This window comes from Eubalaena glacialis, chromosome 7 (assembly GCF_028564815.1).
Source record: "Eubalaena glacialis isolate mEubGla1 chromosome 7, mEubGla1.1.hap2.+ XY, whole genome shotgun sequence".
Taxonomy (NCBI): domain Eukaryota; kingdom Metazoa; phylum Chordata; class Mammalia; order Artiodactyla; family Balaenidae; genus Eubalaena; species Eubalaena glacialis.
Window position 1 is genome coordinate 71,559,408 of NC_083722.1, and position 108,156 is coordinate 71,667,563.

Sequence of the window (108,156 nt, forward strand, 5' to 3'; positions counted from 1 at the left end):
CCCCAGGCAGGGGCTGCTGGTTCAGCCTGGGTCTCAGAATAAAGAGATGAACAACAGAGCCACTGATGACCCATGACAGGTATGAACGTGAGACAGAAACAAACCTTTGTTGTGTAAGACATTGACATAACTTAGCATGAGTTAATGGATACAGTGATGTTAGATTTTGAAATTTTTATTTCAGCCAGAAAAGGGGATTTCATGGGCCTTTAATTTCACCTAAGTATCTTATTTATACAAGAAGGTTTATACAGTTCAAATATTATGTTTTATCTTGCTGGTATTATGACTAATATGGCTACACCATCAAATGTTGCTCCCTCAGTAAACTTCTAGTTTACTAGTGAGGCTGGACTACATATCTGGGCCATAATTCAAAGTAGCAAAAAAGGGAGTTTTCATTCTAGGATTATGGGACCGTAATTAATATCCCGATCTTTCTTTCCTGACAGATTTCAGAGGCTTCTGCAGGCAGCAGCAGAACTGCCTATCTCATTTTTTTAAAACATCTTTATTGGAGTATAACTGCTTTACAGTGTTGTGTTAGTTTCTGCTGTATAACAAAGTGAATCAGCTATACGTATACATATATCCCCATATCCCCTCCCTCTTGCATCCTCTAGATGGTCACAAAGCACTGAGCTGATCTCCCTGTGCCATGCCTGCCTATCTCATTGATGCTGGTCAATGCTGGCCATTCTTCTCTGCTCTCTGCCTTTGAAAGGGAAGATTCACCCTGGTTGATGCAGGTTTGCCTGTTGAGTCCAATGAGCCATTGGAAATACTAAAAACAGGAAAATGATCCTTTCTCAGGGAAGAGTTACTAATCTAAGGTAGGACCCCAATGGGCCCTGTTTACTGGTGGGAAGAGTCTGTGCATTAGCAGCTAAAACCCAGCCATTTGGTTCTCTCTTAATTCCCTTCCCTGGCATCAAGAGAGTGGGTCAGAATTGAAACTCTGGAGAAGAAAACTATGGGGAACACACTTAAAGGACAAAGCATGGACCTTCAAAAAGGCAGAAAAAGGAAGGAGGAGCAGCATGGAACCTGAGGAAACAGAACTTCAAGGAGCACATGTCCACAGGATCAGAGATAGTAAGGGGCTCAGGGAAAAGAGATGTGAACCCTACTAAGCTTGGCCATTAGGGAAGGTGGGGCTGACCTATTCCAGAACCGCTTCAAGGGAGTGAACAGGTTAGAATCAAACTACAGTGGGGTGAAGAGAGAATGACCCAAACACCCACCTGATTTGCTGAAGTGAAGGCAGCCCTCTTTGACCACGCTTTAAAGAGCTTGGCTGAGAAAAGTGGGAATAAACTGGTGACCAGAGGTTAACCGGAGGTTGAGGGCCAATAAGGCCAAGGGATAGATGTACAGTTGTCCCCTGTACCTCAGTATTTGCAGGGATTGGTTCCAGGACACCCTGTGGATGCCAAAATCCAAGGATGCTCCAGTCCCTTATATAAAATGGTGTAGTATTTGCATATAATCTATGCATGTCCTCCCATATATCTTAAATCATCTCTGGACTACTTATCATACCTAATACAATGTAAATTGCAAATTCAAGTTTTGCTTTCTGGAACTTTCTGTAATTTGTTTTCAAATATTTTCAATCCTCAGTTGATTGAATTCAAGGATGTGTAACCCATGGACATGGAGGGCCCACTGTATTCCACATTTTCCTATGTCTGTATTTGTACTTTTACTACACCTGATGCTATTTACTTAAAATAGCAAATACTCATAAATCTTCTTGATACCCAGCTTCTTCCACTAATCCCTTGATTCCTACTCTCTATTCCTTCCCCCGCCTTAGAAACACACACACACACATGCACATACACACTCAAACACACACACACACACACACACACACACACACACAGAGAGACAACTATATGAGGGACCAACAGGTGTCCTTGAGGAAAAGAGTTGCTTGGCCTGACCTTAGACTCCAGACCATCAGGCACTAAGCCCAAAACTGCCGGAAAGAGTGGGAGTGGGACCGGGAATACAGGGAAGGAAAGGTTCCACTGGGCAGGTGTTTGGTCAGACACATGATTTCAGTACGAAATTCTAGAAAAGATGAATGGCACTTTATAGGGAATGAAAATCAACAGCATTTCTAATTTTATTTCTTGTTAAGATGATAGCAGGGATCTGTGAAAACTGATGAGCTTGGCAAAATCCGCCCTCAGGAAGGCAGAGGAAGGATCAGGGCTGGAAGCAGGGAGGGGCTGAGGCCCCCGGGGAGGCGGGGCAGCTTCTTTTCGGGTTTGACCTCGTCAGGAAGGCGCAGGCTTCCAGAAGCGCTGTGGGACACAGCAAAGCAGGAGATTCAGAAACTGATTCCTTTTTTTTTTTTTTTTTGAATCAATACATCAATCAAAGAGGACACTAAAACAGACTTTCCTCTGCCCTTCTCCCACCACTGTAGGTCAAGGCTTGCCATCCCCACATTTCCCCACTGTCCGTCCTGCTAAGAGCTACAGGACCCAAAGGAGCACACAAAAGCTCTGGTCCTTATCAAGCTGTGAGATTCCCTGCTCTGGCCTGAATGACACAGCTGCCACCCACTTGTCTCCAGGTGAATCAGCTGTCACACTCTCAAGTTCACAAGGTATTGATGGTCCTCGAATTTGTTCTGGAATGTGAGCAATTGATCATCTTCATGCAAATCTGCTTGCAGTAACATCCACCTACTCATTCACTCATTCATCCATGAATCCCTCCTGAGCACTGGCTTTGTGTGAGCCTCTGTGTTAAGTGCTGGGGATTCAACACAGACAGATAAGCCCTGCCCTCTAGGGGTGTACCATCTGTGCAATCCTGAGTGGGCTGCTCACAAGAGTAGCCCTGCAGTGCAATTTCTAAGTGTAGCCCTAGATCCACCTGCATCACAATTCCCTGAGATGTCTGTGGCAATAGCAGGGTTTCTCAACCTTGGCACGCTTGACATTTGGGGCTGGGGAATTCTTTGTTGCGAAGGCTGTTCTGTGCTCTGTTTAGTAGCACAGATGCCAAGAGCACCCCTATATCATGAGAATTAAAAATACCTCCCGGCCGCAGTGGTTGAGAATCTGCCTGCTAATGTAGGGGACACGGGTTTGAGCCCTGGTCTGGGAAGATCCCACATGCCGCGGAGCAACTAGGCCCGTGAGCCACAACTACTGAGCCTGCGCGTCTGGAGCCTGTGCTCCGCAACAAAAGAGGCCACGATAGTGAAAGGCCCGCGCACCGCGATGAAGAGTGGCCCCCGCTTGCCGCAACTAGAGAAAGTCCTTGCACAGAAATGAAGACCCAACACAGCCAAAAATAAATTAAAAAAAAAAAAAAAAAAAAAAAAAATACCTCCCGGCATTGCCAAATGCCTCAGGGGCAAAATCATCCCCGGTTGAGAACCACTGATATAGAGATTCTCAGCCCTTCCCCAACCCCTGGACCACCACACAACACCCACCAATGCCTCCAACTCCCCTGGTGAGGGACCAGGAATAGGAACCCAGATGACACCAGTGCACAGAGGAGGCAAAACTTGCCAAAACTCAAGAATCATTGCCTGGAGGCTTACAACACTGCTATGTCTTCTAAATGTTTTTAAAGAATTAAATTATTGTCAATACATTTTCCTAGCTAAAATGTTTTTTGAGAATTTGTATTCTCTACGGTTAGTACTTACGGTAACTGCCTAGAAACCAGAATTTGTCATTTCTCAATATATATGTATATATGTATACCTTTGTGTGTATGTATATACATACATACATATATTTACAATCGCTATCAGCATTATAAAAATTTAGCATATTACTACTGTTTTATTTTATTCTCTAATTCTTTCACCTCATCAGTGAGAGTGTAATTTCCCAAAGTATAGAGACATTGTATTGCCTTAACGTTTTTATACCCGCTTCATCCCTAGAATGTTTGGCCCTCCAACCTTGACCTTCACCTGTGGTGGTTTCCCAGTGATGCTACCTATGTTCCACTTACGGGAGGTTGAGCATTTTTTCAGGTTAGCAATGGCCGTGACATACTCTGGTCCCAAATATTTTTCATATGTTGTTTTGCCTCCGAGTTTGGCCAGACACTCAGTGTTGTCATTGAACAGAAGGTTTTTGGTTTCAGACTGGAACAAGCAAAACTTGCCCGGGCAGTCTTTTCCATTTTTCCCAAACTGAGCCTGTGTCAAAAGGGCAGACAGTAAGAGAGCAGTGGAGGAAAACAGGAGAGGTTATGGATTCAGGAAGGCCAAGGGCATTTCTTCTGCACAGGATCAGCCACAGGAAAACAGTGGGGCAAAAGGAGCTAAGTTCTGGAATCACTCCACTGTCCTGGCTAAGTCTTCCCCTGCCCCATGTCCCCCTGCTCCACACCCCAGCCCAGTGCCCAGGCCCCTCACCACTTCTGATCTCACCTCCCACCATCTTGCCTTTCTTTTTAATCTGTGGCCTCTTCCATTAGAACCTCTTATGTGTGACTAGGTGACAGCTGAGGATTTTGAGATCCACCGCCAAAGTAATCACCTCTAGCATTCTAATAGGCCAGCTCTCCCGGAGAGGCAGACTGCATTGGAAATCCTCTCTGCCACAGACCCGGTCATTGCCTTGGGCAGGTCACTCAGCCTCCCTTGGCTATGGTTCCTCCTCCATGCCCAGGGCTCCCACGGAGGTGAGCTGCAAGAACCAAGCACCTGCATGGCAGCAGACCTCTTACCAGCACCCGTGAGTGTGCACAGTGGGGGCTCCATAAATGCTAGTTATTGTGCCTATTTTTACATTCTAGGGCCACTGTCTTTAACGCACATCTAGAAACATGCCATTTTAATACAGAGCTAGATGTCCTAATAGAGAATCCCAGACTTCAAGGAAATCATAGGATTTCCTTCAAACCACTTCACGTGGATAGCCTTAACTCTATACAAGTTCTGGGTTTGTTGTTTTTAGAGATTACAAATGCAGGGGCCCTGTCTAGAACATCCCCAGTTGGCCCGGGCTCTGGAAACATCAGCAGAGTAAACCACTCTCTACCTGGCTATGGGAGGAAGGCTCAGTCGCCTCCCTCATCTGCCTGAAGAACAACAGGAGGCTCAAGGAGAGAAAGCATCTCCCAGCCAGGCACTGAGCACACATCCAGGGCCATGAGACTCAGGGCAGCCCCCCAGCATGGAGCAAATACTCTCATCACCAGCTTCAAGCAGAGGGACAGGACAGAAAGGCTGGGGATGGGTGGATTCCCTGAGCTCTGTGATTGCCCCACCTAACAGGAGCCCCTGCAGGAGGCCCTGGTGACCCATACCTGTTGGAGGAGCAGCACCTGTTCCACGTGTGCTGCCTTATCGCTCCGAGATACCACGGCATGATTTGGGGCCACAGCCAGGTAGCAGCTCTGAGCCTCAGTCACAGGCTTCCTGGTGCCATCAAGACACAGCAACCTAAAGTCCTCCCGATCCAATTTCCTAGCCCAGCCTGCAGTGTTCTCTCCTGGAGATATAAAGAAGGTAGCATCAGCCACGGCTGCCCCTCTGAGTCAAAGCATCCTTTCCGGGTGGCTGTGACCATCCACCGGCCTCTTGAAATACACACACTGGGGTTGCAGTGATGTGAAGAAGAGCAAATAAAGCTCCACAAGATACACAAACTTCAAACATATCAAGCATTAGTGCTATATCCTCACGATGGAGTATTACTCAGCAATAAAAAGGAGTCAAGTTCTGACACACGCTGCAACGTGGATGAACCTTGAAAACATTGCGCTAAATAAAAGAAGCCAGTCACAAAAGATCACATATCATAGGATTCCATTTATGTGAAATGTCCTGAATACGCAAATCTATGGAGACAGAAAGTGAATTGATGGTTGCCAGCTCTGGGGGAGTGGGGAAGGGACTGATAATAGGTGCAGGGTTTCTTTAAGGGGTTTTGTGAATGTTCTAGAATTGGATTCTGTTGGCAGCTGCACAACTTTGAATGTGCTGGAGATCACTGAATCCCATTGAATCTGCACTCTGAATGGGTGGATTTTGGAGTATGTAAATTGTATCTCCATAAAGCTGTTACATTTCTTTAAAAGAAAACCCTCCATGTATGCCATATTTTCCAGTGAGTTCCAGAAAAAGAAGTGCTGGCTTGTGTCCAAGAAGAAATTGTTGGGACTTCCCTGGTGGTCCAGTGGGTAAGACTACCAGCTCCCAAGGCAGGGGGCCCGGGTTCGATCCCTGGTCGGGGAGCTAGATCCTGCATGCCGCAACGAAGATCCCAAGTGCCGCAACTAAGAACTGGCTCAGCCAAATAAATAAATTAAATAAATAAGTATTTTTAAAAAAAGAAAAGAAGAAGAAGAAATTGCTTCCTTTCGTATTCCAATGCTCTTAGTGTAACCAGAGGAAGGATAGGAACATCTATGGGTTTATCAAATATGCTTTCAGTCAATTCCGATAAAATACAGTTGTGAAATCCCAGAGAAGCTTAAAACTAAATTTGACACCCATCTGATCCCTGGAGATCACTTAGATTCATGGTTCCTGAATTCGAAATGTAATTGTACACAGGTATGCCTGTGTGTGTGCAAATGTAGCTTTCGTGGTCAGGTGGCTGCTTCTCTCCTTTTGCCCTGTCCCCTCAAGAAAAGACCTCCTGCATTCTCTTGGCTTTGTCCATTCGATACTGAGATCACCCCAGATTTACATGTCTGGCCTCTATCGCTCTCCCCGGGGACTTGGAGGAGTGGCTCTGGCTGTGGCTGTCACTGAAGGGAAGAGGCAGAAAGTGGAAGCAGCCCCTTTGAGGGGGGAAGTGGCAAGTCCTCTGCGGGGGGGTGGAGGGCTAAGTGCAGCGGGTAAGGAGAGAGGTGCGGTTTGGAAGGCAGCACACCGCTGGGAGTCTTAACCTTGGTAATTAGTATTTTCACCAGAGGTCAGAAGAGAGAGTGACTATTCCTCTATTGGCTGGGGGATTTTACCTTCTATCATCTGCATCTGCCTATGATTTTGTCCTCATTAACTCCCCAAGGAGTTTCCACACTGAGGGCTCACATGGGCTGAATGAAGGCTCCTACTTCCTTGTTTAAAAGGGGAAATTTAACCTGCATATGTCCAAATTTTTTTTTCATATATCATCCACATTCAGTTTCCGATAGGCTGAGACAGGAAGATGGTATGCTTCTGTGGCTGACTAGACAAAGCCAGGGAGATAGTTGCCCCTCAGTATGGCTGGGGTGTGTGTGTGTGTGTGTGTGTGTGTGTGTGTGTGTGTGTGTGTGTGTGTGTGTGTGTGTGTGTGTGTGTGACAGAGGGAGAAAGAGAGAGGGAGAGAGGAAATTTGGTTTCAAAATCAATGTGACACCTATAGATGTTACTATGTTGCATACTGAGGTAAAGTATTTTAGAATTAATTTGATCCAAGTCTGGAAAAGGTTATAATATTTCCCAATTGCAAATCTGAATAGTAATCTGTGTCATGATGGCAAAGATTCTTCTTTGAAGGGGAAAGGGAAACATCTTTACCTACCGTTAGTATTCTCCAAGACAGTGACATCTTTCACAAATGCAACATCCCCAGCGTCCTCAGCCAGGCACCTAAAACGTTTCAGAGAATAAAAACATTGCCAGAGGAGCTTCCCTGGTGGCGCAGTGGTGCAGAATCTGCCTGCCAATGCAGGGGACATGGGTTTGAGCCCTGGTCCGGGAAGATCCCATGTGCCGCGGAGCAACTAAGCCTGTGAGCCACAACTACTGAGCCTGCGCGCCTAAAGCCCGTGCTCCGCAGCAAGAGAAGCCACCGCAATGAGAAGCCCGTGCACCGCAACGAAGAGTAGCCCCCGCCTGCCGCAACTAGAGAAAGCCCGCGTGCAGCAATGAAGACCCAGCACAGCCAAAAAAAAAAAAACATTGCCAGAGAAGAAAAACTATTAGAGCTTTCATAAATATTCATAATACACATTCCAAAAACGGAAACATGGAAGTAAACATAGAAAAGATAAAGACAAATATTTCCAGGAACTTAGAGTTTAAAATGGTAGATTGAAGATATATGGGTACCTTCCCTCCTTCTAAAATTCCAATAAAATGACATGAATGAGATTTTTTTTAAAAGCCATATATCTATGAGCCAGAGGAAGGCAAGAGGGAAAGAGAGAAGATAATAATGGCAACGTTTGGAAGTAGAGATCAAATGGGTGAGCAGTAATTGATCCAAAAGAGCAAAGAAAGCTGTGACATAAGTTGGAAGTGGGGGGCGCCCAGGAGAAAGCTGATGTGCACGGCAGAACTCCAGAAAGACTCAACAATTAGAAGTACTAGGCACCACTGAAAGTAGCTGAGAACAGCAGGACTAGATAGAGCCTATATACGTGCAGTGTAAATATATATGCCCAATCCGATGAATTAAAAGAAGACCCACTGAAGCAATACCATTGTGAAGTTTCAGAACACTGGAGGGAGATTTAAAAATAATTTTTAGAACTATTTTTTATTTTATTTCTTTAAATCAAAAACTTTTCACAAAAATAGTTTTCAAAGCATTTTACATTGGATGAAACACAAAACTCATTTTTTCCTAAAGAGTATTTTTCATTCATAGTTAAATCTCTGTAAATTTAGAGAGAAATATAAAACATATGTGTCTGATTTATTTACTCTTCACAAAATATTCTTTGTGTAGACCTGTTTGTCTAAGACACCTCATGAGCCTTCTAAAGCTTCTCTCTCAGAATTAGGAAGCCAAAAATAAATTGTTGAAAACTCAAAAAAAAAAATTCTTTTCAAGAAGAAAAAATGTCATATACAAAGAATCAGGGATCGAAAAATGGTACCAGATTTCTCAACAGAAACTCTAGCTTTAGAAGACAATGGATTAATGCTTTTAAATTTCTGAATTTGCTCGATTTTCTGTCTTTCTATGTTACATTCTGCATAATTTTTTTTCACATATTTTCCACATCGCTACTTCTCTTTTTAGCTATGTTTAATCTGTTAAACTGGTCAATTATATAGCAAACTTCAGTTGCTGTAATTTTTTTCCTTTCTAGAAGTTCTATTTATTCCTTTTTAAAAATACTAACCTGTTTATTCTGCTGTTTTTTGCTTCTGGCAACATTTCCCCTGTGTGTTTGTTTCACATTGTTATAATTACTTTTTACTGTGTCCTGCTCATTGTTACTGATAGAGTATTTCTCAGCAGTCTGTGAGGCTTAAACTGAAGATGCTGTCTTCCAGACAGATTCCTAAAGGGACTGCTAGTCTGGGACCACTTTTTAAAAAATTATGAGTTGAGAATTTCTGGACCATCCTAAGGGACACAAGTTGGAGCTGCAAATCCATGCAAGAGCTGGCCCATGGTTTCAAGTTTTCAGGGATGGCATGTATTTTCCTCCCTGTTTTCCTCAGCATCCAGGCAACCTGAAGCCTCCTGGGAGTGGGATGGAAGTTACTTCTGGTTCACTCCTACCTTAAAGGTGTATGTAACCTCTGAGTTCAAGTTTGTCAGAATAGCTACCCTCAGGACAAAGTGTCTCCACCTAGGTCTCTGAATTCCTATTCCCCTTAGATTTTAGTCTAATAATCCCTTGTCACTTTGTCAGTTATTCAATGCTCTTAAGAACACGGGTGTGTGTGCGTGCACGTGTGTCGGTGTGTGTGCACACACGTGTGTGTGTGTGTGTACTTAACCCAACATTTTTGCTTGTTTTTAGTGGGACAGTTGGTCAAAACAGTTAATGCTCCCATTTCCCAGATATGCAAATCCTGTCAAAATTCCTAGGGAAATTGTTTTCCAGCCTGCACTTAGTTACCCAGCCAAACTATAAATCACTTCAAGGGTAGACTAAATATGTTTTTAGACATGTAAATACTCAAAAAACAGAACTCCTATTCACCCTTTCTCAAGAACATGTGTTCTGCTGCAACAAAACCAAGAAAACTAAAGATGTGGGATCCAGGAAACAGGTCATTTAAGAGGAAGTAAGACAATGAAAAATCCCAGAATGATGCTTAAGGGGAATCCCCAGACCACAGATATGTAGGGGGCCTCGAGAGGACCAATCCAGACTGGGGAGGAGGGTGGAGATCTTCAGGTGCAACATTCCCAGGTAAATGATGAACCTGGGACAGAATCCAGTCTGTTTGTGCATGGATTGCTAGATTTATGCTACTAGTAGAAGGTTTGGGGATGAATGAGTGATTTTTTAAAAGAAGTACAGAAAATTAAGCAAATTTTAAAAAGACACTGATCAACTCCAGAGTAAACAAAAACTCTGTTCAATAAGGGAAATATAATCTTATTATGTCACATATTTAATATGAGACTAAAATTTACATATTCATAATAAAGTAAGCACTAAATATGTCATACTCTTGTTGGATACTAAAAGGAGGTGAAGTTTGTGGTTATGGGTGGAAGAAGCACAGAAGCAGTATGAGAGGCTAGATCTTCTTCTTTCATAATGGAAAGTCAGCAGAAAATAGCTGACATTCAAAAATCAAGAACCAGCAATATATAAGGATGTTAGTTAGAAACATAGAGATAAATATGGTTCTGGTTCCAGCTTTCGATTTGAGCAAAAGACAAAGCATTTCCTTCTAGTATAAATAGGAATACGAAAGTGTAGGTGTTTCCAGTGAAATAATACCTTACCATAGGTTTGAAAAAGAAAACCACATGGTTTTTTATCAGACATGTTGTCTATTCAATATTTCTGAGTAGAATCACATCACAACTCTTCCATTTGCAAAACTTTAGCCCCTTAAAGATATTTTTGTACATTCACGAAATTTCTTTTTTATAAGTCACTCAGAGTATAGCAAAAGCTACTTTTATATCATCCCATCACTGGAGAGAAGGCTACTGAATTTACATTAAAAAATTCAAAGACCAGTTTGGGCAGTCATTCTCAGATACATGACGCCACCTGGTGGTGAAATATATTCTTGGAGAATACAGAAAAACGGATGGGGGAAAACTCTGCCCTTCAAACTCCTAATTGTACCACTGAGAAGTAACATCTGGATTATAAAATGAAGACTGTGGAAAGATACTGTGATTTACTAAGTGTTTATAATTGGTGAATTCTGAAAACTTATTTTTTGGTTTATTTTTCACTAGTGGAGAATAACACTGTGCTATTTTGCCATTTCTAAGGCCAAAATCAAAGAGAAAAGTAAAACGTGAAACATAACAATGACCTAGGTTGGGGTAGAGGGTAGTGCCTGTGAGAAAGAGAATTCTTCCCCATAAAACTGAATTGCAGAAAGGACTGATACCACAACCTCTCCCCATCTGATGCTGAGGATGAGGACATTGAGGCCCACTGAGGTTGACCTTGGCTCCAGGCCACAAGGGGGAGACCAGCAGAGCTGAGGTCAGACAGCCCCAGGGCCAGTCCCCACTCTTGGGGTGGTGGGCGCGATGGGAGGAGCCCTCCCCAGCCCGCCCATCAGCAGATCCCCAGGCTGCCCCTTGGCTCTGCTGTGATGGGCCACGTTGGGCCCCTTAGAAATGCAGTGCCAAGATGCTCGAGGATGAGGAACAAGGCCCCGTCCTGGTGAAGCCTGCCCACAGCACTCACCTGAAAGCCCCGGTGTAGCCATAGTACCTCTCCTTACTGTTGGGCACACACTTGTCCACGTTCTGGTCATCGCCAACACACAGTGCACAGAGACTGGATCTCGGGTCAGCCCCAGGGGCACAGCTTTTATCAAAGAATTCATCTGCAGAGAAGAAGCATGGGGAGTCAGCTCTTCCTACCTGAGTCAAGATAAGCGGTCTTTACCTAACAGGTGATGTGGCTTGGTTTCCATTCATCATATTGACCAAGGCAGATAGAACACAGTCATTATAACACACAGTAACATGTTACCACCAACCCGGGCGCCATCAAGGTTCAGAAAAACTTGAGACTGTAGGTACTTGAGACAGGAAACCTGATTGGGGCTGGGGAAGAGAGTGTGTAATTGTACAAAGGGTCCCATCATCACAGCCTCGAGCTGGGGACTCAACTTGATGAACCTGATGGCCATCTCAGCAGAAGCTGCAAAATGTCCACTCCAGGATCTGATTTCCCCTTTTCCTCAGTAATAGGAACCCTGCTTTTTACCTGGGCACCTGGTCCCTTAGAACAGAGACAAGCCTTACTCTGTGGCTAGTAAGCCACATGGCTAAGTATTGCCAGTGAAATATGAGCAGGAGTGTTGGGTGCCAGTGTCTTGACATCCTTAAAAGACAGTTGGCACATGTGTTTTGCCCCTTCTACTTCCCTTCCTTCATTCTGCACATGGAATGCAGAAGTGGGGACTGGACCCCCAGATGTGACATGGGCCATGAGCGACCTTGAGCACGGAAGCCACATATGTTTCAGAATAGCCAGATGTTTGAAACCTGGGCCCCTGACACCATGTGGTCGTCCTGCCAGCTCTGGACAATCCACCTCTGGACTTCACTCACGTGGGAGAGAAATAAACTTCTAATCACTTCTACTGGGGGTTTTCTGTCCTTGCAGCTGAACCTAATATGAACCAACCCACCACGTGATTTAAACCCACATTAAGGAGTTAACATGGATTAATACGGATTAATGAGAGAGGAAATAAAGGTGACAAGAAAGCCCTGCCCCGACGAGCAAGTAGCACCCATTATCAGACTCGTGCAGCCCCTGCCACTGGAAGAACCGCGCCACATGCCAAGCTCGGGCTAGGGCTGGGAGTGTCCCACTGTGGTCCTGGCAGCTTGCCCACAGCCTGGAGGCTGCCGTGGGGTCACAGAGAGCGACACCAGTGTGCACTGCTAGTGAGGAACAGAGCCACACTAGAGCCCGCCAAGCCGGGATCGCAGACCCATTCAAAATGCAGCAGGGCCCCACTCGAGCAGACGCCTGCCCGGGAGGTGGGCCACGACAAGAACGTGGCACACAGCTCCACGCCACCAGGTCCACGGCAGGTAGGGCGTGGCTCACGTGTGGGGTGTGAGCACGGCGGGAGGGGAGACTGAGCCAAAAGCCTGGAGGTCTTACTCAGTTTCCTCTACAGCGTGGAGTAAGAAGTCAGTTCTGTTTAGTAACAGAAGTCACCTTTCATGAGGAAGGCAGATGGCTTTTCCCAAATTGAGAAGCCAGTGCCTGGGAGGAATTTAGATTCGGAGCTCCAGGAAGCAAAAAATGACTTTTGTACTTCTCAGGACCTGCATCCATTCTTAGGGTGCAGAGAAACAGACTGATCCTCCAGTTTTGCGCCTTCGTGTGGGGCGGATGGGGTGTGGGAAGTGCTGTGTGGAGAAGCTGCAGAAGGCAGCCGCAGGGGGATCTTGCTTACACCAGAAAAGACCTGTAAGCCACGGTCAGCCTGCAAGTCCCCACCCCTCCCCTCCCTGGGTTCTACAGAGGACCCCAGCCTGCCCTTCAAGATGGCCGACCCACGACTCCCTCAGGACTCCTACCAAATTTGCAGGAGCCTGTCTGGTTGGCGATCAGGCCCATGGGGATGTTCCAGCCTGCAGTCCTGTCCACGGCGGTGTGGCAGGACTTCTTGCCTCTCAGAGAATTCCACGTGAGCTCATCATTTGCCTTCTTGACAACTGCCACGGCAAGATACCCTTGGACAAGAGAAGAGCAAGTCTTAGCCTCCCAGGGCCTGGTCCATGGACTCTACTGCAGCTGTGTGCAGCCCAAGCCAACAAAGGTCAAGAAGCATCACCAGGCAATGATTCCCCCAGATGACTGGCCACTGTTTGATAGACCAACAAACTTTAAGCTGCTGCTCTATGTTAAGATGAGATTGATCTGGGTTATGACATGAAATAGTAAGCTGATCCTTAAGTGATAGCTGGGGACTGTCCTTGACCAGCCATATACTGTCCCTGAGTTATAAACTGGCAATTCATTCTATTTTAGATGTGGGCTACTAAAGCCACAAACACTGACCAAGAAGCATGAACCCAAGAGTGCATAAATCGCCAACTGCAACATGCAATATACCAACTGCATCAGGCCAGAGCAATGATGGCCGCCGGAATAAGTGCTGTGTGGATGCAGGGGGTGTGTCCCCAAGGACCTCCCTGTGCTGAGGGAGGGTCAGTGGGGTGCAGTCCTCCTCCTGAGAGCACGCACCTGGCAGACTCCGCTGCTGGCAAGTGCAGAGCTCTACTGAAGCTGAGGAAGCACCAGCTCTGGCAGGCAGGTGGGCTGGTGCACAGGGCAAGGGATTTAGCACAAGGGACCTGGTTCCAGGCCAGGATCTGCCACAGTATTCTCAATGGCTGTGAGTGAGATCCGGGACACTGTTTCTGCATCCATATGAGATGGGGGTGTAACACCCCACCTTCTCCGTGGTCAGGACAAAATGAGGAACTCTGATATTTCTCTGCCATGTATGAAGGTCCATAGAAACATAATTATAGTTACTCATCTCTGAATGATTTGCATCTGCAAAAGAACTTACAGCTTCTATGGCTGCATCTCTGTGAGGTTTTTTTAAGCTCCCACCACCTCCTCCTCCAGATACAAAAACTTACCCTTGACTCTGAAAGTGATCGATTCCAACTCACCTTCCGTTGGTCTGTGCACACAATCTGGGCCGTTGCTTTTGGAGGATTCTGAAAGAATAAAGACAAGCAAAACGTCATTAAACACATGTTTTATTGTGTTCATATATTTTTCAAAGATACACACATATCAAAGAACATATACTGGCATGGTTTTGTGTATATGTGTTTTTAATATAAATAAATGGCATTGTATTATAGACTTCACTAAGTTTCCTCCTTTTTTTATTTTCAACCCAATACTGTGTTTTTAAGCTCTTTTTTTTTTTTGGCTGTGCCATGTGGCTTGCAGGATCTTAGTTCCCCGACCAGGGATCGAACCTGGGCCCCGACAGTGAAAGCACCGAGTCCTAACCCCACTGGACCGCCAGGGAATTCCCTAATTGAAGTATAGATGATTTACAATGTTGTACCAGTCTCTGCTGTACAGCGAAGTGACTCAGTTATACACATACGTGCATTCTTTTTTTTTTATATTCTTTTCCATTATGGTTTATCCCAGGAGACTGGATATAGTTCCCTGTGCTATACAGTAGGGCCTTGTTGTTTATCCATTCTAAATATAATAGTTTGCATCTACCAACCCCTAACTCCCAGTCCATCCCTCTCCGTCTCCCTCTCCCCCTTGGCAACCACACGTTTGATCTCTATGTCTGTGAGTCTGTTTTGTAGATAGGTTTATTTGTGCCATATTTTAGATTCCACATATAAGTGATATCATATGGTATTTGTCCCAATACTGTGTTTTTAAATTCAAACTGCCTTACTGTCTGTAACTCACTGAGCTGAGTTAGGGCTCCTAAGTTCACTGCTTCCAATGTTGTCACTGACATCTTCATACACGTCTGGGGATGTACCCAGGGGTGGAACTGCTGAAACTAATGTCTGGACAGTTCAATCACCACATAAACCAATCAACTATCTTTTTTGTTTAAGCCACATGGCAATGGGATTGTGTCATTTGCAACCAAAGTACTCCTACCCAATCCTCGCCCGTTGGAGGTGAGGGGCACCTTGTCTCACCTGCCTGACCTCCTCTAGTTCCCTCTGGAGAGGCTAAGGATAAAGTAGCATTTCTTATGTCGCTTCAGCATGGGGAGATCCATGCTTTCAGACTCAGTAACTGGCTTCTCCTTGGGAAAAAGTCACATCACTCCCGTTTCATGTGATGGATAATGTGAATCTGTAGGTGTTGTTTTATTGGAAAAGTATTTTTAATTGGTTTATAATATTATGTAAGTTTCATGCGTACAGCATTATATTTTGACTTCTATATACCTACCAAAAGTTTAGTTTCCATACATCACCTACAGCTGACGCCCTTTACCCCTTTCCCTCTCCCCCTACTCCCCTTTTCCCTCTGGTATCCACTACTCTATTCCCTGACTCTGTGTGTTTGTTTTTGTTTGATTTGGTTTGGTTTGTTCACTTATTTTTTTTAATATTCCACATAGGAGTGAAATCAGAAGGCATTTGTCTTTGCAGAATCAAGTCCAAAGAGACTGTCCCAGCAGTTCCATGCAGCAGAAATGCATATATGTGCTCACCAAATGACACGGACACAGATGTTCATAGCAATGCTATCCACAGCAGCCAACTGGAAATTACCCAAATGCTCATCCACAGTAGAATAAATAACTGCAGTGGAGTCACACAATAGAATACTACAAAACGAGGTATAATGCTGAGCAAAAGACATTTTTAAAAGCACATGCTGTGCAACTCCTTTTACATAGAGTTCAAAAACGGGCAGAACTGGCTTCCTGGTGGCGCAGTGGTTGAGAATCTGCCTGCCAATGCAGGGGACACAGGTTCGAGCCCTGGTCTGGGAAGATCCCACATGCCGCGGAGCAACTAGGCCCGTGAGCCACAATTACTGAGCCTGCGCGTCTGGAGCCTGTGCTCCGCAACAAGAGAGGCCGCGATAGTGAGAGGCCCGCGCACCGCGATGAAGAGTGGCCCCCACTTGCCGCAACTAGAGAAAGCCCTCGCACAGAAACGAAGACCCAACACAGCCAAAAATAAATAATAAATTAAAAAAAAAAAAAATGGGCAGAACTGATCTGTGCCATTTGAAGTCAGGAGTCATTACCCTTGCTGGAGTAAGGGGGCTGGTGACGGGAGGACACAAGGGGACTTGTGGAACCGGCTGTGTCTTGCTCTGGGCACTAGCGCTTGGGGATGTACCACTTCGTGAAATGTCCTTGAGTTGTACACTTGTGTGCACTTTTCTGCATATATATTATACTTTACTAAAATCTTTTTAAAAATTAAAAAGAGGAAACCAACCTGGGCTTTGTCAGTTCTCACTACAATAGGCTGTGTGGGTAACACAGCCCCTTTCATCTATTCTTTCCCCTGATTCTCCTGTTTGAACGTATCTGTCCATTTTAATGTCTCCACTTGGACCCACCGAGTGGGGTTACTCCTCTCTACCCCACTCCCGAAGCCCTGAGGGAATAAACCAGAGAGGACTCTTCTCCACTTACTTTGGTTCTCTGCCAGGACAGGCACCAAACCACACTTGCCCGCAGTGTAGACATATCCTCCATCTAAGCTCAGGGCATCAGCTTCTCCTTTCTGCCAAGACAAAGCATATCTCCAGCACCACAGTGAGGCTGTTTCCTGTCCCGCCTGTCTTTACAGCTCTGAGAGAATGGCTGTCAGATCCCCCAGTAAAGCAGCAAGGGTTGAACTGAGCACCCCATGGAAACGCCCTGTGCACTATTAATTCTCTACCAGCCCTACATGCCTTTCATGCTGTCGCTTCCATTGGAAAGACCCGGCACAGGTAGCCCGGTCCTCTGAACGAAATCCCTTTCTGCACTTGGAGCACTGTTGGATGCCCTCCTGGACCAGCCTCCCTCACTGAGGAGACAGATGGGAACAGCTGGTCTTGTCTAGTCTCTGCTCATTAGCACTACACTCAAAGTGCTACACAGAAGCTCTTCAGCAAGTGAGCAGAAACAATTAAATTCGCTCACCATCAGAATGAACGAGCCCACGCTCCAGAACTGGAACATGGATTCATCAAGATTGTAAAACTCCCTCTTTGACTAAGTAATAATTTTTTTACAACATTATTAAAGCTAATAGGAGATGTGGATAAAGATTTCAATTCAAGGCTGCACAGCACAGGGTTATTGATAACAACAAAATACGGAGACAAAGAATAGGGTCATGACTAAACTGTGCCACACCATATAAAAGATATCTTGAAATCACGTTTTAAAGTGTTTTCAAAGAATGTGTCACGTGGGAAAATGGCCATGATACACTGTTAAGTGAAAAGGACTCAAACTACATAACTGGAACGACCCAGTACTGTTCCGAGCCTAAACTGAGATGAACCGAGAAATCCTGGAGTGGGAAGTTAGCAAAACTCTAACTGTGGTATCTCTGTGTGACGTCCCAGTGTTATGTTTGTTTTTACATCACATCTTTCTATATTTTCCAAATTACCTGCATTCATCGCAACTTGTTCTTAAAATCAGGAGAGCGGAAAGCCCACAGTAAACAGATTGCAGACAGAAAGCTGTGCCTGTTCCCACACTGCGCAGGCGCGAGCAGACCCCGCCCCCGGGGCCGTAGCGCCTCTAAGGTCCGCCTCGCTTCAGACCAGATGCCTGTGACCTCGGTCTCCTCGGAGCGCTGCCCCGCCCGCACCGCCCGCAGGCCCGCCGCCGGCCACCTACCAGCACCAGGGCGATGCAGTCGTCGGTGGTGGAGGCCGTGGCGCAGGCCACGCTCTGGCTGCTCTGGAGGCTCCACTGCTGGCACTTGCGCTGCTCCTCGGGTCCCACCGCACACCACACGACCCGCGCGCGCCGCGCCTCCACCTCCGCTGCAGCTGCCCGGGGACATGGCGGTCGGCACGGGCCCTGAGCCCAGCGAGGGACACCCAGGCCCGCCGACCTCCCTGGAGCGCGGGCTCCACTCAGAGCGCCCTTCCTGCCCCGACGCTCCCTGGGCGGGAGCTACTTCCTCCAGGGAAGAGTGGAATCAGACACCTGCGCCTCTTCCCATCCACGTGCTCCTCTCCCCCCTCCACTCTCAGCTCCCCAAACCCTTCTTCAGGCATAGCCCTCCTTGTGTCTCATTTCTGTTCCTTTGGAGGCTTCCCCGGCTTCTAATCCACCCTTCAAGCTTTAGTGTAATGAACAAGATACCGAGATATTGCCTAATATCTCTGTCCTATGGGATAAAAGCTCCAGGACACAGAAACAGTGGCAGCCCCAAGAGATGGCCTAGGGGACCTTGAGCCCTGTCCTGACTTCCCCTAAGGTAGGCAGTCGCCACCACTGACAACAGCGCAGCTTCCCAATTCACCCAGACTCCATCTGAAGCCTCCAGTGGAGAAGGAGCCATGGCTGAGCTGGCCCAATGTGGTATCCCAGCCAAGTTCAGGGCCCAGGCACTGGGCCATGTCCCACCAGGCCTCTGGATTCATCCCAGGAGGGGCCCTGGCTCTCTTGGTTCATGTTCATACTTCTCACTTCCTGGGAGGCAAACTGACTATTCCGTCAGGGCTGGGGAGCCTGACGCACACAGAGGCCTGTGGCAGTATTATCAGGAGGCGGCACATTCCTTTGGAGACACTTTTCACCTGACTTGGTCCACAGAAGATGGTCACACTCACATCAAACCTACCATGGTGAAGACCTCCAGTGGCTGGGAGATGGCCAAGTGACCACTACAGAGCAGGGCCAAGCTGCTCATGGGGTGGGGGTGAGGTGATCCCCGAAGGCCTCACCCATGGCTCACCACCCACACCAGCCTGCCCTTGGGGCCTGCCTGGTCCTCACTCACTTTCCCTCAGGCCCTGCAATGCGGTGAGGTAGCGGAAGCCCAGGTACAGTCCAGAATCTATCTTTGAGGGGATCCTCAAAAACCCAAGGGCAGAGTCTTTGAACAGCAGGTCCTTCTGCCCACTAGGAGAGCCAAAGAGCTGGAACCCCTGTAGAGTGCTTTTTCCAAACTTCTCCTAATTAAGGGAAAAGAGAATTATGATGTCAGTGGTAAATAGGAAACAAAAACACGATGTTGAAAAAGAATATCTGGAACTTAGGGATGATTCTGAGAGGAGGAACCTTGGTTGACTTCCTCCCATAGAGGGACTCAAGCCATCCCTGTGACATAGCTCAGTTATGGCTTCATCTTTAAAAAGCTGCTGGGTTCCAAGCACCTTAGAGTCCTGAGAATATTGCATTGTCCTCCCCCTGCTTCTACTCCAGCCCATGAGACACCACCAGTCCGTAATGCTAGAAGGGGCTTCATTGTTCCTGCTGTGTGGAGTATGGCCTAGAGACAGGCAAGCCACTGCATCTGTGCAGTGAGGCTACAGAGGACTTCTAGAGTGGCGGGAAGTTAGGGAAGGAAGGAAGGAAACCTCCCCACCACCAAATCCAAGCAGGTTGGGGGTACTCTGGGTGGGGATACCTGTGCCTTGTGGAGAAGCTTCCAGATCAAGTCCTCCTTGCCATCCACACTTCGGGCCACAACAGCATGAGAAGGGATCTGGGCTAGGTGGCACTCCTTGAATGCATCCACTGGCTTCCGAGTATTGTTTGGGCAGAGCAGCTCATACTGGTCCCTGTCAGCCTTCTCTGGCAGGTTCTCTAGGGAAAGAGGGAGGTGGAGGGGAGCCCAGATGAGGCAACCCCAGGCAGTAGCCATGAGCTGTAGTCCCCCTTCCCCCATAGAATTTCAGCTGGAGGAGACATCTTACACAGTTGACAAAACTGGGGGTCAGAAAGGCAGTGGATTGCTCCAGAATATCCAGAAAGGTAAAGACAGTGCCCAAAAAGCATTAGGGGCAAGCCCATGTTCCTCTGATTGGATCATACAGGCCCTGGGGTTGCTGCAACTCCTGCCTGGCAAGCCAAGGAGGCTGAACCAGACCCATCTGTTTCCATGGCAACTCCACCTAGAAAAGGGTCACATGATGGAGACAAGCCCAGGGGGCCAGCCAGGGGCTGCTGCCTTACCCACATCTCTAGCAAGAATAAAAACAAGAAAAATTTTAAAGCAAGAAATACAGTTGAGCCACTTCTCAACACTTGGGTGTATCAAAAGAAGAGAAAATATTATTTTTATGAGTGAGTTCATCCCAATTTGGAACTGTTAATCTGTATCACATGGAAATTGCTTCAGAATACATAAAGTGACGGAAACTGACCCAAGTTGTTTTATGAGCTTAGTATAATCTTGATCTCAAAATCAGAGAAAGAAGTACAGGAGGGAATAATTACAGACCTATTTTACTTATGAACATAAACACAAAAATCTAAAATAATTAGCGAACTCAATATAACAGAGTATTTTAAAACTAATAGATCAGGATTAAGGTTTATCAGTTTATTCCATTCACAAAAGAATGGCTGAATGTCAAAGAAGCTAAAGTAATTCATGACAAGAATGGGTTAAAGGAAAATCGTGAGATCATCTTAATCCTAATAGGTGCAGAAAAAGCATTTATATGTTCAACATCTATATGTGCTTTTTTTTTTTTTTTTTAGTTTTGGAAAACTAGTAACATAGAGAACTTGGCAAAGGTATTAAACTTGACAAATGCCACTTATCAAAATATCTACAGCAAAATCATACAAAAAGAAGAAAATTTAAACAGTCACTTCAAAATCAGGAACAAGGCAAAGATGTCAGCTGTCACGTTGCCAACACGATATCAGACGACCTGGATTTCACAATTTACTAAAGAAATAAGAGATATAAACACTGGGAAAAAGACAAACTCTAAGTTTTTAAAGATGAGGTACTCACCTACATAGAAAAGCCAGTGAAACCAAGAAAAAACTAATAAAACTAACAAGAGAGTCCAGCAAGGCAACACTACAAAAATCAAGTGTTACTCTCATTAGCAATAATAAAACAGAAACTAATACAGAATATGATACTATAATAGCAACTAAAACCATTAAATAGTTGGTAATTAGCCTCATTAAACAATGCAGGAAGGAGTTCCCTGGGGGCCTAGGGGTTAGGATTCGGTGCTTTCACTGCCGTGGCCTGGGTTCAATCCCTGGTTGGAGAACTGAGATCCCGCAAGCCATGCTGCGCAGCCAAAATAAAACAAAAACAAAAACAAACAATGCAGGAGACCAAGAGAAAAATGTTAAGTTCTATAAGTTCTATTAAGGGACATAAAAAGAGGTGTGATCAAAAGGGAGAGATTTATCATGATCAGGGACTGGACAGTTTGACATAAATATGTCAATTTTTCATGAATCAATTTAAATTCAATACAATTCTACTTAAAGTATGATGTTTTTAGAAATTCAACAAAATAATTCTAAAATTTTAGTTAGAAAATAAATAGCAAAGTGTTGGGGGAAGGCGCTTGCGTGCACGCTCTCTCCCCAGACCCCCACAAGCTATTAAGAACCACTACAAGCCAGAGTAATAAAAGCAGAAAAATACAAATAGACCAATGAAACAAAATAGCTCAGAAACTGATCCATGATTATAAACAAGCTTGATGTATAGGAGGCTCCACATATCAGCAGGAAAAGGGTAGAATTTTTTACAGTCGTTACTGTAAGGAAAATGGTCTCACTCTAAAGGGGGAAAATGCTGAAGCTAAATCCATACCTGATTTCCTAGGTAGAGTACGTATGAACAAACAAGTGTGTGTTAGGGAGGGGAGTCTATAAATCTTATTGTAGAAAATCTTTATGATTTGTAGGGAAGAGGGCATCTTTAAAAGTCCCCAAAACACAAACCAGCAGGGCAAAAGTGACCAATTTGACCTTATCAATATCAAGGGCTTCTGTTCAACAAAGGTGCTACTGACAGATTTTTTTGACTGAGAAAAGATTTTCCTAAAGTCTAGAACCAACAATGGCTGGATATCTAGAGAGAAGATGCCTAGCCTTGAATCAAAATCATGAAGAAACAGACATGAAAATCAAGAGGAAAATAGTCAAAGATCATAAAAGAAGAAAGGGAAACCCAAACTACTAGCAAATATACTGAGATGATCAAACTCACTAGACGTCAGAGAAATGCAAAATAAACCAACAATGACAGATCTATTGCTTTACAACCATAGATAATAAAATGTGATGTGTGTGGACTTCCCTGGTGGCGCAGTGGGTAAGAACCCGCTTGCCAGTGCAGGGGACACAGGTTTGGTCCTTGGTCCGGGAAGATCCCATATGCCGCGGAGCAACTAAGCCCGTGCACTTAGTTGCAACAACTACTGAGCCTGCGCTCTAGAGCCCGCGAGCCACAACTACTCAGCCCGCACACTGCAACTACTGAAGCCCACACGCATAGAGCCCATGCTCCACAACAAGAGAAGCCACCACAATGAGAAGCCCGGGCACCGCAACGAAGAGTAGCTCCCGCTTGCTGCAACTAGAGAATGCCCGCACGCATCAACGAAGACCCAGTGCAGCCAAAAAAAAAAAAAAAAGTGATGTGTGCTTTCCATGGAGCATTTCTCATCTATTAGAACCACTGAACCAGACAAGTACAACGACACGGATAAATCTCCAAAACAAAATGCTGAGTGGAAAACCTTGATCACATCATGATCGATAATGATCAGTAAAGCTTCTGTGAGCTTAGAATCCAGAAGCACAAACCAGCACTACACATTTTGCAAGACCACATATATCTCGGAGGACACGTGTCAAATACGTTGGCATGGGCATCTTTGAGGGGGAAGAGAAAGACAGCGGGCATGGGAGATTTGAAGAAAACTGATCGTTTAAAATATGAAATAACGTAAAATAAGAGCTATGCTCTGTAGGGAACCTTGATGATCGTGTGCTAGGAAGTGAGGAGTCAAATTAGCTTACTACTTGGAATTACAATAAAATGAAATGAAATAAAATAAGGAAAGAAAAGGAAAGGAGGCAGTACCCGTGGCTCTTCCTCCTCTTACCAAACACTGTGCTGTCTTTGACGAAAGCCACATCTCCAGCCCCGTCTTGCAGACACCTGTGGGATGAGAAAGCCCCAGAAAGGTCAGCACAGAGCGGCCCGCCCCGACTTCTTCCTCATGCCTCCCTGTGGAACAGGGTCCTGGGGCTTGTCTTCTGTGGGCTCCTGATCTGTGGAGGGCAGGGCCCTCAGGCTTTGAGGCATCCCCACTGGGAAGGCTTCAGGGGTCACCTCCAGGTGAATTCTGAGGAAGAAGGGCTCAGGTGCTGGCCGGAGACCCCTGCTTTCTGCTTTAAGGGCTGAGAGGGCAAAAATTTGTCCTTCTATGTAAAAGAGTTTCGAAGCCTCTACACCAGGGGGTAAAAGTAGTGTCCTTGGCCATGTAGCTTTTTTCTCCCAGGACTAAGTGGCAGATGTGCCCTGGCCAGCGGAGAAGCCAGGAGGGCTCCCTGCGCAAAATGCCTGAGTCCGAGAGGCAGATGGGGGAACAGGAGCAGCGTCAGTTGGGTGGGGGGTTTGCAGAGAGGGCATGGGGCCAGTCAGTCAGGCGGAGCCCACCGCCTCCTGGCTCCGGGACAGGCCAGGCTGTCCTGCCTGGCCAGGAGTCTGGGACTGGTCTTCTCATGACAAGACTCCTTCAGTCCCTCTGTGGTTATGGAGGGGACAGAGTCAGCAGGAGGAGCCCAGGACAACAGAGGGACAAAGCCCGATTCAGGGCTCTCTGGGGAGACAGAAGGGGCCGCTGGCCAGGTGGCTGCTCATGGGGCTGGTGCAGAGGTAAGAGGGCACATGTCGGGCCTGGGGAGCTAGAGGGGAAAGTGCACTGGGAAGGTGCACTGGGCACCCTCTTCGGACTCAGTTTCTCTGTCTGCACAGCAGTAGGACTGGACCTCCTCGATGGTCCCCACTAGCTGACTGAGCTCTGTTTGGGACCAGAGAAAGCACTTCCTAGCCGGAGGACATGTGGGTCACTGGGGAGAAGAGGACAGTCTCACTCACTTGAAGGCACCAGAATAGCCAAAATATGGTTCCTGGGAGGAGCAGGCACATTTATTTCCCCCTGTCCCTGTGCATAGTTGACAGAGGTTGGGGTACTCTTTTCCATCCACGCAGGGAACACAGCTGGCAGAGAAGAATTTGGCCACAGCTGTGGAACAGAGAGAAATGAACCAGAGTGTGAGCCCACCGGGCCACAGCCAGTGGCACCCCCCAGTGCGCACTCCCTCCACCCCTGCCTGGCAGCCTTTGCAAAGCTAGGAGCTCAGAGAGATGTACTTTGGCTGAGAACAGATTCAGCTGCCACCTCCCAGGGCTGCTGATGCGGGTAGACCTGCCCCTGCAGGTTTCATATCAGTTAACTTCACCCCTGCCTTGCAGTCATCCCACATGTTCACCTGGGCCATCCCGAAGGGGCTTGTGTATGTGCCACTGGAGTAGAGACCCCAGCCTGAGATCACCCCCAACACCCCTCCCCCAGCCATCTTACCTTTCTGGAGGGGCTCAGGTGGCCCTGTCCAGTTCAAGAACGGGCGAAGTATCCCCATAGGGATGTTCCACCCGGCGGACCTGCCAAGGCCCGTGTGGCAGGACTTCCGGCCTTGTAGCTGGTTCAGCTGAAAGTTGCTGCCCTTCTTCACTACAGCCACGGCATAATACTGGGTTTGGGGCTCTGCAAAAGGGCAGAAAGAATCGAGAGCTCTTAGTCTGGACCGGAGGGAGAGAAACAGCCCACCCTGACCAAGCCCCCAGTGGGAAGGGGAATGTGTGCTGCCTTTTCATCTGGTCACCGTAGCCCAGAGCCTGCTCTGTTTCCCTGGTGGGTCAGCGACTGGCCCAAAGAGCCCAGGGACTCCGTTCCCTGTAAGTGTGATGCTGCCCGAGACACCACCTCTGTGCCTCATCCACTCTGACTCCACGGAGCCCAGGGCCCAGGCCACCCCAACTTCTGGGTCCCCAGGGACAACTCACCCTTTTCCGTCCCGTAGACCTCCGCCGCTACCGGCCGCAGTTTGTAGGGGTCCAGGCCTGCCTCAAACACCAAACCACCATCCAGGGTCACAGCATCTGCCTTTTTTGCCTGAAAGCAGAGGCCAGACCGGCTTCAGGAGAAAACCCGCCCTAAGCCACGCAAGTGAACTTCAGAAGGTCAGAAGGCTCCATGGCTGGAAGGATCTTCCAAAGGGTCAGCTTTCAGTCATGTCCTCGCAGGTGCCATGAGAGCTGGCACAAGCCCAAGGCCCCTCTTTTTTGGGTAATGAGCCCCAGCGGAACTGCTTTAACTCCTGAGGCTGGTGGGTGGCCGCTTTTTCACGTGGCTTAGATCTCTCCGCGGATCGCAACCTTCGCGGTCATTTATATTAAAAGTTGTTCTAGATGCTTTCTCCCCTGTTTTTTGCTCTATATTTATTTCTTTTAAGTTCTTGTTTATTGAATAGAAATTTTAACTCTTAATATATCTTAAACTTATCATAATAATAAACCATGTTCATTCTCTTTGGCATATTACTCCTCATATGCTTACCTATTTCTCATATTTGCAACCTGGTATAGATAATATTTTGCGGACTGTTTTATTCATCTAAAACTGACTACATTTTCTTACTTCTGTAGTGCCTTTATTGATTTTATTGACTTCATGATATTTTATTATAAATGTGGCTGTTCCATAATTTATTAAGCTAAATTTAAAAAATTCCCTCCAATGTTCACCACTTGGGTTCCTTCTAACTCTTTGCTGTTAAAACTGTACTTTTACGGACAGCTTTGTCCTCATAGCTTGTTTTTCCTTCTGATGACCTGTTGCCTTCGGATAGGCATCTGAGGGTGGGATCACCCAGACAATAGGCATTTTATCATCAAGGCCTTGGCTGTCATTGCCATTCTGCTTTCCAGCTGATTCCTTTCTGATTTGGAATGCCACTCACTATGAGGATCAATTTCACTATAGAATCACCAGTGGGACAGGGTTTCATTTTATTAAGGGTTATTATTTAGGAAATGCAAGTGCTAACAAATTGCTTAGATTTGTATTTCTCTTGATTATTAAGGGGAACATTTTCATTATGAACTCCATCTCCTCATATTGTTTTTCTTATATGATCCTACGTTTCTTACCAATTGACTTAGTTCTTTATAGAGTGTAAATAGCAGTCACTTGTCAGAGCTGTTGCATATTCCCTCTGGTGCTTTCAAATTTTTTGCTTATTCACAATTTCTGTGGCCATCCCAGTTTCCCTACACATGGTTCTCCACTTCAGAATGTTCATTTCTGCTTTCAAAATAGCATTGTGTCCTATGAGAGAGGACGGCTCCCAGCTTACAGGTGTCCAGGAAGAAGAACAGAGGGAGCAGGGAGAGCACATATTCTATTGCACTCGGATCCTGTCCCTTTCAGTCTGGTCCCACCCAACCTATGGCATGGACTTACTGCAATGGCCTGGATACATTCAAAGCGAGAGGTCCTCCTCACACAGGTGACAGAGGGAGTACCCAGTTTTTTCATCCTCCGTTGCCATTGGTAGCATTTTAACCACTCTGGTTGTGATATGGCGCACCATCGAACATTTTTCTTAGGGACAGCCACACACAGTCCTGGGAGAAAGAGGCCGAGGAGTGAGGGCTCCACCACTGCCCATGGAAGAGACTGCCTCACCCTCTCATGGAGTTGTCCTCCCCTTCCCTCTCCATTCTGTGGCTAAGTCAGGCCACTCTCCTCAATGGAGGTGTCTTGCTAGCCTAATGACAACACCATGCTGGCCAGAGGGCTGTAATTCTCAACAAATTAGAGGAGACAAGCTGGATTGTCTCTCTGGATTCTTTGCCCTCCTATGACTGACATACTTCCTATTCCCTGAAAAAAAACAATGATGCTGCCTTCTATCAGTTTATGGAGTTTTTCCACCTGCTTTCTCCCCCTGGAACCTGGGAGGCAGGCAGGGAAGGGATTATTACTCCTGTGTTTCTGGTGTGGAATCTGACTCTTGAGGACACTGAGTGATGGCTGCTCAGCAGTGGCAACGTCCCACCTGGAACCTGGGTCTCTCTAGATTGTTGTGGCTACGAGCACCTCCCAGAGGATGCCAAAGGAACAAAGGAAAATACACCGCACCCCTTGTCAGTAGCTGCAGTAGGTGTTGTCAGCTTGGGTCAGTTTGCCTGAGTTATCACCATTCACCACTGTATCAGAGAGAGGACTCTTATGGGGGGATGGAAATGTTCTAAAACTGATTTACCGTGATGGTTGCACCACTTGGTAAAATTACTAAAAATTGTTAAATTGTACACTTTAAATAGGTGAATTTTATGATATGTAAAATATACCTCAGTAAAGCTGTTACCAAAAACAAAAACAAAACAAAAAACACATGGTTGCAAAAGCCACCTCCCCTTTAGGATGTGCTTTGGGGTGGACCATTCAGCCCTCTGCCACCTCCTATTCATGAGCCGTCCCCTGCGCAGTCAGACCCACCAGGGTATTGAGACACCCGCCAAGGGTGTGGCTGCCACACCCTTCCTCCACCAGCCATCATCCCAGGGAAATCTCTGGGGGTGTAATCTATCCTTGGAAACCTTCCTGGAACTGTCCTGAAGTGAGAATTAGCCTTATCAGATTCAGCCATTTGTGACCCAGTAGCATTTCCTGGATGCCCTCTGTATACACAGCACTGAGTGATATGCAGAGGAACGTGCAAGCAGACAGCACCAGCTCTCATCTCCCATCTGGAGAGGCAAAAGCCCAAAAAGAGGACGCTAAGTATGATGAATGCTCTAGAAGAGAACAAATACCAAGCCAGGAGTGATGTCCCCATGACCTCAGCCAATAATGGGGGGGCGGGGGGGCATTCCAAGAGGTGGGAACAATGGGCCACGTGCACAACGACGGTTGCAAGCACATTCTACGCAGGTCTTTACTCAGTCCTTCATGTGTTCTGTCTCCTTCAACCCTCCCAGCCCCTCTTTATTGTGAGTTTTGCCAATATCCGCATTTTCCAGGTGATGAAACTGTGGCTTGAACTAGTTATGTGGCTTGCCCACGGTTTCACAACTAATAAGTTAGGATCTAGGATTTGAACCTAGGCAGTCAGACACCAACCCCCCTGGCTATTTAGGCTAACTGGGTTAGAGACGGGCTGCCATGGAGATGGGGCTGGTAAAGTGTTTGGGGTCAGATCATGGAGAGCCTCCAATGCTGGCCCAAGAAGGTCTTATTGGGAAGCAGTGGAGCAGTGACTCATTGGGAGGGCAGGGACAGGTGGACTGAAGCCTGGGAACCAGGCAGAAAGGCATCGAGAATGGAGAACAGGGCAGAAATAAGGAGTTGGTGTCAAAAGTTAGCTTAGTAATAGATGGGACCTGTGGGTGAAGGGAGAGAGCAAAACGAAGACCATGTCTCAAGCTGGGGGGAGGGCGTGAGCAGGGGCAGGAATGGGAACCTGGGGAAGAGCTCGTTTGCTCCCCTGGGAGGGGATGAACCAAGATACTAAAGCATCACTGAGATGTTTTCTGAGATCCACAGTCCCCAGCCCCCCAAACACCAGGGCTGGGTGCAGAACACAGCATTCTGTTCATCCCCTCCACAGCTCCCACCAGCCAGCTCTGAAGCTATGTGTCCCTCTCAAGACAAAATGCTCCCTGAAGCAGGTCTGGGTCTGGCCCCTCCTGTATCCCTAGCCCTGCTCCTGATCTGTCTCAGCCACTCAGATGCTGCCCACCTGAGCCTCGATGGAATCTTCCTGAAAGTTCAAATCCTCAGATTCCTTCTGTGCAGACATGCAGTGCCCCTGTCTCAAAGGCAGGGGCTGGGATGGAGTTACTCTCCCCACCCCACCCAGCCTTTGCCAGCCAGGACACCCATGAGGAGCAGGGCAGGAATCCCCTAGGGCAGCTGCCACTCCTTCCACTGGGTAGGACAAGGGATTCCGTGACACTTTGGGACATTGGCCACCATCCCGTGGACTGCAGGATTTAAACTGCAGACCTCTGTGGGGGCCAAGACAACCAAAGATTCAAGTGAAAATGGAACCCAGTGGTGCAACTCTGAGCCAGAATCCAGACCACCGCCCGTGACCACCTCTAGGAAAGCAAGGCTTCCTACCCCTCGGGCCTCTCCCAGGTGGCCCTGACCCTGTGCTGTGGGCCCAGCAGGCCACGTGTCAGGGAGCAGAGGGGAAGTTGGTCCTGAGCAGTTGGTCCTGGCTAGGCCAATCCTGCCTTAGAGAAGAGAGAAATAACCAATACCCATGGGAAGGAATTTGGAGAAGGGGACCAGAGAAGACAGGGACAGGTTTGGGGGCATAAGCTCATTGCTATCCTTTAGCCACCCCTTTTCATCCAGGAAGCTCCCAGCCCAGCGTAGATGCCCTAGGACAGGAGGAGGCTGCACTGGGCTGCCGCCGGGGGGAGGGTGTGACACCTGGGCTTTCACTCTGAGCCCCATGCACACACACCGCCTAGGTGCTGACGCCCTCGAGCCCTTACCGCTGCTGCCCTGGACCCTCCCCCTCCACTGCAGGAAGCCCTGCCCTCACATTTACATCACTAATGTCCGTCATAGGTGAGTGTCCTCGGAGCACTCCAGAAATTAGTTCAGATACTTGGGTACAGAACTAACAATTGTTTAGTCCCTTCTATTTAGTCCCCTTCTAGTCCTGGCACATTAAAAACCAGAAACCAATCACTTCTCTCACACCCTCTGGCAGAAGGGTCCCATCAGCAGGGTCTGTGCCACCACCCCTGACCTTCTGCAGTGGGAGGCTTGTGTACACCTTTGCCTACCACAGAGCAGGTGGCCCCTGCCCCCTCCTCACAGCTGTGTGGGAAGAGGATTGGACCATTTTTAAATGAAACTAAGGTTCAGAAAGACTCTCTCTTGCCCAAGTTACATAGTCCTTGCAGGAGCTGGGATCCCATCTCCAGTCTCCTGTGTGTCTTGGGCAAGTCACTCACCCTCTCTGAGTCTCATTTTCCCCCCATGTATACGCATGTAACAGTACTATGGGCAGGACAAAATGGGACACGGACCTGGAAGACCCTTCGGGGAGCTCTGCCAGCTCTAGGGAAAAGACCCCACCTGCTTCGCGGAGCCCTGCTCGGGCCCCTCCCCAGGCGAGTGGGCGGGAGCCGGCCCACTCCCGGGCTCCTCCCCCGCTGCAGGCGCTGGTGCCAACCTGGCGGTGCGCGGGACCGGGACGCGCACACTGAGGGGCCAGGGGACCCGGACGCCCACCCGGAGTGGCGTGCCCCCAGGTACCCGCACTCACCAAGGGCCCCAAGGGACAGCAGGGCGGGGAAGAAGAGCTTCATGTCTGGGCTCTTGAGGCGACTCCGGGGAACGAAGGCTCTGCCACCTGCGCTCGCTCTGCACCTGTTTATCCAGCGCTTGCTGACCTCACGAGGTTAGCCACGCCCTGTGGCCCAATAAGCGCCCCCCGCCTCCCCCCTCCCCCCTCCCGAGGTCTACTAGTTCCTTGAAGGGAAGCACCAGCGGGGAGAGGACAGAGGAAGCCGGAATAGTGCCTGGGCTGGGTTTGGCACACCCGAGAGGATACCCAGCCCACAACCACCTCTCAAGTCTGCCCTGGTGCTGCCTGGATTTGGGATGTTTTTCCTCTCCCACTAGTCTGCAGCCCCTGGGGAGTGGAAGCCCCTAAGTTTTGCCCTCCCTCTGGTCTCAGTGCTTCCTACAGAGTGGGACACAGAGAAGCGGTCCTAAGGTGAATCTTTGTGGATCATCTTGACTGTACAGATGGTATCTAAAGTGCTTGGGAGCCAGTTAGGGCAGAAGGATGCCCCTCCATCTGCACGCAGCAGCCAGCCCAGCGTTCGAAAGAGGACTCGCTGCCTGGCCCGAGGTCCGCAGCAGGCTGGCACAGCTAGCAGAGGTAACAGAGGCTGCCCATTGTCTGACCCAGGCTGCCCATGGGGCCCTCCTGGCCCTATTGAGACCACAATACAACTCCCAGAAAACAGAGCCAGAGGCCTCAGTGACCAACAGCTGTCTCCCGGTTCCCTCATTTACCGATGTAAAGGATATCCTACCACTTGTTTTGTTTTTGTTTTGTTTTGTGGCAGTATGAGATAGGAGATGGGAATCTCATTTTGATAAATGCCCTATTTTGTCCTCAGTGCACAAGCTGACCCTATTTCAGGAAGCTGGTTTTAAATTCTAAAACTAGAATTCTGCTTCTACATCTTTTAAATACACTCCCCTGATGCACAACGGCTCACATACAGGGGTCTCCAGTGCAGCCCTGCTTATCATTCACTGATTGCAAGCAAACTAAATGTCCATCACGGTGTGTGTGTGTGTGTGTGTGGGGTGTCACACAGAGCAGGCGTCCCCGACCCCCGGGCCGCGGACAAGTACTGGTCCGTAGCCTGTTAGGAACTGGGCCGCATGGCAGGAGGTGAGCAGCGGGCAAGCGAGCGAAGCTTCATCTCCTGCTCCCCATCGCTCCCCATTGCTCGCATTACCGCCTGAACAATATCCCTGCACCAGCACCCCCCTGCCCCGTTCCATGAAAAAATTGTCTTCCACGAAACTGGTCCCTGGTGCCAAAAAGGTTGGGGACCGCTGACATAGAGCATGGTGCTATGCCTACAGTGGGACACACTGGAGGCCCCAGAAAGAGCAGGCCACCCTGCATGTATTGGTGTGAACTTAGCTCCAGGAGATGCTAAGTGAAGAAGTCAGGTACTAACAATGAGGGAAATCGCAGGTCATCTAAACATTCCCTCTAGTGTTTTGTCTGGACAATATGTTATTCTGAAATCTGCTCGTCCTGAAAAGCTGGTCTTGATTCTTTGCTTAGACTACTTGGTACAAAAAGCATTTCTTGGAGCAGAGGGGCAAGACCTAGGGAGACAGCACTGTTGAGAGTGGGCATGTGGTGAGTAGCACTTGGCCATGGAGAAGCAGAGCCAGCCCAAGTCTTTGAGGCCCTCAAGGAGGCTGTGGGGCCCTTCTGTCTCGGGTGTGGATCCTGCCAAGGCACGAGAGTGGTGTCTGACCAGGGATCCTGCTTGATGGGCACGAGAGTGGGGTCCAAGGTTCAGCACTAGAATCACCAGCCAGGCTTTGGGGTGACAGATCCAGGGTCTCTCATTGTTTGGAAATATAGTGTCGCAACATTAAAGGTTGCTTTCATCAATAATTGCAATAAGCTGTTTCGAAAATAATGAAGTAATACAAAATTGGCTAGTTCTCAGGAGCACTGAAACATTTTTTTACGTAAATTAGCAATTTGGCTTTGCCTTTCCATGATTATAAAAGAATTAAGAAATGTCACAACCCATGTCTGTATCTCCAAGTGCAAATTAGAAAAAGGATGTGTTGGGAGGTCAGAGGCCTCTAGATCCTCTTATGTCTGCTGGCAGGAACACAGAGAACCTGGGGCCAAAACCGAAAGGCTGAGCTTAAGGGCCGCCCTGGAAGCAGGACTGCGGGTAGGCAACAGGGCATGCTGTGTCTTCGGGGAATGGCCCAGCCTCAGGGCAGGGATGTGCTCAGCTGAACACCTGTAGAGCAGCCCCCAGGCCATCTGCAGGGGAAGCTGATGAAGGGGGTGGGCCTGCCCAGAAGACAAAGTTCAACTGATCTGTTATCAACATTCATTCATTCACTCTTTCATGCCAGAACTGGTGGGTGCCATGAGGGACACAGAGAAGAGGGGTCCACCCTTGCCCTCAGGAGCTCATGGCACAACGGGGGACAGGGATAGGCACAGGCCACCTGGAAAGAGGCAAGGCAGCATAAACAGAGTGAGGGTGGAAGCCAAAGGAGGACTGACTGACCAGTTCCCATCATGAGGGTCCCAGAAGACTTTGAAGAAGAGCATTTGACCTGGGTACCTGAAGGAAAGGTAGGGTTTCTACAAAGAGAATTTCAGGTAGAGGAAATAGCCAAGTAAAGTCTCGGGAGCGTGGATTCGGTGACCTGGAGGAACAACAAAAAGTCGCTGCGGGCTTTCTGGCCTGGAACGCTTATTGAAGAAGGATTAACAAAGTCACCTCCTCCATCCTCAGCTCCACACGGGTGTCTCTGTGCCCCTGGACAGCTCTTCCTGCAGGTCCTGCAAGCACTACAGTCAATGCATCTAAAATGGAACTCCTCTGCTCCCTCCAGCCCTGCATCTCCGCTCATATTTTCCTACCATTTTCCGCCAAACCCACCAGATAAAGAGCCTCGGAGTCCTCCTCAAATCCTCTGGCCAGGTAGCCCTACATGTGTGCCGGGCACTTAATGATTAATATTGGTTGAATGGATGAGTGAATGAGTGAGGAGGAAGGACAGAGCAGGGCAAAAGATCCTGCTTGCAATCTGTCAAATCTGAAAGACAGTAAGAGCCTGGTCTGGCTATGCCGGTCGCCCCAGAGCCTGTGTGTCTGGAGTCATCAATTTACCCATTAATTCAACATCCATCTATGGGGCACCTCTGATGTGCCAGGAGCTGGGCCAGATCTTGAAAAGCCTGCAGGGAAGTAGGATGCAGGTTTCTAGATGCTGAGACGGTAGCATGGCATGAATATAAGGAATGCAAAGAAGGTGGATGTGGTACAAACCCGAGTGTAATGGCAGGAGCTGGCGTTTCACAGGCAGGCGAGGGAGGCTCTTCCCCAAGGACCCCACCCTCTCTCCACTCCCGAGATTCACACAGCGACCCTTTGCCGGGCCAAGCTAAGCCCTCCCCACAAATGGGCAGCAAACCCCACACCCTGCCCTCTATGGAGTCCTCCAGCTTCAACCCCCGAGAGAAGTTTTGGAAGGAAATGAGGGATCTGGGCAGAATCGGCTCCAGATGGAATAACGGAAAAAAGGAGTTCCCAAGACATCCAGTCACATGGGGGCTTCTAGGCTGGCTGACAGGAGACGAAGGCCTTGTTTCCTGCCCCTGCCAGTGGTGTGAGGTTACTGGCTTGGTAGAGAGCCAGTTGTTAAATATTTAGGGATGTCGTGGTGGTTTGTTAAACCATTGGTAGCTTGGAATCAGTCATGGTGGGAATATTTACACCATGGAAATTAGCGAATTCTATAAATCACGTCATTTTTCCCTCCAAGAAAGCCAGTTTACAGCACACCTCTGCCTATGTTTGTCATTATTTGGAGGCATGCAGTGCCCGTGTGTGTGTGTGTGAGGGGGTGGGGGCATTCCAGGAGAGAGAAGATAATAATCCTTAGCGTTTAGATGGCACTTTCAACTCCGAACAGAGCTGTCAGTCATTTTGTGTCTCCTGTGACTCTAACAATAGCTCTCTGAGGTAATAAAGTCACTGTTTCCGCTCTAAAAAGAGGGAATCTGAGGGTTGCCTGTGGTCACGCAGTGAGTGAGATAGGGAGACCAAATGACTAACCCCGAGCCTCCCGTTAGGCCCGCAGCCAGGCGCGCTCTTTTCCACTGGGCCCAGAACTCTCTGAGAGCGCCGGATACAGAGACTGGGGCCCAGGGATGGCCTCCGCTCTTGACCTCAGCGGCAGTATTGGACCCTCCTGTGGATCAGGCACTGTCCAGCCCCTTCACACATCAGCCATGGCCTCACAGAAGCACCGTGATGGCCTCATTAGACCTCATTCCAGACGAGGGGATTCAGGCAAAGTAGCTCGTCCACCGTCATGCAGCTAGAAATCTGTCACTGACCCCTGACTCCTGTCCCATGATCTCTTATTGGTTTGGTCAATCCTGTGCTGACCACCCTGAAGAGAGATCAGGAAGTAAGCAAGAATGAGCAAGAGATGGATGGAGAGCTCCCTGCTTTCCAGCCAGTGTGATGACCGTGATTTCTGGAGCAAGGCCTTCGCTGGAGCTGGGCCCTTGCATAGAGCCGAAGGTCGCCGAGAGTCTTCGGACACGTCTGTGGGGTTTGGGGTGCCATCAGGAGGGAGCTCAGCTGAAGCGCAGTGGCAGGAAAACCGTGCTTTTGTGAACTAATAGGTCTTATTGCCAATTGTTGCCCAATTTACAAAGAACCTACAGAGACAAAGAGTTTCTATCTCCATGCACAAACTTCTTCCTCTTCATCCTCCTCACCTACCCCTCCTCACAGTCAGGACCCTTGCCCCGCGGGGACCCTCTCCTCCCAGGGCCAGTACCCGCAGACCTGCTGAGGGACACTCTTCCCAGCAGTCGAAGGGGCAGTGGAAACACCCCAGGTTGGCCCAGTTGCAAGATTTCAGTCTTGCTGGTCAGGGTGGCACCCCGTGTCCCTGGCAGAAATCGGATTCCATGAGCACCTAATCATCACATCACTGAGATGAGAATGGGCAGCAGGCCAGGCCCGGGGAGAGTTTTCCAGGAAGGTGTCAGAGAAGGGCAGCCTGGACGATGGGGGAGGCTGGCCCAGGGCCAGCCATGCAAATTTCTTCCCAGAAGGAATGAGGCCCCTTGCCCAGGAAAATGCCCAGGCGGGAAGCACCTGAGCCCTGGGGGCCCTTTTGCTGCCCCTCTCCTGGGGCCACATTCTGGGAGGGAGGGTTTCTGCCCAGTGGCCTTCAGCATCTCAGCTCAGCTGGCCGGAGGCCTCCATGTCTGCTGCCTGCACCCCACGAGGGAAGGTCAGATGGGCTTTTGCTGTGAAGGAGCTTGAGATGGGTACTTAGAGGAACAAGGAACCACCGTTTTCCTCCGCTTCCCTGGGTGAGGCCGGTGCTCCGTCTCTCCAGTTCCTCTGAGCCAGGAGTGCTCAGCCCCCAGACCATTGCTCCAAGCGGGCTTCCCTTCCTCATCCCTCCATTCACTTCTTCCCTGGACAGTCTGGCAGGCTGGAGGGCCCAGGGGAGATGTGGTTAGAAGCTCAGGAGGTGGGTTTGGACAACTGGGTTTCAACCTGTTCCGCCCTAAACAGCCACCTGGACCTGGGCCAGTCTCTCAACCTTTCTAAGCCTCAGTTTCTCCAGGTGTAAAAAAGGGACACAAATAATACCCACCTCGTGAAGTGGGCAGAGTTCAAACCTGATGTTTGAGATGCATACACAGGCTCAGTACAGGCAAGCTATTGTCCATATTTGCAGACACTCACGAGCCCTCGCTGTGTGGGGCTCAGCTGGGCACAAGGGTACAAGGGGAGCAGAAGTGGCCGGGGGCACCTGGTCCAGCGGGAAGGGCTGTGTGTGCTGAGAGCCGCCTTCCAGTGTGTAGATTTACAGACAGAGGTGTCGCAGGGAGCTTTGACAGCGAAGGGAACAGCCCACCTGGGGTGGAGACAGTGGCAGAGGTAGTTTTCCCACGTGCCCCTCCTTATCACAGAACACATGGTTGCCCCAGGTGCCCCCATGTTCTAAAGTGTTCAGTCTTACCATGTCCTGCTCTCCGGCCCCTTCTCCGTATCTCTGTCTCTAATCCCGGCCTCCTCCCCTCTCCTTCTCACTTTCTGTCTCTCTCTCCTTGGCTTCTTTTTCCATCTCTAGCTCTGTCTCTCCTTCCCTCCTTCTTAAACATGTGTCTGCAGTTGTCCTGGGTGCCCCTCCTCTGGGAGCCTGCGCTGACCCTGACTCAGCCCCCTTCTACCACAGTCATTGCAATTACTGACCCATCTCCGGCACCCACAGCCCCCAGTGCTGAGCTCCAGGGGGAAGGGTCGGTGGCTGACCCATCTCTGGCCCAGGAAGAGCCTCACTGAGGGCTTGTTGACTGAGTGAGTGTAGAGAAAGCTGGGGTGAGAAGCCAAGAAACCCCCCGCACCAAATCCTTTGGTTACAATTCTAATTGATGGCACCCTTCTCATCCCCCAGGAGGTGGGAAGAAGCCCCAGCACAGTGTGGTGGGGGGTGGCTGCACCCATCTTTCCTCCTCCCTACCCTGTGCCCTGCAGAGGCCTCCCAGCAGGGGAGACATTCTGGTCCTGCCTCGGACCTTGGGAGGGAGAAGGAACATCAGAGCTGAGTAGAACCCAAGACCTCATCTAATGGAACAGAGGAGGAGGAGCCCTGCACAAAAGCACAGGAGCGTTGAGAAGTGCCCCCACCCTGTGCTGTGCAGCACCTGCCTGCCTGGTGTCCTGAGGAGGGTCGGTAAGAGCATGGCAGCAGGGAGTGGATGGGAAAGGCTGAAGAGGAGATTCCTCCATCAACCCCGGCATCCAGCACTCTCCTACAGGGAAGCTAGGACCTACTTCTACCAAAAGGCCTCTTTCCTCCCCACATCAGCTTCCAAAGACAAAATGAGAGGGCAGCAGGAGAGCACCAGGGAAATGCCAGTGATGAGCTGGGAGAACCGTGGAGGCAGGGTTCCAGACACCCCCAAACCCTCATGTGCCTCCCTTTCAAGGCCAGAGGTGCTTTCAACTTAGTGGGTTAGTTTGCAGTCAAAGCCTTGTTGGAATCTCCAGAGGGGTCCTTGGCAGCCTAGGGCCTCTCACTAGCACCTGCCAGGTGGGCCTTCCGTGGGGACACGCCCCTTCCATTCCCTTCCCTTCCCTTCCTTCCCTTCCCTTCCCTCCCAGCTCTAGATTCTAGCCTCCTCGGTCCTCCTTCTATTCCTATGCATCTTCTATTCAGCTGCAACCAGAAGTAAAAATAGCACAAACCCAGGGCCCTTCAGGAGGTGCTTGCCCGTGAGCTGTGGCATTTATCCTACAAGTGTGTCTTATCCCGGAAATGACACTCTCCCAAGGTTGCTCAGCAGGCACTAGCCCAGGCTTCCCTCCGGGCATCCTGTCCACTCATCCTTAACCTCCTGTGTGTTCATATTGAGAGTGAGAGGAGGGGTAGGGGGGTAGCAGGATGCCTCCTTTTCTTGATCCACCAAGCCGATCTTGACCCTGAGCAAAATCTTCCTCCAGTGAGAATTAATTTCCAAAAATCCATTCAGGAAAAGACTCTTAAAGTTCAGCCACCTGGTTGGCCCTCTTGAAAAGAGAGCTGACCCCCTGGAGCTGTGGTGTTTGTGGGGGACTCTGAGGAATCTCAGGGGAGGGGGCTGGGGGACAGGAGAGCAAGGTCTCTGAACCAATAGCAGTGTTGCCCAATGTTGCCCCATTTGTAAAGGAAACTCAGCAATCAAGAGCTTCTCTGCTTGTCCTTCCTGCCCTTTCTCCTTGTGCCCACACCCCGCGCCCCGGAACCCCTGCCCTTCCTTGTGGTCTTCTCTTCACTCCAGTCTGGTAGGGCTGGGCCCATGTTCTCAGTCTCTCTGGGTTGATACTACTGTGTCTTTCTGATTCCCTTTCTCCTTCACCCACTATATGTGATCTAGGGCCCAAATGCACCCAGTCTTTCCTCATTCTGCCCTTATGTCCACATGTTCCTTTCTCTTCCATGGTCACAAGATGGCCCTGGGCTCCTGCTTGGGCTCCTGACCACTCCCTTGCCTCTCGGCTCCCCCACTGCAGTCTGTCCCCGAGGGAATCTTTCAGAACCACAGAGCTAACAGTGGTTCCAAGTCATCTCCCCTTGCCCCGCCCCCCCGCCACTACACTCTGTCCCTAAGGAATCTCATCCCCCTTCCCTCTTTGGATTAAACAACCCACTCTGTGCTGAAAACCCCCAGAACTGTATTGCCCACCCAGATCTCATGCCTACTTGGAGGTGCGCTCAGCCGTGAACCAGACAACTCAGCCTGAAATCCCACCAGCACCCCAAAGCAGCACACCCAATTTCCAGTGCTGGACCAAGATTGAGTAGACACATCTCTCCCTGTTCCTCCTGCTAAGTACAGCTTAAACCCTGGAGATGATAGATATAGTGGTTTAAACAATATGAATGAATCATCTTAAAGTTGTAAAGGTAGAGGTTCAAGTTATCCTCAGTGGGCTAAAGAACACCAGGCTATGCTCCATCTGGAGACGCCAGAGGAGCCCACTTCCTGGCCTTTTCCATCTTCTAGAGGCCCACCGTATTCCTTGCATCTTGGCCCCACCTCACTCCCACTTCTGTTTCCATCATCATATCTCAGTCTCTCACACTGACTCTCCTGCCTCCTTCTTATAAAAACCCTTGTGGTTACATTGGGCCCACCAGGATAATCTCCCCATCTCAAGATCTGTAATTCAATCATATCTGCAAAGTCCCTTTTGCCATGTGAGGTAACATACTTATAGGTTCCAGGAATCAGGACATGTACATCTCTGGGGTCCATATTCAACCTAACAGGCCAGTATATTGTGATAAATTGTGTGTGTGAAGTAATACCTAGAGCAACCACTATGTAAACTATACAAAGAGATACACTCAAAAACACTAGAGACAGGGACTTCCCTGGTGGTCCAGTTGTTAAGACTTCACCTTCCAATGCAGGGGGTGCGGGTTTGATCCCCAGCTGGGGAGCTAAGATCATGCATCCTCGCAGCCAAAAAACCAAAACATAAAATAGAAGCAATAATGTAACAAACTCAATAAAGACTTTAAAAATGGTCCACATCAAAAAAAAAACCAAAAAACACTATAGATAAATCAAAATGGAATTCTAAAAAATGTTTAAGTATCCCACAAGACAGTAGGTAAAAGAAAACAGTGAAAATGTAAAAATAGGGAAAACAAACAAAAATTAAAATAAAATGACAGACTTAACCCTAATATATCAATAATTATATCAACTATAAATAGTCTAACTATTCCAATTAAAAGACTGGGATTGGCAGAGTGTTTTAAAAAAAAACCCTGCATTGGCTGTCTACAAGAAACTCACTAAAATATATAACAACATATCTAGGTTGAAAGTAAAAGAATGGAAATATATATAGCATGTAAATGTTAATAAAAAAGAAAGTAGGAGTGGCTGTATCAATATCAGATAAAGTCAAATTCAGAGCAAAGAAAATTATTAGGGGCAGCTTGGAATATTACATAATGGTAAGAGTCAACACACCAAGAGATCACAACAATCTTAAATGGGTATGCACCAAAAAACAGAGCTGATAGAACTAAAAGGAGAAATAGATAAATTTATAATTATAGTTGGAAGCATCAAACTCCTCTCTCAACAACTGATAGAACAGGGAGACAGCAAATCAGCAAGGGTAAGGACCAATCCAACAACACCACCAACCAAGATCTGATCAACATTTGTGGAACACTGCCCAACAACAGCAGAATACACATTCTCCTCAAGTGTCCACAGAACATTTACCAAGATAGAGCACATCCTGGGACATAAAACAAACTTTAACAAATTTAAAAGAATTTAAATCATACAAAATGGGTTTGATCACAATTAAATCAAACTAGAAATCAAGAACAGAGATAGGAACACCTCCAAACACTCAGAAACTAAGCTTCGTGCTTCTAAATAATCAATGGGTCAAAGAGTCAGAAATGGGGAGCTTGAGTTCCTCCCAAAAGACAATGAAGTCATAACTTTGAATAAGAACCTAGGTAGTTTTAAAACCAGCAGCCAAGCCAACATTTTGAGAAACACAGGTGTGAATGTTCAGATATGGGAGAGACACACACACAGAGACAGAGACAGAGAGAGAGAATGAGAACCCATTATTCTTTGCAGAAGCCCCCTGTGAAATGAGATCACTTTCTTCTGGCTCTCTCCTCCCCCACATCTCCCTTTTCCCCTTCCATACTGTCCTGCAAAGGGCTATTCTTGAATCCCATGGCTCTTTTGATCTGGCTATAGCCAACTGACTTAAATTGTGGATCACCTACTCAAGCTGGCCAAGGAGTCTTTTTTTAACTTTTTAAAAAATGACTGTCATACAGAAAAGTGTAAAAATGTAAGTGTACAGCTCAATAAATTATCCCGAAAAGAACACTTATGTAACCACCACTCAGGTCTAAAAAGAAAACATTGCCAATTTTCAGAAGACTCTTTATACCTCCACTCAAACCAACACCCTCTCTCTGTCCCCAAAGTTAACTACTATTCTAATTTTTAACACTATAGTTTACTTTTGCCTCTGTTTGAACTTTATGTAAATTGAATCATACAATATGTATTTTCTTGTATCTGATTCCTTTCATTGAACATTATGTTAGTGAGATCATCCTTTTTTTTTCATTTTCTGATTTTTATTTTGTTTCCTAATAATTGCTAGTATTACAAATACAATCTATTTTTGGGTATTATCCTTATATCTGGCAACCTCATTAAATTCACTTATTAATTCTAAGGCCCCACCTAGCGGCCTCAGTGGCTCATCTTGGCATTTTCTTTTTTTTTTTTTTTTTAATTTATTTTTATTTATTTATGGCTGTGTTGGGTCTTCGTTTCTGTGCGAGGGCTTTCTCTAGTTGTGGCAAGCAGGGGCCACGCTTCATCACAGTGCGCGGGCCTCTCACTATCGCGGCTTCTCTTGTTGTGGAGCACAGGCTCCAGATGCACAGGCTCAGTAATTGTGGCTCACGGGCCCAGTTGCTCCGCGGCATGTGGGATCTTCCCAGACCAGGGCTCGAACCCGTGTCCCCTGCATTGGCAGGCAGATTCTCAACCACTGCGCCACCAGGGAAGCCCTCATCTTGGCATTTTCTAATCCGTCTTCCAGTCAGCTGCCTCCTGACTCTTAGGTCCTACCTCTGCTCCTACCTCCAAAATTCTCTGGGCTACAAGGAAAGATTTCGCAGAGCCCATGTGGCCACGTGGCCACTTCCTCAAGAGCTGAGGGTCACTATGTTGGTGACTAAGGACAGGTGATGTGCTTTGCAGGGGCTGCGGAGAGTGCCACGGACTGAGGGGTGAGTCCAGGACTAGCTTGTTCTGAACCATCATTCCCTAGTCATCGGGAATGGTTCACCTTGTTGAGGAAGCAGCAGCAGGATGCAACATGGATGCCAGATGGCCAAGATGAGGGTTTAAAGGCAGAAGATGATTCGTAGAATGAGGAACACTTGCAAAGCCTGGGGACCTGCTAGATGAAGCAGAGCCCGATGGCTATTTGCAAATGGAGTAAAGAGTCAGAGAATTGAGCAATTTCCAGGATATTTGGAAATATTCTGGCTTGAGGTTGTTCCTATGAAATAACTTGAACAAAAAAAATCAGACACTCTCAGAATTGAATGTTTCCTTTGATGCTATTTTACAAGTAGGGTCTCTAAGCCCAGAGGGGGCATGTGGCCTGCCCAGACTTGCCCAGGGAGGGCTAGGTAGAATCTGGCTTCTTGACTCCTTGCACTAGGGGAGGAGTGGGGTTCCTTTCAGTTAAAAACATCCTCACTGAGCATTTATTCTGGTCCAGGCACTTGTCAAGGGCTGTGTCACCAAAATGAACCAGATCTGGTCCCTGCCCCCAACGGCAACAGAAAAGTGGGCAGGCAGTTACCATGATGGGAGATGAGAATGTCCAGGAAAAGGCATGGAAGACCATGCCTGTGCTCAGTGCCCTATAAATGGGAGAGGGAGTCTGCCTCCCACCTGTGGCAGCTCTGAAAGGGGCAGGGAAAGTCCCCACACACCCTCACTCTGGCATCTTCCAACAACCTCCACAAGGTGGCCTTGCTGGAACCAAGTGACTGAGAGAGAGAGAGACTATAGGGACCAGGAATTGTGGGCCCTTGTGGGTAACTGGAGGAACTTCCACTTTTACTCTGGGGAGGTAGGAGTCACTGCGGGGTGGGGGGCTAAAAATAGACTGAGAGGGAGCAGAGAGGCAATTGCCGAGGCTCAGCGATAATCAGGGACAGAGATGAGACAGCTTCGCCTGGGGTGCAGCAGCGGGGAAGTGGAAAGACAGGTTGAATTCTAGGCACATTTGATAGGTGGACACCATGGGATTTGCTTGCATTACCAGGGGATATGGGGTGTGAAGGTCAGGAGTGGAAGATGACTCCAAGGTGCTTGGCCTGAGAAGCTAAAGGATGGACTTCCATTAACTGAGATTTGGAAGACTGTGGATGGAACAGATTGGGAGGGGGTGGACCAGAAGTTCCATTCTGGACACCATCAGATTGACAGACCCCTGGACCTCCAGATGGATTGTGAGAGAGGAAGCTCCCTGACTCACCACCACTCAGAATGCACTGGTACTGCAGGAGTCAAATGCAGAGGTCTGGAGCTTTATTTAAAATTATTTTTGGGGCCATGGATCCATTTTCTCTCCAGGATAATGCTGATGTCTAATTACCCAAAACACTGTCCAACTCCAGGGCCTCATGAAACACTCTGTATCGTGTTGATGGATCATTCTTACATGTTAGGAGCCTGGGACAACTTTCCTAATGGCCCCCTCAAGTCCCACTCTGACCCTTCTGCCCCTGCCCTACCCATGCCTGCAGCAGTGGAGTGCAGACAATCTCCCATTCAAGCCTTCAGCTTATCGGCACTGTTCCACGCATGTCGGTTCCTTCCTTGCACAGGGACCCAGAAGGGCTGAAGTGTTTCTCTGTATGGTCCATATCTAGCACAGAGCCTGGCTCTGCGAGTTCCATGACTAACACTGCTTTGTGATTGATTGTTGACCACTGCTTTGTGATAGATTGTTGGCTTATCCCTGAGCGAAAGAGAAGGAAACATCTACCCTGGCTGCAGGGAGAACAATGGGTGCATTCACAAGCTTCAGAAGGGCTTGTGTGCATTTTTGGACAATGTTTATTCATCATTTTATGGGCCACTTTGTGTTGGCCACAGATTTCAGTGCACTAAAGAATTTACTGAGATCAGAGCTGAGCAGTGAGCCATAAGATGTGAGAATTAAACACATGAGAGAAGCCTTGAGAAGGAGCAGAGCTTTCTCACACTGGGCTTCTGCCCCAGGGACAGCCTAGTTCAGGCTTCCGTCCAGGTGGGCCATGGGGCTGATACATAAAGGACAGGAGACCCGGACGGTAGGGATACAGCTACCAGTGGAGCTGCCCCCAGCTCTGTGCCCTCTGCCATTGTTTATGGGAAGATACTCCAGCCATACTCCTTGCCCTGCAATGCTCACGGGCTGTTCCTGCCCTGATGCCTGGTGCCTCCCCTCCTCACTCAAATTCTCAGAGCCAGCAAAGGGCAGCCCCCTCCAGGAAGCCGAGTAGCTGCATCTGCGTGACCTCTTCCTTCCTGCAGCCCACCTCCCTGCCCAGATCACACGTCAGCAAGTGGCCCTATGGAAGTAGCGTTTGCTTATGGAATCTTTCGCGGATAATTATCACCCAGCCTGTGTCAGCTAGTTTGCTCCGCCATGGCCTCAGTTTCTAGGAAACTGCTGGTCCTGAGATAGGACTACAAAGTACAACTGAATTTTGTTTAAAACCCCACAAACAGACATATGAATGGGTACAACCCATTTGGAGGACCATTTGGCAGTATCAGCTAAAGCACAATAAGCCCCATGACCAGGGCTGGGCTGCTAAGTGCTTAATAACTGGTTCTGGGAGTGTAATTCCAGCATGACTATTGTTTGATGTACTTTTTCATGTTAAAGAGCAAGAAGAAAGAGAAACGACTAGATGCATGTCAGAACTTCACTTATTTGTCGGTGATGTGAGCAATGTCTTTCCTGAATCAGATACATAATCGTTTTCCAGTCCTATGTAATTGAAAAATATTTTCTCAGTTGTTTGTGCTATTTATGATGTTATAGCTACAGAGATGACACACTTATTAGTTTAATCTGCATTGTGGACACTTTCTCTATCACTTTCTTAAGTCTAACTCTAGACAATCAATAAAAAACAACAATCTATTAAGCCCTGATTTGTAGCATTTGCCAATTTCCAAGGTGACTGATTTCATATTGCCAACGTGGATGGACATCACTGAATCTGGAGTTGGGAAGAGATGAGTAATACCATGTTATACAGTGTTCCTGCCAAACAGGTACAATAGACATAAATAACATCGAGAACAACAGGAATGCAAGGGAAGAAAGGTCAGAGTGGGGCAAAATTTTGCAAGCTCCTGGCAATCTAACAGCTGGTTTTCATGAACCCAGACGAGCCAGCTCCTGCGCAGCGCTGCCTAAGTGTACACCTAATAGAACTGTGTGCACGCGAGCGCCAAAAGCACAAACAGGAATGTTCACAGGAGCATTACCCCTAACATTCAAAATGTCTCTTAGTGGCAGACAGGAAAAATAAATTATAAAGCAATAAGAATTGCTGCTACCCATTATAACAGGGCTGAATCTCAAAAATACAATGCTGAGTGAAAGAGATCGGACACAAAGTTGTGTTTACCTTTGTGCATAGCTCTGACTGTGTTTATATAAAGCTCAAGAACAGGTCAGATGAGCCTATGATGTCACAAGATAGGAGAGTGGAAACTTTAGGCAGAAGGGGTGGGAAAGTGATTGGTGGGGGCAGGAGTGGGGCTTCAGGGTGCTGGTAATGTGGGGTTTTTTCTTGATTTGGGTGGTGATTACGTGAGGGTGTTCATCTTGTGATAACTCACCGAGCTGTACATATATTAACCATGCACTTTTCTACACGTAGGTTGTACATCAATTAAACATTTATTTTTAAATGCCACCAGCATGAAGGCAAACGACTGCATCCCCCAAAGGGGATGTGTCAAAAATGCTGCGCTGGGAGGCCCTCTGGAACCTGCAGGGCAAATCCTTCCTTGATAAACGACCTCCTCCCTCCAATGTCAACCCTTGACAGTGGCTGAAGAGAGAAAGGGGAGGGGTGAGGAAGGGGATGGATATTTGTAAATGGACAAAAGTTGTGGTTACCCAAGTCACAGTGGGATGGTGTTTGAGCTGGGCCTGGGCTCAGGAGAAGGACGGAAGGGAGAGAAGGAGGGATGGAGGGAGAGGAAAAGAAACGAGCATGTCTGGCAGACTCTGCCCAACACCTGAGCACAGTGACAGGTGCTGTTCCGGATGCTGTGTGTGCACAACACATTGGATCCTGAGCCACCCCTGCGAGGTAGGTCCTGCCATCACTCTGCCCATCTCACAGATGGGGACACCAAGGTTCAGGGGCGAGGTGACACCAAAGCACCCCCTAGGCAGCCTCAGGCCCCAGGAGCTGTGCTCTCCTCACCCCGCACCACCCCTGTTACTCCCCTAGGAAACTTTGTGTCTCTGCTGGGAAGGCAGTGCCAAGAAGGGCCTGAATGTTCTGCCAATGTTCACCTCCCTCCCACACTGGCACTGAGCCTTCGTAATCTGGGGGCCCCAGCATATTGCTGTTAATCAAAATTAGCTGTGGCTGATGAAGCAGGGACATCAAAGGGGCCCACAGGAGGAAAAAGGAAACAAATGAAAAATCGAGTCAAGTGTTCCCAGCAAATGCTGACAACTCGAGCTCCACAATCTGTCTCATCTCTCGCCCCCCAGCCCCACCCACCTCGAGTCAAGCAGGGCAAGAACCTGCCGCCTTGGGGCAGAGAGGCCAACTCTTCCATGCCCTTGGGGGCTGCTGAGCTAGCTCCAGACTGGTAAGAGTCTCCATGACCTCTGGGTCTGGCTCCAAGGCCATGCTTCCTCCCTGGCCAGCCTCCTGCTCTCCCAAGCCCCTGCCAGCCCCAGGAGGAGGAAGCCTTCTTCCTTTCCTTTTGTGGATTAAATTCTGGATCAAGTCAGACCTCAGTCCGACGCTCAGCTGGATCGGGGACCAGGGAAGCTGGGAGAAGAAAGCTCAGGGGTGCAAGCTGGCTGAGCCAGAGGCAGGCAGCCTGGAAGGTGATGACAAGGTCTGCTGGCTGGGCCCCAGGCTTTGTTCTCCTGGATTCCGGTTGTGCTCTGGCCCCAGACCAGCCACGAGGCCTGCAAGACACTGTCCACTGGGGCGGGAAGTAGAGCTCTCTGCTGGGGAGAACGAGTGAGCAGGAATGGGGTGTGGGGCAAAGAAGGAGAACTGGTGGGAAGCAGGGAGCCCTGCAGGGCAGGATGTCCCCACAGTTCCTGTGACAGCTGCTGGTGGCAATGGAGGACCACCCGCTTGCTTAATGTCAATCACCAAGCAGGGATGCCAAGGTCACAGGCTGAGGCCGGTGGGAGTGGGGTGGGGTTCTGAGGACCCACACAGCGCCTAAGGAGAGTAGGGGGCCTCCGCAGAGGAAAGAGACTGCAGGAGGTACGTGCCCCCTAGAAAGCCCTCAAGCCACACCCTTCCTGTGCCCAGCCCCTCCCTCTTTAGAGAACCCACTCATGCCGACTGGCTCCTTTGCTCCCACGGGTGTTGGCCGTCACACCTGTGAAGTGGTTCTTCCTTCGTCATCTCCCTCAAGCTTTTGGGTCAGGGTTCATTGCTGTGATGCTGGCCATTTGTGGTGCGTTAATTGTCGCTACCATTGGCTAGGTGGGAACCAAGGCATCCCGGGCTCTCTTCCCAAGGGAGGCTGGGGCTGAGGCAGCGGTCTGAATTGAAGCTGGGAGGACTTCAGTGAGATACAACCAGAACTGCCACCCTCCATGCAAAGGGCTCAGGAAGGAACTTAGAAGAGAAAATGTCCTGGGGAACCTTCCTCGGAATCTTTTAAGGCCTGTCACAGCCAAGGAAGAGGGCTGGCCTGTCCTCTAGAAGTGAGAGAAGGAGTGAGCACAGGTGTTTGGGTTCTGTGAAGAGAGGCTGGGGCTACAAGGAGCAGCTGTGCTCCACTTCGAGGGAGTTCCTCTGCAGGGAAAGCCCACCCTCCTGTGGCCCCTCTGACAGACCCCCATCCCCACTCTCAGGCTGGGCAGGAACAAGGAAGCAGCCTGGTTTCCTGCTTTCTTACCCACAGCAGTGCCCTTCAACGCTGGGGGGGAGGAAAGGCCTGAGGGAGAAATGATGCCAAGGTTGGGAAGGGATGGCCTCAGACGGGCCAGGCACCTGGAACTTGGTGACGACATAGACCAGCCACAAGATGAATGGCAGGCTTCAGCTTCCAACAGTGCACCTGGGCTACGGGAGAGGCATTTCTAATTCACCTCTTCGAACCTCAGTTTTCTCATCTCTAAAATGGGAGTAAAAATCTCCCAGGGCTGTAGCAAGGATTCAATATTTATATTTTTTAAAAACCTTGGCACCGTGTCTGGCGCATTAGGGAAATGTTGGTTCCAGCTTTGGCTGTTGGGATCTGTTTCAGGTTGGTTCCCGCAACCTTTTGGCATGCCCCCATCCTTTTGTTTTTTTGAGAACCTCCTTATTTTCTGGCACCACAAGATGCTACAGGCTCATCTTGTATGTTCCTGCCCCTGGCCTAGAATCAGCCATTTTACCAAGCCTGCCTTCCTTCCTTTTACTGGACAATGATAGTCAGAAATCAAAGCCTTAACACGGGGTATACTTGTTGCTACTGGGCTGTCTCAGCAGAGTGAGGTAATATAGGTAAAACTCATACACGTAAAGTACACAGATGTACTCACATTGTTTCTGTATCTAGCCAGCTGCATCCTGAGGTCTCCAGTCTAACCCGTCCTCAGGACTCACTCCAGCCTTCCTTCCTTGTGTGTCTGTAACTTCCCTCTCCTGCGGTATACACAACTTTCTATCATCCATTTACTTCTTTGTTCTACCCCAGCACACCTGTGAAGCAATTCCGGAACTGCAGCCCTCCGGGAAACAAATTTACCAATTAGAGTATGATCTTTACAGCTCCTTTCATCTTTAGCCTTACAATTTCCAGGCAAAACACTGTTTTCTAAAGTGATTCAGATCAGCCCCTTTTCCCACCAGCCACTTCAATGAGGTCATGTCATGCATTTGTATAAAGTTTGTGTCAATCATCAACTTACCACCTGCCAGCTCTGAATGCACCCTTCAGCATGTGCACTGAGCTGGAACTCCAGAGTGAGCGCGATGGTGAGCTTTCTCAGCAGAGGGCGCCGGAAGGACATTGCAGGAGAAAGGCGTCCTCCTGCCAGTTCCAGTGAGGGCCAGGGGAGGGCAGGGTGGGCGTGAGAACAGGCAGTCTGGGCTGCCCATTTGCAGCCTGGGTCTGGTGATGACCTTTTCCAGAGCCCTCTCCATACAGAGCCGGGAGCCCCGCGCAGCCTGCGTGGCCTCCTGTGCGCTGGCACCCAGACTTCCTCTCCAAGCCCAGGGTCACACATTGAGCTGCAGCCCCTATGCAAGCCTCCACGTGGCTCAGGCACTCAGAAGGCCTCCTGGCCCCACGGCCCCCAGTGAACGTCTCTGCTATCCCTGGGCTGACCGCACCTTCTCCAAGGAGACCCGAAGCCCTTCCAAGTTTGTCCTCCCTCAAGGACTCTCCCTCAGCCCTAAGTTTCCTTATACCTTAGAGTTACTCTTGGATTATTTTAGTTTTTTATTGACTCTTCTGCTGCCCTAGGAGCACTCCCTCTGGGAGAGAAGGTTAGCCTCGGCCCCAGAAGAATGTGTCCTAATTTAATAAAGCAGCCCAATTATGACACCTTGGGACCAAGGCCAGTGGGATGAGAAATGCAGACTCAGGTTGGTGGCCCTACCCCTGGGCTGGTGGCAGGACAATCCCAAGTGTTGGTGAGGATTAGAGCAATTGAAACACTCATAAACTTTCAAAAAACTGGCTTATGTACCCAACTGTTGGGCTGCACCACACAGACCTACAAGGCCTGTGCCTGCCCCACTTCAAAACCAAAGAAAGAACCCGGAGTCAGCAACAGAGACGTCAGGGGTGTAATGGATAGGGGAGCTTACACGTCTGAAGCGAGGTCCTGGAGCAACACCCCACCGTGTACGGTGGACGGGGAAAAGGAACATGGTGGCAGTCTTTGCTCCTCCTTCGCTCACTGGGAAGGGGAGATTACCAGTTACAGAGGAATTGATGTCAGGTGGGCTCATTAGTTACCAGGGAAACCAGCGGAGGGGCACGCCCCTCACCGCCCCTTTGATAAGAACAATCACCAGCTGGGGCGGGGGCAGGAGTTTAGGAAGGTCAGTCGTGTGTAAGATATAGGTGAAGCAGACACTGGTAGGGCAGGGGCGGTACAGAGAGCCATCTTGAGTGGCCCGACCATACACCAAAAAAAAGGCATATAAAGGTGCATAAGAAGACATGTCTTAAGAATATGCATAGTCCCATTATTTGTAATAAGCAAACATTGGTGTGGATAAATACATTGCAATTTTCATTCAATGGAATATACATGATTAGGAATCAATAAATTATGGCGGCATGGCACAACATGGATAAATCTCACATACATACTATTGGGGAAAAGAAATGTTAAAAGATAAACTGAGGCACATTAAAATTTTCAAGAGTTTGAGCATATATCAACTGGAATCAGGCAGCACCAAACTGAAGGTTGGCTGGCTATGCTCCACCGACAGGGGCTGGGGGAGGCTTTTCTAGAGAAGACACAGAAGCTAAACAAGGAGACTATCTGATTGGCTATAGCTTACGTGGTTGCCTAATTTGGGAAAGCCTAGTTGGCTATTTGTGATAGGTTGTTCTTAAGTTTCGTTTTCTCAGATTCCAGTGCATTGATTCTGGCTGAGGTTTCAGTTTGCTTACAAAGACTACCAAGGCAGAAAAACCACCTCAGTCTAATGGACTCCTTGTTTAATTACCTTAACAGAAACAGGTGGCTGTGTTTAACATTTTAATAATAATTTTCATTTTTAAAAAAATGGTCATTTAAGTTTTCACTTTTTTTTGCACCATTAACAACAGAATTATGAAAAACTAAAACTCAAAACACAAAGATGCTCCAAGAGAAGACAAAGCGGCTGAGCAGTGAGGGTCCCTGCCCACGATGGGGGTCTCCATTTTCATGGCCAGAGCAGGCTGGGAGCTCTGCAGCCAGGTAACCTCGGGCCTCAGAGCACCCCTGAGTACTGCACTGGCCTGTACACCTCATCCAGATGTCAGTAGGTGCCACTGAGCTGCCTCAACTGCTGTGCTGAGGAAGGCATTCATGTGGCCAGTCACTTGGTCTCACATTCCTTCTGGATTGTTCATTACATTAGCCCTGGCCCAGGTTCTGAATTTTAACTCACAGGGCTGGTGAATTTCAGTCCATAAACAGATAATCAGTAATGAGAACTTTTATAATCTAGAGAGCAAGTTGTCTTAATGAGAAGTAAAGAATTCTCAGTTGAATGATAATAAAAACAGAAGTTCAAATGGAATTTTTAAAAGTCCCAAAGATGGAAAATTCTGTTCTTAGGAGTTAATTACTGATTAGGAGACTGGTTAGGGTTTTATCAGTCTGAAGGAGGAACTAAATAGGTTTACAAAGCTTTTTTTTTTTTTCTTCTTGCACTCAGCACAGGACAGGGACAGAGCAAAATGAAAGAAAAACCGTGGAAGACATTTGTATTAAAGTTGACTTAAAGAGCAATTTCCTTGGGGAATAAGATCCTAGAGGCTAAGGTGGTCAGATTTGAAAAAGAGACCTGTCCTGACCCAAATGCTCTTAAAGCTGAGACTCTGAAAGAGGGCATTATTTTGGGATGGATAGATCAGGGATGATGACACGTCCCAGCAAGACCCAACAGAAAAAGAGGCAAATTATTAGAGAGAAAATGGAAATGATCCCGCAGAGTGGGAAACTGTGGACAGTTGCCCTGGAAAAACCCACAGCAGCAATTGCAGGACCACGCCCATTCCTCCCTCACCCCACCCCCAGGCCCCGGATTGGGATTGTTCTACAGAGCGGCAACAGAATTTGGACAGAATTCATTTAACATTCATTCAAGTAATTCTTGAGCACCCAGGCACTCTCTGGGTGGATAAAAATTCCCTGCTCTCCTATTTCAAATTGGTTGTCTCTTAGAAACTAAGGCTATGTCAGGACGTGATTTAAAAACAAACCCCCAAAAAGATAAATATAGAATGGTGAGAGGGAAAGAGTGTGGGAGGGGAGGTGAAGGGTGCTACTATATCTAGGGATTGAGGAAGGCCTCTCTACTGGGGTGACATTTGAGGGGAGACATGGCGGAAGTAACTGAGCGAGCCCTGCTCCAGCTTATCACGTTGACGGAGGAGTGAGGAGGCCGGCCCGGCCAGGGTGTGGCATCCGGATTGATTGATTGATTGATTATTTATTTATTTATTTATTTATGTATTTTAATTTGGTTGCCCCGGGTCTTAGTAGTGGCAGGCGGGCTCTCTAGTTGTGGCTCAGGCATCTGGATTTTAAAAAGAGCTCTTTGGCGACTCTGTAAAGGCTGATTTTTCAGAGAGAACACTAGGGGAAGAATACGAATCAAGGGGCTATCAAAATTGTCCGGCCAACAAATAATGAGAATCTTTTCTCATTATTCCAACAAATAACGAGGAAGTGGTAGTTGGTAGGGAAAAGAAGGAATGCACTATATGCTGAAGTTGCTTCCTGCTCCTTGCACCTGTTGGAAAAGCAGGCAGGTGGCCCCAACCCTCAGGACTGCTGGGAAATGCCAGGAGGCTTTAAACCCTTCTGTATTCATTTCTTCACTTACTACCACAAGCTGGGTGGCTTAAAACAATGAAAATTTGTTATCTTACAGTTCTGGAGGCTGGAAATCTGAAATCAAGTTGTCAGCATTATGAAACATGTCTGAATGAAGCTCATCTAGCACACATGTTTCTCCGTAGGGCACATCACAGCCTTTGCGCTCTTCGGAACTCAAGACACTACTTCAGCACTACACTTGGGGCCTCTTTAAACAAAAGAACCACCAACAAAAAGCACAAAAATTTGAAAAACATGGCACAAATAGACCATGAAAAGGACACCTGTTTACAGCATGAGAGCTGATTCAAGAAGGCAGAGTGCTGTCTTGTTCCCTTTCAGCTGGGAGCATGTGCATTGGGTAACTCAAATTTTTCCCACTCTGTGCATGTCCCAAGCTTTCAGAGATGGCCTCCTCAGAGCAGCTGACCCAGGGCCCAGCCCAGGGTTCAGAAAGAGTATCAGGGAGTGTCTAGGCTGAGTCCTGACCCTGTTTGAAAGAGAATGGCCCCAGGCTTGGAAGCTGAGATGAGTGTCCAGAGGGACCGGCCACAGCCATTCCCCATGAGGAAGGGACAGAATCCTGCTGTGCCCTGGCCAGCTGAGAGGCAGTGAGGCAAGCTCCTATTTATACACATAAATTTCCGTTTCGGGAGTGGACGGGTCCCTGTGAGAGTTGAGGGTGTTCCAAATGAGGTCCTGGAAATTGTGTTTGTCAAGCTCTCCACATAAGAGACCAGCATCTATGGGCTCTTCTCTGTACCAGGCACACCTAGAATCCTTCCACATAAAAGGCACATTTCATCCTCCAAAAGCCTGAAGCCACTTGTTCACTGCCACACAGACCAAAGACCCCTGAATTCCAGTCCAGACTCTCCCCTGTACCCTCACCCTCTTCCTAAATCTTCTCCTAATCTGCCCTGAGGTTGAGAGTACGTGGGAGGAGCACAGAAAAAGAATTTGAAAGAGAGAAATTGATTAAGCGGGCTCCCCAGATCTGGTTAATTTGTGACCCGAGCCAAGTAATATAGAGAAACAAAACTGGAGGGTGAGGAGGGCAGACTCAGATGGCCCAGGGTGGGCCTGCTGTTGAAGGAGCTGAACTCTGGTGCAGCAGCAGAGGGCGGGAGAGAGGTGGCTGTGAGGCTGCCAAAAGCTGGATGGCCAGCCCCTCCCCCTCCCCCTCTCTTCCTTTTCCTCCCCACCCACCCCTACTGCCTCCCTCCCTCCCGCTTCTGTCCCTTCCTTTTCCTTCTACGGCCCACTGCTCAGATTGCCAGTGCCTGACCCAGCTGCCTGACCAGGCAGCCCTAGGACTGGTTTCCCCAAAAGCAGGCTCTGTACACCTTGCGGGAAGGAGGGACACCTCCGTCTCCCTCTCGTGTGATTGCTACCAGGATCTCTCCAGGTTTCCCTTCCCTTCCGTTTCCTCATGTGGTCTCCACCATAACGGAGCATCAGAAGCACTTGGGGAGCTTTTTAGAAACGCTGATGCCCAGATCAACTCAATGAGAACTTCTGGGGCTGGGACTAGTAGTGTCCCAGTGAGACACGAATATGAATACCCCGCTATCTTCTCTTCAGCCCCACGGAGTTTTCCCAGGCCTTGGCATACCCCACCCCTACCCCAGAAACCCAGAATTCTCTGGAAAAACAGGTAAGTGATGTTACTCATGGTAGTTAGAGAGAAGACATTCAGCCTATGTTAATTTAATTGTGACAAACACTCTCACATTCTTTAATACTTGTGTTCAAATATTTATATCATTTAAGCGCACAGAGTTTTCAAATTAGAATATTCTCACCTGAGCAAGCGGCTAAAGGTAATCTTTACGTGACCCAGAAACACTATCTGCGTATCTTCCAAGATCTCCTTACACAATTATTTTCAAAGGTGGTTTTAATGAAACAGAACTGGATATGACATTTTCACACAATATTTCACACCAGCTACAAAGTCAGACCGATCCTTTGTTTAAATATTCTCTGGTCACCACCTTATTATCTGAATGAGCTTTATGCTGCAGAAGAGTATTTGCATTTGTTCAACTGCAGGGGAAAAGGAGGAGGCCATTCTCCCCTTCAGGAGATCTCTTTCTCCAGCAGCAGTTAGGAGGCGGGCACAGGAATTTCTTTAGTTAACACCAGGCAAGCCCAGGGAGTGAACAGTGGAACATGTACTGAGCGGGCCCTAGAACCTGAAGGTGAGCAGGAGACATGGGAGGGAGGGAAGGTGGGTGCTCTGGGTGGGGTGGATCTGCGTACAAGGCAGGAGGGCAGGGAGGGCAGGAGTGTTCAGAGGATGGCCCGGAGTGTAGGGCTGGGGTTTAGGGTGGAGGCGCGGATATGGCCTTGGGGGAGCATGAGCCTGGCAGCGCTAAGGCTGGTAGAAAGGCAGGGCTGGCCTGTGAGGGGTCTGAATGCCATGCTACACCCCCATGTAGGTGGGGGTTTCCGCCTCTGGAAAGACCTGCAGCTGCAGTGTGGAAAGTGGCTCAAGCAGCCCTGGAGGCGCCGGCAGGGCAGGACAGAGGCTGTTCTGCGGGCCTGAGCTGAGGTAGGAGCTGCCAGCCTGGAGGACTCGCTGAGGGCAGGGCTTTCCTCATGAGAGGTAGTGTCTCCTGCTTTAGCAGCCACCCCGGCGTCAGCCCCGCTCCTCTCTCCTTCCTCCTTCCCTAGCCTCTCCTGGAGGAAGTAGGGGATGATGAAGCACCTCGGGGTGTGGCCATGGCCTCCCACCCACGTGGGGACTTTGTAGCCTCATCTCCAGGGCATGGGAACTACAACAGCTTTGGTCTCCAATGGGTGGAAGAGTGAGCTTGGGAGTTGCCTTGGACAGCTTAGTGTCTGTGAAACACGGTCCCACAGAGACTTGGCGCAAGCAAGGAAGTAAAGAGCAAGAGCGAGGATGCAGGGAGGCAGGAATTTGAGCAAAAGGTCCCAGGATGGCCGTGTCCTTCTTTACGTCTCTCCTCCCGGGTCGTGAGCACAGCAGCCCAATGGATAAGGATTTTCAAATGTTACTTCTAGAAAGGGAAACTGCAGCCTGTCTCCACCATCTATGGGGCTTCGGAGGTAAAAAGGTGTGTTCCCAGTTCAAGGTGGGCAAACAGCAGAGCCAGGCTGAGATCCACCCCTCCTGACACGGAGGCCGGGGCCCTCCCTTGGTAATATTTTGCTGGATGAAGCCATGCCTTCCGTGTCTTTCGAAATTCCCTGTGGAGCCTAGTGCTGTTCTCAGAACTTGGAGCCAGAATCAACTGACCTTTGTCCTTGGGGCAAAGACGTGGTCCACGAGCCCAGTCCAGGGACATAAAGGGAGAGTGGGTCTGAACCCTTGCTCTCTAAAGTGGGAAACCTCATGTCCTGCTCCAGATCCGTCAGAGCCCAGGAGACACTGTCGCACCCAGCTCACGGGGACAGCGGCAATGCGTCAGGACATGGAGGTGTGGAAGCAGGTGTTCCAGGAATTAATCCGGGAGGTGAAACCATGGCACACATGGAAACTGACACTAGACAAAAGCCTTCTTCCTAACATCCTGAAGCCAGGGTGGACACAATACCAGCAGTGGACCTTCGCCAGGTGAGTAGGGAATGCGAGAGCAATATTCCAGAAAATTCTTCCTTATTTCTTATGGTGTACACTCGTTACTTGTCTTGTTCTGCTCATGCTTGTAAATTGAAGATTACAGGAAGCAAGGTGCCCTTGATCCAAGACGTTTTGGCTTCATTAAAAATTTTTCCTTATTACACTGAACCCCAAAACAATAGCAGGACTGGGCTAATGCCCAGACAGAGAGAAAACAGGCTGCGAGGGGTGAGGGTGAGAAGCAGTGAGGAAAAGAGAAGGGGAGGAATGGAGGCTATTTCCCTCAACCGCAGGAGAGTTGGATGAGCAGGACCCAGGGCTCATGTTCCCTGCATTGGGAGACCTAGGGTCCAACACAGAGTCTGTGGGGAGAGGCCCTGCGTGCTGAGGAGAGCCGTCGGGGAGGGGGCGGAGGACGGGGAGAGCTGAGCAACACTCAGCAGCCTTACCCCTCTCTACTCCAAGCTGATGGAGTCTTTTTAAAATAGGACCCTCAGAAGTCATCCAAAGTCTCACCCTCTCTTTTCCAGTTGGGAAAGCAGAGCCCCAGGGATTGGGGGTGGGAGACTGGGACTCTATCCCAGGACTGGGGCCGTGCTCATTGCCTGCCCACCGACCCCTCGCCGGGAGAGGGTCCGGGCAGAGGAAGCAGAGCTCTCTTCTCCTGGTGGCGCGTGGTTTTCCCAGGCCAAGAGCATGGGAGCAGAGTCTCAGCTCATTTCTCCCAGCTCTGGAGGCTGGAAGTCCAAGATCAAGGTGCCAGCTGCTGTTCTGAGCCACAGGCTTCTCACTGTGTCCTCACATGGCAGAAGGAGCCAGGGCGCTCTGCGGGGTCGCGAGTATAAGGGGACTAATCCCATTTCCAAGGCCTCCACCCTCACAACCTAATCACCTCCCAAAGGCTCCACTTTCTAACACCATCACCTTCAGCATTAGGATCCCAACATGGGAATTTGCGGGGGGACACAAACATTCAGACTACAGCACTTATCCACACCCACTTGTATCTATTTTTGGATTTCAGTTCAGGGTTCTTGGGGCTGTTGCACTTGTAGCCTTTGACCCACTTAAATCTACATTTGAAGAAGCCTTGATTTGGGGTCAAGAGACTGGAGTTCCAGTCCTGCCTCTTCCACTCACTGGGTCTCTGGGCGTGACAAGTTCCCAGCGTGTGCCTCATCTCTAAAATGATCACACCGGACTTCGAATTTGCCCAAGATTCCTTCCAGCTCTGATGGCTTGTGATTTGCTGTTTTCATGGCAGACACACCTGTGGGTCACAGAGCATGTTGGTGGCACAATGGAGATAGGAACAAGGGGCTCGGGATTTCCTCCCCACTAATCCATGACCCTGATCAAATCATGTTTCCGTGTGTCCCTCCGGCACAGCCCACAACTGGGCCATACTGAGCCAAGCTGAGGGTCTTGTCTTCTTTCTCCACAGGTTCCAGTGCTCCTCATGCTCTCGAAATTGGGCCTCTGCCCAAGTTCAGGTCCTTTTCCACATGCACTGGAGTGAGGGGGAATCCAGGGGCCAGGTGAAGATGAGGGTCTTTGCCCAGAGATGTCAGAAGTGCTCCCAGCCTTCGTTTGAGGTTCCCGAGTTCACAGAAGAGAACATCTCAAGGATCCTGAACAACCTGGTGTTGCGAATTCTGAAGAAATGCTATAGAGAAGGATTTACGTTGGTGGAGATTCCTGTGATCAAGGAAATCTCTCTTGAAGGGCCACATGACAGTGACAATTGCGAGGCATGTCTGCAGGGCTTTTGTGTGCAGAGTGAGTCAGGTCTGGCCATGTGGTCACCAACATCCCCATTACCTCCCACAATAAGCTCACCCATCCTCGGGAACACCATCGAAATACCTTCTCCCACGAGGAGTAGCACCGGAGGGGATACAGTGAAGAAAAAGAAGGTATTACCCAGACAGTCGTTTCCTGAGACCACACCAGCTGAGAGCCTCCCCACTTCCTGGAGCCCGAGAGCAAACATCAACTTTCAGGCAGAGAGAAGAGACCAGAACTCCTTCAACAATTGCACTTTCTATTCCCACACAGCCCAGCATACCAGGATCTTAGGCATGAGCTGCAGCTTTCTCATCCTAATAATCATCATTGTAATTGTGGTGAAAACCACTATCTGAGCCTGGAAAGCATGATGTTGAGTTAAAAAAATCAGACACACAGTCATCTATTGTATAACCCCATTGACGTAAAATATTCAGAATAGGTAAATCTAGAGACGGCAAGTGGATTTGTGGCTGCCAAACAAGGGACTGGGGGAGAGGGGAAATGGAGAGCAACTATTTAATCTGTACGGGTTTTTTGGGGGGGGTGATGAAAATATTTTAGAGGTGATGGTTGCACAACACTGTGAATGCACCAAATGCCATTTATTTGTTCATTTTAAAATGGTTAATTTAATGTAAATTTCACCTCAATTTAAAAAAAAAAGAACGCTGCAATTTCATTCATTCTCTAGAGAACTGAGACTGAGGCGTTTATGGCTCACAGAACGGTTTGGAAATCTCATGAAACCCGGGGGCCCTCTCCCCAGACGATTTTGCACAGACCTTCTGATGTCAATCTGTGGAGGTGTTTGCCGTCCAAAGCATTAGTCTGAAAAGCCGGGTTCTAGAGCAGTGGTCTCCACCGAGAAGCTACACGCAGCTGAGGGCTGAGGCAGGACCATCCGCCAAGGTGGGGAGATATCCTTACAACTCCATTTAATTTTTGTTTGTACTTAACTATTTCTTGTCACATGTTTTATCATGTATGTTAATATACTAGTAGAATGGTATAGTGATATGATAAATAAATACACACCCATTTGGAGTGGGTGTTCAGTTTCTCATTGACAGGGTTGCAAAACCAAAAACATCATTGCAGGGGGACCCTGTTCTGAAGGACCAAGGGTGGAAGTCTGTCCATGGATTCTCACCAGGATTCTGAAACCAAGTTGCTTTCTATACAAGTTTTCTGTTCCGATTAATGAGAATAATTTTAAGACTCATTCTCACATCTTTTTTATCTAGAAATAGGAATCCTTCTGTATATGTAGCTAAAATGAAAGCAGTAGTCATTTACAGCAAATGCTCCTTTGCACTCGCCCTTGTCTCCTTCTCCATCCGCCTGCCTCTCTCATCAACGACAGTGGTTCCAGAAAGCACAGGGTTGGTCTGGCTGAGCCCTAGCCTGCAGGCTGCTCCTGCTGGGACAGTCTCTAGAACTTTTTCATTTTGCAAAACTGAAACTCTGTAGCCATTAAACAACAACTCCCCTTTTCTCCCTCCCCCTAGGCCCTGCTAACTATCATTCTTCTTCCTGTTTGTATGAACCTGCCTACTTTAGATACCTCATACATGTGGAATTATATAGTGTTCGTCTTCTGGTAACTGGCTTATTTCACTTAGCATAATGTCCTCAAGGTTCATCCATGTTGTAGCATGTGACAGGATTTCCTTCCTTTGGGGGGCTGAATAATATTGCACTGTATGTACGTACCACATTTTGTTTATCGAGTCAGCCATTGATAGACGCTGGGTTGCTTCCACCTTTTGGCTGTTGTGAGTAGTGCTGCTGTGAACATGGGTGTACAAATATCTCTTTGAGACTCTGCTTGCAACTCTTTTGGCTATATACTCAGAAGTGGAATTGCAAGATCATATGGTAATTCTACTTTAATTTTTTGAGGAACTGCCATAATGTTTTCTACAGCAGCTGCACCATTTTACAGTCCCACCATAAGGATTCCAATTTCCTCACATTCTAACCAACACTTATTTTCTGTTTTTTTAAATATAATAGTCATATCAATGGGTGTAAGGTGATATCTCATAGTGCCTTCAATTTGCATTTCTAGAAAATGCAATTTTTTATGATGTAAGTTTACACTTCCGGGGCAATATCAGAAATAATATTTGTACAACTCAGCACAGAGATAACTATTGGGAACACAACAGAAATGTGTAGCTAAATTCTTCACAGACTTGCTATTCATGTTCAAACGTTTGAGCACAGTCTACATATCTGTATTAGGCAAACTCCAGGAACTTAAAATGTAATAGTGGGACAAGACAGAACAAACACATACCTAAGAAACAAACATCTAAGAGAAAAGAGGGTGCCCCAGCAGCCCATAAATAGCTGGAAGCTGAGTAACCAGTGAGGTGGGGAAGGCATGCTGGGTCATTAATATAAAAAGGGGTTCTTAGTGGAAAGCAAATCATAAAATATTAAAGTGGGGATCAGCCTTAGAAATTGTCTTCTCCAACTCTATTTTTTGCAGGTGAGGAAAATGAGGCTCACCCAAAGTGAAGTGATTTTTCCCAGGATTATACAGTGCATTTGTGAAAGAGCTGGCCTTGCAATCCTGGCTCCCTGAGTTCCAATGTTGACTATCAGCCCCTTCAGGAGGTTACAAAATATGTTCAGAAAGTCACAAAAATAAACATGCTCTAAGTGAGAACCAGGGACTTCCCCGGTGGTCCAGTGGCTAAGGCTCTGCACTCCCAATGCAGGCGGCCCAGGTTTGACCCCTGGTTAGGGAACTAGATCCCACATGCTGCAACTAAGAGTTCGCATGCTGCAACTAAAGATCCCACATGCCACAACGAAGATTGAAGATCCTGCATGCTGCAACTAAGACCCGGTGCAGTTAAATAAATAAGCAAATAAATAATTAAAAAAAAATCAGTGATGGAATTAAAAAAAAAAAAAAAAAAGTGAGAACCAGATCTTGTTTTGGACTACTTCATTGCTCGTACCTGGGGTTACAGGAGCTACCTGGGGTTGACCAGTCACAACTGAAATTAGACTGTAGTGTAGCAGCTGATTACTAAAGACTGAAGTCCTAACCCCAGACAGTGTCCATCCTTCCCTCAAAGCCACAGCTCTACTGGTGCAAGCTCAGCCTTGGGTCCTCTTTGTCTCCCTGGTGAATTTCACAATCAAGGCAAGTTCATCTATTTAACATCATATCTTCTTTGGTCCCATTACCAGTGTTTAGCTGCTTTCTTTCCTAAGAATTATGAGTGGTGCTAAGGCCCAATGCTCAACTATAATTTGCTTCATCTGTAATTTATATTACGCTGCAATAAAACGACATAAGCATCTCAATTTTTCATCCTGATGAAACAGCTGGAGAATCTAAACAGAGATATTTGAGCTGCCTATTAACACTGCAGTTTGGCATCATTTCAAGTTTTAAAGCTTAGATTTAATTTCCTAATTTTTAGAAATAAATCCAATATACATACCATAAAATAAGCATTTAAGCCTACATACACCACAGAACAATAACTAAGAAAACATACAGATGACCAAAAGCACATGAAAAGATACTCAACATCACTAATTATTAGAGAAATACAAATCAAAACTACAATGAGGTATCAGAATGGCCAGAATGGCCATCATCAAAAAGTCTACAAACAATAAATGCTGGAGAGGGCATGGAGAAAAGGGAACCATCCTACACTGTTGGGGGGAATGTAAATTGGTACAACCACTATGGAGAATAGTATGGAGGTTCCTTGAAAAACTAAAAATAGAACTACCATATGACCCAGCAATCCCACTCTTGGGCATATATCTGGAGTAAACCATACTTCAAAAAGATACATGCACCCCAATGTTCATTGCAGCACTATTTACAATAGCCAAGACATGGAAGCAACCTAAATGTCCATTGACAGAGGAATGGATAAAGATGTGGTACATATATACAATGGAATATTACTCAGTCATAAAAAAGAATGAAATAATGCCATTTGCAGCAACATGGATGGACCTAGAGATGATCATACTACGAGTAGTAAGTCAGACAGAAAGACAAATATCACATGACATCACTCATATGTGGAATCTAATTTTTAAAAATGATACAAATGAACTTATTTACAAAACAGAAACTCACAGATTTCAAAAACAAACTTATGGTTACCAAAGGGGAAATGCTGTGGGAAGGGATAAATTAGGATCTTGAGATTAACATACACACACTATAAAATAGATAACCAACAAGGACCGACCATATAGCACAGGGAACTCTACTCAATATTCTGTAATAACCTATCTGGGTAAAGAATCTGAAAAAGAATGAATATATGTATATGTATAACTGAATCACTTTCCTGTACACCTGAAACTAAAACAACATTGTAAATTGACTATACTCCAATAAAAAAAAAAAGATAACTAAAAGTATCTAAGTTTCCTTCCCACTCATAAAGGGAAAGACAGTAATTGACAGAAAGGGAAAGACAGTAACTGATTTCCGGAGATTACTGCTCACAATCATCATGAGTTACCCTAAACTGGTGTTTGGCAAGCATGCCAAATGGTCATTCTAGAAAGCTAGAGTCAAGAAATCTGGTGTAGGTCTTGCTATTAATTAAAATGCTCTACTCAATGATTTCACCTAAGTGTCTTTGCCCCTTAACTTCCAGCATATGAAAAATGGGTATAATAATAAGCTTTTGGAACCAGAACATTTTTCTCCTAAGAATTATATTTTCTTTCATTCATATTGCTTTAATGTTCATACATATATTCTACTATGCAAATTACTTTTCCAAATTATGAATCAGTCCATATGCATCATGCAAAATGTTCAAATCTCTATTATTTCCACTAAGATGCTTATTCTACTTTAGAATCTTTCTGCGTTTTTACATTAATATGAATAAGCTAAATAGTATTTCTACAAGCCTCATATTTAAAAAATATATTTCTTTGGGGATGTTATGTAACATGAAATAATTATATATCAATGTAGTACTTTTTCAGTTGTTTTTATGTAACATCGAGATAAGGTTTTTGCACAAAAGACTGGTTTTATTGAAATAAATTTTACATGAGTTATGGACAGTCAATTTATGCGAAAGCCCTCATTTCCCCCCTTTTCAGATATATTTTTCCATTTGGCTGTATGTAACATATACTGTAGCATGAAATAAAATTCCAAAATCATTCACGTAGTACAACTAATAAATCTGCATTATATTTGTAAAGTGTCATAAAGAAAAATACAATTGTTTGAGGTTCAGTTAAAGTGATTTCTCATTTTCCTACTCTTTCCATCTCTTGACCTACTTCTCAGAGTTTGTCTTTAAGTTGAAGCAGTACTCTACTGAAGCATTACTATGTGGCTTTAGACTGTTCTGCCTGCTTTATGTCTGTTGAGGATAAAATATTTAGAGTTATGATTAAACCTATTAAGACAAAATATTGGGTGTCAGTATTAACCCCTCTGGGGGTAGACTGGTTCTTCAGATAAGAAAATGAAAATCACTCTTCATTTCTAGCCCAGATTAACTTCTGAAAAACCCAAATGGCTCGACCCTGTTGTACAATATGGTAGCTACATTTGGCTATTTAAATTTAAATGTAATTAAAAATTTAGTTCTTCAGTCACACCAGACACTGTTCAAGAGCTCAAGAAGCACATGCATCTGGTGGTTACTAAATCAGACAGCACAGATGCAGAACATTTCCTTCACTGCATAAAGTTCTACTGGACAGCACTGGGCTAGACCATATAGGAGTCGATTCATATATAAATATATGTGAAGATATGCATTTTTTCCATCTTAGTCACAAAAGCTACTTGTTTAAACTTAGCTTCAACACATTCACAATCCTGTTTATTTTAGCCCAAGATAATAGAATAAAAATAGATATTTGTACAATTTCTCCAAATCCTACAATGTGATATCAAAGTTCAAAGCCCTGTAATGAATACCTTCTTTGCCAATGTAAACCCAGTCTCCTGAGCTCCCTCTGGACCGCAGCGTCTTGGCCACAGGCAGAGTTCTCCTGTGGTACCTGCAGGGAAGCCTTGCTAGGGACTCCTCATCAGTGTGGACTAGTCATTCCTACTACTTATATGGCCACCTTGGAGGACAGGTCCCTGGAGGCAAGGCCTCTGCTCTGTGCTCTGGCAGGCTTCCCAGGACCCCCAAGGGGCCCACTCAAGGCAGGCTGACCATCCATGCAGGCCACGCAAGGCTTCCCAGGACCAGCCAGGCCCACTCAAGGCAGGCTGACCATCCATGCAGGCCACGCAAGGCTTCCCAGGACCAGCCAGGCCCACTCAAGGCAGGCTGACCATCCATGCAGGCCACACAAGGCTTCCCAGGACCCCCAAGGGGCCCACTCAAGGCAGGCTGACCACCCATGCAGGCCACGCAAGGCTTCCCATGACCAGCCAGGCCCACTCAAGGCAGGCTGACCATCCATGCAGGCCACGCAAGGCCTCCCAGGACCCCCAAAGGGCCCACTCAAGGCAGGCTGACCACCCATGCAGGCCACGCAAGGCTTCCCAGGACCAGCCAGGCCCACTCAAGGCAGGCTGACCATCCATGCAGGCCACGCAAGGCTTCCCAGGACCAGCCAGGCCCACACTTACTCCACTAGGGCCACCAGCACACCATCTAAGCCCCATGCCTGGACAGACAATCCAGCCCTTCTTTCTGCCTTCAAGGTCCAGATTATACCTAAAGTCTTTCCTAAAAGCCTACACTTGTAAGATATAACTTAAAACATGAAAATAGCCATTTGTATAAACCCAAGGAAAACTGTCCTCAGTAAAAGAAATAATGCATTAAAACTCTTTCAAAATAACAAAATAAAATAAAGTCTCATTGACTAGTCCAGTATAAATATTCTTCTCACCATCCTTTTCTCTCCAGATTCCTGAAAACAATGCAATCAACTTCAAAATTTGGTCTTTAAGTGATAATTTTTAAAAAATAACACATTTTCTAAAATATTAAATGTGCATTATTTGGAAACAAGTGTATGCAAATGAACCTTTAAATATCAATATATAAACCCATTTATCAATTCTCCAGTCCACAGAGAGAGGTACTCACATTTTGAAATTTGAAAATCATCTTTCCTAACAACTATGACCGTGGTTTCTAGACTTTGTCTTTAAGCACAAGCCATTATTCCTCTATGACATGACCCACAACAGGAAGATTTACAGCTCCACAGGTCAGGAAAATTCTGTAGTCTTCTGATGGATGGCATCAAAGCTGAAGGCTGAAAGATACTTTAGTGGTGTAGCTGGGAACAGATTCTGTAACAAAAAGAAAATATATACTCAACCATTCCCCATTTTATTATGAAGTGTAACTATGTCAAAACACAAATTATTGCCACTTCATACTTCAAGTATAGAGATAAATGCATTTATTACCACTAAGTCAACCACTGCAAATGTATAGTCTGGCGTTAGAGATATTTAGATCTAAGAAGAATACATTATTATTAACTCTCATTCTTTTGCAATCTTCCCAACCAACTCACACAGCTACATCAACATCTTGGAAACTGTATGATCCTAAAATAATAAAAGTTGACAAAACAGAAACAGATGGCCAAGGATTTGGGACTGGGGATGCCAGGTGGAAGGGAATACAGTTTACAAGAGAAGTTTGGGCTATTCCTAAATGAAGCACCATCTTATTAATAACCCTTTTATCATTCTTACTCTTCCCACTGGTTACTCCCCACTCTCTCTCTCTCTCTTCACAGCCAATTTTTGTCAAAGGATGGTCTATACCAATGGTTCTCAAGGTGTGTTTCTCAGACACAAGGCATCAGTATCACCTGGGAACTTGTTAGAAATGTACTTTCTCAGGCCCCACCCCAGACCTGATGACTCAAAAACTCTGAGAGTGGGGCCTGCAGCTGATGCTTATGTTCACTAAAGTGTGAGAACCAGCGAGGGGCTTCACTTCCTCATCATTCTTGAATCACATCAGGTTGGACATCCATGTAGACTCACTAAATCTACTTTTGTTCCTTAGAGTGATGAACTCTCTAACTCAGACGTTAGTCTTATGGGGAAGGAGGAAAAAGAGAGACGACAACATGATGAAGAAAAAAGAAACAAACTTAAAAAAATTCAAAGCATATGTCCAGCATAGGTTGAACTATTAAGAAATCACTGTTTTCGTAGGTCAAAACCAGCTGAATATTGGCAATATCATTTAGTTCAGCCTACTATGAATGTGTGAAGGATAGAATTATGATAATTATTTAGAAATAAATGAATGGAATCAAAATCTATCATCACTAAAGTTAACTTTGAAAATCAAATTATTTTATTGCTGGCCACATAGATCGAAAGATTAATACTTATTTTCTCTAATTTGTTCTTGCATTTTTACATAATAGCACTATAATACAATTATGAAGAAATGAATAAAATACAAGAAGGTTTTTCACAAGAGGAAAGTTATATGACCCAAAGATAAATTTTGATAAATAAATGGTTCTGTTATTTCAGTTTCATGTTTAACATAAATTTCTAATTTATTTCATAATATTTCAGCATTCAAGATTAGGGATGGACAAACAGATTAGAGGTAACTGTATAGAAATTTTCTTAATCTAATTGAAAAACTTTTAATTTGCCAATAAATGGTATTTTTCATTAATGTCATGAGACAGCTGAGTATCTGAATGTGACTCATCATCTTCGGACACCTACTAAGGAGGGAGGAATAAGCTCACATGCATGTTTTCTGAGCATGACTGATGGAACCTGCCCCCAGGTGCTTGTCTTCAAAGTTTTGGGGGCCAGGGCTACCTCCTCCCTAAACCCACATGCATGACATCTTTCTTTCAGGTCTGCACCCAGCTTATCAGAAAAAGAGACCTGAAAAATTAAGGGGTAACTTGCAGGCATCCACACCCAGAAAAGAGGTGGGGATTAGAAGAACAAAGGTTGATTTATGCCTTTTCCTGTGTCTAGATGTGACAGAAGGAAGGGGTTCTAAGGCTTCTGAAACACTTCGGAAATAGCCACTGGGGAAAACACTTCTGCCCTTTCCTGAGGTACTGTGACCGCCCTGTTTCTCTGTATCTTCACCACCCTATGGGAAACCAAAACTAAATGCATCTACTTACTAATCTGCCATCTTGTTTTTTCCTTTTGTGATTTTTACATAGGTGTACCTTGATTTATACGAGATGACTTTTTTTAAAGTTGAATTTAAATGGGTTTTGACATGGAATCTTTTCCCATTAACTAGAATACTGTTTTATTAATATCATTTCATTGAAAAGCCATGTAAAGTTAGTAACACAATCTTCACATTTTAAGTGCTTGTTTCCCAGCCTCTGTCACATGGTTGTAGATGTATTAAGCATGCTAATGCACTAGGAAAATTTCATTATTTAAGGAAAGGCAATGTATCTTTTTTTTTTTTTTGGTAAATAGAAAAATAATTTACAAATTATTTTTATTTATTGGTTACTGCCCCTAACCAATTAACTTTTTGTCAGATTGACTTATAGCAATAAATGTGTTGCATGAGTGAATGGAATACTATACACTCATTTTAAATAATTTTGAATATGAGTAACCTACCTCTTTCTTTAAGATCTTCAATATAGGCTTTCATAAATTCTTTATCAAAATGTTGGCGATCTTGTTCACTTTCCATCGTTTCATTACCATCTTGACACTGGGTATTCTCAATAGGATTGTCCATAAGACTTACAAATCTATTCAAGAGAGTATGGAAAATATCACATTTTCACCTATGTATTTGTATTGTGCAAAAATCCTCTCAGAAGAAGTCAACTTTTGTGGCATTAAATCCCGAGTTCTCACTTCTTCTTAGAAGTCACAGCTAACCACATAATATGTGTCACCGGTGGAATTCTACTGTGCAATAATCCAACAGGATTATGGAGTCAGTTTACAGCACAGACTGTACAGAGGCTTAATGGGGAAATGACAGTTACTTAGCCACAGACAGAGGACAGTGGGCAGGAAGCCATGAGGTGAACAATAACATTTAGTCTCCCCATCATATATGATGTCTTACTATTTTTGTTTGATATTACTCCCAATTAGTGACATCAAACTCTAAAATGATGTGGCTACATTGAAAAGGACTCATAAAATCCCCACCAAGGAGGTATTTAAAAGATGGACTACTGCAACAAAAAAAGAAGCTAAAGGAGACATTCCAAAATGGCATTTGATCTAATTTCTTCACAATTTTGAAAGATTCAATAGCCACTGACCCATCCAGGCCAGCGGTGATGGGAGTGCTGCGTATCTGACCAGGGAGCCCTGGTGCCTTCAACCAGCAGGTAGCATTTGTCCAGAAATCCTCTGAGCTCTACCTCCCCATGCCATTGGCCAAAAACTTTAAAATCCTGTAAGAAGGCACCAGAACCTCTTGTTCTCAGAGTACGAGAACCATCTAATCTGGTTCCTGACACGGGCACCCAGGCTCCAGGTGTTTCTTGCTCTTCCCTTGTGTCTGAATGGGTCTCTACTGGGCTCTCTGTCTACTCACTTTAAAGGTGTGGATGAGTCACAAAGGGCTGTCGGGAGCTCCACCAAGTGGTCCCCGCTGACGACTAACAAGGTGAGCTTCTTTAAGTTAAGCAAGGCAAAGGGAAGATAGGTCAGCTTGTTCTTATACAGGAGCAAGGTCTGCAGTTCTTGTAGCCTAAGAAGATGTAAAAGGGATTAGAACACAAGGACTTAGCCTCATAGCAAGAAAACCAAAGTGAATTATAAATAAATTCTAGTAGGAAATCCCTAGTGAGTTTATTTTTTTAAGTGACTCATAAGAATAAACTGACTTTACAATTTAAATAAATAAAGTCATGCCGGGTGACATGATTTGGGTTTCTTTTTTAAGTTTTTACTGACTTAATTGACAGTTGAAGGCAGAGATATAGCAGCAGGATAAGTAAATTACACAATATACAGTAGGTCAAGATGGAATTTAAAAAATCAATATATTCAAGTGTCTACTGCATTCCCAAGTGTTAACAGGTCATGGGAAAGAAATCATATTAGAGTTGGAGTGAGAATAAACAAATTTTGGCAACATATTTCCTTTTGTATGTCTTGAAAACACAGTTACTCTTCTCTCTTCATATTTTAACTTTAAAACAGGAATAAACCTGCAGAGTGAAAAGGAAATGAGAAAAATATGCTCCAAATATGTTTTACTCTGTTTTCCATTTTGCTCTAACTCAGTGCCTCCCTCTCTAGTTTTTTCTTTCATTCATTTGCAAAATTTTGACTGATCCCACAAAATATTTCACAAAGTTCCCCTTGTGTTTCAAACTAAAACAATTCCCACTTAGCCTCATAAACCAGGAAGCATCCATACACATCATATGTACCAGGAGTAAAGAAAGGTCATATGGGACCAAGCCATTTTCAGTTCCTATGTCCCAATAGCTTACTTATGCTACTTTATAACGAAGACTGTGGATTCCAGGAGGCCAGAGAATTTGTTTCATTTACCACCTTGAACCCAGCCCACTCTCTGGGCCTGCCTAGTAATATTGGTAGAATGAATGAATGAAGGAATCTTACATGATTTAGTATAATAGTTACTTTTTAAACAAGAAATAGCTGTAAGGATATAATTTGAAGACATTACTAAGTATATCAATCAAAGCAGTAAATGAAACTTATAAAAATTATCCTGATATCCCAAATAGAATAATATGTTTTGATTCCGTACATAATAAATTTACTTTTCTACTTCTGGGGAGGAAAGGAAAGTTAATGGTTCCATTCTATTGAGAACTAAAGTAAATTAAAGATGTGTTCAAACTATATATATACATATATATATATATATATACACACACACATACGTATACACACACACATATACATGTGTGTGTATATATATATATATATACATATATATATATGTATATACAGTTGACCCTTGAACAACACAGGTCTGAACTGTGCGGGTCCACCCATATGCAGATATGTTTCAGTAGTAAACATTACAGTACTGCATGGGTCCATGGTTGGTTGAATTCACAGATGCAGAGGAACCCCAGGTACGGAGGCTGACTAGAAATTACATGCAGGTTAACCACCTCGTTGTTCAAGGGTCAACTGTACATGTATATGTATGGTGCAGACTGGGAATTGTCTTATTCTATAAAGAATCAAACTGATTTCCTGGAAACAAGAAACTCTGGAAAATCAGTTGATCTCAGAGAACATTCACGTGTTATGCATGTTTAAAATGTTAGTGACTAATTCATATACCTCACCTTCAGAATGCAAGTAGCTACCTGTCTATGTCTTGTGGCAGGTCATTCAGGTTATTGTTGCTGATATCCAACCACTGCAAATTAGACATCCGCAGGACACAGATCGGGACACTGGAAAACTTGTTTGCTGAGATATCTATGAATGAAACTTGCTTCAAATTACTTAACTAGGAAGGAATAACAAAATATTCTAATTACTTTTTAAGAGTGGGAATTAAGTTCAACTAATAATTTTGAGATTGATGTCTCTTCTCAAAGGCATTTCTATGAACATATGCAAACCAGGTCAATATAGTATGTATGTTGAGCATCTACTAGGTGTCATTCACTGTGCTACACGCTGGGGGTGCTAGGATGAAAAGCACACAGTGGCTGCCCTTGAGGAGTTTATACTTTCATAAACCAGCAATGAAATTTTATGTAGTAAGAACTAGTGTGAAGTTTCCAATTTGCAATGTTCAGTAACACAAAGAAAGAAGTGGTTAATCTGCCCAGCATCACAGTGAGGTGAGGGTCAGGGGTCAGGAAAGATTTCACAGAGAATGGAGTACTTGAATTGGGTCCTGAGGTTCCCTGACAGATGGAAATGTAGGGGAGGAAACTCCAGGTGGGGAACAGCATGTGCAAAGTCAGAGAAGACAGAAAGTGCAAGCCTCAAAGAGTAGGATGACCTGGGGAAGACTGTCTTAACGGGTTTTGGCAAATCTTCAGAAGACTCACATGTTAACTGGTAAAGTGATGTGGCAAATGATCAGAAATCTCCCCTGTTACTCTGAAGGGCGTGCCCAACAGGACTTACTCATGGAGTGGACATGGGGCATGGGAGCAAGAGAGGTCAAAGGTGAGTTGGCTTGCTTCCAGCCTGCACATCTGAGAGAGGACTGGGCCTCTCTCTCAGATGGGGAGGACTGGGGAACGAACAGCTTGTGTGGGGAATCCTGCGCCCTGGCTGTGCACCCTCACCGGGACCACTGCCCAGCATTTCCTGGGTGACATGGGTGCTAAGAGCGGAAGTGGCCTCTTCCTCCCACCCGGAAGTTTTCAGGAAAGGAGAAGAATACGCCTTCTAGGACTAGATAGAATCAGTGGCCATGGCCTTGTCAGAGCCTCACCAGCGATACTATTTTTAGCCTATTCGCTACCAGCAGAATTTGTGAGATCTCTCTCTCTCTTCAAGCACAAGAACCTTGTTGAGTTTTATCTGGCAATAAAAACTGTTCACTTTCATATGTTCTGTTTTATCAGAAAAAATAATTTAAAAGCATTTCCCCAATGAATACAGACAAAAAGAAACTAATGGATATTTTTAAATTAATGGACTTCTCAAATCCTATCTGTAGAACTGCTTTAGTTATCTGTAAGTTTTGTTACGAGTATATACATTTTAAAATTTTATCCCCTTTATTTATTTCCAACTGTTTTCAATTGATTCCTCCATTATGGATAAATAAATCAGGATCTGCATTACAGACAACAGGCATCATATATTAAATAGGCATTAAATAAAAATATATTGCATGAAAATAGGATTTTTTGCCTAGTTTTCCTTTGATAGCTTTTTTGAACTTAAATTCAGGTTGTGGCCGAGTGTAAGAACATTTTTAAAGACTTGATAATAGCTGGTTTAGGGTGATTAAAATGTCCGGAAAAGTGATATACATAAAAATGAATTTCATCTTTTAAAATTCTTCCCCATGTTACAGACCATTCCATGTCATAAACCAAATAAAAGTAAATCATAGTACAAACATGTTTCTTTCTTACTTCAAAGGGGAGCTCAGTTAATTCTAGATTTCCAAAACAATCCAGTTTCTCTAGATTTTCACAGTCTCCCAGTTCTGGAGGAATGCTCTTCAGACGGTTGAAACGCACATTGAGTTCCTTCAGGTTCTTCAAACGACCTGTCATCAGAAAAAAACAACATGCATGGTGTAGGTCCATTAAGGTCTTTTAAGGACAAAAAGCAAAAGGAAGATGTAAAACATTTGTATAAATGATGGTGGGAAACGCATTAAACATAATTCTGTGTTTGTTTTTTAAGCACTCTGATTGAATGTCTGCTCATCTTTTATCCTGAGCATTTTGGTCCTTGATCAGAGCATTTTTTGCTTATTCTTTATCTGTTTAACCCTTTGTGAAACTACAGGCTAGGTGAGTGTGGGGGATTTGTCCCCTATGTAGACTGGGTCAGGGCCCAGCACCCACAGAGCGCAAACCCCTTTGAAATCACATGATGAAGGAAGTAACAGGCAATGGCTTTGAAATGGTCCAGTTCCTAGGAAGCACAGTGACCAGCTATGGCCTATCGGTGGACTCTAATGGGAAGTGAGCTAGGTACTGAAATACACACAAAGCTCTATGTATGTGCTAAATGACTCAAACAAGGAGTCATTGTTTATAGGCTGCATGTAATTCATTTATCTTTGGCTTCAGATTTGCATTTACTAATTATGATGTATCGTGCTTCCTAAAGAATATGCTTTAAAAAAGCCTAAGTCCATTTCACAGGCAGGAAGCGAACATACTAAGAATATCAGGCAATAACTGGATTGATGGAGAAACACTGAATCCCAATTCTGTCTTGATTGAATAAATACATGACCAATTCCAAACCAGAAACTAGCACAAGAGTAAATATATTTAATATTCCAAAAATCATGTCACGCATGTTCTAAGGCATTGAATACCTTAACATTCTTAACCTAATTTTAAAAATTAGAAAACCAAAATTATTGTTTCCTTTTGCAGAGCAGGCACTCAAAATACAAATTTCCTGCCATTTTATAAATGAGAAAGGAAAACATACAAAGACAGTATATTGGAGGCAGGGCCACTTCTGAGTCAACTTTGGTGGTCTCACTGTTAGAAGATAATGGTGATGCTGTGGAAATCAGTGGCCCCTCTAACTTACCCACCTGGTATACACTGCAACCTTACAGTCAGCTATTGGTGTCAAAATAGCAGGATGGATATGGGGGCTAATAAAAAATAAGGAAAGACTGCTTTTCTGGGGAGGACTGGAGAGCATGTGATCAGACTAATGATGGCCACAGCCCCAGCTTCTGTAAGACAGTGTATTGCACACTCCTTCTTTAAATAAGGAAAGTAGAAGATTGGCATAGATGGTGTGAATGTTCTAAGCTGTCTAGTTTCCAGACACAGGAGAGTAAACTTATCTTTTAAAGAGTTACCTGATCTGGTTGATGGAGGCATTTGCATTAGGGACACATTTATACCAACTGTACATGCATTTGTTTATCATGAGGGGATGCAAAGAGAAGATGAGGTAACTGGAGAGAAAGCTGTATATGAGCTCCTTCTAGCTAGCTCAAAGAAAAAGTAACTTTCCTAGCTCAAAGGAAAAGCAATAGCTTTAGAAAGTCTGTCTCAAATATAACATTTTAATAATGTATAGACACTAAGAAATTGTATATGTTTGCATTCAAATTGTTGTTCTCCATGCCACTTATTTCCACAATGCCTGATCTCATTATAGAAACACTACTTTTTCTTTCTCAACATCCTGGTAAGAACTTGGCATTATTCATTTGAGATGGGCTCAATTGCCTCCATCAGACGTGGTGAACAGCATTATCTTCAAGCACCATGAGCTTGAGGTTCTGGAAAAAACAGTTTTTCGGTGTGACAAGGGTCCCACATCACAAAAACTAAAATAAAACTTTTAAGGCACTGCTATGGTCTGAGAATTCGTATGTTGAAATCCTAATGCCCAAAGGTGATGTTGTTAGTAGGTGGGGTCTCTGGGAGGTAATCAGGTTTGGATACAGTCATGAGGGTGGAGTCCCCACGATGGGATTCATGCTCTTGTAAAAAGATCCCACAGAGCTCCCTGGCCCCTTCCACCATGTGAGGATTCACCGAGAAGTCTGCACCCCAGAAAAAGGCCCTCAGCCCACCATGCTGGCACCCTGATCTCGGACTCCAGAACTGCGAGCAATAAATTTATTTTGTTTATGAACCACCCAGTCTGTGGTATTTCTTTTTATAGCAGACTGATCAGACTAAGACAGGTGTCATAGCTCCAGCACGTTATATTTCTAAATAGCTAATGAGTCCATCCCTTCCTAGAATGTTCCAGGATCTTTTCCAACTGAAATGAAATCTCCCTACTTATAGCCCATTCTCCCAGGGCCCTCAGACTTAATTTCCAGTGAGGGGAATATAACCCAACTGAGGCACAATTTGTTGTCCAGAGGCTTCTTGTTTCTAGAGCCCAAGGAATACCTTAAGGAATTTACATACTTTAAATTATTTGAGTAAACATTATTAAATGATTTCAATAATTAGCTATTTTAAACCCATTTAATGATACTTTCTCAGGAGTTCCACAAAGGAGTTAAGAGGACCACCCACTGCCATGCTTAATTCCTTGATGTCAAATGTCAGAAATAATTGTCCTGATAATGAGAAAAAGAACACCCCATTTGGTGACCACTTTCCCCGCACCCCCTCTGCTCAGCCAATGCTCAGTAGTTCTCTAAGACAGCACTGTAAGAGATCCAACTCTACCTCCTTTACAAAATACAGCCATTCAACAGAAAAGAGCTCAAAACTCTTCATTCCCATGGTCCTCTTTCTTGACTATCTCATCCTATAGCTGAGTTTTTTTAAAGTATTTGCCCAAGTTACTCAAAGTCAGACTAGAATCGTACCTTCAGAATCTCAGACCTAGTATCCAATTACTTAGTTTAAATTTAAAATATTTGAAGAACAAGTTAAATAAATCATGCCATAATCATCACTTAGCCATCACTTAGGGAGAATGATGAAAGTTTGGATATTCTAATATTGAAAAATAACATTTATGTAAAGACAACAATAGAGTGGTGGTGGGATGAATTGGGAGATTGGGATTGACATATATACACTCATATGTATAAAATAGATAACTAATAAGAACCTGCTGTATAAACAAATAAATTAAGTAAAATTTTTTAAAAACTTAAGAAATAGACAATGTTGATGATGATGATGACGGAGGTGGCTAGCAAATGTTGTGGGTTTATCTGTTCTAAATGCTTTCTTTGTATTAACTATTTAATCCTTACAATAACCTTGTGAAGTAGGTACGATTATTATCCCCATTTTACAGATAGGGAGACTGAAAACCAGTGAGTGACCTGCCTAAGGTGACCTGCCAGTAAGTGAAAGACCCAGGCAGCCTGACCCTAGAGTCCACCCCCACCTTCATGGTATGATAAGGGGAAACAAGGCTTAGGCTGAAGAACATGCTGTAAGCCCTCGTATGTAAATATGTTTAGCGTGCATATATTTTAGCATATGTGTATATAAATATTTTTAACATGCATATATATTTTAACACATATTTATAAATAGACATGGCTACAATGTAGATATCTAGAAGAACATGGGTTGTGGGTACAATTTTGATACCCAGGAAACTGTTAACAATCCTTACTGAGAGAGTTGACTTTACATTTTATTCCTTTCTAGAATGTTTAATTATTTTGCCCTGCTCATGACTGAGGTTTATGGGGATGATATGTCTCCAAGAAGACTTGAGTGTCTTAGAAGAATCATAACAACTATATGCCCAGCACAACTATGTGCCTCACACACAAGACAAAGAGAAACAGTGATGATGATCTCTGTGGACTTCACTTACGGTAAAGCAAGTGAACAACAAAATGATTGAAAATAATAGAACCTTGATCAAATTAATACAATAAGCTAAACTAAACTTATCAATGGACTAATATGTGGGAACAATATACTGTGTCTCATGTTTACAATAAATATATTATTCCATGTTTGCATTTCTAAAACTAAAAGGAAGAAAAAACAAAAAGTTTCTAAACACAGCACTGCTCACTCATGAGACTTGTTTCTGAGAAACTGGCAGATGTCAGTACTGCTGAGTTACATAGGTGAGACCCTGGCATCAACATCCAGAGGGGACGCCACGAACCAGCAGCTCTGGGAACACCCAAAATAGCCTGGCCCAGCAACTTCCTGGGGCAGCAGGAGGAGGAAGAGTTCTCAGTATTGCCTGCTTCCCAGACAAGGGGCCTGAAGGCTCCAGCTAAGCAACATACCAATTTCAGCTGGAAGACAGGAGATTTGGTTTTTTGGCAGATCCAGAATCCTCATGGCTTGAAACAGCTCGATATACTTAGGAATGATCTGAATCAGGGTATTGCTTATGTGCCATTCTTTCAGGTGCGTCTGCTCCTTCAAGGAATCTGGGAGCTCCTGGAATAGAATGGATCCCATCGATCAGAACTAGCTCCTCCGTATGTTGCAGTTCAGAGGCAGAGCACACAAAGCCAAGGAAAATGTGCATTTATTTCAAAAACAAGAGGGGAGAGAGCATGGATGAGAGCTTAACTGCCAGCTCTATAGCCATTCCAAAAAGAAAGCAAGATGCTGCCAATGTCATTAATTTCATACTAGCAGATTAGCCAAATTTCAAAAGGCCCATGAATTCATGATTCTATTAAAGTCAAATGCCGAGTGAATACTGACAACCAGGCTCCCATCCAAAGCCACACATGTATTATTTATTTACAACATATGGATTTAACATTTTCTAAAAATAAAATCTGGCCATGTCTTAGATTTTAAAATGTGTGCTGCATTTCCCTTCCTCTGTACTAATCGCTTTTTTTTTTTTCAGCAGACATCTTTTTTTTAATTGAAGTATAGTTAATCTACAATGTTGTGTTAGTTTCAGATGTATGGCAAAGTGATTCAGTTATACATATATACACAAAAGAATATATATATATTCTTTTTCATATTCCTTTCCATTATAGTTTATTATAAGATATTTAATATAGTTCCCTGTGCTATACAGTAGGACCTTGTTGTTTATCTATTTTATTTATAGTAGTTTGTATCCAGCAGACATCTTTTGAGCCATGATATGTCCAGGCAGACATCATGTTTGGCACTAGAGATACAAGAAGGAATCAGGCAGCTCTGAAACTAATCGCTTTTTAAAATATTTGATCAACACCTAACACTTGCTATGCCAAATTTCTAAATGTTTTTATGAGTCTTTAACAGGGAAAGAGCCCAGAAGGACAGTGTGGAGACCTGGATGCCGAGCCATGTTCTAGGGGCACCCCCTCCCTGGGCCCTCACTTCTGAAGTGACAGAGAGGGACTCGGCCGTATCCAGGGCCTCCCCTGGATCTAGTGTTCTGGGATAAAATTGTAAAGGTGTCGAGAAGTGCTTAAGGTTTTAGAGGGGGCTATTTGTCCAGTTGAAGAAATTCAGTTCACAGGATTACGAGCCCCCACTGCACTGAGGTGTGCTGAGCACTGAGGGACATGCATGTCCCCTGACCTCATGGAGCTGACCACAGCACATCATCAGCAAAGCTGGGCAGGAATGTACAGGGGAGAAGTCGGGTGGGGTGGAGGTAGCAATCAGAAGGTCCACAGTGACTCTTGCTTGGTACCTGGTGCTTGTAATGGGCTTTATGATCATTGCTATTGGATATGTGGATTAAGCTTTTAACTTGCAAAAGTACTTTCACCTTAAATATGCTTTCACGTAACAGTACCATAAGATAGGCAGAGTGGGCATGATTAAGGCCCACTTAAAAGAGGGACACTGAAACCCAAAGGCATTTAAATGGGTCACTTAGAGTAAGGACAGGCTACATAGTTTCAGGAACTAGTACAAAATGAAAATGCAGGCCCCTTCTAAAAATTAAGAATTTCAAGATGGTGACAGCAGAGCATTAAATCAAGCACAGGGCCCCTCCCAGCATAGGGCCCTGCGTGACTGCCCCCAGCACCCAGGCCTGGCAAACCCATCTCGGCACCTCCTGATCCTGATCTGAATGCAAGCCACACCAGATCAGATGGTTTCCTCCTGCCGCTGAGACAAGATGACGAGCTGGGGCATCAGGGAGCTGACCCTAGGTAATAAAAACACTCTCTCTTTTGAAGCTTCAATTATCAAGTGTCTCATAAATAACTTCTCTCATATTCCTCTTCCAATAATGGCACACTTGGAAAGGTTATTATGCCTTCTAAAATTATATCCATAACTATTTTTAATAACATGGGAAAATCTTAAGATAGCGTGTTAAATAAAAATAAAAGGAACAGGGTAAAGATGGCAGATTGAACACAACACATACACTTTTGCTCCTCTCTAAAATTCCATGAAAGATGACAGTAAAGGAATTATTTTTTGAAGATATAAACCTTACAGAGGGCAAAGAGAAGGAGAAGGGAGGCAGCAGCAGGAGAATGTTGGTAGCTGGAAAACTGGAAGATGGTAACCCACCTCCCTTGATCTGCTCAGTCGTAGACCAGCAGCAGCAGGAACAATGAGACACAACCTGAACTTCTCACCAGAGGCCCCCGAGGCTCAGGAAGTGGAAGAGCTGGGCATGTCTGGAGGTGAGAGTGGAAGGCAGGGCTAAAAGAAGGAGGTCAAATTCAAAGTCTAGGACCAGATCTCTGCCCCCGCCCATCATGTCACAGAACTACTGCCCCTGTAGAAGACTGAGGCTTATCCACTGGAGGCATTAAACAGAGTGTCTGGATTGGGGACCATCAGGTACATCTAGGGAGGGAGGCAGCAACCACAGGATGAGTGATGGATGCTGAGACTTCCCCACCCAGCCCTCCTCTCTGTCCAGAGCACTGGCTGCCGGGCCTGTCCCTGCCTGCAGGATGTGAGAGGATCCTCTCTGTGGGCACCCACCAGCTGCAGACAAATCATAAATATGCACTCCTGGGGCAGGGTGTGGGGGGAACGTGCTGGAGACATGGGGCTCTATAGCAACGCCCTCCAAAAACGAAGCCCTTACCTGACACACACTTGGAGCTTCCAGTTTCTCAGTGCTCCCGACACCCCGTGTCTCCAGACCTCCCAGAGAGCCCCAACATGCCAGACCAACACAAACACCCCAAAAGAAAAAGGAGACTCTGAAAGATGGAAACTTCCTCCAAAAAAAGCTATCAATCCCAAGATAAGTAAGAACAGCCCCCATGAAATGAAAACAGGACAAAATTTTTAAAGGAAAATTTAAGACTCATCCATAAAAGTAGAAATGTAAAGCCACATTACAGGACTCATTCATTCACAAAACAAACAGACAGCTCTTGGAAATTAAAAACTTGACAGTAGAAGTGAAATTTTCTATTGAAAAGTTGTTCAGTAAAATTAGAGAAATCTCCCTGAAAGAGCAGAGCCCAGGGCCTGGGGGCTTCCAGCTCACAAAGAATGCCTGACTCCCAACACTCCCATCCTAATCGGGTACCCAAGTCATAGGTCACAGCCCCACAGCCGCTCCAGGGAACCCCAGGGGAGCTCTCCCCACCCAGTTCCCAAGGCCCCAGAAGCTCCACCGCCCTGTCCACCTCTTGCTGACCTCCTGCAGGGGCCAGACCTGCTGCCTGGTGCGATGTTAGAGGCCAGAACTCCCTCGCTGCCGTGAGCACTCTAAGACAGTGAACATCCTTTAATGGAGCTTTTCACTCCTTAAGTAGAGGCAAGACTGAAACACAAATCTCTCTGGGGAAGAAAAACAGCAACTGAAATTCATACTAATGAATGCCTGAGGCCCCAGAGTCTTGCCTTCGGTGGGTACCCATGAGGATAGGGTACCAGCTCAGGGAACCAAATGCAGGGGACAAGAAGGCTGTAAGTAATGAAGCCAACATCCACATAGTTCACCCTGGGGTCTCCCTAGCCTGCTGACTCATAACCCTCTTCCTATCCCCCGACCACACTAGGCACTCACTAAATGCCCTTTAAAGTGGTTTTCCAAAGGTGCTGTGAGCCGAGAGAACTCAACAGTTTCCCAAGCGGGCTGGGACCGTGTTTGACCATGGCACACGAGAATGATTTACCAGTGGTATTTAATTAGAAATCCAGACAGGCCCTCCTTCTTGCCCCAGAAAAGGCAGTATCCATGTATCCACTGATCTCAATGATGCGGATGCAGGAGAAAGACCACCAAAGAGGTTTCAGTCATAGTCTCTCCCAGTTTTATAGGGCTGTGTCGCTAACAAGACAGTGTCACAGAATATCTGCTCGTTTAATCCTCACAACAGCCTTCAGAGGGGGTCAAGGCAAGCATTAGCACCACTGAACAGAGAAGGAGATAAAATGTATACAAATGGAGCAAACAGCCTCAGGTCACACGGCCAATAAAGGGCCACCCAAATTATATGGTCTCCCAGTCCAGAGTCCTTTCAGCCACAAAATGGTGGGATAAAAAGAGATGGAGGGCAGGTCCCAGACAACTCTGTCCCACTGAAGGGAAGATAGCCCGAGCTCATTCGTGCCGCCACTCAGCGCACACATACCACGTGCTGCTTCAACCAAGAAACATCAGAGCACAGGCAGCCCTGAGATGCCTCTCCAAGCCAGCAGCAACGTGGGGGAGTGGGAGCACGAAGCACCTGTACACACCTGAGGAAAGAAAGAGGGGACATCTTTGTCCTGGCCTCAGAAACTGAGAGGAAAACTGGCTAAAGGGTCTGCAAAATTCCTTTGCGGCTCTACACTCTGTGACAAGTCAGCAAAGTCACCGCCCACAGAGGGGTGTTAGGCAAGTCAAGCGCTCAGAGCATTTAAAAAAAAAAAAAAAAAAAAAAGGCAAGGAGTTATTTTTAATGGGTGGGGAGGGGTGGCGAGGAGGCGGCAGAATCGAGCGGTTTTTTTTTTGTTTTTTTTGTTTTTTGGCTGCACCCCGCGGCTTGGCGGAATCTTAGCTCCCCAACCAGGGATTGAACCCGCATCTTCGGTAATGGACGCGCGGAGTCCCAACCCCTGGACTGCCAGGGAATTCTCAGAATCAAGCATTGTAAAGGCTGTGCCATCCTGAGGAGCCGCTGGGGTCCCAGTCCCTCGCAGCGTCGTCGTAAAGATCCAAAGGCATCCCACTGCTCTTTTCAAGACTGCACAGTCTTTCACCGCGGAAAAGACGCGAGAACCCGGTTCAGAGCCGGCAATGGCTCCTCCGCATCCAGGGGAAAGCTCTCTAAAGACAACAGCAACAGCGCGCACTGGGCCAGGGTCAACGGCCTGAGCTCAGCCTAGCAGCAGACGTCGGCCGCAGCGCTGCAAAGAGCCTCGGCGTGCTGTAGGGACCGAAACGCATGGACTCACCTTCCAGTGCTCCCCCGTAAGTTCAAACACAAACTCACTGCTCCGTTTGTCTCTCTCCTTGGAAATTGCACTCTGCTTTGCGAGGGAGTTCCTTTCAATCTTGTCCAGAAGCCTCACGCTGGTGTCTATGAAGCCATTCTTGCAGTACGCAGCCTGGGGGATGCCCTTCCTTCTGCACTCGGCCACGAAGCTCCACTCCTCCTTTATCCTAAAACGAGCAGCAGAGGTCTCGGTTATCTCCTGGGGAATCGCCATCACCTGCCTGGAGAAGTCAGGCGGGCCACCTGGGCGCAAGCGCAGTCCTTCTCATCACCTGCAGTTTCCCAGCAGGAGACAAGCCCTCCCCTCCACTTCCGCCCCCTCTCCCGCCCCTCCTTTCTTGTTTCCTCTGCTGTGGTGGATATGGGGTGCGGGGGAATCTTAAACCCTCAGAGTTGTAAAGTATTAGCAAATCTGACTTTAAAACTAGAGGAGGTGAGTTAACATGGCTAAAATTTCTACCAAAATTACCTATGCCTTTGATTAATTACAATATCCCTTGATATTATGAGGTGACACCCAAATTTTTTAAAAATGCAAGGCCATAGGAATCTGATGATCTTTCAGGAGCATATGGATAGAAATATACAGGCAGCCCCAGTTTATAAAATTCGACTTTAGAAGGTCATCCATCACCCACTTTGGGAAACTTCACTCCTGCAGATGAACCTGTTATTCATAAACTCCAGTTCCAATCTGACACTGGAGCTGGCCCAGGACTCCTCAGCCTCCCCATCACTCCCAGCACCTTCTTGTTGCTACTTCTCTGACATATTATTTTATAGTTGTCTTATCCCCCCAGCTTGGTCATAAGCTCCATCATGATGGACCACGTCTTGCTGCCCTCCAGATGCTCACGCAGTCATTAGAACAGTGTTTTGCACCTGGGGGCCTTTCTCCATGTAGAGATTTGATATCTGCTTGGAGCCTTTAACAGGTTAACATTCTGTGTGGTACAAAAACAAGGTTTGTTGTGGTTTTCCTTCAAATCTATCACACAGAGACACTGTCTCAAAATAAGGTAGCCTGCCTTGGATAGGAACTTGGTGCATTCCACACTCAGGAAAGTATCTGGGCCCTACTCAGCCCAACTCAGGGACTTGGTGACAGGCAGGATCCCAAGCTTCTAAAAGAGGGCTCTTTTAGAAACAGGCTGCAGATGCAGCCCTGGTCTCTACAGGGCCTGAAGCAATACAAATGCTGAATAAAACAAAACAAAACAAAACAAAACAAAACAAAAAACCCTGTAGTAGAGGGTCAGTCCTAGTATGGAAACTCTCAGGTGGTACCTGAAGGAAAAGTGCACGAGAATCACAGTGGCTCTGTTGTCTCAGGAAAGCCCAGGAGCCAAGTGGTCAGGAAGGGCAGGAACAGAGGAAAGAGTCTGGGGCAGAAACATCTTTGAGGACTGGGCATGTGGAAAGTCCTGGCCTGGACTACCAGGCACTGTCAATTGTAAGAAGAAACGTAAGGCTGAAAAAAACAAGAGACTGGTGGATATCCTTTTTCTGGAATACTGGAGACTTGGTGGATTTTATCTGATCCTATAGGGGTATGCACCTTTGTCGTTGACTAAGCTATGTTACAACTCGGCAGAGATTGAAGTTAACTTGTAGAAAATTGATAGCAATACAAATCATTCTTGTCTCCAGACATTCTTGTCTCTTGGTGTTAAATACATCTATATGCTGATGACACGCAATTATATATCTCCAGCCAAGACGTCCTCAATGAATCCAGCCTCCTTGCCTCCCAGCATCTCCACCTGAATATCTAAAAGGCATCCCCCAAATTTACATGTTCCAACCCAAACTCCTGATCTTCACCTGCAAAACTTGCTTCTTCCTCCATCTTAGAAAAAGCCTGCCAGTTGCTCTGGTCAAAAACCTCAGGGTCATCTTTGACTCTGTGCTTTCTTTCATATCTCATGTCAAATCCATCAACAAATAGGGTCATTTCTACCAGAATCTGACCATTTCTCACCACCTTCACTGCTCCCATCCTGGTCCAAGTCACCAGCATCTTCATGTAGGCACCACTCTTGCCTCCCTACAGTCTAAACTCATCCAGCATTTTGAGTGAGCTTGTGACAGTGTCAGTCACACCATGTCATGCCTCTGCCCATACCTCTCATTGGTTTCTCATTTCACCCAATAAAAGCAAATGTCTCACTATGGCCTACAAGGCCCTACGGATCTGTGCACTCCCCCTTGCCTGTCTGACCTCATCCACTACTGCACCCTCACTTACTTTTTCTGGCCCAGTCACTCTAGCCTCCTGGTTCTTCCCTGAACCACCCAGGCAAACCCCTGCCTCAGGGTATTTGCACTCCAGGGTATCCGTCTACCTGGAGTTCTTGATCCCAGATTTCTGCAGGGCTGGTTCCCCAGGACTATGTGCAAATGTTTCCCCCTTAATCAGACTTTTTGCTATTCAGAAACCACTTCAGGTATCAGTGGAGTTTCGTGCTTGCCATTCATCTAGGAGAACAGGAGCACGTGAATAAAACTATCTTGCTGATGGCATTGGCTAGCACAGCTACTACCCTACCCAGGTCCTAGTCACAGGTTGCTGAGCTGGGGAAAAGCACTGGGTAATCAACTACCTGGGGCTTCAGGATCTACATATGAAGTCTACAAATAATGTAATAAAACAGATAAATTTTAAAATACCAGCACATGGAGAAATAGGAATTTAATACCAGGAGAAAGTGCTGGAAGAGTTAGAAGTGAGCTCCTCTGGGAAATACTAGCAGGGGCTTGGGGTGATTTGCTTTTCATTATTAGCTCTTCTGCGTAATTTAAATATTTTTAATACCATGTGATAAAAATAAGTTTAAATATCTACCTGTAGCTCTAGCTGTGACTGTAGCAGTCAGGGATACAGGGCAGACCCTAGATCCAAGACACTGATTGAAATAATAAAAGAAATCCTCCCAGAATTTTCACAACCAGCAGCACAGCCACAGCGAGTTCTTGTATTCAATGAGCACTTTTCAGATTAATGTCTCTAACTTTTCTTTCTTCATTTCTTAGACTGAACCTGAAGGTAGAGTCTGGCAAGGTAATGAAATGATACCGGTTAAGCCCTACCCGACACATCTTTCCTATATCACAAATTACAAATTGATGTAACTATTTCACATATCTTGGTACAGCCAACGTAAGTGGAGGGAAAAAGGAAATTAGATGCGCTACTTAAAAAATAGTTAAATACCAAATCTTTTTTGGATTTCTGTTTTAAATGCTTGATGTCTTAGTCCCTTTGAAACCTAGAGAAAGTCACAATGAGAATATAAACTATTTTTACAATTCCATTCTCTTCCTTGAGAGTAATTAACATAAATAAAATGTCATTGTCTTTATACTTTATCGCTCATATAATTGAATAATGGTCCCCTTAAGTCAATTTTAGTAGTATTTCAAATACAAGATAAACATACAAAACAATGCCATTAGAGCTCTATTAATTAAATCAGTAAGTGTGCAAATAAAATACTCTTTCCTTAGGAAATGAGCCCACAATCTTAGTCTAGATGGCAAATAGCCTCACTGGATGAAAAATTCCTGACTTAGAGCCTAACGAAAGCATCTCTATCTCTCCATCTAAATGATTGAGTTTCATTCAAGTAGAGTGATGTTCTCTACTCATAACTTTTAAGTGTTGGTATATACCTCATGGAACAAATACAGTATTACAAAATGAAATACCATGAAGTGAGGTAACAGAACAAGCTAAAGGGTTTTGCCTGGTTTAGTACATTTAAATTAACCAGATAACTGCCTTTTATACAAAGCAGTCATCAGTACATTAACTTTCAGGACTTCCCTGGTGGTCCAATGGTTAAGACTCTGTGCTCCCAATGCAGGGGGCCCAGGTTCGATCCCTGGTCAGGGAACTAGATCCCACATGCATGCTTCAACTAAGAGTTCACATGCCACAACTAAGGAGCCCACCTGCCACAACTAAGACCCGGTGCAACCGAATAAATAAATTAATTAAAAAAAAAAAAAATATATATATGTATATATTAACTTTCCCACAGGAAACAAATTTTGAGAAACTAAAGGGTAACCTTCAAATAGTCCTAACAACAACAGTATAAATCATATTATGAAACTTCAAAAATACCTGCCAGAAAAAGGTAAATTCACTACATTCATTTTTGCAGGTCCTGGGAAATTAATGCTTCTTCCTGAACATCACATTCCTCCAGCCACCCTCCCAGTTCCTCCTCACCACCCAGCCAATTTGGTGGCTGTTTTTCTTATCTTGAGCTAGAAAATCCTAACAAATTCCCAAGAAGTTTTCTGTGTTAGGTTAAGATAAGGCACAGCACAAGCCCCATGGCACTGAGCCTAATGCAGGACCAACCCTGTGTACATGAGACGTGTGAATGTGGACACAAAGCCATTTGGCACCACGATAGAAGACAGAGATCAAGAGTCAAACGCGACTGCAAAGTGGCTTCCAGGGCACGGTTCTCAGACCGAAGCTCCTGCAGGTGGCTGCTGTTCCCAGAACCCACAGGCGGTTACCTCAGCTACAGACACCTCCATAAACCTCCCAGGGCTTGGGTCCCCATTCAGCAAGTTGTCCCACCCTAGAGTAACCCCAGATGCTGGGGGTGGGAGGAAGCTGGAGCAGGGCTGAGAACCACTTTGGGCTCATAGGGCCTTGGGACCTGTGTAATTCATGCTCATGTAGATCCCTAAGATCCTCTGCCATGGGTGTTGCCTGGTCTGAGGGTTCCAATTCTTAAATTTAAGATTCATGTCATATTGGATAATCTCATATTAGTGGCAAGTGAAAAGACAGGCCAGCTATCTGTGATTACAGCATTATATCGGGGGAAAGGTTTGGCCAAATCCTCCATTTACCAGCCCTGTCAATTTGAGCAAGTTACTTAGGTCCTAACTTCGTCTTCAGACTGGGGATAATTATAACCACCTGGAACAGCTGTGATGCTTACAGCAGTAGCTTAATTATCAAGCATGATCAGAATAGGTATTTGTTTGATTGAAATAGTTCATAGAAGTGGAGAACCAAGAATAAAGAGACATTCATATCCTACACATTTTGTTTTTAACCTAAAGCATAGACATATGTCACAATTTGCCAATTTGATGTAGGGTCATGGACCGCCTTTGAGAATGGGTCTGCCAATTAGAATCCCACTCTGCCTTTCTTGTATAAACCACACCCATAACGCATCATCCAAGACTTCCAGTTTGGGTTTCCTCACAGGGCATAAAAATTACAGACGTGCAAAGCCACCTGAATGTGCAACCTTTCTAGCTCATTGTACTTTTATCCATCTTGTACAGTGTTAATTCAATTGGGTGGTTCGTACTGATCACACACATAGTTTTTCCGAAGCCCTCAACTTAGTTTTCATATACACAGTAACTCTCTTTTACTCATACTTAATGAGTGTATGACAGTAGTCAAACCACATCATTCCAATCCAAGTAAAAATTGCATCAACACAATGAATCTTATCTAACATTCAGCTCAACGGGCGAGAGCTGAGTGCAGGACATAGAGCAGCCTCATGTGGTCACATGGGTGGACAGCATCAGCCTGCTGAGGGCAGCTGGCGGTCTTTCAGAATTTCCTGTAGAGGAATTTGTCGTGTCATTGCTGTCTTATCCATGCCTAGCACAGTACCTGGAATGTATGTGGGTCCTTATAGCTATGAGTGTTACTGTTATAGGAATCGAATGTCCATTGTAGGCAACAGCGTGAAGACTCTGAAGTCCAATGAGCAAGTGTCACGGACAGGAAGAAATCTCGGAGGAAAGGCATCCCCCTCCACAACACAAATGCAGCCTGTCTTATTCGCTAAAGAGCTACAGAGCAAGTACAGAGAACACATACTTTTCCAATGCGCTTTTCTCGAGCCTTTCTGCCTCCTGCTTCTGCCAGGCTTTGTGCTTCTTGACACGAGTTTCCCACAAGGCTCTGATGACAGAAATGTCGAATACGACCACTTTAGGCCCCATTTTAAGAGCATGAAATTACCTATATAAAAAAAAAAATTTTATATATATATATGTGTATATATATGTCAGCTTCATACACACACAGAAGAAAATAGTTTTAACTTGAACTTTAAAATAAAATATGAGTGAATCAATTTCATCAATAATGATGAAATGCCTTGTTTCTTCCAGGATGGCAGTTGCTAATGTTCTCAGGGTCTGAGAGTACTCTTGTTTGTAAGTCAAAGTTCAGCACTCAACTGGGGTCCTCTCCTCTAGAATGTCACACTTGTCTCTCTACCCCTCAGCTGACACGTAGGTTCCCAAAGCCCCCTGGGCATTCCTCAAGCTTTGTGGTTCCACATTCTATTGAATTTACTGGCATCTGATCTTCTCAGTAGGTTGTAACATACTCAGAGGTAAGTTTGATGAGTTAATTAGAAGATACACACACACACACACACACACACACACACACCAGTTATCTGAGTCTAAACACCAGCCACCATTAAGTGCACCAGGCATTGTACCAAACCCCACTGAGCACTTTTCCTCCTGGGACTGACCACACAGCCTGGGCACTAGTCCTGTAGGTTTCCCCTGCAACATGAACCCTCACAGCTGCTGATCTCTGTTTATGTGGTTTCTGAAACACAAGGAAAGTCAGACTCAGGTACATCTTGGTCATCACCTCTTAGTGAGAACTAGCACAGTGTCTGGCACATAGTGGACCCTCCATAAATATTTGTTGAAAGACTAAGTGAGTAAATGAATGAATGAAAGTGAATAAAAGATTTGCATCCAGGTTGCTTCACTCTCAGCCCACTCAGTGAACTTTCTCTCTTCTCTTTATTTTCCCACCTCATATTTACTATTTGTTTTAAGTCATTATTTGCTCACTGCAAAAAAAAAAAAATTATCAGGACATAAAAGTGCATTTCAACATTCATTCCACTAAGCTATGCTTATCTCCCTTATCGAAGTAAAATAAGTTTCTTTATATTGTTTTAAACTTCCCCTACCTACAGCATCAAAATCTGGCTAAATCCATTTCCTGATGTCCACAAATACACGGAGTGTCAGTTGGCAAACAGTAAGGCTGTTGAATATTCTCTGTTCCAATTCCAGACACTTCTAAATAGCAGTCAGTGGGGATACAAAACCAAATATTTAAATCTTCTGACTCAAGTTTGTGCTCTCCACAAATGGCTTGCCAATATGAGTGGCAGAACTGGCTTATGTTTATGCAGCTGAACATTTGAGGTCAATAAGTTTAGTCTGAAGAGCTGAAAACACTGACCCCAGTTGATTTCCCTCTTTCCTTTAATTTCTGACATCTGGGACTGTCTTTTGTCTCCCTTAAAACTCTTTTACCTAAAGGAGATTTTTGACAAAGATGCAAATGGTGCAAGTTTTGTGTGGACATAAGTTTTCAATTCTCTTGGGTAAATACATATGAGTAGAATTGGAGGGTCATATGTTAATTCTATGTTTAACCTTTTCAGGAACTGCCAGACTGTTTTACAAAGCAGCTGCACCATTTTACATTCTCACCTGCAGTGTATGAGGGTTCCAGTATCTACACATCCCCGCTGACACTTGTTATTATCTCTCTTTGTATTGTAGCCATCCCAGTGAGTGTGAAGGTTGTCTTTTTTTAGCATTTCCCTGATAGCTAATGATGTTGAGCATCTTTTTATGTGTATACCTTCTTGGGGGAAATGTCTATTCAGATTCTTTGCCCATTTTTTAATTGGGCTATATGTCTTTTTAGTGTTGAGTTGTAATAGTTCTTTATATAGTCTAGATACTGGTCCTTTGCCAGATATATGATTTGCAAAAATTTCTTCCTATCTTGTGAGCTGTCTTTTCACTTTCTTGATTCCATCCTTTTACTTTTAACCTAAATATATGGTTATAATCTATATGAGATTTTATAGACAGAATCTTGTTGATTCATTTATTTAACTCACTTGGACAATTTCTGTCTTTTAATTGGTATTGTTAGGCAATTTACATTTAGTACAATTAAGGATATCTTTAGATTCAGGTCTACCATTTTATTATTCATTTTCTGTTTGAGCCCTCTTTTGTTTTCCTCTTTTATATTTTCCTGCCTTCTTTTGTGTTATCTGAACATTTTTTACTATTCCATCTTATTTTCTCTATTGTGTTTTTGACTATGTTTCTTTGTCATTTCTTTTTCATGGTTGCCCTAGGGAGTATAAAATACATGCTTAACTTATCGTGGTCTACTTAGAAACAGTATTTTAACCACTTCAAGTGAGATATAGAAAGCTTATTACCTGGGCTTCCCTGGTGGCACAGTGGTTGAGAGCCCGCCTACCAATGCAGGGGATGTGGGTTCGAGCCCTGGTCCGGGAAGATCCCACATGCCGCGGAGCAACTAAGCCCGTGCGCCACAACTACTGAGTCTGTGCTCTAGAGCCTGTGAGCCACAACTACTGAGCCTGTGTGCTACAGTTACTGAAGCCCACATGCCTAGAGCCCATGCTCTGCAACAAGAGAAGCCACCGCAGTGAGAGGCCCGCGCACCGCAAATAAGAGTAGCCCCCACTCGCCGTAACTAGAAAAAGCCCGCGAGCAGCAACGAAGACCCAACTCAGCCAAAAATAAATAAATAAAATAAATAAATTTATTAAAATAAAAAAGAAACCTATTGCCATATAGGTCCCCTTATGCTCTCACCTTTATTTTGTAGTTGTCCTATGTATTATATCAGTGTTAGATTTCTTGGCTTCAGATCATCAAACTTGTTTCAAAGAACTCATGAGAAGGAAGCTAGCCTGTCATATCTACCCTGATATTTACCATATCTGTTGTTCTTCCTTCATTCCTATTGTTCCAAGTTCCCCTCTGGTATCATTTGCTTTCTGTCTAAAAAACTTCCCTTAACAATTCTTTTAAAGGAGATCTGCTGGCAAATTCTCCATTTTCCTTCTGAAGGAGGGCAGGAGGCCCACAGAGCAAATGGGCCACACAAGCCTCTGTTTTCTGCGTCAAGAGAGCTGCAGAAAGTTATTGCTAGCCAAGGCTGCCAGGTTGCAAAGGGACCATATTCTGTGCCCATGACTGGGGCAGACTCCAGTAGATGTCCCACAATGCTGATCCTCCCCTGGGAAAGGCAGGAAACCTCTTCCTACTACACTGTCACTCCAGTGTCCTTTACTGAGAAAGGTTAACAATGGTATTCACTTCAAAGGACAAATACTTAAAGGAATTCCATTATGTATCACAGAATACACACACTGAAGAGTGCATTCCAAGTTGAGAGGCAATAAGTTGATAACTAACACAGTAAGTGATCAGTTTGGTTGGGTTTAGACCTCACATTCCAACCTGCCCTCCGAGGTTGTGATTCCCACATCAGATCAGTCTTCTGACTTTGCAGTGCTCTTCAGCTGTTCTGTGGGCACCACCCAGTGGCCATATGGGACAGGGGTTCTAACAGACTGCCAACGCTGGTTAGGGTCAGATCCATGCAGGTGCAGCTCGGGAATGAGCCCAGGAGCTCATAAGCAACCTTTTGGGGTTGCTCTCCAGAGCTTCTCCCTCTCGGTGATCTCTCTGGTCCTTCTAGATTCCTGGGGCTTGCTTTTCAGTCCTCTGGCTGACTGACCTGGTGCTTTAGCTACCCATGTCCTACCACTGCACTGTGTTGGGCCAAACAGTGGGAGGACAGTGCAAGGAAAAAAGCAATGAGAGTTTCCTCCACCCTGTGGGGACCACAGCTCCTCTGCTCAGAAAGGAAGGATCCCTTATCCCAAAGTCTGGGTGACTGAGGTCCTCCACTACCAACCTTCTCCCCATCGCCCCTCACCACTGCTACTACTACACAATCCTACGGGGCCCTAAGGCATTAGAGGGTGGAGAAAAGAAAAAGAAAAAAGACAGGGATTTACCCCCACTCTCTGAGCATTAGGAGGCTGTTTTCACTCCTGGAACGAAATTAGGTGCTTTGTGCTCAATTCTGGGTTTCAGGCTGCCTTGAGTCCAGGCTGGGGAATACTGGAAGGGAAAAATGGGAAACAGACCACAGGTTCTGTTCTACTTTGAATTAGGGTGTCCTTCCCTTCTTCTCTTGCAACTGCTTACTTTTCAGGGTCTTCACATTGCTGTTCTGTGTAATAAGTCCAGGTTTTATAGCTACATTTAGTGGGAGAGACAAGGTGAAGTGTGCCTACTCCATCTCACCCCAAACCATAAATCTCTGCATTTAATTTTTCTTTTACCACTTTCCTTACTCTGTTACCTTCAGCTCAGGAGCACCTAAGCTGCAAAGGTCTTAAGGCTTTGACTTTTGACATAAAAGCCTCCATAAAGCAATGCCAAGCATCAACATGAAAACAAGAGATTGAAGACTTTAGCCATTAATGGAGAAAATTTTTTTAAAGAGAAAGAATTAAGCAGCCTAGCTCCTTTGAGGAAATCTCTGCACATAATCCAAGTCTACACATAAAAGCAAACCAAAAAGCCAAAGTAAAATGACCTGCTTTTGAACAGTGTGGACAGTCAGTCATCCAAGAGTACCTGAAGCTGGAAGACCCACCTGCTGTCCAGGGTGTGTGTGTTCTAGATCAGCCAGTCATGGCTCTGATTCTTTTGTGGAGTTTCCTTTATGTTCTTAGGCCAATAAATCCTTGAAAAGTAACCAGATCTGTACATTAATATGTACATTAATTTCTATGCATTAATTTAGAGAAATATAATTCAAGTCCCTATATTAGAGAAATGGTCTATTCTTGACGCCTTTGTGTTCTATTTTTAAATATTTGTAAACCAACATTAGTCTCAGTATTTTGGTGGAAAAGAGTCTATCCTGTCTGTCATCTAACCACGTTCACTATTTTCTCTGTGTTTTTGCCAAGCAGAGAAAGAGGTACTATCCTTCAACTAAGGGGGTTTTGAAAGTGCTAGGATTTAAATCAGGGTTTTGCCTATCAGAGGTTCTATTTACAAATGTGTGTAATGAAAACTAGAGACTCTAAGAATGGTAAGTGATGACCATGTATGCTGGGGATCTACACTGTAAGCTCCAGAGATCCTGCGAAGCTAAGAAATACCAGCTCCTAGATCCCAGGTCCAGCCCAGCTGCTGGCATCCTGTGCAGGACAGGGCTGAGTCCAGGCCTCCCTGGACAACTGGAAAGGATGGACCTTAACCCAGGAGGTAGTAGCCCCATGGGTGGGTGCTGAGATTGGGAAAGTGGTTTTATGACAAGAGCCCGTGAGTCATTCCATCCAGGAAAAAAAGCCCCTTTGGGGAGCAGAGAGGAGGCAGATCCAGGGACAGATGCAGATGCCAGTCACTTAGCAGCTTGGGGGAAGGAGAGTCCCCTGGCAAATTCACAAAGCTAATCTCTTCTTCATAGCATGAACTCCATTCAACCCAGTCTTTCAGGCAATTACATAAGATGTAATTTTCTAAGCATTAACTTTCTGCAGAGCTATAGAAATGTCACCATGGTATGCTATACCAAAGCAGAAGAGAGAAAAATTACCCTCTCCAGGATCCAGTCTGGAAGCCCTCAACACAAATAAAACAATAACCTGTCAGAGAAAATGTTTACAACCAAGGAGACGTTTCTGAGGCAGCAAAAGAACGCAGAGCTTTAGCCTGGGCCTGCACTGAACTTGACAGCAAAGATGCATGGTTCCAGGACTCTCATTCCAGTTCTTTGCTAGAGATCTGGCTTCCCATGGTGAGCACAGAATCACGAGAACAAGCCTCCCTAGATTTGGCTGTACTGTCCACAGCCACAGAGCATCTTCCAGAGAAGAAAACACTTGGGACTATGAGAAAGGAGGGAACTGCGGTGTCCCTCACTGCAACAGAAAGGACACTGGCACAGAGCGTGGTCAGGTTCATTCCCCTCCAGTGCCAAGTGTTTCAGGCTCTGAATGAAATGTCAACAATCAGAGACTCACAAAGGTTAGATTCACAGAGGAAAAAAAAAATTTTTTTCCTGGAAAAACTGTTTGCTTTATTGCAAGGGTCAGCAAACTTTTTTAGTAAAGGGCAAGATAGTAAATATTTTATGTAAGTACAATACTTACATAACAAAAGAGAAAACGCTTGGCCTCCCTGCTTGCCTGGGGTGGGCCTGCCTGAGCACTGACCTTGCGTCCATGCTTCTGCCCAGTTGCCGCCTACTGGAGACATTCTCAGGATAAGAGCGACTGGCCCAAGAGGGAAAGGCCTGGCAGGCCATGAGCATGGAGCAGGCGAGGGGGGACCTGCTACAGTCAGCTTCGCTCTCTGCCCCAGTGACACCCAGGTGCCTGTGTGTCCTCTCCTCCCACTCACCTCAAATTGGGCAGCTGGTAAGTCACCAGCTCTTGCACAGAGATTCGACTGCTTGGTGCCTGGCAGTTGCCAACAGTAGAGTCTCCAATATGTGAATGGCAACCAGCGTGGGCCTTGGGCAGCAGTGAGATACAGCTGGCCAGGTAGACAGGTGCTGAGAGTCTGGGGGAATGGGGACAGAGGGGGTTACTCCAGTTTGGTCTCCACGGCTCACAGTGCTAGCCTGCTCTGGCAGTGCCAGGCCTGAGGGTGATCATTTGCTGATCCCAGCTTTCGTGAACAATAAATGGCAGCAGCTTTCATTCCCCCAAGGTGCTAAGTGAGCGGCACCTGCATCTGTCCCTGAATCTGCCTCTTCTCTGCTCCCGAAAATGCCTTTTTTTCCTGGAAAAAAAGCTTTGGTGGATGTGATGGCTTTAAATTATATGCACAAATTCTTTGACATACTTCCCTCTAAAAAGGTAGAGCTTAATTCCTCTCTCCTTGAGCTTGGGCTGGACTTAGTGACTCACTTCTAATGAATATAATGTGGTGAAAGTGATGGTGTGTGACTTCTGAGACTCAGTCCCATAAGGTATTGCTCTCTTTCTCGGATTACTCACTCTGGGGAAAGCCAGCCACCATGTCCTGAGGATGCTTAAGCAGCTCTATGGAGAAGCTTCCTGTGGAGAGAAACTGAGGCCTCCTGCCAACAGCCGTGTGGGTGGACGCTGTCTTAACAGCAGATCCTAAAGCCCCAGTCAAGCCTTCAGATGACTGTAGCCCTGGCCAAAATCTAGACCTCATGAAAGACCCTGAGCCAGAACCTGAGCCAGAAACCAGGTTTCTGACCCTTAGAAGCTGTGGGATAACAAATGTTTATCATTTGAAGATGTGAAGTGCTGGGGTAATTTTTATGCAGCAATAAATAACTAATAAAGTGAACAGTAAAATAAGAGGCACTTATAAAAATCAGTCTTAATTTACAGTGACATCTGGTGTCTATATACAGCTGCTTCCTTGACATACCCACTTGGATATCTCACGCATATCTCAAAAGAAACATGATTCCCTCCAAACTTACTCATCTAGAATCTATCCATCCCTGTCTGCCTTAATTCCCCATCTCGACAATGACTCCATATTTATCTGGAGGTCACTCCTTTATGCTTTCTGTTTCCTCACCCTGACCACCCAATATATGGACATGCACACATACACACACACACACACACACACACACACACACTCATTCACACATCCAATTTATTCTGTAGGGGCATGTGTTTCTCACCACCAACTACTGCCACATCTGGCCTCAGTTGTGCAAAAGCCTCTCAGCTGGTCTCCTGACTTCCCACTCACCCACATCCAATCCATTTGCTACACGATGGTGAGCATCACCATCACCAAAGAGAACTAGATCATGCTGCCACCTGGCCCAAGGCCTCCAGAGACTTCCCTTTAGAATGAGAGGGAGATCCCAGCTCCTCACAGGGCCCAGTAAGACCCTGGCACGACCTGCCCTCAGCCAGCCCCTCCCACTCTCGCCCCCACTGCTCTCCTCCTCCGAGCCCGTCCACCACCTGCTTCCTCCCACCTCAGACCCTGCAAACGCTGCTCCCTCTGCCTAGACGTTCCCCCCATTCACACGACTCTCCCCACCCTGACACCCCTGAACTCAACTTCTGCATTCCCTCCTCAGCGTGGCCTCCCCTGCCTCTTCATCTAAGGTAGAGCCTCCTGCTATTCTCTTTCTCAGACTGTTGCTTACTTACTGCACAGCACATAATACAAGTTGAATCATTTGACCACTTGTTTAATTATACTTTATCTGTCCATGGACGGAACCAGGGTTTACTGACAGGAGCAACCACCTGAGGGGCCCCAGACTTGGGCTCAGAGCCTGGCCCCTCAAGTCAGCCACCGACACTAGGTCATGCAGTAACAGACGCCAGCCTCCCACTTCTGAACCTCAACCCAGAAACCCTGGGTATACAGCCAGTTTACTTGGTGTGTATTTCTGTTCTTTGATTCCCAGGAACCCTAAATAACTGACATTTGGGGACACTCATTAAATGCAGAAAGATGAATGTCCTTGCCTCTGAGCTCTCAATTTGGAGGGGCGAACAGATGTGTAAAGGGATACATTTCAGTGCAGCGTATGGATTCGACAACAGAGACTGAAGGAGCTGCTGTGCGAGCCAGAAGAGGAGAGATGTCCTCCAGTGCGTGATGGGGGGTGGGAGTAGGGGGTCAGGGAGAGTCCTGCAGGGACTGTGAGGAAGGCCAAAGGACCACTCTTCCGGGTTTGGTCGAATAGTTTTCCATGCTCCCTCCCCAAGCCAGGTATATCAGAATCACTTTACAGAACCATCTGCGATCCTCAGCCAGAGGGCATGACTGGAAAAACACGTCCTTTGGCAGCGGAACACTAGTCTCCACTTAGAATCATATGCCAGGGTTCCAGGTGGGAGGGGGGACTTTCTGGTCACCTAGTCCTCTCACTTCTTGTCAAATGACAGGCTGGGCTGGAAGAGGGCGGGGGTGGGGTACAGGGCTTATATCTCAGAGAATTTGAGGTGTGAAGGCTCTGGGAGAGTCTGGGAGGAGACTCAACAAAGTCCACAATACAGGTGCCAAGCCATCCTTGGTGCTCCCTCTGTGAGGCTGGGAGGGGGACAGCAGCAGAGGGGGAGAGGGGAGAAGGGCATGGAGCTGGTGCCAGGGGGGTCACCTGGACCAGCCATGGGGAGAGAGGCCTGGCTCCCCTCCTCCCCACCTGCCCCTTAGAGCCCCTCAGATCCCTCTTCCCTTTGGACTGACCAGCTCCAGGCCTTCCACAGCATTTTCCAGGTGTATCCGCCAGGTGCAGAAGACACCTATCATCAGCCTTGCTGGATTCAAGGGAATGACTGTAACCAATGGGAACTTCTGGTGACACCAAGGTACAGTGGAGGCAATAACATGATAGACCAGGGGCTTTAATGGCCCACAAATTCCTTTCTATCCTCACATAAGGCCACTGCCTGGACCCCAGAGGTGGAATGCAGAGTGAGTTTTCTGATAGAAACAGTGGGGGAAATAGAGGGTAAGTATTCAGGCAAGGTCAGTCACAGTAGTCACAATATTTCAGCCAAATTCTAAATTAAATTACATTTTACGTCACCTGATCAGAGTTCCCCTGGGGACACCCATTATTTTACGGTAATTTGTTAAACTAGAAAATCTGGCCAAGGGAGGCAGAGGCTCCAGACAGGATCAAGAGGACAGTCTCAGGGCTGGAGTCCTGCCTCCCCCGCCGACTGCTGCATGTCCCTGAGACGGCGACCTAATCTCTCTGAAACTCGGTATTCTCATCCGGACGTCGTGTGACAGCAGCACTGAGCTCATAGGATTAGTGGGAGGATCACGCGTCATAATTTGTGTCACGTGCTTAAGACAGTACCTGGCACCTAGTAAACCTCAAAAAATGTCAGTTATTTAAAGGAAAAAAAAAAGAAATTAAGACAGACATTGTTCCCAGTTATATATAAGAACAAAAGGTACATGAGCATCTGGGGATTTTTCTCTATCAGGTATGGTTACAGAGGTTCTTTGGGAGAACACCCAGCTCCTAAGTTATGGGAGAGGATTTGGTCCATCAGAAGAGCCGCCACGCAGTGGTTAAGAATCCACCTGCCAATGCAGGGGACACGGGTTCGAGCCCTGGTCCGGGAAGATCCCGCCTGCCGCAGAGCAACTAAGTCCGTGCGCCACAATTCCTGAGCCTGCGTTCTAGAGCCCACGTGCCACAACTACTGAAGCCCGCCCGCCTAGAGCCCATGCTCTGCAACAAAGAGAAGCCACCGCAATGAGAAGCCCGTGCACAGCAAAAAAGAGTAGCCCCTGCTCGCGTCAACTAGAGAAAGCCCGTGCGCAGCAACGAAGACCCAACACAGCCAAAAATAAATAAATAAATAAATATAAATAAATAAATATATATATATATATATAAAAGAAGAGCCAGCAGCACAGTCAAATTGCTTACAAAACTAGACAATTCTCTTCCGGGTTTCTAATCACTTTCCCACCCTCACCCCAACGCCTCTCCTGGAGGACAGACTTCCCCGGCCAGATGTCAATCATCCCTTTCAGGCCACTGAGGAAGCACAAACAAGTTTATTTATCACCCCTGGACAGCACTGTGGACCAGAAAGTTTTGAGCTCAGCCTTGGGAACAAGGGTGATGCTGGGAGTAACCCACTAACAGGAGCCAGAGTGTGGAGACCTGGCCACAGCAGCAGCCCGGCTACCTACACCTGCCCGCTCACAGGCTCTCCTTCCCCATTCAGTTCCAGGCCCTGCATAATCCTCAATCCGTGTTCGTTTGAGAGATTCACCCCTGTCAAGCCTCAGCACAGCAGGGACAGACATAAACAAGGAAGCGCTGTCCCCCGCCCCCTCCACAGGTGCCCCATGCCCCTACCCTCGCCTTCCCCACCATCCCCCAGTTTCAGGAGCAGCCGCGCACTCACCCCCCACGCCCACCTACCCGTGAATGGGCTGCAGCCCTGAGCCCCTGCCGCTGCCTGCCGAGTGGAATCCGAGCCTGTTTACTCCGCAGCAGCGACACACTGGGGCCGGAAGCGCTCCAACTGCCCCAGCTTCCCGGCCTGTGCGCTAATGCGCTATGTTTGTAAACTGATAATATGATCTGTAGGACATGTGCTGATAAACTATCTATCTATTCTATGTGACTCAGCCCAGCATGAGACAAAACACACTTGGGCGGGGAGGGCTTGTCACAGCGTAAACGATGTGCCGGCCAATCTGAGCCATATAACCCGGGATTATCTGCACCTCCCTGCAGATGGCGGGGGCCTTTCAACATTGGACATCCTGAACTGTGCTTAAAAAAAAACAGGTCAGAGAAGGCAAAGGGTGCCATGTTCTTAGCCCGCTAAGCTGGAAACCAAACTGAAAGCAGGATGAGAAAGCCATATGACCAAGGAAATGTAATTTTTTTTTTCAGAATTTGAAGCAGATGTCCAAGGTCTTGATTTCATCCTTACATTTTTTTCTTAATTTAATTTAAGAAATTAATTTCCTAAAACATATGTGAGTTTAGGTTCTCTTTAGAGATTTTACTATTTCGGCAAATATGTTTTCCTGATATCCAACAGTGGGACAATATGACAGTTAATAAGCAGCAATCGTGCCTACACAACCCCTTGGTGCCCCTTCACGGCAACAGTTCCTCATACACCTTCACCCTAAAACAGAAAAACACCTTTTGTCTAATATATACATAATAACTCTAATTACAAAATAGTTTGATTTCTGAAGGACTATTTTCTATAATGGAACATTTTCTGTTTGTTGACATTTTAATTAAATTACCATTTTTAATTGTATACTAAGTTAGTGGGGCTCAAATAAATCTTTGTGACTATATTGAATTATACCTCTAAAATGTTAGATGTGTTTTTTATTACTTAGGATAGAATTTTCATATTATGTTCCTCTTTTGATAAATAACGTAAGTTACCTATTTAGTAATTAATGTTTAGTTTGCATTTTGTTTTCTTTTTTCTTCTGGTATCCTGAACTAAAGAATATAAATTGAAAAAGCAGTTTCAGTTCAGATTCTACTTGAATACTATTTCAATTTATAAGAGAAACATTCAAAGGCTTAATCATATTTAAGTGGAAAAAATTTTTTCCAACAAATGCATTCAGAATACAATGGGACTGGGCTTCCCTGGTGGTGCAGTGGTTAAGAATCCACCTGCCAATACAGGGCACACAGGTTCGAACCCTGGTTCGGGAAGATCCCACATGCCGTGGAGCAACTAAGCCCGTGCGCCACAACTACTGAGCCTGCACTCTAGAGCCCGCAAGCCACAACTACTGAGCCCGTAAGCCACAACTACTGAAGCCCGCGCCTAGAGCCCATGCTCTGCAACAAGAGAAGCCAACGCAACGAGAAGCCCGCGCACCACAACGAAGAGTAGCCCCCACTCGCCGCAAATAGAGAAAGCCTGCACGCAGCAACAAAGACCCAACACAGCCAAAAATAAATAAATAAAAATAAAATTAAAAACAATACAACGGGATGCCTTTATGATGCTGATTGGAGGAACAGGCCATTGTATAGTGCAGACTCCTCAGACTATAATGATGTGCACTCAACAGGATTGAGAAATTTAGCAAATGAAAATAATTTTCAGTTACATTTGAATTTCAGATAAATAACAAATAATTTTTTAATATGTGTCTCAAATACATGAGTCATACCAAAAAATTATTTGTTGTTTCTCTGAAATTTAAATATAAGTGAGTGTCCTGTATTTTACATGGCAACCCTCCACCCAAACCACCCAGGACCTTACTAAAATGCTGAGTCTGATTCAAGAGGCCAGAGAAGGGCTGAGAGTCTGTATCTCTAACAAGTTCCAGGTGATGTGGAAGTTGCTGGTCCAGAGACCATATTGTGAGTGGCAAGGATCTAGAATTAGCATAGTCTGGTGCAGTGATACCCAGGACTGGCTTCTCACTGGCATGGCCTGGATAGACCCCTCTGCCCATCAGAAGTTCTGACTCAGTAAGTCTGGGACGGGGGTCCAGGGGTCGATATTTTCAGCATGCTCCACAGGAGTTGTTGTTTCTGATTCACAGGCAGGGATGTGAACCAGGAAATATTTTAAAATACAAAAGGTACAATGTTCATGCAAGGAATTGTTATTATTGCATTAAACTCACTCTGTGCAGATTGTTGTATCGCTGGGCTAAGTGTGTCCAGAAAGACCTTCCAGTTTCTGAGCTCCCAAGGGGCAGCAGATAGGATTGTGCCCTGCAGTCTTCACATCCCAGTGTCCCCTTACAGCTGGAAGCAGCCCAACTCCTAACAGCCTTATTATTACCAACCCTGGCCACTTTCTCAGAGCTCAACACTTTTTTATGCAATTCAGCTCCAGCGGGGCTTGTAAACTCATGAAACGCAGTCCAAAGACCACAGCTCCAGCTTCTCCATGGGGAGGTGTATATGTTTGCCTCACATCCAAAGGGGTTCCACACACAAGCTCACCCAGATACCCACAGGGGACTGAATGCTTTCTCACAGCCACTCTGAGTCTAGGATTCCTGTTGGAACATTGAGTCACACGCACCACGAAGCTTTCTTCCAAGTAAATACCTGGTCTCATCAGACCGTTGTACCTGATTCATGACATAATTATAGAAGAATGAAAAACCCAAACTTTTATAAACTGTTTCATCCTACTTCAGTGACCATTACTAAATGTCTCCCACTGAAGTGGGAGCAAGTGGTAAGGGCTCCTGGCTCACCACTTCACATTTGCTGGCTAAAAATCCTGAGCACAGCACCCTGGGTTCAGGAAGGCTGCGCTGGTTATTGAATTCAGGTGATCTATTGATTATTAAGCCAATTTTTCAAAATTATTTTGTCCAACTTTCTAATTGTTTTCTGCAGGTCTGAATTACCTATTCTATCATTACTGAAAGTGGAAACTACAATCATAAAAATAATTTAAAGAAATCTCTCATACATACTTATTTTCCTTCAGTAGGGATTCATTTATTAATTTACCAAATATTTATTAAGTGCCTACTATGTTCCTAGAAGTGTGTTTGGTATTAAATATTTGATAGTGAATTAAACAAGGAAGGATCTTGCCCTTTTGAAAGTCACATTTTGTTGGAAGAGGGTCCTCTAAACAAACATTTAAATATCCAACTGTAAACTGTGGTTAATGCTATGAATCAAAAACACTGGGTGTTATGAAAAAGAGAATAATGGAATAGTCAGTGATGATCTGATCTCTTGTGTTGGTCAGAGTTCTCGGCTTGTAAAATTTCTGGGAGACACAGAAAGAAGATGGCCATATGCAAGCCAAGGAGAGAGGCCTAAGAAGAAATCAAATCTGGTGATACCTTGATCTGTCTCCAGAACTGTGAGAAAATAAATTTCTGTTGTTTAAGCCATTCAGTCTGTGGTATGTGTTACGTCAACCCTAGCTGACTAATAATAAGTAAATTTCCTAAGTGTATTGGATACAAGATCAATATAAAAATCAGCACCACAAAAATGGAAGTAAAAGATACCATTTACTTTAACATTAAAAGAATATATATTTAGGAATAACCCAACAAAACTGTACAATACCTCTATACAGAAAACTATAAAAAGTTATTAAAAGAAATTAAACAGCACCTAAACAAATCTTCATGGACTGGAAGACTGAATATGATACAGATAGTAATTCTAAAGGAATGCACTCTCATCACAAAATCCTGGCAGAATTTTTTGGAAATGTAGAAAATGGTTTAAAAATTATATGGAAATTTCAAGGTCAAGAATAGCTGATATAACCTTAAATATGAAGAACAAAGGGATAGGACTGATTACCATGCCAAATAGCAAGGACTTTTATAAAGTATAAAGCTACAGTATTGAAGAGAGAATGGTATTAATATAAGAAGAGACAGACAGAATAAGGCATTAAAAAAGAAAAAAACCACCTCAGCCACACAAACACATGAACAATTGATTCCTGATGAAATAGCATGATAGATCAGTATTATAGGAATGATCTTTTCAATAAGTGGTGCTGAATCTTTGTATAGATTCAATGCAATGGAATACTATACAACAATGAATATGAACAAACTTCTACAAACAACATGGATGACTTTCACCAACGCAATGTTGAGCAAAAAGAAGCAGACATACATGTACACTGATGATTATAAAAAGGTCAAAACCGTGGAAAACCAACCTATGGGATTAGAAATTAGCAATGTAAAAGCTTTGGGTAAGAGGGACTGGGCAGTGGTTGTGAAGCAGCAGGAGGTGAACTTCTGGGGTTCTAGTAATATTATTTTTCTTGACCTGGGTCGTGGTTCCATGGTACTGACTTTGGAAAAATTCACTAACCTGTAACCCTAACTATCTGTACACTTTTATGAAAGCACAATATACTTCACTAAAAAAGTTTTAAAGTGTTTGTATTTGTTTTATATTGCTGTAACAAATTCTCACAAACTTAGTGGCTTAATAGAACATCATTTATTATCTCACAGTTCCCATAGGTTTCCAGAGTTTCCAGAGTGGGGTGCACTTCAAAGGGCCCAGGGTCATTTGCATACAGGAAATCTTCTCCCTGGAGCACCTTAACCCATCTCTGACACAGCTTGGGTTTTGCACTTTGGCCTCCCTCCACTTGCATTTCATCCATTTCAAAACCATTAAGAGCTGTGAAGAATGCCTGAATGCAATCAGATACAAAATCCACTTAAGAAGCACTTTAAAATGAGATCCTCCAGGTCTTGTGAAACCAAGTGGGACCCCAGCTTGCCTTTCCAAGTCTCACTCCAAGAAGTCTGTCTGCCCATCCATTTGTCTGTCAGGGGCCACTGACCTTGACCTGGTCAGCAGCCATCAGGAAGTGACTGCTCCTTCCCCATCAACAGTTTTTTGATAACACTAAAATGGCACTTGGCATAGATCACTGGGCTCATCTTATCTAGCGGGAAGGGGAAAGGGAGCAGGAGCCCAATCTTGGAGATCGCTGTCTCCCCCAATATGCTCAGCACATATAGCTGGTCAGTAAATATTTGTTGAATTAGATTGGAAGGAAAAAAATTTTGGTGAGAATTCTAAACTACAGTCATGTCTAAAAGTCTAAATCAGAATCCCCTACCCTAACATGGTTTCCAGTAAATACATCAGGACTATCTTGTCTTGTATATGGTGAACTCTCTTGAATAAGTTGCCCAGAATTTGGCACTGCTTGGAGTACTTAGGATTGACTTTTTTTTCCCTTCACTGTTGCGGGGAGGGAGTATTCTTTGTTGTATTTCCTGGCTCAGGCTAGGAGGCGCAATTTGTTTTCCTTTGGAGCTTCTCAAAGACCTAGTCCACGCCCGCTCCACCTTCCCTTTTAGAAAGTAAGGCTGAAATGTAACGCTGAGTCAGCCACAAATGTGGCAGATGGAATAAGATTTAGCCAAAAGGAAACCAGCACAGGCAGACACTGCACTAGAGGCTGGGGAAGCGAGATTTCCAGAAGACCAGGTTTCTGGATCTCCTAGTCTGAGGGATAAGGCATAGGGGGAGGGGCGGGTGAAAGACAAGAAAACCAGCAATTTACCACAGTATTGACAAAATGAGGGAAACTCCAGTTCAAGTTCCCTCTAAGAACCACCTGACAGAAGTTGAGACACAGATATAGAGAACAAACGTATGGACACCAAGGGGGGAAAACTGCGGTGGGGTGGGGATGGTGGTGTGCTGAATTGGGCGATTGGGATTGACATATATAAAGTGATATGTATAAAATTGATGACTGATTAAAAAATATATATATATATTAAAAAAAAAAAGAACCACCTGCCAGTCCCTAGAAGAAGAAATACAAGCATCCAATAAACATAACAGTGCAAATCCAAACAACAACAGGATACTATCTTCACATATAGAATTGGCAAAAATTAAGATGCTTCCTGCAGCCAGCTGGTAAGGACCTGGAGGATCTGTGGGGAAAGGAGGAGAAGGGAGGGACAGGAGACCGGTGCTGCCTTCTTGGGAAATAATTTGGAAATGTCCACCCTTTAACCAAGCAATTCCAGTGCCAGAAGTTTACCGGCTAGATATATTCCCAAGCAATCACCAGGATATACATATAAGGGAGTTCACTGCAGAACACAGAAACACACCAAGTGATTCCTGATAAGATAGTTTATGATATGTCTACATAGAAATTCATATGATATAGTCCCCACCCCCTGCACACACATACACAAATGGAATCCCCTCTTAAGCCCTTCTCTGTCCCTCTTACCCAATTTCTGTAACAGTATAGCTCTAAAATGGCTCGTTTGAGCAGTCTTCCCTACTGAGATTGAAGATTTTTGAGAGCAAGAATCTATTCTTCTAAAACCCACACAGAGGTCTGTAGCAAATACAGAATAGGTTTCCAGTGGCTGTTTGTTAACTGGTGAAAACAGAAAGCCATTTACTTGATGAACGGGCGAGGGCTCCACTTCTGACAGAGTGTTACCTGAGTTTTATCAGAAGCTGTTGGGCGCTGAGCTTGGTGGGATAAGAGGCCCCGCATTCCTCAGCTGGAGAAATTCCCCAGCCTGGCTTGCCGCTCTCCCCATCCTCTGGCCTGAGGGGACAATGACAGGAGCAAGACACAACGTGTCCCTAGGAATCCTATGATAAAAGTAGGCTTTGACCTTAAAACCTCCTCATTGTGCTACAGAAATGGCTGCTCTGCTTATTAACTATTCAGTTGGGGTTTAATTCTAAATGGTCTCAACCACTGAAATGTTCGAATTGGCTTTCTAAAACTATCCTACCTCAAAATGTGTTTTCTTCCTTGAATTTGAGATACACACTGGAAGTTTCTCTTTTGATTACGATGTTTTTTGGTTTCGACTATTCTTGGTTGGTTGGATGGTTTTAAGGCAAATTCTTACTTGTATATTTTAAACACACACAACTCTGTCTCTCTTGCCCCAGTGTTTAACACAGGACAGCTCAGAGTTGTCGAAGCCAAGTTCGTGTGCCCAATGCATGTTTCGGTCTGTTTGGCCCCTTTGTGCGTTGGCACACAAACTTGGGTTTGACAACAAGAGGGTGATACCGAACCGTCCTGAGACCAAGACCATTTGTTTGTCAGTGCCCTCCATAAGGGAGGAGGTGGGCTGCCGGTGACTGGAGAACCTGCATTCCAGGGTCTCCCATACCCAGGCCCTCCGTGGGTCTCTAACACAGTACTCACTGGCCAGATGCTGGGTGGCATCTGTCAGTCAGCAGTGACTGAGCAGAGGTGTCCAGTGGCCATCCTAGAGTCACCAATCAACTCCCCACCCAGAGAGAGCCGTACAACTACCATCATTGATTATCGTCCTTTATCCCCCCACTACGCGGTGGGGTCACCTCTCACCACTGTGTCCCCAGAGCCCAGCCCTTGACCGGTAACATAGTAGACTCATTAAATACTTGTTGAATGAACAGTCTGCGGGCCGCCAGCCGGATAGCAAATGTCTGGCCACTCAGGCACCTCTACCCTCCCCTCTGCCTCATCTTCTTCCTAACTCAAAAGTTTGCCCAGATTCTGTCTAGTGCATACACTTGCCTTTCTTTGCCCTCTGTGCCCGTGGGGAATGCAGATCTTTTCAGTGAGTTCCAGTCTTTGGGTACACAGAGATTCTGTGTGGGCTGCAGGCTGAACACACCAGCCATGCAGACTCAGGGCCTTGGTTCCCTCCTGAAAGTGGGGAGGTGATTTCCAGGGATCCTAATTCAAGTTCTAAAAGTTCCACAAGAGCCCCTTTAAATAAGGAAGTGTCAATGCAGGGGTGGTGTCCTGCTGCCAGTTCTGCCACAGACCTGCCCAGCCTCTGTGGAAAAAGACATTTAAGTCCACAGACGGGATTCTTTGTTTCATCCATAAAATGAGACTAATATTGCCAATGCTGTTATCTACTTAGCACACCGGATTGTTGAGGACTGTGAAGCACAAAGTGCACTAAGAATGTACTGTACTTTCTTTAAGCCTCCATGCAGCTCCTGGGGTTGGGTGATTAGCTTTCTCCTCTGCACTAGCCTTCGCCATATCCAGCTTCTAGAGCTTCAGGCCAAGTTCCCCATTCTCTCTGAATCTCAGCGTGACACTTGAAGCTTTTTAACAAGTTGAAAGGCCACACAGGGAGTTGAAGCACAGCAGGAATTAGTGAGCTGCTGTGGAGTAAAAATGCCACCAGCTATAAGTAAATGGGCTGCATCGCATCCCACCATTGCTTTGATGGGGACCTACCTCCCACTAAAAATAATTTAAAGTTTAATTCTCCCAAGATGCAGGTGTAGAAGCAAATAACGGCTCTTCTTTAGCACCTGTGGACCTGTTGCCTTCACAGAGGTAGACACTGATGCTGAAATGGCTTCAGATGCTGCTGCCAATTCGTTTTGCCACGGTGTAAATCCAATGGACAGAGATGGGTGACAAGAGAACTGAAACAGGAGAGAAGGGGGCAGGGCACAACCCTTCAAGAATAACACAGTGGTCAAGAAAAACTGGAGACGACAAAAACTGGTTAGATAAAGATGCAGATGTAGAGAATGGACTTGAGGTCACGGGGAGGGGGAAGGGTAAGCTGGGACGCAGTGAGAGAGTGGCATGAACTCTCTCTATATACACTACCAAATGTAAAATAGACAGCTAGTGGGAAGCAGCTGCAGAACACAGGGAGACTAGCTTGGTGCTTTGTGACCACCTAGAGGGGTGGGATAGGGAGGGTGGGAGGGAGACGCAAGAGGGAGGGGATATGGAGATATAAGTATACGTATAGCTGATTCACTTTGTTTTACAGCAGAAACTAACACAACATTGTAAAGCAATTATACTCCAATAAAGATGTTAAAAAAAAAAAAAACTGGTTAGAGCCGACCAGGCCCAAGATGGCAGAAGATTTGACTCCCGGTAGACCTTGAGCTCATTATGCACTCATTGTAAACATTAGCATATGCTAAATGACACACCCACAGGCGCCATGACAGTTCCAAGGCTGACCATAAAAGGCCAAAATGCGGGCGGTGGCCCAACTCCTGGAAATCCCTGCCTCTTCCCCACTTGTTAGCCTGTGAAATTACCCAGCCCATAAAAACTAACCAACCCATATTTCGGGGCCCTCTTGCCTTTTGAAATGGACCACATTCTGCCTATGGAATGTGTATCTCTGCTTTCACTTTACTATGGTTCGCTCTTGAATTCCTTCCTGCTCAAATCCAAGCACCCTCACTTGGTGGCCCATCCCGAGACCTGGGACATGACCATCCTTTCTAGCTCCGTTTTCCTGCAACCTCTTTACATTAATAAGTCTCCTTCTTACCTATCACTTTGCCTCTCGCTGAATTCCTTCTGCGCTAAGACAAAAGAACCTGAGCTTCATTAAGTCCTGAGACAAGTTGTGCCATTTCAGCACCAGATAAAAGCTTCACACTTGTGTGCCTGGCAATATTAGGTAAACACTGGGCTTTTACTTTAGAAATTAGGAGTGAATGATATTGAGAAACTACTTATGACTTTGGACATATTTAATAACGAACTAAATGATCTGGAGCACTCAGATGTTAGGTGAGAGTGCTACCAAACCCAGGCTCCGCGGTTCGTCGCTCAAGAGTCCAGTACTGAAAGACAAGTGTAGGGTAAAAGGAAAGATAGCCTTATTGAGGAAGCCAGCAACCCCGGGGAGATGGTAGACTCATGTCACAAAGACCCAAACCCCCAGGTTTTGCTCGGGAAAAGAGGGAAAGGGGTTACGTGCAGGGGAGGGGTCGGTCTTCTATTTTCAGAGATGATTATCTCCATCACGCGGTTCCAAGTAGCCGTCAGGTCTCGCTTGTGGTTGGAACATTATCTGACCCATA

The 108,156-nt window shown here is 45.8% G+C and overlaps 3 protein-coding genes across 3 annotated transcripts; 1 reads left to right on the top strand and 2 right to left on the bottom strand.

Annotated features, from left to right (window-relative positions):
* Nucleotides 1-2,110: 2,110 nt before the first annotated feature.
* On the bottom strand, nucleotides 2,111-30,805 carry LTF (lactotransferrin). The gene is made up of 17 exons (XM_061196637.1): nucleotides 30,698-30,805; nucleotides 26,866-27,029; nucleotides 25,407-25,515; nucleotides 24,925-25,107; nucleotides 24,438-24,585; nucleotides 23,440-23,495; nucleotides 19,971-20,149; nucleotides 19,341-19,515; nucleotides 18,227-18,381; nucleotides 17,021-17,111; nucleotides 14,535-14,582; nucleotides 13,428-13,583; nucleotides 11,566-11,707; nucleotides 7,512-7,579; nucleotides 5,302-5,486; nucleotides 3,997-4,186; nucleotides 2,111-2,315 (listed from the first exon to the last, which is right to left on the bottom strand). The coding sequence occupies exons 1-17, from the start codon at nucleotides 30,738-30,740 to the stop codon at nucleotides 2,218-2,220; spliced, it is 2,190 nt and encodes a 729-aa protein (XP_061052620.1). The 5' UTR covers nucleotides 30,741-30,805; the 3' UTR covers nucleotides 2,111-2,217.
* A 25,152-nt stretch (nucleotides 30,806-55,957) lies between these two features.
* RTP3 (receptor transporter protein 3) lies at nucleotides 55,958-59,008 on the top strand. The gene is made up of 2 exons (XM_061195318.1): nucleotides 55,958-56,184; nucleotides 57,635-59,008. The coding sequence occupies exons 1-2, from the start codon at nucleotides 56,030-56,032 to the stop codon at nucleotides 58,332-58,334; spliced, it is 855 nt and encodes a 284-aa protein (XP_061051301.1). The 5' UTR covers nucleotides 55,958-56,029; the 3' UTR covers nucleotides 58,335-59,008.
* A 6,217-nt stretch (nucleotides 59,009-65,225) lies between these two features.
* Nucleotides 65,226-98,303, bottom strand: LRRC2 (leucine rich repeat containing 2). Its single transcript, XM_061195320.1, has 9 exons — nucleotides 98,251-98,303; nucleotides 87,307-87,450; nucleotides 81,388-81,595; nucleotides 76,341-76,497; nucleotides 72,028-72,164; nucleotides 70,285-70,430; nucleotides 68,520-68,675; nucleotides 67,577-67,713; nucleotides 65,226-65,275 (listed from the first exon to the last, which is right to left on the bottom strand). The coding sequence occupies exons 2-9, from the start codon at nucleotides 87,429-87,431 to the stop codon at nucleotides 65,226-65,228; spliced, it is 1,116 nt and encodes a 371-aa protein (XP_061051303.1). The 5' UTR covers nucleotides 87,432-87,450; nucleotides 98,251-98,303.
* Nucleotides 98,304-108,156: the final 9,853 nt, after the last annotated feature.

Coding starts and splice junctions, on each gene's coding strand:
- LTF (XM_061196637.1), bottom strand. CDS start 30,740: ATGAAGCTCTTCTTCCCCGCCCTGCTGTCCCTTGGGGCCCTTG. Junction 25,516..26,865: donor AATGTATCCAGGCCATTGCA/GTAAGTCCATGC, acceptor CTCTGCTTTCAG/GCAAAAAAGGCAGATGCTGT. Junction 18,382..19,340: donor ATTGCAGGGCCTGAGGGAAA/GTGAGTGAGGAC, acceptor GTCCCCGGGCAG/CTGCAGCGGAGGTGGAGGCG.
- RTP3 (XM_061195318.1), top strand. CDS start 56,030: ATGCGTCAGGACATGGAGGTGTGGAAGCAGGTGTTCCAGGAATTAATC. Junction 56,185..57,634: donor CAGCAGTGGACCTTCGCCAG/GTGAGTAGGGAA, acceptor CTTTCTCCACAG/GTTCCAGTGCTCCTCATGCT.
- LRRC2 (XM_061195320.1), bottom strand. CDS start 87,431: ATGGGGCCTAAAGTGGTCGTATTCGACATTTCTGTCATCAGAGCCTTG. Junction 81,596..87,306: donor GAGAAAAGCGCATTGGAAAA/GTATGTGTTCTC, acceptor TGCTCGTTTTAG/GATAAAGGAGGAGTGGAGCT. Junction 65,276..67,576: donor TGAAGATCTTAAAGAAAGAG/GTAGGTTACTCA, acceptor TTTTTGTTACAG/AATCTGTTCCCAGCTACACC.